General features: G+C 32.8%; 5 protein-coding genes, 1 long non-coding RNA gene and 1 other non-coding gene across 14 annotated transcripts in view; 3 read left to right on the top strand and 4 right to left on the bottom strand.

Annotated features, from left to right (window-relative positions):
* The window catches only part of LOC134236259 (BMP and activin membrane-bound inhibitor homolog), an 18,298-nt gene extending 11,069 nt beyond the window's left edge, over positions 1-7,229 (top strand). The window contains exons 2-3 of the mRNA XM_062718440.1: positions 644-958; positions 5,716-7,229. Of these exons, the coding sequence (XP_062574424.1) occupies positions 644-958; positions 5,716-6,182 (782 nt within the window). The 3' untranslated portion in view covers positions 6,183-7,229. The remainder of the gene's footprint in view (positions 1-643; positions 959-5,715) is intronic.
* Positions 7,230-18,284: 11,055 nt separating this feature from the next.
* On the bottom strand, positions 18,285-18,366 carry Trnas-gcu (transfer RNA serine (anticodon GCU)). The gene has a single exon. It is a non-coding gene; the product is annotated as a tRNA-Ser (tRNA).
* Positions 18,367-37,813: 19,447 nt separating this feature from the next.
* LOC134236277 (ficolin-2-like) lies at positions 37,814-42,425 on the top strand. The gene is made up of 4 exons (XM_062718459.1): positions 37,814-37,887; positions 38,417-38,513; positions 41,786-41,950; positions 42,141-42,425. The coding sequence occupies exons 1-4, from the start codon at positions 37,834-37,836 to the stop codon at positions 42,380-42,382; spliced, it is 558 nt and encodes a 185-aa protein (XP_062574443.1). The 5' UTR covers positions 37,814-37,833; the 3' UTR covers positions 42,383-42,425.
* Positions 42,426-48,402: 5,977 nt separating this feature from the next.
* Positions 48,403-66,535, bottom strand: LOC134236258 (uncharacterized). Its single transcript, XM_062718439.1, has 8 exons — positions 66,297-66,535; positions 64,584-64,671; positions 55,341-55,654; positions 55,041-55,168; positions 54,638-54,819; positions 52,517-52,627; positions 49,652-51,227; positions 48,403-48,637 (listed from the first exon to the last, which is right to left on the bottom strand). The coding sequence occupies exons 1-8, from the start codon at positions 66,412-66,414 to the stop codon at positions 48,455-48,457; spliced, it is 2,700 nt and encodes an 899-aa protein (XP_062574423.1). The 5' UTR covers positions 66,415-66,535; the 3' UTR covers positions 48,403-48,454.
* Positions 66,536-76,682: 10,147 nt separating this feature from the next.
* Positions 76,683-80,799, top strand: LOC134236257 (uncharacterized). Its single transcript, XR_009985575.1, has 3 exons — positions 76,683-76,738; positions 77,856-78,128; positions 80,769-80,799. It is a non-coding gene; the product is annotated as an uncharacterized LOC134236257 (long non-coding RNA).
* An 84-nt stretch (positions 80,800-80,883) lies between these two features.
* On the bottom strand, positions 80,884-126,517 carry LOC134236255 (melanopsin-like). 8 transcript variants are annotated; one of them, XM_062718431.1, is made up of 7 exons: positions 126,393-126,517; positions 110,918-111,057; positions 96,601-96,684; positions 92,669-93,665; positions 91,721-91,844; positions 84,347-84,403; positions 80,884-82,598 (listed from the first exon to the last, which is right to left on the bottom strand). In XM_062718431.1, the coding sequence occupies exons 4-7, from the start codon at positions 93,635-93,637 to the stop codon at positions 81,673-81,675; spliced, it is 2,076 nt and encodes a 691-aa protein (XP_062574415.1). In that variant the 5' UTR covers positions 93,638-93,665; positions 96,601-96,684; positions 110,918-111,057; positions 126,393-126,517; the 3' UTR covers positions 80,884-81,672. The 8 variants fall into 8 exon arrangements, with proteins under 8 accessions (XP_062574415.1, XP_062574420.1, XP_062574419.1 ...); XM_062718436.1 differs by lacking the exons at positions 84,347-84,403; positions 126,393-126,517 and adding exons at positions 88,828-88,845; positions 122,531-123,081; XM_062718435.1 differs by lacking the exons at positions 84,347-84,403; positions 126,393-126,517 and adding exons at positions 85,066-85,092; positions 122,531-123,081.
* A 3,642-nt stretch (positions 126,518-130,159) lies between these two features.
* Positions 130,160-135,438, bottom strand: LOC134236254 (uncharacterized). The gene is made up of 5 exons (XM_062718429.1): positions 134,950-135,438; positions 134,507-134,650; positions 133,423-133,552; positions 133,059-133,250; positions 130,160-130,494 (listed from the first exon to the last, which is right to left on the bottom strand). Exons 1-5 carry the CDS (start codon positions 135,420-135,422, stop codon positions 130,285-130,287), a joined length of 1,149 nt encoding a protein of 382 aa, XP_062574413.1. The 5' UTR covers positions 135,423-135,438; the 3' UTR covers positions 130,160-130,284.
* Positions 135,439-144,179: the final 8,741 nt, after the last annotated feature.

Below are 144,179 nucleotides of genomic sequence, written 5' to 3'. Positions count from 1 at the left end.
GCTGGCGGAAGAACTAAAAACCAGAAAAACAGAGAGAAAAGTTTATGAGACTTTTTCCATGGATTCAAAGAGAAGTTTAAATAAATAGTGCAGCTTATACAAGTATATTGTTTGTGCATATTGGAAAAGAAAAACTAGACTTTTGTATCAAGGTGGATGCATCTGTGCACTAAACAGTACAAAAATAAAAGAGGCAACAAGATTCCAAGACAGTGTAAGGTGAATGCTTACATGTATAGCTAGTTTAGAAGTTCCGCGACAACCAGTCGCGCCCCCTATTGTTAAAAATTTTGAATACTTACACCAGACGGCGCTGTAAGCTTAATTGCTTTGTTTCTTGTTCCCTGCGTTTTTCCATTCCGAGAACAAATTAGATTTAGTAAAAGAAAGGATACGTAAAAATGTTCTTCTCCCTTAAAATAATTAGCTTAAGTATAAAGATTCAGAATTTGGTCTGGAACATTTATAACTAAGAAAATCCCTCACTGTCTGCTCAATAAATAGCCTGAGCATGTATAGTCAAAGTAATCCTCCCGAACACACCAATATTTAAAAAAAAAAACTCTTAACTTCTATTTATGATTTACAAATAAAAACAAATTGATTTTTTTTAAATTTAATTTTCATTTTGTTTTTCTTGCAGCCGAGATACGGTGCAGATGTAACGAACCCGAGTGCGTCAGTTTAGGAACACAGATTTGTAAGTCATCAAACATCAAAATGTGTTACGTCATGAAAACCTTCGATGGAAGTACTCCCCGATACACGCAGGGCTGCATGGACGCATTAGTGAAGAACGAGAAGTATAAAAATATCTGTGACACTAAAAGTGAAACACAAACGTATGAGAACTTCGTAAAGTACCACCGTGAACCAGTGGTACATTGCTGTAGCAAGGATTTGTGCAATTACAATATAGTGATGAACGTTCCTACTAATAGAACATTGGTCAAACCAGGTGAGGATCTAAATTTTTATTACATTCACACTAATAGAACATCGGTCTAAGCAGGTGTGGATCTAAGAATTTTATAACGTTCCTTGTAATAGAACATTGGTCTAACCAGATGAGGATCTAACTTTTTATAACGTCCCTGCTAATAGAGCATTGGTCAAACCGGGTGAGGATCTAGGCTTTTCGCGAGTAAATAAGAAGGGGAGGTAAATCTTGTCTGGAGTCGTGTGAAATCCTTAAATCTTTTATTTTGATAACATAAACCAACAGTTATTCGTACTTATATACGATAGGGGGTCAATAATTTACGGTTTGTCTGTCCTTTCCTGGATTTATTTTTCTACGAAAGGAAAAAACTGTTTTCTTAGCCCTTTTTTCAAGAAGTACAAGTAAATAAATATATATAATATTACATGTAAACTACACATTTTTTTATTTGACAAAAAAGTTGGTATACCATGGCAAGGCTATGTCAAAAATCATTCTCGATTAACATATCAAAGTAACTTTACGTAAGCATATTTAAAAAAAAAAGGAAACATGCACACATTTCAAAGTTTCTAGAAGTTAATTTACTTGTAATTAACCTCATTTATATTTTTTTTCCCTTGTTCGGGCGTTTGTAAAAGATATTTTATTGACATTTACAACTGTCATAAAATTGCTCTGACTTTGATGTGCTCAGTTCTAAATTACCCACAACTAAAGAAAATCATGTAATTACCATGTTTAATGTACGATACGTGTTCTACTTTTTCTATTTTCAGGAAATAAAATTCGAATTTTTCCTTAAAATAACGGCCTAACAAGAAAATAAGACAATATTAGATATATCAAATCAGAAGTATTATCTGCAGTCTTGTACGTCCATTCATAGTATTATGTGTATTCCTAACTTAACTGTCGCTCTTTTTCTTTGATATTAAAGGCCCCGCGGTCAAAAGAAAAACGCAACAAATGCCACGAGTGATGGATGACAGGAATTCTCGTTAACTCTCGTTAGAACTCTCGTCATGTACATTTGTAAGCAAATCACGTTATGGTTGTTCCCGTTACGGTATCTTCAAAAACGTCATGTCTTGTTAGGACAAAATCGCCATGTTAATAGGACATATCCTTTTTTATGGCACTAAAGACAAAAAATTATGCCATTTTAAAGGTAGTTTTATCCAAAACAGTATGCCATTCTAAAGCTAGTTTTATCCATTAAAACAGCAGACCCTTCTTCTTTTTAGCAGTTCGTAAAAAAGAGTAAGGAAACATTGCGACTTTTTTCCTGAATTTGGGAATGAATGTGTTCCAAATCACCTCAGCGACCCTTCGTAATCTCCCCAGGTCTACATTCCTCAAGATACTAAAAGAAAAGGTAGAAAAAATATCCCTGGCATTATGAATACATATTGTTCTTAAATAGAATAAAAATATGTTCGGTGGTAGTTATCTTAGGGCCTTATCAATCATCACTGTCGACGGGCCTCCATTAGGAAAGTGTTTTGTGTTTGTTCTTTTCATTCAAACGCTATCAGTCGCTAGCAGAACAAACATGTTAGTCAGGACGTCCCCGGATACCCAGCTATGCTGAGTACCGAGGTCGTGGCCTGACAGCATTTCTTAATGTCCCAGGTTTACAGGCACCTGTTATTGATATCAAGGGTACAGGCGTGGATCACAGATTTTCAAACTTAGAGTGGAGGGTGAAATAAGAACTATATAATTTATACCCGTTTAATTAAAACGTTTAACTTGTGAAATTAAAGCTGTTTAGAATGATTGTAAATTTGAATTTTTTTGGGTTTTTTTATTTACTATCTATTTATATTTATTTATTTAATATTCATTTATTTATTTATTATACATTTCTCAATTAAAATTAAAACTAATTAAAATCAAAATGTTTTAACACAATACACTTTCTTCTAAATTAAAACACGTAAAAGTATTTTTAATAAAGAGCAGTCTGTAATAATATAATGAAACAATTAATAAAAGTTCTGTAATTATAGTATTTTTCATTCATAAAAATAATATTAAAAAGGATTGTATTTTTGATAATTTAAACAGACAAGCTGCCAGGAAAAAGTTTATGCCAAATCTGAAGTTTTAAAATTTCCGTCTCCGGTCTGATTTTTAGATTGATTTATAAGCTTCGACGTCTTGTCTTGTCAATGACTGACAAACCGTAGAATCTCAATAAGTTAAAACAAACGCCGCATTGTCATTTGTCTTTAAATCCGTCTTCTAGACTCCTTGAAAACTAAAGCCCTGTCATTTTTACCCAGATTTTAAAACGTACACGTGTATCTGTGGATAAAGCATATTTAAATCAGTTTATCCATCGGCTATGAATAAACATCTCCGCCCCCTTTTTTAAAGTTTAGAGAATTCCGAATGCATGCCAGAGTGGTTCTAATCCTTAGAACACCTGTCTCCGACCGCTTTTATCACTTTTATAAATACTGCCAAGCTTTTATTCAAATGCCTGTCCGGAAAACGCCAGGTCGTCGCGGATAAGGTTTTAGCCTGATCGCGTTAATTACGGTCTTTTAATCAATTTGAATAAATTTTATTTTATACACCAGCGTATGATTCGCGGTTTTCTTTATAAAGTATACGAGGAACTGAACATTTGAAATAAGCTGATCACGTATTTCTATCCCTAATTTTGTTCTCGACGGAGATATACGTAGACCTCTATGGGGTACATTGTATTTAATATCTTAATATCATGTAATCATTTTAGAATATTAAACTTCTCCTAAATTCATGTGCATCCTAGAACCTTGCGCAAAATATCCATCTTGTAAGTGTTTAATTAAGAGATCTGTTCCTTTTCTGCGATTAAAACCAATATGGATACATGTATATCTAGTTTTTCCACTTTTTTCATCCAAAACCAGAATGCTTCAATTAATTCCTTTAAAATATATTTTAATAGCTAGCAAGGCAAATTTTTAAGCCATATTTATTTTAAATTGTAACCTTGGTTTCACCAATACAATGGGATTTTTTAAAATCTGGGACAAAAAATATTGTGTATTTAGAGCATAAACTAGGAAAATATATAATATTATTCAAAAACATGTAAGGCATTATCTGGATTAGATGCAAATAAATCTAATTGACTAAATTTCCACTATACGCTCGACAACACATAAATTAATCTGAGTACATAATTCTATAAGTTTTTATCGAGTTATTCGCATAAAAATTCAAAGGAGTGTGACGAATTGTCAGATTAAAATGGCTGCTGGAGACGCTTGTTTCTCTGATAAAAAGATTAGCACAAAAATATTATTAAATGTTACTTAAAAATGAACCGAATGCAAATGAAATCTCTCGGGGGTAAATATTACGCGCGACATTTTAATTTTACGCATATTTTTAATGGGAAAATAGACAAGATTGGGGGAAAAATAACAAGATGGGAGATCGCAGAATCGTACAAAACCATAAACCCTACACCATCACGGATGCAGATAAAGAAATAAAATATAGAAAAGAGTCATTAGGAATATTTATTGAATTCTACTGCGGCATAAACGTTAAACAAGGGGACTCGGTACAGAAGTTTCAGATGCTTTTCCCTACGATAAAAGTAAACTCGTAACAAAATTTATATGTTTCAAAATCTCAGGAGAATAAACTCCAATTTTTCCTGCATTTTTATCTGACATGGAAGTTGATATAGAGAGGCGTCCGCGCTATGAGTTCCCGCCAAAATCTCGCCGATTATCGCCGCAAGCCCGCAGCAGTTGATTACAGAATGTTGGTATGACTCCCCTTACCTCTAGAGACTATTGTGGCATTATATAACTATGCAGACTGATAATTCTTATGTAATTATAAAATGCTAACTCTATTTAATATTTAGACGCCTACCTTTAAAAGAAAAATGGCGACTTTTTTAACATAACACATATGCCTTTAAACTCAAATCAAAAGTTTTGTTGTAATATGCATTTACGAAACAATGGTCATTCCGCTATGAAACAAATACAAATTAGGAATTTTAATGAACCTTTCCAGGGAAACTCCGAGAGTTCAGTGCATTAAGATAGTATCTAATTGAAATGTATCAGGCGAATTGGCCGAAGATTTTACGAGGACGCGGTAGAAATCTGTACCCTGCTGCCCTTTGAAGAAGACCTCTGTCTCGCGAGAAGTGATGTGATGCCAGTAGCGGCGAGACTACGCGGCGACCGGATGTCCCGATGGACAACATAAAAGCTAGAAATGGACATGATATTCATTATAACTTGGAAACACTTAAGATATCTAGCGTTTTTAGCAGAATGTCATCAAGTAAATTCATTATTTAGAGAATCTTTAATCAATAGGAAAAGGAGAGTCTATGATTCTTGTAAAACTTTAATATATGTGCGTCATAGTTCATATATAGATTTTCGTAATAAAATAGTCAAAGCTAAAACGAGCTTTCTTAAAGTCTAATAAAAAATAAAACGCTGTGCATGTAATAATATATGTTTGCAACGATTTATATTGATGCACTTCTTAACCAACATAATTATGAGGAACAGAATGTGAATCATTTTAATTACTCAAACACAAAATTAATCAAATATTTTAATATAAATGCATTTGTAGGGCTATCTTTTAATCGCATGTTTATATTCTTTCTATTGCTTTGAAAATCGACTATATGAAGAATATATGTTGCTACTTATTTGTAGTGTTATTCTTTTATTTCTTGTAGACTCTACAGTAGAGTAATCAAGTAATTTATTAATTTATTTTTGTAGAGCCAGTAAGCCCTGGACTACCAGAGTACAATTTCCCACATTCCATTCCTGAAGATACTAAACCCCCCAATCAAGACAAGGACCTGTGGTTCAAAGCGGCGGTCATAGCCGTGCCTATAGCAGGAGGATTCATTTTAATATTGCTAGTATTGCTGGCTGTGCGCATGCTCAGAGCAGACACACGACGCCAAAGACAATTTATAGAATTTCGAAGGGAGAGAACCAGTTTAACAAAATCACATCTGTATGTCACGGATCGCTTTAGTGAAAAAGTAGGGCGGACTTCGCCTTTGTTTGGCGGAATGCATAATCCACTATGCAAAGACCCTTTAATAAATAATTCTCGAATGAAAAAGGATGGAAAACTCTATGAAAAAGTGAATACGAAACCGGAAGTTCATCGTGCGCCGACGCCGATCATAATATGGGGTAAACCATCTCACAGAGATTTTGCGACTGTGGTTTAACAGTTTATTTTGTGAGTCATTTTGAGATGCCTCCTTCCTTCTGTCTTTCTTTGAAGGGTGTTACGAACACAGCTATTGTGCCTTCTATATTTTGTGACACCATAATTAATGGCGACTATAAAAATAGTCCCTCGAACAGCAAGACTGAAATTATTATGTGTGTTGATTATGAGTGCTCTAATTATTATTGTTTGGTCCAAAGTCAAGCCATATAATGGCATGTCATCAAAGTCCATCCGCATTAAAATTTATCATGAAAAGTAAAACAGTAATACATGTATGTATGTTACTGTTTACTCATTTTAGAATTCATTACTACCTGGGAACACGTTGTTACTGAAGTGTAAAGTATTCCCTCTGGGGCTAAAAATTTGAATTTGATTTAAATACTACAATATAATTTAAGTGTAGGAATATAAAATTTGTATTTTGCGATAGCGCCACATTTCGTTTTAGCATTTCTGAGGTGAAATACGGATGGACTCTAAAAATGAGGTTATGTATGAACAAAAGAACGTCAGGGCGAGTCAGATTGAGCACTATGTGCCATCTTTATGCATTTTTGACAAATGTGTCTTTCACATGTATTTTCCCTCATCTATCATAGAATAAATGTGTCTGAATGTTACAAATATCAGATTGTTATGACGGATGTGAGAGGGCTGCGCATGCCCTGCTTGAAAAAAAAGAAAATTTTTGAAATTTTGTAAACGTTTTTTGGTTTTCGTCTGCATAAGATGATCCTTTTTTCTCGATGTTCTCTTTTAACAATATTTTAATCACACGTTTGCATTTTTAACACAATAAGTATTTTTGTTATTATTTACATTTTAGAAATATTTTATTTTAAATTATTTATTTTATCTAATGATTCAAAATGGTAAAAGGACGAATGGTGTAGATGAATGTACGTTTGTGTGTTTGTGTGTAACTGTTCATCTTTAATTGTTGAGCTATCTCATTTTTTGTTGTTGACTACAAATTTGTATCTTATAAAACAAATTCTTATTTATTTGAGTTCAAAAAATTAAAATTGTTGTTTCAAAATATCAGTGTTTCTCTTATCAATATATTGTTACGAATGAGAGGGAAATTGTCAAAGCAAGATAGCAAACCTCCGTTTTGTTTAGATTATAATCAGTTGTTTTATATCCCTTATTAAGAAGAGGAATGAAACAATGGAGACCTTTATTATCTCACCATTAGTAACCAATCTCAAATAGACGCAACGGTCCATATTTAGATTTACATTACAAAGAAAGCCTTTAGTTAACAATTAGTAAGAAAAATTACTGCCAAAATACATATACATGTACTGCCGAGTAATAGGTTACATTTGCTAACAGGGTCATTTTAACGACCATATAATTTACGAAAAGCTGACTTTAAAGGCTATCGAAACCCCTGTATAATCAACGTATGCTTCAGTAGCCTGCCTTAGCTTGAAATTTGATCATTCTCAGCAAGATTTTAAGGAGATAATAAGTTGGGAGGCATAACCACCATATACATTATTGTGATAGAGGAATATTGCTACATGAATAAGGAAAATGGATGACGGAAAAGCTGGTCATCTCATATGTCGTACAGTTTTGTTGTTAGTTTGCCTTTGTCTGCTATATTCAGAAAAACGTCCAAATATGAAACAAAGAAGCCTATGTTGTCTTTTATTTAAAGTCATTGGGTCGAGTCGACATATGAATGAGAATAACTATTGAAAACTGATAAAACGTCGTCTATAAAACTGAATGTTGAGTTTTATGCCACGGTAAAAGTTTTCTTGCTTTCATGTAGACGTTTCTGAAAAAAAATTCTGCTTCATTGGAATATAAAAAAAGGTCGATGATAAAGAGGCACATTGAGTGCCCGTCGAAAATCCAACTCTTTGTTCTCAGAAAACTTCTTCTCGGAAAGAAGATTCAACAAATACGTGTTGTATATTAAATATTTTTTTTTATCAATGTTCAGATGAATGGTCAACACATCCAAAGGGAGATAAAATCGAAAAAGGCAAAAATAGGGAGGGGTATTAAAAATCTTCTCAAAAAGATTTGGCTAGAATAGATGAATTTATGTTGAATGCATTATGAGGAGATAACGTAGAGTATTCGAGCTCAACCGTCCAATAAATAAACATCACAAAATAAGAGGGGAGCAAACACGGATCTCTAAAAGAAAACATTAGAGGTGAGATCAGGAGCCATGGAGGAGTGAGCATCCTCTGCCGACCGGTCACACCCGCTGTGTACTCCTGGTCATGTTCGCAAATAATAGAAAAATCTGTAGACAACATTGTGTGTAAATGTAACAAACAGTATACATAAAGGCCGGTCAGTATTTGACTTAATGATAAATTGAAATGTATTCTTTGACAAGGTCATTGTATCGACCATAGAACTTATGAAACGTGGAGCATCCTGAGGTAGTATGACTTTTTAATTTTTTGAAATTTTTCAACTCATGGCCCCCAGAGGTGTTGTATTACAATAGGAGATTATTCTTTTTTTTATTGAAAAATATATTAAAAATCATTTTAAAATTTTGCACGAGAACCACTTAACTAGAAACAATGAAAGTTGAAAGCATCCTGATGTAGTATAGATTTTGCTTTTCAGCAGTCGTAACCACAGTTTAATACCATGATTGTTCATTCCCAGCTGAGCCTAATCGATTAATTAATGTGAAATATATTCGGTACAATTTAACTCATTTTTCTTTAAGTACTTCAAGGTAGAGCGACAGATAAATGCGGTTAGATATTGATTCGTTGTAAAAAAATAAAATGTCCTACATAGGCTACAAACCTCATCTGCGGTACTCCACTTTACTTACACAAACAAATCCAAATTGAGAAATGTGTTTTTACATCTCAAGCAACGTGATAGTATGCAATTACAGAAGATAATTTTTTGCTGTCTGTCAGCTTGGCACTCTTATGCATGCCTATCACTTTCTGTCACCTATCGTCATCAGATGGTCTCCAACCTTTACCGGATGTTTCGACCCTAAACCATGACATCATCCAGTTGGTGGGTCACCAGTGATGGTCATCTGATGATCTCCATCTCTCCGCTTTAGCTGACCTCTCGATGTCTCATTGCTGTCTTCCATGCTCTTCCTGATACACCCTTATCATACGAGCAGTTTCCACACCGATTGCGCTAGGAACCCTCTGCAGCCGACCTCTATCGAAAGCAGCCAAACGATACATCGGATCCTCCATTCCTGCAGTCTGCTAAGAGGTCTTCCTCTCATGTGACTCCTCACAAATTTTTTTCCATGGCACGGTCAGCTCTACTGCAACCAACATCTTCGACTATTGGGACACTAAATCTGCGTTTGGTCGTAGGTTGGTTTTCACGATGTAACGGAAAACTAACTTTCTGTCTAGATCGTATCTAAGCTCCAAGTCATGCCCTCTATCCAACACTAATGTCAGGCTTGCTGCTCTTGCGCCAGCCGTTGCTTCACCCTGTCTCACAGACTGTATCTGTCTCTGTTTCTTGTCTGATGGTCGTCTCCGTCTTCTCTCTAGTTCCAGCAAATCAGTCAACTCCTGCAGGACATTGTTTTGTCGCCATCTATATCTACACTGAATCAGCGTTACTGGACATCCTAATAGACTATGCACCATGGTCGCCCTGTTAACACATATCTTGCAGATTGGGGTTTGTTTTGACACCACTGTTGGAAGACCCTGATCTGCAGCCTCCACAGTTCTGCCCAGGTTAATTCCCGCTCCGGTAAATCCCACTCCACCAGGCTACCAGTTTTACAAGTTCTGTTGATCTTGCTTTCCGTTGATCTTCCTCAGTGCACCGTACTTCATTTTGAACCATGGCGCGCCTCTGCGCTGCAGATGCTTTTTACCACTGCTTGAAATGTGACATTCCCATGCCCTATCGCCCAGGGCTTGTGTTTCCAATGACGTCACGTAAGTAAGGTCTTTGGCCACGTAAGTATACGATACTCTCTGATTGTTCCGCTGCTGTTTTTGTTGACCACTTTCTTTCCTGTCCTTGTCTGGATCCCTGCTCTTACGATCCTGTCGTCTACTGAGTCCCGTGACGTCATTACCAAGCGACATTTTGCTACCTTGAATTCTTCCACCACAGAGGAAACTGGTATGCGTAACTGAGTGGAGTTGCTGTAGAGTGCAATCGATGTAAATGATGGTGAAACTCCTAGCCATCTCCTCAGATACTCTGTAACTCACAAACTTTCCTTTCCATGACTTCGACTACAGGTAGAAGTTACAATTTCATGAGAGGATCAGCCACATGCGAGGGCTGTTCAATAAATAATGTCTTGAGCTCTGTGATATACCACATAGTAATCATATGACATTAACCTTAAATTTCTCTCATGATTTAATTTTAGTGGATTGATTACTGTTTATGTGACCACTTTTCATCACATAGTTTAATTGAGAGAAGCTGGAAAACAAGGGCTATTCGAGACACTGCATTAAAATGAATGGTAAAGAATCAGTTAACTAGAGTGAAATTAAATGCTTCATTAAAGCTGCTGTAAAACTCGCTTAGAATCCCAAAGAAATATTCATTGAAATAATGTGAAATTTAGAGGGATGTCAACGAATAGTCAACTATTCGACTATCACTGATGTCCGACATTTATTAAATAAATGCAATAAAAGGAAGTGATAAAAAAAAAATTCATTTCAAAAATGAAAAAAGCATCATTTCTCAAACCATTATAGTATTCATTCTCTGTCCTATAAAAGGTAACCTGCCTCCAAAGCAATTGTACTTATGGGAAGTACAGTTAGTAATTACATACCGCGATCATTATTTCTCAATTACTGACCTGTTTTATTATTGTAGTAAATTATACGGAACTAAACTTAATTTTGAAAATTAATAATTGGACTTGTACCAATTATAAATTCATTATTCCCTGAAGGAATGTTCAAATGCTACGAACACTCCTTTGCTGTAAAGTTTTGAAACTTCGATAATTCTTAAAACAGTAATTTTACATTGTTTGTAAGGACATAAAAAGCTTTAAAAACACCGTTCTGCATGAAAATTATGTAAGCTTACTAGAATGAAACTCAGTAACTGTACAGACCTATGAATGTGACCATTTTGGAGACTCCATTCATTTTATTATCATATCTCTTATCTCTGAGATTCGTTGTGCATTACAGGCATTTGATGTTAGTTTTGATAAAAAGGGTCTTGAATTGTACTCTTGAATAATACGCTATCGATGAGATTATTATTTTTTTTAAAGGTCCGAATAGTCGACTATCATTCGAATAATGCAATCGAATGTTCTACTAAGGAAAATGAATATTTTGACATCCCTAGAACTTCAAATTTATAACAACCAATGTCTTTTTTAGACACATAAGCAGGTGGATTTCAATGAACAAAAATTAGCATCGAAAAAAGGTACCGTCTTTGACGACAAGGACTTACAACAACCAATGTACTGTTTGCCAAAACTCAACAAATTATCACAGATGATGTTTGATTGACTTTAAGACACATAGCAAAATTTATAGGCATCATTTTGGGGTACTGTAGTTTCATCATTTTTCGTTGCCATGAATTTTCGTGGATTTTGTTAAACAGACGTTTTCGAGGATACGTAATTTAGAGGACAAATGCATTGCCCATACAAAATGAATAACACATTTCTCAATTCAATGAACATTTAATTTCGTGGATTTGCTCAACAACAAATTCCTCTAAAATTGATGCTCAACGAATATTGATGAAACCATACTTCACCCTGAACCATGAAGTTGGGGAACATATTGCCTCTGTTTCTTATTATTATTAAGGTCTTCCGTCTTCACGGAAGACCTTATAGTTATTCTATTGTTTCTTATTATTATTCTTTTTTTTTAGACAAAATTTTGTGCAGGCGATTTCTCGTAAACTATTCGGTGGATTTCAATGAAAATTTCAGGAATTATAGGTCATTATATGAATTTTATATAAAATTCCGTTTGTCGGAAAATTCGCCACCAGTGCCAAGTTATGGGCAATTTCCTGATTTTAAAATGCATTTTTGTCTTCGAATGTTCTCGAAAACGGCTCAAGATATTAACTGGAGACTTGTTAGAGATGATAGACCATGAGTTATAGATGTGCAATTTAGCCTTCGTTTGCGTGTTACTTCCGGTCTACAAGAAATGAATTCAAAATGTGCACTTTTTCAACTTTTTTTGTTTTTCAATATTTTTCTTTGATATAATTAATGGTAATTAAGATCCTACTGGAAAGGCCAAATATATAATTTATTTAAGAATTGATCTAGATATTCGCATTTAAAAATCTGAAGCGTGTCCAAGATGCTCTTAAACTCCGCCATTAAGCAAGTCGGGTTCTAGAAGGTCGTCTGAGCGTTTAGATGAATGAAACTTCTACCAAAAAGATTTATGAAATGTAAAGGATTCTTTAGATTGATACATCAATTACGTTGCATTGACAAACTTGTATTGAAATTGCTTTTGTCTGCATCTCATAGTAGAATACAACATGACTACAAGTGGAAATACCAGTCTTTTGTTTTGCACAGAGGAAACTGGTTATAAGTAATAGCTTTTCTAGAAACTTGCCTGACTAATATTCACTATGTTTCTGAAGTATTACTTCACTTCTGTTTATTTTACCTCGCAGTCTTATGACATATTAAATGAATAGAAAAGACAAAAATAAGAAAAACATTTTTTTTTAAAGATTGTTCATTAAAGGTAATATAAATATTCTTGTAATAAATGCAAGTTATTGAACATGAAGAGTATCAGATTCCTTGACCGTCGGAGGGCGAGTGAATTTTTTTTTTAGTGAAACATTCCAGTCTTTTCATGAACGTGTAACTCATCTCCACTTTGGGGGTAACTCAAAATTCGTGGAAAAACTTTCACAGCTTTAGTGTTACTTGGCCGTATACGATATTATATTTGTACCATGTGATAAATATACTTTCTTACGCTCGAAATTACGGTTATAAGAACATACATTTCTAATTTTCATTGAAGCTATCAGATCCATTAAATAGATCAAACATTTCAAAGGAATAGCGCGAAGAACTACTTGTGACGTTTGGCACGAAATAATGTATCATGGCCGACTGTAGTAGACAAATGGCGACAATAATGCAGAAATATATAACATTGGCATGTCTGTATATGGTTTTGCATGGAATAAAAAGTTGAATACATATCGAATAAAGGAAAGAAAACAGTATCATCTGTTCATCACTAATAAATTATATATCCTAAAAATTACTCTCTCAAGTTCCGATTTGATCATCTTTTGGCGCGAAGATTAACTCGTGGCATTTAACGCAAAATTATGAATAGTGACCGCCTTTCATTATTCTAAGACAGATGAATTGTTTCAGAAGTAATATACAAGTAGATTTAGAGATGAATAGCGTAACAGTAAGCGCTTTATATTTCCATGCTGGCGACCCGGGTTCAATCTCCTTTGTTTCCATAAAAAGTTTTATCACTTTTTCAGCTCGATTTTGCGAAAATGGGGGGGGGGGTCAATGGTAAACCTCTCGAACGAGTTTCTTTTCTAGTTATTATTATTTTTCTTCTTCCTGGGAAAATTTTGAAATCTTGTAAACTACACATCCGACTTAAAATGTTTTTAGGGTCTAGACATGTTATGTAGATTTGCCGAACGAAGGTCATTTTGCGCGCACGTGCTTGCGAGAGCGCGCAAACACGTGAAATGACCAATATAATGGATATTGCTGTAACTTTTCTTTTTTTTGATGAATTTTTTTGAATGTGAAATTTATAAAAATGGCATGGTCAAAATAGCAATCTCACGCGCATTGCGCTTCGCTCTGATTGGCTGAAACAAAGTCTCAATATCTTTCTTGTTTCTTGTCATAATCTTTTGAAATTTTGAACATAGTCCTACATTATGAAGATCTAAAATATATATTTTCATAAAGCATGCGCATGCGCGCTTGCTGCAATCTGATTGGCTGAAAAAATGGCTATATCTCCTTTGTTTTTTGACGAAATGCTTTGAAATTTAAAACATAGTCATACATTAGGATATCCTAATATATGATATAGAAAAAAATTCATGAAATCACACGCATGCACGTGTGCTGCAATCTGATTGGCTGAAACTTTATATGGCTATATCTCCTTTGTTTTTTGATTTCAAATATAGTCATTCATTTAGATATCCTTCAATACGATAAAGATAAAAATTTATGAAATCACGCGCATGCATGTGTGCTGCAATCTGATTGGCTGAAACTTCAAATGGCTATAACTCCCGAACCAAACATGGGATTTAGAACAAAATATAAGATCCTACAAGAAGGTGTAGTCATTATGCACGTGCTTGCACGTGCGTGCACGTGAAATGATTAAAATTAAAAATACACTCGAATGAGTGTATTTTTTAATACTTTTGGATTAAATGCTTTGTTATTAAGTATATTAAAATTTTAGATAGTGTAGACAAGATAATATGGTCGTTACGCACATGAACACGCGTGCAATGCCTATTTTAAAATATATTTTTCTGGGAAGACCTTCATTAAGTCTAAATTCTATAAAGTATTTCTTATTTAATAGAGATTACAGGGAATATGATACCAAAAGGGAGTTGGGGAGCGTTTGGGGAACATCTGTAACGGTCCCCGTTACAATTAGCACTAGTTTACATTAATTTAAAGACAAAATTGACAAGAAAATAACTAAACAATGTTTGAAAAACGAAAGCGTTTTTTTTTTAAAAAATATGTAGTTATCCACATTCGTTTGAAATTCAAACGGTTAAAGTAACTTGAATCCATTGCTTTAAACACGCAAAACAAATATACAAGAAGATGCGCTTGACAAAAAACAGCCAAGGTCTGAAAAGAGCAAAGAGTTGCAAGAGCGCAAAAACATTTCTATATGCCATTTTCTTAATTATTAGTGGTATTGTTGTTCAAGTTCTTATTTGGGGAGGCAGTTTAATTTCTGGAGAAGTCTAAAAAGCAAATTTTGCAAAAAAAAAAAAATTGGAAGATTTATGAGAGGATGGAACCAGAATCAGGAATCCACTACATTAAACTTGTTCATGACAGCGTCCAAACCCACACGCCATAAAGAGTAAAGCAGGTTTGGGGATGATAACAGATAGTTAATGTTTTGTCACACCAACAATATTTGCCAGATCTTTCACCCTTTGATTTGTTTCATTTTCCAAACTTGAAAAAAAAACACCTTTCAGAAAGAAGAAACATGTCCAGAAAACCATAGGATCTGCCATATTTCAGTATACGAAGGGCCATGCCCAAAAATGTGTTTTAAAAACAATCAGAAATTGGATAAAAATGTTATGGACATGTGTTTTAATTGAAAAGTGAATATTTAAGAAAAATCATTAAGACTTAATCACTGAAAAACGTTTTTTGTTTCTTTCCGAGCACGGAGGACATTATTTATTGAACAGCCCTCGTAGGTCTAGGTAGAATCCAGTACTGGTAGATCCATGACTTAGAGACTTTTCAGGTAATCCGCTTCCATCAACCATTTTAGCAAAACAAAAAAAGATTCTTCTTTGTCTCGTCGATGCTATTTTGAATTTGTAAAAATTGTTGTATAATAGATGTATTATTTATTACTTAGTATATTGACGATTTCTATCCTTCAGTCGGGGTTCTTAGGGGAAAATGTTTTCTATACATACAGTGTAATATCATTAAAATCAAAATTTTTTTTTTAAAATCTAAGGATGGGATTCAACTGCTAATTGATGGAGCAACTAGGTATTTCAAAACAATCTTTCCAGTTTATGACAATTGAAGAAGCACAAGGTGGATATTTAAAAAAAAGATTAATGGATTCTTAAAATATCATTTTTGTCTTTACCTTGAACCTTTTCTTGAAAATAAGATGATAAAAATATTTTATTAAAAAAAGTATGAAGCTAGCTACACGTTGACAAGATTATGGAAAATTATGGAATTATGTCTTCAAATTGTATTGCAGCAATGGGCAAAAAACTGTTTAAAAGTTAAAAATTATATGAATTTGTTTTTTAAAAATTATAAAAATTTAAAAACTTGATAAAACAATTTCAAGTGGTTTTCCTTCACATTATGATCCCTTGAATATGATTTATATATTTGAACCTGTTTCTGAAAATAAATGATAAAAAATAGTTTATTTTAAAGACCGTTATTATTATGAAACTTCACGTTGACAAGATTTTGAATTGTGGACTTACGTCTTCAAATTGAATTGCAGCAATGAGGAAAACTTGGTTAACAAGTTAAAAAATATGTAAAATGGTTAGAAAAAACCTTAATATCATAAAATGTTGGCACACACTAAAAAATTTCATGTGGGTTTCCTTGAAATAACGATCCCTTAAATGATTTATATATCAAGACCTGTTTCTGGAAATAAATGATAAAAAATATTTTATATTTCAAAAGCCCATAATAATTATGAAACTACACGTTGACAAGATTTTGAAATATGTAATTACGTCTATAAATAGAGCATGGACATTGCAGAGCAACAAATGAACGTAAAATATAATGCCTTTTTTCTACAAGAGCATGTAATTAGTGTAATTATGCAAACGTCAACAGATTTTCAAAGCTGGGTGGCAATTAGCTTGCACTTTGTAGGTTTTCTCGGTGAAATCATTTTGATGTCGTCGGAAGAGACTCCCCCAATTATTATAGCAACAAGGAAGGGGAAGATGATGATTATTATACATAAAGCAGCCTCATCAGCAAAAGTTGATTAAAAGAACTTTACATTTTGTCAAACATTTAACCATCATAAACATCAACGGAGTTATAAAAATGAAGTGTGTGTAAATATATGTAGAAAAAATCTGCAACGAAAACAGATGCTTTAATGAAAAAGAAATAGTCTGACTTGATGTAATTAAAACCCATGCGATTACGTGCAGAATAATAAGTTCGAACATCCCACTTCACCAGCATTTGTAGCTAGGGAGAAATCGAATGCTTTACTAGTGTCCTTTCCCAAATTTGAAATATATAACAGTATTCAAGCTCAAAGTCTATTAAACAATACGGATCTCCAAAACAACAGTAGTAAGGGGTATAGTCTGTAGTCTCTAAAGGCACTGACCTCATATAGACCCCACCCATACAGGTTAAGGAAAAGGTCATAAGGTCAACTTAGGGACAGTATAAGTCAAGGTCAATACAAGGTCACAGGCGTCTGAGGTCAAACCAGTTTGAGGTCAAAACAGTCTAGGGGCACCTGCATTAGTCATCAAAACTGTCTGGGGTCACAGCAATTATTAGTGACCCACCTTCAATGATCACGAACTAAATCACGCCAAACGGGTTTGACCTCAGACGTTTGTGACCTTGTTGTGACCTTGACCTTAAACTGTCCTTAAGTTGACCTTTTAACCTTGACCTATATGGGTGGGGTCCACATAACGTCAGTGCCCTTAGAGACTATACCCCTTACTACTAACATTAGAAATGGGATGGGGTGTCATGAGGAGTGAGCATCCCCTGCCGACCTGTCACACCCTCCATGTGCTCCTAGTCATGACCGGGAAATGACGGAAAAATCCGTCGACAATTCAGTGTGTAATTAATGGCCTTACAATTAGTATGAAAAACATCAATCAGCATTTGACTAAATGATAAAATGTATTTACTGAAGGTCATTTTATCGACCATAGAACTTACGAAATGATGACTTTAAACGATACTGCACGTTAAAAATTCACGAATTTTATCAAAGATGTGTTTTGATGGACGTATTTAATGGCTTGATGTCACATTAAAGATTAGTGGGATCCCATTCAATGGGCACATGCAGCGGATGAGATCGGTCCACAGGAGATGCTTACTCCTCCTATACAAGTGATTCAACCTTTGGATTTTCCCGTGGTCCGTATTTTACGTATCTTTCACTGATTTATACAGTTTGTAGATCTTTTTTTTTACGGTCGATGACTTCATAATCATCACCTTCTTCATGCAACACACAGATAATTTTTATAGGAATCAAAGGACATTTTTGATTTTTCACTTAATTTTTCTGTACGAAAAGAAATTATACTGGACCACGTAATCTGTAAATATGTAAAAATAAAGCGACGAGGATGGGATTCGAACCCACGCGGGGAGACCCCAATGGATTAGCAGTCCATCGCCTTAACCACTCGGCCACCTCGTCCTGTGATAGTGCTGCTTGTTCAAGTGATTTTAAATAAACTCGAGAGATTGGTCACAGATGCTTGCAATTGTTCGTATTTCGATTTTTTTCTTTATGAATGAATCAATTGAATTTAGGAGCTGTAGCTCGGCACTTATCCATCTGACGAAGTAAAAAGAAAGTTGGAAAAAGTTTTTAATAACTAACATCTATAGGAATAAATTAAAAAATAAATTAGCGTTTAAAAATCAGACCTCAACACCTTGTCAGATACAGTGTCATATTTTTCTGTGTAAGGAGGTCATAAATTATGTAAACATTATAATATTTCTTTTCTCGGCCTTTTCAAGAAGAAATAAATACTAAAGGTAATAAATGTAAAACATGTAAGTATTACACTTATAAGAAAGCATTAAAAAATGAAAGTTTCTTGAAATTACATAGTTCCAAGTAAGTTTGAGTCGAAATATTATTTTCATGGGGTAAACAGAAAATATTAGGACACCTTACAAGATTTCAAATTTAATCAAACACTAATCCCCCGCCCCTTTACTTTGATGTATCAATATTTGCCTAGTGATTAAATTCATACATTTTCCGGAAATTACAATTACACATTCATTGAGCTAAAAAATTATCAATTTAGTATTCGGAGTAGAAAAAGATCATAAAACAATAATGAAATTCCTCTTGGTTGATTTATTATCAGCAAAAAGGCGACGTAATAATTCAAATAATATTAATTTTTGCTTCCTTGTGAATAAATAACTAGGCTCCGACAGCTGGTGAAGGCGACAATGATTTGATAAAAATTCACAAACACTATGCATAAGTCACGAGCAATATAAAAACCCTGTGAAATCCATTCACGTGTAGTTCACGACATCGACATTAGACGATCCCCGGAAGTATTGGGGCGACATCTGGCGACAAACTCGAGGATGTAATTGCACAGTTCAACAGAATAACTTCCGGTATGGCGTTACAATGCCGGCATTCTTAAGAGGAGAAAGTAATTTGTTATAATCAAAGGATACAGATCATTTTCACACAAATCTGAAGAAGGAACTAAATTTTACGGGGAAAGGAAATCTAATCAGGGCTTCTCCTGATTTTTTCTAGTTACATAATGAACCCTATAGCTTGCAATTTTAATTTTATTTTACTATTTTTGCCAATATATTGAATTTATGAATATTTCTCCCAACATCTATAACCAGTATATCTTATTAGAAATATTTAGATACTAGTATCTGAGGAATTGTTGAATTTTCTTTATAGAAATCTTTCACATCCTCCTCTGGTTTGAATTAGAGTCACTTAAAGGTATACATATTTTTCAAATAAAAGAAGCTGGGAAGTTTTAATATCATATTTCTGTATTATAAAGAGTCAAAGTAATGCTTTTTTTCCTAAGTATGGTTAAATAATATGAATTATTTAACAAGTGTTTTGAGTGGTTCTCGTCTGATAATAATAAGCAGCACTTCAATCTACTTGAATCTGTAAATAGACGATAGATTTTTAAAGTACATGTACTTATAACTTAATAGCTTATAATTATACATGTATTGATTTTTTACAAGTACGTAAATTTTTATTTTTCCTCATAATTTCAACAGTGGCACAATGTATATGTACCTGTTTTATCTGTAAATTATTAAAATTTTCCCTGAATCAATGGCAATTGTGACGTCATATTGTCCTTTCAAGGATGAACCAGGGAAACCAGGTTATAGGGCCTAGCCTGGTTCCTTGTCTCATCCTATTCGAAACATAACAGGGACAGGGAACCAGGCTAGCTAGTGCCTTACAGTCAATGGACAAACCTCAGCTGGTTTGATGACGTTGATTGAATCATTAGAGGTTTGCCGAATGACAAAGCTACTTAACTGAATTCGTTTGTTTCGATAAGTCATCAAAGCTCATTTTGGCCTCGAACTGTTTTGCAATACCTTTTACGATTTTAATTTGGATACAATCTTGCTCTTGATTTAATGTTTGAAATTATTTTGTTGAGAAGACATAGCTGATCTTCTTTGGTGCGAAGTTAAAACGCCAAAGCGGTACATAATGTCTGAATCAGCGATCAAGCATCAATTTTTGACGACCTCTTAAGAAAAAAAAACTTTTATTCAGTTAACATTTATTTAGGAATAATTTTCAAGAAGATGTAAATCCGTTATTCCCTTCAAACCATGAAAACTACAAAAATAACACCAAACGTACAAAATTATGATTTCACAGTCAACTTTTTATAATGGTTTTACCTTAACTAAAACCCGGTCAGTAAAATCAATTGTTGCATGCATGCAAGTGGAAAAGGAGCCTTGAAACATCAAGAATAAACAAAATGAAAGTTAAAGATTGCATATGTAACTGTATCGTCTGCTAGTCGAAATTCCTCTTACAACGCCATCTAGCGTCGAGGAAATTCGAGATTGTTTCAATGTATGTAGTAATTCGTGTATTATGCAATTCATAAAAAGATCAAATTTAACAACGCAAGCTTGAACTGATGTCTAATTATTTACATTTCGTTATTTTAATCTGGAGTATCCCGAGGCGAATGGTCTTCAAATAAATATGATCGCGCGACCTGTATATCGGCGCCGTGTCAGACGCTGTCTTATTAATAACTCGAGACATTTATGTCCCGGCTTGAATTTATAATCAGATGGATTTGAATTTTTTTTCTTTTTCATATAAAGAAACAAGATACACAGAGCAATTAAAGTTTTATAAGACAGCAGACTAACAGATTGGAAATATATCAAATATATAATTCATTTTTTTGTTCTGCGATGCTTCCAATTCATACAGGCAGACAGTGTCAAATTATAAAATTCTCATTAAGTATCGTCAGTCTCATGCAAAGAATGAGAAAATTCTTTTTAAATCTTTATAACTTTAATATTTTTTCATTTTTAGTTTGAGATATACCTGATTTTTATCTATTTTTACCCCCCCCCCCTTTTCAATTTTTTTTGTCTTGATAGATTTGATGTGCTGGATATACAATTTTGTAGTTAATTACCCCATGTAAGACTCAAGGAGAAATCTCGTTTGCGTTCATTCTGCTGACGAACATAAGCTATAAAAATCTGAACTACAAGGGAGTTACCTTGTTATAAGTGTCTGACCTAAAACATCACCGATTTGTTCATCAAAAAGAGCAACATTTTTGTCTCGATGTCTATTTTACTTGATTTTTTTTTTTGCCTGAAGCTATATAATCTTTTTGCATTAACATAAAAATGTGATAGGAAAAACATATCAAATATGTATGGAACGGTGTAGCAATTCTGATTATTTTATTTTTTTTTAAATATATAAAATTAAATATTTGACACTTTTTCAGAATGGATTAAATGTATCAGTTCCATGCTGAAATCGCGTATTAAATGATTGAGGGGCAATATCAGAATATGAAAACCATCTATCTTTCTGTTTTCAATAATCCAGAAGTGAAAAAAGAAATAGATGGATTACATGATCTGACAAAGCAGGTAACAACATTGTCTTGTAAAGCCCATTATATAAATTGTATTTTAGAAGATCTTTGATTTAATGCTACAAGTGGTAATCCAACTTATACCCATGTTCACTTTCTATGGAAGAAATTCTCCAAAATCATATGTCCGTTTTGAATATTTTTAATATCCCAAAGAACCAAAATAATTTTGAACTATATTTACTGGTATTGGATTCCGAAACTTCATAAGAATCTTTACAAACAAAGATACATTGCTGGTGCCAGTATATGTTCAAGCAAGCCTCTTTCTTTACCCCTCACTAACTTAAAAATATTAACAGTACTGAAGGAGAACTTCAAGAGTACTGTACAACAATATATTCAAGAAGTGGTGTGAATCAGACATTTCCAAAGAACTTTTGGACAATTTGAAATCACAAGATTTTACCAAAATCAACAGTTTAAAAACTTACGACTTTTCAACTTTATACACAATTTCCATGCTTTTCCCCTTGATCATTTGTCATTTGCAAAATTATTTTATTAAAACACATTCTGATTGTACACACAATCTTAAGGGGTCCCGACCCTCTGCTATCAAATTTCACTCAGAAAATTTAATATTTCTAATATTCATTTTCATGAACAACAATAACATGAGAGCCACATGGAAAATAGTTAGAAGTAAGAAGCGCAAATGATTTTTATATCAGATCATGATATGAAGAAATTTCAACATAGAGAACTTTTATTATCATAACATTTAATTTGAAATATGAGGTGTATAAAAATAATACTTAAGTTAGACCTATTAAAATCATGTCAGAAAACATCATGAAGCGATAAATTTACTTACTTGATCATTGGTCATTTGCAAATTACTTTATTAAAACAAATTCTGATTGACTACTACTGTGACATATTTTGTACTCTGACTACAAGAATTATCTATCATATCAGAGGGTCGGTACCCCTTAAGTAGTCTGCGTTTCTGATTGACATCTATGTGGTTTTTGGAGACCAGGTCTTCCAACAATCTATTGGAATCCCCATGGTTGAAATTGCGCTCCGTTATTAGCAGACATATTTTTGTATTCATATGAAGCAGAATTTGTGCAAAATCTTATGCATGAAAAGAAAAAAATCACTAGCTGTGGCCTTCAACTCGACATTCAGATATATTGAGGATATTGATATACTGTCAATTAACAATTGTAATTTCCATTCCTATATGTCGATACGATATATCCTGGGGAGCTTGAGATAAAAGATATCACAGAGTCTGACACATTTGTTTCATACTTGGATATTTTACTTAAAAAAGACATTAATGGTAATCTAACAACCAAGCTCTGTGATAAACGTGATGACTTTAACTTTTCTAACTTCCCTTACTTATGCAGCAATATACCTTCATCACGTGCATTCGGAGTTTATATATCTCAGTTGATTCGATACGAAAGAGCATGCTCTACGTATAAACAATTTCTAAAATTTATGTATAAATTATGTTTTCTAAAATAAAATGTATATTGACAAACAACGCGCTTTTCGTGCCAACACCTTCTGCGACACCGAGCCTCGGTTCATAAGGCATCTTCTGAAGAAATGGTGGTGTCGCATGTTCATTGGTGTATTGGAGTTTTAGATCTAAACCTTGGGGCGATTGGGGGCCAAAAACATTTTTTTCCTACAAAAGAACCCACCTGAACTCCTCTCACGTTTTTCACAGAAGCTCAATTACATTTTGGAATGTGATTGGGAGTGTTGGGCGTGACCTTTTGATTTGAAAAATTGTTTCGGATTTTCGATTTTCACCCAGGTAATGACTGAGGGTCATCTACAAAACATGTTTCCCCAAAGTCTTCTTTCAATTTTTGAAATTATCAACTAATTTTTTGATATACAGTAGGATTAAATCCTGTAGATTTGCAAATATGTTTCAGATTTTCATTCTGGGACAAACGTAGGTCAGGAAAGGTCATTCAGAGCTTAAAGCCTGTTTTTTCTGAATTCCTCTGAATAATTTTTTTTTTGCAGAATTCAAATCATACTCAAGGATGCTTTTTATTCAAGATAAATTAAAATTTCGTCATCTCATGATTCAGGAAAAGAAGTTACATAGTAAAAATTAGAATGTAACTTTTTGTAATCCTTTGCTCTATAACTTATATTAATTCATCAAATCTAATAATCAATGAAGAAAAAATAATAATAATTAATTGATTACTAAGAGATGTATTTTCTTCCTACATGTAAGGACTCGGAATTTTTGGGGTTTTTTGTTTCTCCAGCAAACAACAATTGGCTGATGTTTTCTGTGATAATGAATTGTACATTATATATAGTACAATGTACATGAATTTAGAAATCAAATTATTTAATAGAGTACATGCAAATTCTATGAAATAAGTGAAAAGGGTGAAGATAAAAATGACAAACAATACATATCTGTGACCGGGGCATAAAAACGGGCAAAGGAAGTCGCAGAATTGAGATTATGTGCCTTGACGGTGACACCGGTCACACCCATTCGGCCAAAAACGACCAAGGTATAGGAAATATTTGATAATTATAATTTACAAGGTTTTACATGTAATTACAGTGACCATTGAATTTAAAAAAATATATCAAAAATCAAACAAACCTGTTGAAATCTTTGTAACATCAATGAATTTATCAGTAACCTGCCTCGGTTTAAAATATTAACGAACTCAGAGCATGTTCTAAAGTATCGAATAAGTTAGAAGACCTAAACCCAGTATGTATGCGATTGTGGAATGTTTCTACATGTACACTTTATACAAATAAGGAAAGCTGACGATGGAAAAAAACTAAGTCATGTTTTCCCCCAGAGAATTCAGTTGTTAGTTTGCCCTTGTCGTCTAAATTCAGTAATTTAAAACCCAAAATACGGTAAGATTTGGTGTCTCTCATTTCAATTTCACATCTATTTGAAAAATGAATGAAAAATGTTGTTAATCAATATATCTGAATGCCGAGTTGAAGGTCACATCAAGTGTTTTCTTCCTTTCATATTGAAGTTTTAAATAAGTTGTGCTTTCTAGGAATATAAAAATTGGTCGAGTAAAAAGGAGCAAAATTGGTGTCCATGGAAATTCCCTTTGTTTGTTTACTTGTTGCACATGTACAGAGCACTCCCAATCACATTCTTAAATGTGAATGCTTTACTGCAAAAAAGAAAAAGAGTTCAGAGATTTCAGAAATTTAGGTTTTTTTGTAGAAATAAAGACGTTTTGTCCCCAAGTCGCCCTCAGGATTAATGTTGGCTTTTCTAGCTTTTTAGGTTTGTAATTCCAGCTTTATATGGTTGACTTTCCCAATTAAATATCGACTTTTCCACCTTTAGTATAGATAATTCAAAAAAACCAATAAACAACCAACTTTTAAAACAGTATTACTTAGAACTTATACGCTTTCTCGGGTACATTTCAGATTTCATTTTTGAGAACTACATGTAAGGGCAGATTTCTCTAACTGAATGTTTTCGTTCAGTATATTGAGGGTCAAAGGATTTATTTCAGTTAAGTTTTATCTGCAAGACACGTTATCAAACATAGGGTTAATTGAGTTCTAGAGAGTATTTCTGAAAAAGTAATGTTTTATATTAATTCAATTCAGTATTGCATGCATAATCACTTCATTGAATTGAAATATTTGCACCAAGGAATGTGATATATGTGTACATTTTATTAAAGTTGTAGGATTAAATTTCCATTATAATGATTTTTCAAAATTGGGAAATCTTCTTAATGAATGGAAAGTCTTGTTTTGATTTATACTTAGAATTAAACTTTTGAACATCGGTAAGGTGAAGCATCGTAATTAGTGTCCCTTTATATTCTATATATTATATGGTATGCTACATAAATTACTTAAGAATAAAGTAAGTTAATAAAGAATGCAAATATAAGCAGAAGACAAACCTTTCATCTAAAAAAAATCCAAAGGCGACGCCGAGTTTACTTACTGAATTAGAAACTTCAGTTAATATTTAATTCTCTTTACATATTTATTGGTATTTTTCAAAAATTCTTGTTCACACTTTCGAGAAACGTATAATATGTCACTGAACAAGAAAAGTGAAAATCCGACATGTATAAACAGGTCTTATTGAAAAAGTATGATTTTAAAAAAATTATGTCGAGAAGAATACGGAAAATTAGAAAATGATCAAAGCGCCTTAAGGACACCGGTATATACCATTTCCTGGAGGAAGGGGTTGTATAGGAAAGGCCAGACGGCTGAGTTACAATGATCATTCATTGTTTCTTGGGGGCGAGATCATCAATTATCTCTTTTTTTTTCATTCATTGTCTGTTAGATGGGTTTTAAATCAGACAGACAATAGGATACCTTTTGTCGCCAAGTGATCGTGTCAATGGCGTGCAGAGAATTACAATTAGCAGTTAGTGGTTAAACAATTTACGATATATATTTCTGGAGTTAAAGTCTTTGTTAGGTTACAAGAAAAAGAAGAAACATCACATTTGATACCGGATGTTTCCCCCTTAGTATACCCCCGTTTGAAAAATTGGAGAATATATAGTGATCAGGATGTCCGCCTGTCTAGCTGTCCTTATAGCTGTATGTCCGTCCGTCCGTCTGTTACGCTTTGGGATACCCATCTTTTATCCACAGTACAACTCCCCATATCATACCACTCAATAAAATTTAATGATACTTTCACATATTCCTCTTTACATAATGCAATTGTGCAACTCCTATTTTACTTTTTTGTTCTAACATTTATTTCGGGTCTCCCATAGCAAACCAGGGACTTTGCCATTATAATCATATGGTAGATGGGGTATCATTTAGTGCGCTCCTTATTCATGTACTTCTAGTTTATTTTAATTTTTTGATGGTTCTTTAAAAAGGCGAAATGTGCGTTCCTTTACACATTAATTTTCTGTTGCTTCGAGATACAAATTAAATAAATTTGATAATTGAATGGAAGGACCAGGCCCCAAGACCATAAACTGAGAAGAAACTTAAGTCAAAATTTTGATTTTTTTATATCTTGAGTTTTATTAAATGCATTTGCTTAAATTTGCTATATTATGTAATATTTCGATTCAAATATATATGATGAAAATTTTGTTTCTATATCAAAATTATTTCAAGTTATTAAAGTTTGAAATTTTGACTTAAATCTATTCTCAGTTTATGGTCTTGGAGCCAGGCCGCACACTTATTTGGATGATATTTACTAGTATACTGGGAGTATAATGAATGTTGAGAAGCAGAAAAGATTTACAAATCTATTTTACATGAATGGGAGTAAATTAAACACAAAAATCCTCTAAAATAAGCATAATAAAACATGAAAATCAGAACTTGGCTCTTATCTAACCACAGACACCTTAAGGTCTAGACTTCAATGCAAGAGTTTAATTAATATTCGACGAAATTCTAATCAACATGACATTAATTAATTCAAAAGGAAAATAATACAAAAAGGAATGTGTTTTAAACAACCTATCCTTTCTTCCTGTAGGAAGTAACGACGAGCGCCAATAACTAGGATTCAGAAACATTTTATTCTAATATTCGACAATTATTTTAAAAAAAAATACAGATTGTGTTTTGGTATTATTATTGCAATAATTTTAACTTTTAATATATGCAAGTTTACCTATGTAACATTTACCTGTTAATGGCATGACGAAAGAAAGATAACTCTAGAAAAGAGCGACAGGAATCGTACGTACTCATCAGATTCAGTATTTAAAATGGTCTAAGTGGGAACCCTTCTTTTAATATCGATCATGCTGCGCTAAGAACTTACGTCTGCACCTAATACCCATAGTTCCCTTTTTAAGGAAGAAATTCTTCAAAATCATAAGTCAGTTTTTAATATTTTTAATATTCCAAACAACCAAAATGAATTTGGATTACCATGTCTATATTGGATTCCAAAACTTCATTAAAATCCTTACAAACAAAGATATATAGCGGGTTCCAGTCAATGTTCAATAAAGACTTGTTCTTTACTTCTCACTAAGATATGAAAAGTAGTGAAGGAGAAACTTCAAGAGTACTGTGCAACAACATATTCGTGGTAAATACCAGATGTGAATACTTAGCGATTCCAAGGAACTTTTGGAAAAATTGAAATCACATGATTTTATCAAAATCAACAACTTAAAAACTTTCCAACTTAACAACCATTCCCAACGGTAAATTAAAATCCAGGCTTTCTCATATCACTGACAGCTGCTTTTTAAATAAAAATGGAACTCGTAAATTTATTTTCCTTGTCAATGGTCATTTGCAAAATTATTTTGTTAAAAACATTCTGATTGTGCAGACAAGTACTACACTACGAAGTTGACATTAAAAATGATGGACAATATCTATGCGGTTTTTGGAGACCAGGTCTTCCATCAATCTATTGGAATTCCCATTGGTTCCAATTGCTTTGTATTCAGATGAAGCTGAATTTGTCCAAAAATCTTATACATGAACGTGAAAAGCAGAAAACACGATGTGGCCTTCAACTCGATATTTAGATATATCAACTGCATACGGAGTTCATATATCTCAGTTGATTCCATACGCAAGAGCATGCTCTACGTACATGTATGAACAATTTCTAAAACGAGGTAAATCATTGACAAACAGTATATGAAAGAAGAATTTAAGAAATCTCGTTCCAAGTCATCATTTCGTATACTTAAGTTCTATGGTCGACACAATGACCTTGTCAGAAAATACAATTTATCATTGAGTCAAATGCTGAATGACGTTTTTCATTCTAATTGTTAGTCCATTATTTATACACTGAATTGACGACGAATTTTTCCGTTATTTTCCGATCATTAAAAGGAGCACACGGTGGATGTGACCGGTCGGCAGGGGATGCTTACTCCTTCATGGCACCTGATCCCACCTCAGATGTTTTGGAGGTCCGTGTTTGTTCTGCTCCTATTTCTATTGTTTTATGGACTTTTGATCTTGAATACTGTTCGTTATCTCCATATGTTTCATCGACGACGCATTGTCGAGCTAACAATATACATTTATTGCATGATAGTGAAGGAAATATGAAGACTTATTCAGCCAAGAAAAATCATATTCCCCGAGGGCTTCACAATGAATTGTTTATTATACCGAAACAAGCAAAGCCTTTGAAATAAACAAAAACTTTCAAATTCGGCACCGCGCTCAAATTCACTTTCATTTTTAACAAAACGTTACTAAAACTCTTTGGTCAACACATTATCATCAATTTTATGACGTAAACCAGGTTATTGTGACGTCTACTATACTCTCGGGAGTTTTCTTTAAACGAACGATAATTTTTGCGGGAAAATGCACTAAGTATCCGAAGAGGTGGAATATGATGAAAAGCATGCCGACGGCCGGGAAATATGAAGGTTTACGGCCCGATCACGTGAAAACATAGAACCAATCAGATAACGCGTTGTTTAGAATATTTATAATGAGGTATAATAATTAGTATTGTTAGCTCGACAATATGATTTTTCTTGGCTGAATAAGTCTTCATATTTCCCTCACTATCATGCAATAAATGTATAATATCTCTCAGTTGATTCGATATGCAAGAGCACGTTCTACGTATGAACAATTTCTAAAACGAGCTTAATTATTGACAAACAAGTTGATGAAACAAGAATTTCAGAAGTCTCGTTTAAAGTCATTATTTCGTAAGTTCTTTGGTCGATACAATTACCTTGTCAGCAAATACAATTTATTATTGAGTCAAATGCTGACTGACGTTTTTTCATACTAATTGTCACTCCATTATTTACACACTAAATTGACGACGAATTTTCCCGTTATTTTCCGATCGTAACAAGGAGCAAACGGTGCATGTGACCGGTCGGCAGGGGATGCTTACTCCTCCGTGGCACCTGATCCTACCTCTGATGTTTCGAGGTTCATCTTCGCTATGTTCCTATTTTGTATCGTTTTATGGATTTGGAGCTTAAATATTGTTCGTTATATCCATATATTTCATATATAAAGAAGCAATTTTGGAATGATCAGAATGATGCATTTGTTGAAACAGTTGAAAACAACTTTGATTCGGAGTCTGAAAATTGTTTTTAGGGCTATCGCTCTGCTAATTACATATTTCGATCAGAATTTTTGTTATATTCTACAAATGTAAAACAAATCAGTTATAAGGAATTCATAACTTGTAATCTAGACATTTTTTTCTCTTTCTGCAACGCAACAAAATGCTTCCTTTAATTTCGATAATTCATTGCTCTTTTAATTCCAAATTTTATTACAGAACAGTTACAGACTCATTATTTGTTATTGGTTAATATAGTTTGATTTCATAAAAATATTAACATTGACCGAGGTCAATATTGGTATTTTTCTTATGAATATCAACTATTAGAAACACCCATATCCATATTTGTACAGAATTATGTAAGAAGTTGACTAGTTACAAGCCTACAAATAATTTGATTATGAGAATAATTACCTCTTTATTTACATATTGTTTATTTTCAATTAAAATGTTCTAGGAATTGCGTGTGGACTTCAAAGACAACGTTTATTATATGACAAGAATGAATGACATTTGATTGTATCTTTATACTTCCTTTCTAGCTCATGTTATTGTTCTGATCAAATAAAATACTTGCCTTTTTATCCATTTTTCTCTTTTTTTTTTTTTTCTTTTTCTTTTTTTTTTTCTTTTTTACAATTTCAGAATTTCGATAAAGGATGGTTTCCCTTACTCTTCAAAGTAATTTTGATTCAATTTAATGGCTTTTTAGCGACTTTCCCTGCAGGAAACATTGTCTCATTCATGAGTATGAAAAAAAAATCAATGGCATATAGCATATCTATATATAAGATTAGATGTACCTTTCAAAATGGTATTGTTTATTCCCCATTTCATTGAAAACAGCATGTTGTAAAACGTTATGGAATCATTAAATATAAGTTCTTTCCATTAAACGATTAAAAGAAGTAATGTCTCCTGAGCTTGTATACAAGATTTTCAGAGTCTCACTAGATCGATGCAAAGTTTAAAATGGTATAAATTACTAGAGGAATAAGACAGTACACAAGAGAAGGAAGGTTTCTTGTAAGCGAATTCAATGTTTTTATTATAACATCGTTTTTTGACTTTTCTTAATATTCATGATTTCCATTTATGAATCTACTTTTCCCTTCTTTTCTTTTTGCAAAATATTAAATAAAAGTAATTGTCGTAAGTGGGTATTTATTACAAAACCAGTACTAAGAAGGATATGGAGATAACGAACAGTATTCAATCTCAAAGTCCATAAAACAATACAAAATAAGAGCAGAGCAAACACGGACCCCGAAACATCAGAGGTGGGATCAGGTGCCATGAAGGAGTGAGCATCCCCTGCCGACCGGTCCCACCCGCCGTGTGCTCTTTGTCATGATCAGGAAATAACGGAAAAAATCCGTCGTCAATTCAATTCAGTGTATAAATAATGGACTAACAATTAGTATGAAAAACGTCAATCAGCATTTGACTCAACGATAATTTGTATTTGCTGACAAGGTCATTGTATCGACCATAGAACTTACGAAATGATGACTTTAAACGAGACTGTTGATACCTCGTTTTAGAAATTTTTCGTACGTAGAGCATGCTCTTGCGTATCGAATCAACTGAGATATATATACTCCGTATGCAGGTGATGAAGGTATATTGCTGCGTAAGTAAGGGAAGTTGACGATAGAAAAGTTAAAGTCATCACGTTTATCATATAGCTTAGTTGTTTTTATATCACCATTAGTGTCTTTTTCAAGTAAAATATCCAAGTATGAAACATAAGTGTTGATCTCTGTGGTATCTTTTATCTCAAGCTCACCAGGATATATCGAATCGACGTAGGAATGGAAATAACCATTATTAATTGACAAAACGTCGTCGATATTTCTAAATGTCGAGTTGAAGGCCACAGCAATTGTTTTCCTCTTTTCACGCATAGGATTTTGCATAAATTCTGCTTCATATGAATATAAAAATAAGTCTGCTAATAACGGAGCGCAATTTCTACCCATGGGTATTCCAGTAGATTGTTGGAATACCTGGTCTCCAAAAACCACATAGATATTGTCAATCAGAAACTAAAGCATCTTCTTGATGTCAACTACTAAACAATTACAATTAACTAAATACGTACGTACAAAAATAACACATACCAGTATGTGAATATGCCTCTTACTGTAAGGATATTAATATGCATTATGGAAAAAAAATATCAATGGAAAAATTGGCGATGAAGAAACGCAAATTCTTTCAAAATACTTCACAAACTTTTCAGTAACTAATGAGTTATTGATAAGTGTTCTAATAGTTATCATTTTTTAAATCCTTCCAGAGATATTAACTGCTATAAAGGAGAATCTTCTGACATGTTGTGCAAGAATTGATGTAAATCAGATCTGGATCCTCAAAGAATTAAAGAAATTTTAGAAATTTAAAATACTCAAAATTTTTCAAAACACTTCAAAATCAAAACTTATGATTTTTCTTCACTTTATACAAAAAATCCTATTCTTGATTTGTTGAAAGAATTTTTTGAGTCTTTTGTAATCAATGACAATTGTTTCTTCAATAAAAAATAAACTCGGAAATTTTCACATCTTGATCTTGGACTGGTCATCAACAAATTACTTCGTTGGAATCACTCCAATTAAACACATAGAGTCTGTCACATCTTTTTCATATTTGGGTTTTGACTGACTATACATGATAAAGGCTACTTAACAATTAAATCATATAACAAAGTAACCAGCTTTTCCATCGATCGCCAACTTTCCTTAGTATCAGTACATTGTAAAATTCCACTTTCACCTGCCTATGATCTTTAAGCCTCTTAACTTATTTACTGCTCAAGAACTTGCTCTGAGAACCATGAAATTAAAAGCGAAGCATGCTACTCACAGATACGTTGATGTTACAGGGAGTTTAACAATCTTTTTTTTCTAAGTCGGCATTTCGTAAATTCTTTGGTAGTTATAATGGCCATGTTAGCACATGTTTTAAATAATATATCAGTCGATTATATTTGGACTGACTTTTTTCATACAAATTGTTATGCCTTTGTTTTTATACTGTATTTGACTACGGGGAATTATGCCTTCTTATTCAATACATATGGCTTACGGTGGGTCTGACCGGTGATCAGGGGATGCTTATTCTTCCTAGGAACCTCATCCCAGCTCGATATTTCCAGTGTTTTTACCCTCTTTATATGTATATGTATTCTTTGTGGATTTTTTTTTCCAGATCAATCACTGATCGTTATCTTCGCCATTAACATTATTATCGAAAAAATCCAAGGATTTCTGACACAATACAGTCGATATTTTTGATATATAAATTTATATATAAATTTCATCACATCAGCTTGTTAATTATATGTTATAATTGAATACTAACTTTTCAAATATCATTTTTACCTATCTAGTGCAAACTCAATTTACGGTATGTAACTTACATAAAAGGTTTTAAAAATGTTGCACTCAGTTGTAAGTACAACTAGAGTTATTCTTATTAAATTGACTGGCGAGTTCTGAGAAAAAAAAGATATTAACTTGTTCAAAGAAAACAAATTTATAAAATTTCTCCACAAATAGTTATCAGAATACATTACCTTGTGCGATTTGTTATTCTATGATTCTTAATTTTCCATATTAAAATAAAGTTGTATTTGGCTGTGGAGTTTCCATGAAAAAGATTGAAAATATGTAGAAAGGGATTGTTTCACATGAGTTATTCAATAAACATACATAAGTTTCAGTTATAAGAAACAATAAGATTGTATTTAGCTCAAATATATTCTGTAAAAGAATTACAAATTAATACGAGTACTTAAAACGAATTTCTACAAAATGAAACAAACATATGCTCCTGTTTTGAAAGAACCTCATACAATGTATTTAATTTTCTTTCTTCGTGCTTTTGAGGTCTTTTTATAACAGGAATATAAAATCTTTATAACTGTTGAACATCATAAATCAGTGGAAAGTTTCTCTCTGACAAACATTGTGTTTTTTCGCCTTGGAATAAATATCGACTGAGAATTCTTCTCTGTGATATGATTTCAGATTTCAATTTATTTTAACCCCACAGTTTAAACAACTCTTCAAAATATAGTTACATTAAAAGGATATTGCATAAAGGCAAAAACGTTTTTAATGCACAGAAACAAAACCTTTGATTATTTTTAAAAGGATACAGAAAAGGTTCGATTTACCGGGGTATATTCTCGTGTTTCCTTCTGGAACAACAAGTGAAATAAATTTGGAGGAATGGGGGCATTAATATGTTTCTTTATATCAGTGTTGTGTGTGATGATGCCCTTTATTTCAATGGAAATCATGATACATGGGTACTCTGTCGTTCAGAAGGGTAAGGTGCCCAAAAAGTCTTGTATACTGGATGAAATCTCCTTAAACAACGAGTCTTCCCCCGGAATCCATTGTGGTATAGAGTGCAATAAAAATCAGGATTGCATAGGAATGGACCTAGTTAAAAGAGAACCAAACGTATGCAGACTCTTGAGTGGTTTTAGTACTATCAACCCGTCGGATTCAACAACTGAACAATGCATTCGTTATCAAAAGGTGCGTGTGTGTGTGAAACTATGTCAAACCATATGATATAGACCGCTATGAATAATATAAAAACAAATTGATTTTTTACTCATAATTTGTTTTAAAATTTTCATATTTTATTTTCAGTCAAATGAAAATCCAAAGGGTAAGTTTTATTCTCATCCAATCCAAAGTTCTGAAAGTGCTGAGAATCAATATTTTCAAATTAAAACTTAATATAATTTCGTTAAGGTATATGAAAATCCGTCATGAATATTTCAACTTAAATGAAATTTGCCGTTGTTCTGGATTTAGTATTTACAGTTTATCTGTCAATAAACGAACATTCAAGCTATCTTTACGGTAGTTCATTTGGAAGGGCGTGATCGGGAGGGGAGGTCAGTTCGAGAATCGATCGCAACAATCCAAAAAAATTAGTGCAACTGCTCCTATTCAAAGCGCTAGTAATTAATGGATTGCATAATTGAAAATTGATGGTCTGTGGAATCAGAAATTAAAAAAAAAACAAGGCAATATGCTACAGTAGGTGTTGGTAAAGTAAAGAACCATGACGTCTTAATGCCCCCGGATGACATGTAAAGAACAACTTTTGAAGCCCGCCAAAACTTGTCCAATGGGATTTAAAGAGGCATGGAATAAATTTCAACTAAATTTGTTTATTCCAATTTTAATGTTTACAATTCGGTACGAAGGCAATTCTAATAATCATCCAAAAATTCAATATCATTTGTTGATTTACAAAGGAGATACAGAACTTGAAATTCATCATAATGTTACGTGACTCATGCCTTGATTTTGTTTACGTTTAGAAAATATAATGTTTATAACAACATGAGATTCAGCTAACTGACTAGTTAGAAATTAGGATTTACTTCTTTATTAAAAAATCTGCTTTGAAAGAATAATATATTAGCATATATAAGCTGTATAAAGACAAACATGGCTCGGGCTTAAACTGCCTTGTATCTCAACAACTGAAATTCAAATTTTTGATGATCATTAGAAATACCTTACTTAAGTATTTGTAAACATTAAAAAATGGCAAATTAAATTCCAATTATTTTTAGCTGAAACTGTGTTCATGTACTTTTTAAAGGAATACAATAAACAATTAAATTTCATTTACTTTTTATTTTAAAACGGTTTTCGTCGCACTTGCATTGTTGTTTTTGTTTAGATACATTTAAGGTAGGTCACTCGTCAGCTTTTTGGAAAAGTTCATGCAGAACCTCTTACTTCAAAACTATTCATCAAAATTCAATTTTTATAACATATTTAATTTCAACAATGTTAATGTTTTAACATTCAACAACAAAACTGCTCAAAAAGCTACAAAGAAGCAAGATTTGTGAGGGACTATTTTTTTTGTGGTGGAAGGATATTTAGCAGATAATTCTTCAAATCTGCACATTTATTAAATTTAATATCTTTGAATTTTAGCCTCACATACTTTTACTCGCAGAATATTTCCACTATGATATTGCTAGGAATGTTTCATATAGGTCTTCATTTATATTTTTAGAACAAGTTTTACACATTCCTTCAACAAACTTTGCCAAAAAATGAAGATATGTCAAATTAGTCACTATAAAATTAACACCATTTTTTGCCTGAAAATCACATATTTTGACCAATATTTCAAAATTAACATCACTGACCCCAACTTTTTCCTTCATTATTTTAAAGTACTCGATACTTGTGACTGATCAGCACTCAAGTCGTAAAAAGCTTGATTTAAGAAAATGTTTTATTGACTATATAGTTTTTTAAATACCCCAAAATATGTTTCTTTTTAGTGTAAAAAGGTCACGCAATAATTTACGCGCATTAATTTGCAAGATATTTTCAATGATAAATATTATTCAAAATATTTTACGTAAAATAAGATAATATTTTTGCCAAGGTTACTTCTGATAAAAAAAAATAATGGTTTAAGGTCAAGATCTAGTAAATGAGAGGTGCCTACAGATTATTTCCTTTATTGCTTTACAAGGTCAAATACTTCAAGATGATAAAAAAAAAAATAAAGGTTTAAGTAATTAACTCTAAGAATTAGTTTGTTTGTGGAAAATTTCAAATTTGATATAGGTATCCGGTTTACTTTTCATATGATTTCAAATTGAACGTCATGAAAATACCCCTTTTCTACATAATTCTGCTAAATCCGTAAAGTACGGGAAAAAGAAAGTTGAAATTGATTATGACGTCATAATGGATATAGCACCAAAAAATTAGTCTAAAGTTATTTACTAGATCTTGACCTTAAGTAATTAACCAAAGAGTTAAAATTTAAGTACAAAAAGGTCAACTTCATTGTACGGTAGATCAGTAAGATGAACACTGACCCCCTATTTTCTCTGCGATTTTGAGTCACTCTATATGAGTACTTATCCAAAATATACTTCTCAATAAATCCTTGATTTAACAAATTTCATCAGTGACATAGGTTAATCCAAACCTAACGTTCATATGAAAATCAGTAGTTTAGTGTTGTAATGTCCACAGAGATGGGATCAGGTGCCTAGAAGGAGTAAGCATCCCCTGTTGAGAAGTCAAACCAGCCTTTGGTTCTCCGTATTGATCAGGTGAAAATGTACAATGATTCCTCATCTCTCTTGGAGGATACAAAATTATATATCCAACTTTATGTCTAGTCTCCAATGTCGCTAAACAGATATTCAAATCTTACACCTTTCAGAATTTCAGGAAACAGTGTAATTCAATTATCTTTATATTCAGATCATATGTATGAATGATGGCTCAGCAGTATATCCTTTCTTCTTTTTCTCTGAAAAAGCTTTAATGTTCCGGATTTTCGAGACGCTATACACAGTTGATAAAGCTCCAATAAAAGCAAGCGCCTTACCTGTCATCAATATGTTTCAGTTCAGTTGAAAATACTTTTTTTGCTGTCAGAGTGAATTGATTAAAATCTCAACTATAATGAATAAATAACCTGGATTTCCTTGCAAATATTTACATCAAAAATAGTTTTTCTTCCTTTCATGTCAAAGCTTTTATGTTACCAGTAGAGACTAAAAGTAATATTATAAAACTATCTGTAAATGCATTTTCAAAGATATATTCTGAGAAGTATGTTTTAAAATGAAATGATACAGTAATCATGTTCAAATTTCATAAGAAGTAGAGAGAAGTAGACCGTACGTGTATGCTGGACATCGTTATGTCACAAAAAAATTAGTAAGTAATATGTTTAGATCACACACATCCATGAACAATTACTTTTACAATTTAGCATCAATGCTTAACTTAAGCTTTAGATAAAAAGTTGTTTTTGGCTGTTTTTCTAAAATATTGCCTATACTACTTAATGCAAATTGATGTTTTTGAAAATATTTCCTTTTAAAGGACTGGACTTCTACTGCAGTGTACCACTGATGAATAGTTCACCAGTGTCCACCATCTGCCACCAGGACAGCTATTTATGGACGGTATATCACATATTGCTGCTTATTTGTTACAAGATTTCACAAGGCACAAGACTTGTCAAAAGGACGAGTTTAAATGGAATGTTTGTATTAGTGTAGGGTATACGGGAAAAGGACAAAACAAAATAAAAAACAAAAACAACAATGAGAAATAAATTTTTAAAATTAAAAAACAGAACCTACAATCAAATAAACTTTGTTCTTTAATAAATGTTTCATGTAAGAGATGTAATTTTTCTAAAAGATAAGGCAATATTCAATTAAAGTCGGATATATCAACAAATGTGAAAAAAATATGAAGCTTTATCTTGAGTCACAATTGGGTATGCACCTCCAATATCTTCAAGGAAAGTGAGAATGACAAACGTAGAGATCAATGCCTTCAACAAATCTATATTCTAATTCAAGTCTAGATCTGATATCAAAAATAAATCATGAAAAAAAAATTTATCAAAATGATAAGTCTTGTTTCAGAGTTTTTAGATAGACTCAAATCAAGACTTAGCACCTTACTCTTTTATTTTTAATGTAGATTATTCAAAGAAGATTTGATGGATCTGTTAACTTTAAACAGAACTGGACACAATACCAGAGAGGATTTGGATCACGTGACTCGGAGTTCTGGATAGGTACGGTACATGTACAGTGTATGTTAAATGAGGAAATATTGAGGAATTCAAATTGAAAGGATAAGATGCGCGGCACCTGATCCCATCTATGATTTTTTGAAGTCCCGTGTTTGCTCTGCTCAAATTTTGTTTTGTTTGATGAATTTTGAGCTTGAGTGCTGTTTGTTATCTCCATATATTTCATACGGATCACTTACGTATACATGTATTACAAAGTCCTAAATTTAATTAAAATTGTATACTATATTGTTATAAATTTAACTTATAAATAATTATTTTGCTAACAGCTTAACTAGAGGAAAAAATAATTGTTTTTTTTAATTTGTTTTTTTTCTTCTGCTTCCTAAAAGCTATTATTTCAAATAATGTCTAAAATTTCAAAAAGCCACTTCCGGTTTTGAGTTATTTCCCTTTAAAGGAAAATTTATAGGCTTTCGATCTCTCTACTGATTTTAGATAATAGAAGGATTGAAGTTGTGCACATCGGTTTTTGTTTTTCGATTTCTGTATTCAAAATGGCGCTATATAGGGGTCAAAAATAAGAACGCTTAAAATAACCAAAAATTACTCATATTTTTCTATCTTCTAAACTAAAAATATTTTGTTAAAATATATAGAACATAATTTGTGTAGAATATGATATATATATCTCAAAAAGTATTGAGAATTTGTTATGCATCAAAGAAGCAAACTTGTTCAAAATATCAAGCTTTATCTAATGGGGTCTAAAATAAAAGTTAATGAGAGGTTTTTGGGTAATATAATATATTCTTTGTGTCCTATGTAGATTTGGAAAAGACTTCATTACGCTTTTTTTTTAAATAAAAGTTACTTCCGGTCAAAAAGGACGGAAGACCTACTCGTTGCTTTGCAACGAGCTCGGCTCTAGTTCGTAAAAGCTATTATTTCAATGGTATGATCTCTCTAATCAGAGGATCAAGGAATCTTCAGCGAAATACTAGCATTTATGTACCGTATAAGTGGAAATTTTAGCGAGACGCAAATTTAGCGATTTGTGCATTAAAACTGGTAATCTATTTTTAGCAAGATGCAATTTTAGCGATTTTAAAATGTTCACCAGAGAAGCTTTTAAAATAGAACGCAATTAATTTTTAGCGATATTAAATTTTAGCGATGTCACAACCCTCGCTAATAATGCCAAAATGAAATCCTCGCTAAAAATTCTAATTTAGTGATCATTATGAAAGTTAATATAATATACATTCTTTGTGTCCTATGTACAGGAAAAGAATGAAAAGTTTTAAATAAAAAATACATAATTATATTAGGATTTGTTTTTTAAAAAATCATCATTATTTACAGACATCAAACGCACAAACTGTAAGCATGAGTTTATGAGAATTTCTTCCTACACGAAAGGAACGATAATATCCATGACTAGAGTGTCATTTTCGTGCTAATTAAGCTGCTTATCATTTAAATCATATTTAAAACTTTGTATTTTACAATTATGGGCTCTTTTGGTGTTGAATATTGTTTGTTAAACAACAAAAGAGTCCATGATTGTTTTATTATGTAGTCTATTTATATTCCCTATATAATATTTACAAGCGCAAACAGTTCAGAACACTGCATATTCACTGGATTTGGTGCTGTATTCATCGGAGGGTCATCGTGCGTGCAGCGGCATTGTGATCTCAATACCTTTACAAGGTTGTAAACAATGGTTGCAACGGCAGCAGCGAGCTACGTATCTGAGCAGGAAAACCTATTGCCTACAAACCTACTGCAGGATTATTTTTTAAACATTTGGACGTCTTACACAGCGAAAATAAGAAAGGAAAACACGGAGGTGGAAAACTGTAATATCGAAATTTTAGAAATAATCCTGTGAAAGGTTTAACAAACTTTTTTTACCCGCTCAAATACATACCTTGATGCAGGCACTGCAACCATTGTTTACAACGTTGTTTGGGATGTTGATTGTGACATCACAATACCGCTGCACACGCACTAACCCTCCGGTGAATTCAGCCTCAAATCCGGTGAATATGTAATTAAGGTCTTCCGTCTTCACGGAAGACCTTATAGTTATTATACTGTTTCTTATTATTATTATCATTATTATTATTTTTCTCTTTCTCGACAACTACTGGTGTTACATGAAATTTTCATGTGTTTGTTTTTCCAAGAAGTTTTTGGAAATTCCTCTCTGGTGTCAAGTTTTGGACCATTTTCCTGATTTTAAAACGACATTTTGTCCACGATTAAACTCAAAAACGGTAAAAGATATCAATGTGAAACTTTCAGAGTTTTTTGATCAATACTTTCCACAACTTTTCCATACTTCCTGTCGCTACCGGAAGCCAAAAAAAGTCCAAATTTTCATTTTTTTGTTTTTCATTATTTATTTTTGGAATGCTGGATTATTCAATATAAATTGTTTTAATAATTAAGATATTAATATTTGAAAATCTGAAGCGGGCCCAAGATGGCGGCTGTCTCTGTCAACTCCGCCATTTCGCTGAGCGTTTGATTAAACCATTCTGACATTGAAATAAAAAATGTTTTCACGATTACAATTCATGTTACTTAAAACTCGTGTTTTCCTTTCGATATGTTTGTGTACAATGTGTTAATATACGTCGTTGAAATGTTTAGATAAGAACGTTTTATTTATTTAATTTCTGAAGCTATTTGAAAGGTTTAACAAAAATTTTTTTACCCGCTCAAATACATACCTTTTCTGATGCAGGCACTGCAACACATTGTTTACAACGTTGTTTGGGATGTTGATTGTGACATCACAATACCGCTGCACACGCACTAACCCTCCGGTGAATTCAGCCTCAAATCCGGTGAATATGTAATGTTATGAACTGTTTGCGCTTGTATGGAATTTATAGTGACTATAAATACACTTTAACAATATCCTTTAATCATATAAAACTGAAGTCAAAGTGATTACATGGTAATAGCGATCATCTATTAACCATACCAAGTGTGAAATTCATCCCCCCTCAATCCAGGGTGAAGTGTACATGACTTAATAATGCTGACTTTGTGTAAACCAACAGATGAGAAAACCGTGTACATAGTTACATAAATGCATACAGGTTGACTTCTACATGTAGTATATATTTCCAAATCAAATTTTCTGTTGCGTTGAAAAAATGTGTTACTTGATAAGTTGTTTCAAATTAAGATATTGTACTTTACACATTTTCCTGATCACTACTATTAATACACTGTTTTTATAATGCTTTTGAAATTACATCATCTCGAATATTACATTATACATGTATTCGCAGGTAATCAAAACATATACTACCTAACACAGGAAGGATATACGCATCTTAGAATCGAGCTGATGGATCACAACTGCGTTTGGAAGTATGCAGAGTACAGTAACTTCTACATTGATGGAGAGAATACCGAATACAGATTACATGTATCGGGTTATTCTGGAAATGCAGGTACATCCCGCTCCCCTTCTCTTTTTTTCTTTCCGCCATCGTTCCAAATGAACGTTAATTTTGTATTTGAGTGTTTGCTTGTATGGATATACAAAGAAAAAATGAAAGACAAAAACTTGTATAATGATAACTATTCATTATGCAGTTATGTATTTCCTCTCTTACATTTTATTCTTTTTTAAATCAACAGGGGACAGTTTTCTTTACCACAACAACATGAAATTTAGTACATTTGATAACGACAACGATCTCAACTCTTGGTACAATTGCGCTCTGGGTAGACTTGGGGGTTGGTGGTATAACTCTTGTCATGAGTCTAATCTGAATGGTGAGTACGGCAACACAGATAACTCTAATGGCATCAACTGGTACGCTTGGAAAGGATTCGAGTATTCCATGACGGAAGTCAGAATGATGGTCAGACAACCTTAGATTTTTATCTTATGATCGAAGTAAGAATTTCACATGATGTTCACCGTACTGATAGTTAAGAAATTCACAAGGAAAGAGTTTCTCTTTTTTGTACTAAATAATGCAAATACCTTTAATTGTTTTATTGTTCTGGGAAAATTAATTTAAGATTGATATAATTCATTTAAACAAAATTATTCATTTCATAAATGTATTACATATGTACATGTATTTTAAAATCATTTCATAAATGTATTACATGTATTTTAAAATGTAATATTAAAATCATGGTTATATGTTGTTTTAATTTTATAAGATTAGATTAGTATATTGGATAATATCAAAATTTCTTTTATAATATATTACATGTATTTCACCGGCAGACTTAAACTATAAAATAAATTTATGTGTGTTATATATCAAGAAGATATTTATTATTTTTACCATAATGGAATATACGAGTGGTGATCAAAAAGTTCGCGAACTTATTGAATAGTACTACATGTAACTCCCATTAAAGAAATGAATTTGTTTCAGTTTTCATATTTTTTCTTAAAAATAGGATAATAGGTATCAAAAGACTTGTTTTGAAACCACAGAGGGTACCTAAGTTATGCTTCACTTGGGAGTTATTATAAAGCAATTGTTAGGATAAGTGAAAATAGGAAAAGGTTTAGATACCATTAAAGAATATACATAATGTTACTTTAAAAAATCGAATACTCTATTATATAGGCGAAAATTCACTCGGGAAAAAAAGTTTGATTCGTGATAGTTTTGGTATGTTATTGCTTTGTTCATACATGTAATAATGATTAATTCAAGATTAATTGTAAAACTAAGTGCAGAAATATTTAATCATTTTCAAAATATCAATTGAAAAAAAATTGAAAAAAATCCCATTTTTTTCAGTATTTACGAACAAATTGTTTGATTATAAACTTGTAATTTTCGTGTTATGTAACTAACAAATGTTCCCCAAAAACATATATTGGAATAATTTTATGAAGCTTTTAATACTTTACCAATTAACCCTACTTCGTTTTGTAATTGCTTTCGATTATTAAATATAAATCTGAGCTCTCAAGAATAATTGCATAAAATATATAAAATATTTTAGTCTGAATATAAATTGAAAGATAAACAGAAACATATAAAACATACATATAATACAGTGGGTCAAGCAGAAGGTGCAACACAAGGAGAGAACAGATCATACTCTTAATTTTAGAAATAAATGTCACAGGCACCTGACGTTACTTATTTTTCTTTTAATTAAGGTAAGGGTATATTTTTTTTATTAAAAGAAAAATAAGTAACGCCAGGTGCCTGTGATAATTGTATATTTTTTTTTCTCAAAGAATCAACATCATTTTGGCACATGACTTCACAAAAACTTAATTATATTTGGAGTAGAACAATTTTTTGGGTTTAAGTGCAGTATTGCCTTTAAACAGTATCAGACTTAGATATTTTATCTGATGCTTTCAGGTGTGTCAATAAATAGTAAAGCTAATTAAAACGAAATTCCTTACAAAGATACAGTATACATATCAGTTTCAGTATATAAGCATTTTCCCATGGCCTTTTCCCCTTAATTTTCACTAGAATATTAGAAGTGGTGGAGGAGAAATGTGACAATTATTGTACAACTGTACAATAAATTGATAAAAGTGTATTTAGGTAGGTTTTTTCTTTACCAAAACCAATGACATTCAAACTTGCATACATTTCAATATTTCATACTGATAAATTAACGTACAACCTTTGTTACACGCATTATTGACAGCTACTGTTCAGAATCTTACGACTAAGACAAAAAGTTTCCCATTCCTAAACACGTATCTAAGCTGTAGTATGTCATCAAAATATCCCATATTTCTATCACAGTAAGTAACATTTTAAAAAATTTTCGATAAAAAATTAATACATTTATTAGTCAACAAATTACAGAGATGTCAATTTTTTTTTTATCCTAGAGGTAAGACTTTTTGTGATAAGGGCCACTGGTTTCCAAAAACCACATAGAAAGTGTCAATCACAGATTCAAGCATCTTTTTAATATCTACTTCAGAGTACAATCAAAATGTTTTTAGCAAATGATTTTGCAAATAACAAATGAGAAAATAAGTAAATTTACGAGTTCCATTTTTATTTAAAAAGTAGCTGTCAATGATCTGGACTTCTGTTTATCGTGGGGAGTTGTTGTACATAAAGTTGAAAAGTGGTAAGATTTTATGCTGTTGATTTCGGTAAGATTTTTTTATTTCAGTTTTTTTAATTTCAAATTTTCATTATATAAATTGTATTTTAGAAGAACTTGGATGAATTCTACAAACGGTAATCCAACTTATACTCATAGTTCCCTTTCTGAGGAAGAAATTCTTCAAAATAATTTGTCAGTTTTTTAAATATTTTTAACATCTCAAAGAACCAAAATGAATTTAAACTATCATTTATCTATACATGTATGTATATTGGATTCTGAAACTTCATAAGAATCCTTACAAACAAAGATACATATTGGGTTCTAGTTAATATTCAACCAATCCTCTTTCTAAACTCCTCACTAAGATATTAGCAGCAGTTAAGGTGAAACTTCAAGAGTACTGTGCTACAATATATTCAAGAAGTGGTGTAAATCAGATGTGGATACTTAAAAATTCCAAGGAACTTTTGGACAATTTGAAATCACAAGATTTTATAAAAAGCCCCACGATAAACAAAAGTCCAGGCTTTTTGATATCATTGACAGCTGCTTTTTCAATAAAACTGGAACTTGTAAAGTACGTACCTTGTTATTGGTCATTTGCAAAAAAAATGTTGTTTAAAAACTTTCTGATTGTACACACAAGTACTCTGAAGTTCACATCAAAAAGATGTTTGAGTTTCTAATTGACAATATCTATGTTGTTTTTGGAGACCTTGGTCTTCCAGCGATCTATGGAATTTCCATGGGTATCAATTATGCCCCGTTTTTAGCAGACTTATTTTTGTAGTCATATGGATAGAATTTATGCAAAATCTTATGCGTTAAAAGAAACATTGCTGTGGCCTTCAAGTCGGCATTTAGATACATGAATATTGACGACGTGTTTCAATTAACAATGGTAATTTCCTTTCTTATGTCGATACGATATATCCTGGTGAGTTTGAGATAAAAGATACCACAGGGTCTGACACATCTGGTTCATATTTGGATATTTTACTTGAATAGATGAGATGTTAATGGTAATCTAACAAACCAAGCTCTATGATAAACGTGATGTCTTTAACTTTTCTATTGTCAAGTTCCCTTACTTATGCAGCAATATACCTTCATCGTCTGCATACGGGGTTCATATATCTCAGCTGATTCGATACGCAAGGGCATGCTCTACGTATGAACAATTTCTAAAACGAGGTAAATTATTGACAGACAAGTTGATGAGACAAGAATGTCAGCAGTCTCGTTGAAAGTCATCCGTAAGATTTATGGTCGATACAATGACCTTGTCAGCAAATACAAATTATCATTGAGTCAAATGCTGACTGACTTTTTCATACTAAGTGTTAGTCACTTTCAAACACTGAATTGACAACGGATTTTTCCGTTATTTCCAGATCGTGACAAGGAGCACAAGGCGGTTGTGACCGGTCAGCAGGGAATGCTCACTCTTCCATGGCACCTGATCCCACCTCTGATATTTTGGACTCCGGTTGTTTCTTCTTCATTACTGCTAAAATTTTAGTGGGGAGTAAAAAATGAATGATTGATCATTGTTTAACGCCGAGTCGGCAATATTTCAGCCATGTTTCGGCAATCTAATTAAAATCAAACATCAATCTAATGAATATTAGATGTTATATCCGCTTGCGTACTTGCTACACCAACATCTAACAACATCCCATAGAAAAATTCAAATTCTATCAACCAATCAAATCGTCGCCCACAAAATCATCGTATATTTGTTGAAACGAATAAGTTTAGAGTTGTTCAGAATTTGACCTCTGACATGATCATTGTTGTTAGATGTTAGTAACAATATAACATTTTTTTCATTAGATTGATGTTATTTTTTACTGGAACCCGCTATCTTTGTTTGTAAGAATTCTATGACGTTTTTGAATCCAACATAGATATGGTAATTCACATTCATGTTGATTGTTGGGAATATAAAAAAAATATTCAAAACTGGCATGATTTAAAAAAAAATTTCATCTTTAGAAAGATAATTATTTGTATAAGTTGGAATACCATTTGTAGAAATTCACATGTAAATCCCAGTTCCTTTAAAATACAATTTAAATAATGAGCCTTACAAACAAAACAAAAACAATATTGTTACCTGCTTGAATGTGATGACTGGTACTGTATCTTTTCTAGCGTCAATTTCCCTTATTTCTTCAACGAAGCATGCTATTGATAAGCAAGTTGATGAAACAAGAATATGAAATCTCGTTTAAAGTCATTATTTTGCAAGTTCTATGGTTGATACAATGATCTTGTCAGCAAATTCAATTTGTCATTAAACCAGATGCTGAGTGATTCTCTTTCCATCATTATTTGTAGACCAGTTTTTACAATTTGAATTGTCTAAGGATTTTGTCATTTTTCCAAAATATAGATTCTATCTATGATTATATGACGGTGTTGGCGGTCGACAGGGAATGCTTCTCCTCTACACCACCTGATCCCACATCTGATGGTTTAAGAGGTCCAAGTTTGCTCTGCTGAAATTTGAGTGTTAAATTTCATTATTGTCATTGATTTTTTTTTTAATTTCTAAAACATTTGTATAATTGTTTGAAATTAATTATATTTTATCCCTACTACCAGAGGTCCATTAAGAGGTAGGTTATCGTAAACATATACTTTTATCATATAATAAATAAAAATGTAACAATAGAAGGGTTCTTCCTATGCGAAACGAATGCTATTTATTTGTTCATCTCTATCTCTCTCTCTCTCTCTCTCCCTCTCTGGTTTAAGAAAGCAGTATTTTTGGTAAGATTTCTCCTATATTTTATCGATTCAAAAGTTACTTTTAATGTAAAGTGAAGGCTGATATTTAAAAAATGTTGTTGTCTAGACGAAAAAGGATTTTTAAAATTTTGCATTCAGTATAGAATGATTCAATAGGTTTCCTTCTTCCAATTACTTGAGGTGAAGTGTGATATAAAAATATCAAAATTGAATCTGAATGAAACTTTGCCACCAATTTGTGTTGTTTTCAATGGAATTTTGAGCTCAATTATTTACTGTTCTGTTTGTCATAACCATATTTTATTTACCTTATTAAAGGAACATTTAAAGTGTGAAGAATTTATCTGATTTTGTCACCATTATCCCGTTTATTTCAACAGCTGATCAACGCACTCGAAATGAAAAAGGTTGTTTGAAACTAAGGCAATTGGCAAAGTACAAATAATTATGAAGAGATTGATTACATGTGGTTTTGCGATCCAGTTTGCAGATGTAATCGTTCGCACATACATGACAAGAACTTCTACTTCATTTACTATTCATATAATTCTTAATATGAAGTCCATCAACACAAGTACAGTTAGAAGGATTTTAATAGATTTACTTTGAGATGAAATCAGTTTTACAGTTACTTGGTGGATAAGGTAATGTTTGGGAATTTCTGAAAATAATAATAAGCGTTGTTCGTGTAAATATGCAGTTTTTATCATGCATGCTCTAAAATCTTTATTTATTGATTTAGAGTAAATACGAAATGGCATCCTTTAAATTTTCAATTAGAAAATTCAATAGACAGATGTTACATTTCTCAGACTCTGAGAAAAGAAATAGAGAAATAACTTTAAAGTTATTAAATATTAAATTTTAAAATGCCACCAATATTAAAAGATCTTTTGATTTGATTTGATATTTTTTTTTATTTCGGCCATTTGAGATTACATTTTCATATATTCTGCACAAACTTTTTATGAATTTTCGTACATCGGTATATTATGTAATCATTTCTGCACAAACAAGTACATAAAAAAATTGTAGAATCTGTAACAAATGTAATCTTTATTAATACTTATTTTCAAAAATGAAAACATCTATATCAACTGATTTATTAAGTCCTATAACATTTTTTATCACAGAAAAGCTTGCATAATTCGTTTTTGTTTTTGTACGTTATCAAATTCTGGAATGTCGTCAACAATATGGTGGCGGACATGTTTATGATCTTTGACTTGGATCTTGTTGTCAGCAAATCTGCACATGCGCCGTCGTATCCATACTTTTCCACCAGGTTTTGGAGCTTTGGTTTCATTCTCCTGAAATAAAAACTTTTAAATTGAAATTTATATAATGCTCTTAGGTGATAAAAAAAACAATTGTAACAAAAGATGACAAATATATATATGCATATAAATTCCTTCATGTAGTTTTGCACTTCAATTTCTAATATATACAATAAATTTAATAATTTTATTGCTATAAATTGTAATGAGTTTTATCGTTGGATCTTTTGCAACGTGTGAAATGAATGTTAATTTTTTATGTAAATAATTAAAAGTTTCTTAAAGTGAGAGTGAAAAGTGAATGCTTATATCTACTAGTACTTTAATTCTACTTATAACATATTTTTTCTTTACATTTGATGATTTTTCAGTTAAAGCAATATGAGCTGCATTTTTGAGTATTTTATTTTGCTTTTAAAATGTGCTGTTATGACAAATCTGTATGTAATTTAAACCTTTGTGATTAATTAGACTACAATTAAGTATTAATCTTTTTTAGAAGAAAGATTTCAGTTCAATGGAATGTATAGTATTATAAATGAAATCAATATTGTACAGGACGACAATAACGTAATTTTGCATCTTTTAAAGTTTGTAAATACTTCTTCCATCGCAAATACGAACAACAGAGGTTTATAAACATTTTTTTCTGTCATTGAAATAGTTAATTAGTTATATTGTGACAAAAATTTCCGACGTCAAAGTTGCAGCTCAAATTGCTTTAAAATATTATGTAACTTAATATGTATCCAAGTGTAAATAAATTTTTTGTACAGAAACTCAAATTTCTGGGATTCAATGATTCCATCAAAGTCTTTATATTCTTATCAATGAAATGTTAAAACTGATACCAAGAAGCCTGTTTATTTTGTACGTAGGATTCATTTGAAGTATCTCTCAATGTTCATGTATTTCCCTTGCGTCATTTATCAATTACATATTTATAACTATTTCTCTATTCTGTATTCTAAAAAAATATCCGAACTGCGGGAAACAATGTGTTTAAAATTTTTATTCTTAGCATATGGAAGGCATAATTGTACTTACGTCTACGGTGAATCGCGCTAGTTTTGGTAATTTCATGTGTATCTTTGACTTTCCTCCATATTTCACATGGAAAGCCATAAGTCTGTTCTCTAGGAAAGACAGATTTTTATCATTAGATTCGTAGTCATCGTAATGTGGAAGAGTATCATGCTCAGGGTCCTTGTTTGCTACAAGTCGCCGATGGATATTCTCGTTTACAAATTTCATTGCAGTAGCCCACTTAGAGTTTTCTTTGCCCTTCTTTTCAATGGAGAAGGTGTCTGCTCCATCGATGTCTGGTAAAGCCTTTTCTTTCACACTTCCTTCTCCGATCAGAGTTGAAACATTTTCCAAGTTTGAAACTTGAAGTTCCTTTGATTTAGCTGCATTTGGAACCTGAAATTGTGTTCTAGCTGCCACATCAGATTTCTGAGTTTCTAATGGGAAATTTTCTTTGGAATTATGTCCTAAATTTTGTTTTTTAAGTAAAATTTCTTCCTGTGTTCTCTCTTCTTTGATATTCGGTAGTTCTAGGCGCTGGTCCTTACGATTTACCTCCGTAATTAAAACTGGTTTCACATTCTTCTGGTCCTCTAAGGAACCTCTTCTACTCTTTGGTTTATTTTCATTTTCACTTGTCGGCTTATTATGGTTTGCAAGTATTGTTAGAAGTGAGTTGTCAGCTTCATCATTCTCTTTTTCTCCTAAGTAATTTGGAAGCGAGGCTAGTGACTGAAGCGAGGCTGCTTTACTTCTGCTTCCCTCAAAATTGGATTGCGTTTGTGATGGATGTCTTCGACGACCCTTCGCTCTCCTTTCTTTTGGTTTTCGTCGGGACCCTATCTGTTTTTTCGCGTTCTCATTTTCGAATTCTATAACTTCTGCTTCCATCATCTGCCGAAGGGATTCCCTTATTTCCATCAAACTTCTCGGTTTTCTTGGCGGCTGATTTCTTCGATTTGCTCGAAGAGTGAGAGCAACGCTTGTCTTCACGGGTGGAGGTCGGTCTTTTCGAGCTGCTGCCTTTTCTTTCATGAGTTCCTTGTAAAACACTGCTCCAGGAGTGAACGGTTCCACGATGGTGGATTTTCCGTCTTTGAACCACTGCAGCAGCTGCTGAAGCATGGTATCTCTGTCTGGAAGTGTTTTGGAGGTTTTTAATGGAGGTAAAGGTTTAGACTGAGGTAAAGACTCCTCCGTCATTTTAAAATGCAAAAATTGCAAAAACGGTACTAAATGTCCTTGTTTCATGTTCATTCTTGTTTCCAGCTTCGCTTTCACGTGTTCTCGCATAATATCGATGGTGGTGGTATTTCTTTTCCCAACAATTCTCTCATAGTTTTTCGTGTCTAATATAAACACTTCAGTATTCGCAGTGCATTTTACTGTGTGCATATAGGTACTGAGATTGTTGAGGATTTCGATATCCCCTATCACCTCGCGTTCCTGAATCGAGCACAGATCTATGTGTCGTTCCTTCATTCGTTTTTCCACCGCAGCATATCCCTCTGTCCGTCTTATGACCAGTTCCTCTGACTTCGTCTCCCACACAGCGGGGTCCTCATACTTCCTGAGAATCGCTTGTCTTCTGGCTTCCCTGAAAACAAGCACATTCCAGGAATTTGAAATTTAGCCGACATTTATACGTACAATTCTAATTAATATGTAGGCTAATAGAAGAATTAATTTCTGAACTATTTGCTTTCAATATATAATTATATTTCTTAACAATATGATTAATGGGAGGCAGCATTTAGTGAGACCAAAATGAAAAAGAACTTTTTCATTTTCTTCAAGATACATTTAAACTATTTTATAAACATTCAAATACGTAAAATATAAACAGTACAACAACGAAAGCGTTTTCAACATAGGCTAGCATTTACCAACAATATGTCTGTGTTCAACAACATCCTAAATTAAACAAATATTTCATTTTGCTTCTACATATATATACACAGATATTACTCACTTTCTTTTCTCCCTTTTCCATAAAGAATAAAAAGCATCTACATCTTATTCAAATAGGATTTTTTTTTCTATATTGCAAGTTCAAATGTAGTCGACAAATATTTTAAGGTTAATATGTGTGATTTTTTAAAGTAACTTCAACATGTGAGAAATACTGTAATTAAAAATGTGTGTGCTACCTAAAACTGTTTTATCAAAATGATGAAAAATAGAAGCCCCTTTAATGCCAGTTTAGAAAAAGAAATATTTTTTACTGCCTTCGAATAAAATTTAGAATAAAAAAATCTTTCTCTGAACTGAACTTCAGTAAAAAAGCGTTTAAAAGCATTAAAGGTCACAAGAAACAATGTCCAGAGAATTTTGTGTTGTGAACTACTGCAAGACCAAAAAAGGAGAATTTATAAAGTTAAAGTTACAAACAAAACAATAATGTTCCATAAAATCCAATTCTGAATAATAAAAATTAAAATAAAAAAAATATATATTAATTAAAATATGAAATATTCCAATCACCTTCTACGACTTACTTTTTCCTATAAGTAGGACTATACATAGGAAAATCATTTGATATTAGTTTTTTTTTCAAAAAAAAAAGAAATTTGAAATTGTATAATTATAACAATTTTGAAAAGAATTAAATGTTTACATCTGTGTTTAATTCCATGTTACACGGAGGCAAAAACTTTATTAATTGAATTAATAACCAATAAATCAGATTTCACTTGTCAAAATATAGGCTCTGCATATATTGAATACATTTTATTTCCAGTAACGTAATTTGTTCCCAAGACGCTCCTATCCTAATGCAAGAGATATAAAGAACAATATAAGGATAAAAAATAAGTAAAAGTTTATAGCAAAAAACTCATTGGAACATTTTCATAAAACTTATCTAACATGTTTTTCTTTTCCTACCTGAGATGCTCAAATTCCACTGAGTAGATATCGATACCCGCCTCAAAGGGCCACAGATGTGAGTACTGTTTTTGATGTTTGTGTGGCTCGACTATTACATTGGCCTGGCCCCTGTAATATTTGGAAAAATTTAATAGCAAAAAGTACAGCTGAAAACTAAAAATGTGAAAAAGCTTAAGTAATTCGAAAGTATACTTGAATACATCAATGATTCGGTTGTATATACTTGAATATTTCAATTTTTTTAGATTATATTTTTGAAAACTTACATGCTTTAGTTATATACTTAAAATCTTTAATATTAAAGTTAGATTTAATACTTGAATACTTCAGTAGCCAGAGGTAGACTGTATAGTTGAATATTTCAATAGATATTCTGTTTGCTTGAATACTTCATAGTTAGAATGTTTTTGTAATTTGAAATCACAAAATTTTATCAAAATCAATAATATCAACAAAAAGACTGTTTAAACTTCATACAAGTGTTCCCCACGATAGATTAAACTACAGACTTTTTGACATTTTATGTATTTACTTTTTCAATAGAAGTCGTAATTTTATTTAACTTTTTATTGGTCATTTGCAATTAAAATTATCTTGTTAAAAGACAAATTATATTCGTGTTCTATTATATTACGGATTAAGCACACAAGTACTCTGCAGTTGATATTAAAGAGATGCTTGAGTTTCTGATTGACAATACCTATGTGTTGTAGGGAGCCTTCCAACAATACATCTACATGTAACTGAGCCCCGTTATCAGCAGATTTATTTTTGTATTATATGAAGCAAAATTTATCCAAAATGTTATAAAGGAGAAGAAAAACACTTTCTGTGGCTTTCTTGACATTTAGATATATCGACGACGTATTATAAATTAACAATACTTATTTCCATCCAATTGTCAATACAATATATATCACAGTTTACTTGAAATAATATTATAATTATATATATCACAGAGTCCGACACATCTTTTTAATATTTGGATATTTTACTAGAAAGAGGCGTTCCTGGTCTAAGCTTTATGATGAACCTAATGATTTTAATTTTTCAATTGTCAACTTCCCTTCTTGAGCAGCAATATAGTTCCTTCATCACCTGCATATGAGGTTTATATCTCTCAGTTGATTCGATTCGATACACCAGAGCATGCTCTACGTATGAGCAATTTCTAAAACGGGGTAATTTATTGAAAAACTGTCGATGAAACAAGATTATCAACAGTTTTGTTTAAATTCATCATTTCTTAAGTTCTGTGGCCTATACAATGACCTTGTCAGCAAATACAATTTATCATTAAATTAAATGCTGACTGACGTTTTTCATATTAATTGTTAGACCATTGTTCACACACTGAATTGTCAACGGATTTTTCGTTATTCCCCGACCTTGACAAGCACATGCCATATGCCTGTGTGACCGGTCGGCAAAGGATGCTCACTCCTCCATGGCAGCTGATCCCACCTCTGATGGTAAAGAGATCCGTATTTGCTCTGATTAATTTTGTTTAAATGGACAAATGAGCTTGAATATTGTTTGTTATCTCCTATAACTTCAATAGCTGGACAGTACACATATACTTGAATACTTCAATAAATTAGCTGTCAACTTGAATATTTCACTAAATTAGCAGCAACAAAACTAGTTTGACCTAGCCGTATACTTAAATACTACTAACTAATTAGGTGTAAAATTGAATACTTTGACTTGCATGAAGCTGTATACTTAAATACTTCTGGGGTATATATACTTGATTACTTTGACTTAACTGTATACTTATATACTTAGGTGTATACTTGATTATTTTGACTTAGCTGTATACTTAAATACTTAGGTGTATACTTGAATACTTTGACTTTGCTGTATACTTAAATACTTAGGTGTATACTTGATTACTTTGACTTAGCTGTATACTTAAATACTTAGGTGTATACTTGATTACTTTGACTTAACTGTATACTTATATACTTAGGTGTATACTTGATTACTTTGACTTAGCTGTATACTTAAATACTTAAGTGTATACTTGAATACTTTGACTTTGCTGTATACTTAAATACTTAAGTGTATACTTGATTACTTTGACTTAGCTGTATACTTAAATACTTATGTTTATACTTGAGTATAAAGTGAAGTCCTATCACGGGGTCTCCCTGTTTCACCATCACGGTGTCAAAGATAAATGTCTCCCTCCTCAAACTCATCTCCAAGAGCTTCTTAAGTTTGTTAGGCATGTGACAGAAAAAAGGATGAGACTCGATAAAATTGTTTATCTCCGCAAATTCCCTCTCATGATCAGACTGTTAAGGAAAAGAGGTACATATTACAAATTAGAATTAAAACACTGTATTGGAGAATATTGGATTCTAAAAACTAATCAAATTTATCACTTCTTTCTTTCGTTGATGGATGAAGAGAAATACTTATCGTATTTTCAATTTATTTTAACTATTTACTTTTGACAGACTCTATATTCTTTAAAATCTTTTTATCTGAATGGTAGATCAATCAATTCTGTCACCTTCAAGGATCTATCGAATAAGTCTTGTCCGATCACCAAAAGGTCTACATCCTCATCTGCAATGATAGAGGCGTTCCGAAAGCTATCTCTCTTCACAAGTGCAACCTCTCCAAACGATTTACCGGGTCCTGAAAAATGGTAATATTTCAATAAAAATTAGGAAACTTAAAAACTTTTCCTATAACTTAATGCTTTCACATAATAATCGCATTAACAACATATGTTTTTGATATCAATTTTCATCCAAACTTTTCAAATGACAATTAAATTGTCATTTAGTATGTTTTCAGTTGTTCTTACCGTAACTCACGATTAATTTCCCAAACTTTGAGCGATCCAGAACAGCCAGTTTCTTTGGTGCCGGTTTCCGCAATACTTTGACCTTTTTTGTCTCTTCATTTTCATCTTCTTCCTCTTCCGCCAGTGTCTCCAGCGCATGCGTACCCTTTGGACCGGATGGATCAAACTGTACAGGTTCCGGGGTGGCCGGAACTGATGAAGGGGCCGGGGATGGGGTTTTACGGCGGGCTGGGGTTAAATAACCGCCTTCGTCCTCGCCTGTCATCCTAGGGTCGATGTAAACGGAGACCGTGCCGTTAAGAATTATGTAGAAACTGAAATAAAAAAGAATAATTCAATTTTAAATACATATATAAAGAAATTTAGAAAGGATGAAATCTCTGCTGTAAGAAAAACTATACTAATAGGTAAATATGTTTTTCTTCTATTCTAAATAAGTCATATGCGCAAATCAGGATTGGACAATTGAAACATAAAATTACAAACTTTAAAGTAGGCTGAAACTTATATAGATACTTATCTATATATTAAGCATATATTGTTTCTTTTTTCAGCCTTTGTATCGATTAATTTATCCTCTCTGTCTACATACACATATATACTGACCTTTCTGCCAAACGGTAAAAACCTATAGATATCATTTTCAAATATTACAGTTGATGTTATTTAACAAAGCGACAAGTTAGTTGTACAACGTGAAAATTCAACCTCTTTGATTAGTTCAAACGTCTTAGACATGTGAATCCAAAAGGATCAAACAAAACGATCAACATAAAAAATATATCAGTTAAATGCAACTCTTTAAAATTTAACAAAAAAAGGAAAATTTACGAGGTCCACTGGAATACGTGTATTAGACTCTCTCAGTCCCCGTGTACCAAAATTAATGCAAAAATTCGTGTACATCTTTAGACAATAAATGATATGTGAAGACACACGGACAAACATTGTGGGAGACGCTTCTGTGATCTGAAACAAAGGTTTGATGACAACTCACCTGAACTCGATTTCCACTGAGTCCCTATGTGACGTAAAAAGCAACAAATCATGTCATTTTTCACAGAAAAAGATGCATATAGCCAATAAAAGACAGATTATTAAGATGAAGTTTGCAGGTTGGTATTTTTATGTCACTGGAAGGGAAACTATCGAACAACTTTTAAAATAAGCTAATATCCAGCTGAAAAAGCCAATCTCTTTATGACCATATCTATCTTAATGCGTTCTTTCTGACGTATTTTAATTAAATCACATCTAAAGCAAAGCTTCATTCAACCGTAGCTTTATAACCACACCAATACCAAAACACTTCAAAGTACTAGTCGTCTTAATGAACTTCTAACAGCGCAAGTCGGCTCTCGAACTGAGATTTTGTAAAACGTTACAACACTGCTACATTTAGGAACCATCGATTTCAACGTAGGAATTTACCAGTTTTTTTTTTTTTTATTTTTATTTCTATTAACATGCCTACACATACATGTAACATCTTCCAATATAATTTCTTCCTGAGAGGTTAGTATTCAATTGATTAATAATATAAAGTTTTTACTTTCTTGTTCATGCAATTAAACATTTCAATTTCATACAAGAGCATGCGCTTAATTACATAGGATCGAGCAACCACACCATTCTCAAAAGTCACGTGACAATTCTTACCAATCATCTTCCGGGATGTCCCTGTGTAATATTCACAGAAAATAAACTCAATATAACGTGGTTTTGACGTAAGAAAATAATCAATTTTAAATTCGGGATTTTTTAAAATTATATTATTAATTTTATAACTGTCATTTACATTTACGTTAAAATATTTTATCTGAATTCGTCATTTTTCATTATTGGTTCAAGTGTATAAATGTACATTCCGAGTACAAGCTGCAAAACACAAACTTAAAACAATATATATTTTTTGTACATCAAGCAATAAAATGTTAAGCATTAACAAAATATCGAAACACACATTATAGGCATACTGTTTATATTTGTTTGAATTTTGCTTCATAGAAAATTATAAGTATAATTTGTAGCTATCGAACTGAAAAATGCGGAATCAGTTATATTTGTTTACCTGACAAATGCTTACTAGGCATTTGATCATTAGTACTTTATCTGTAACATGCATCATAGATTTCAAAATAAGTAAAATGATAAAAGCATGCTTCAAAATGGGGAAAAATCTTTATTGGTAATTATGCTTCACTCAGAAAATGTTATATAATGAAACAAACTTCACTCGAACAGTAACGTACCCATCTTCATCAACGCGCATGCTGATAACACAAGAAGACAATCATGAAATATTAAAATCACATATAGATATCTAATTTCTTTAGTACTGGGTTTCTTTTGCAAGCTTATAAAAGCAAATAAGTTTCTAAACAAATATGGAAGTAAGCTTGATGTTGCAGTCTATTGAAGACACGAAGATATTTTTATATTCATGAAAAAAGGAACGTTTTCTTGTCTTTAGTTCGTAGAATGTTAAGGACAGAAGATACAAACTTTTGACAAAAAAAAATATTAAAAAACAACTTGAGTCAGGATTATGCGACAATACGAGGGCTGTTCAATAAATAATGTCATCGGTGCTCGTAAAGCAACAAAAACGCTTTTCAAGGATTTAGCCTCAATTATTTTCCTTAAATATTTTCTTTCAATTGAAACACATGTCCGTAACATTTTTATCCAAATTCTGATTGGTTTTAAAACACATTTTTGAGTATTGCCCTTCGTATACTGGAATATGGCAGATATCATGATTTCCTTGACTTGTTTCTTCTTTCTGAAAGGTGTTTTTCAAGTTTGGAAAATGAAACAAGTCAAAGGGTGAAAGATCTGGCAAATATTGTTGGTTTGACAAAACAATAGCTTTCTATTTATCCCCAAAACTACTTTACTCTTCATGGCCTGTGGGTTTGGACGCTGTCATGACGAAATTTAAAGCAGTGGATTCTTGATTCTGGTTCCATCCTCTCATAAACCTTTCCATTTTTTGGCAAAAATTTGCTTTCTAGACTTCTCCAAAAATTGAACTGCCTCCCCGAATAAGAATTTGAACAATAAGACTACTAATATTTACGAAAATGATATATAAAACTATTTTGCTTTTGAAATTCTTTGCTTTTTCAGACCTTGGCTGTTTTTGTCAAGTGCATCTTATTGTAAATTTGTTTTGAGGGTTTAAAGCAATGAAATCAAGTTTCAATATTTGTTTGAATGTTAGAAAAACGTGGATAACTCCAATTTTTGATTTTTTAAAATAATTGTTTAGATATTCTTACACGCTGTTGTTTTCACTCATTTTTCAAAAAAATAGGGTGATCATTGAGTATTAAGCTTTTTTACTGTCAAATGTTTCTTTAAAACATTATAAACTGCCCCCAAAATGACGCCTATCAATTTTGCTATGTGTCTTAAATTCAATCAAACATCATCAGTGATTATTTGTTGAAATTTCGCTAACATTACATTGGTTGTTGTAAGTATTTGTCGCCAAGGACGGTACCCAATTTGATGCCCATTATATCATTTTTGTTCATGAAATCCACCTGCTCAGGCGTCTATAAAACAGACATTAGTTCCTGTAAATTTCACATATTTCAGGGAATATTTCTTTGGGATTCTTCGCGAGTTTTACAGCAGCTTTCATGAAGAGTGTAATTTCGCTCTTGTTTACTGATTTTTTTACAATTCTTTTTTAATGCAGTGTCTCGAATAGCCCTTGTTTTCCAGCTTCTCACAATGAAACTATGTGATGAAAATTAGTCAAATAAACTGTAATCAATTCATTAAAGATTCCATCATTAGAGAAAATCAAGCTTAATGTCATATGATTTGTATATTGTATGTCATAGAGCTCAGGACATTATTTATTGAACAGCCCTTGTAATGAACAAGTGTTACTGCATAGTTTTTACAATGTATTCAAAGTTACACAATAATGAGATTGGAAGTGAAAAAAGGTATAGATAAATAAGAATGGTTTTTATGTTTTAGAGGCCCGTGTTTGCTGTGCTCTTGATTTGTATTGTTTAATGAACTTTTGAGCTTGAATACTGTTCGTTGTCTCGATACATTTCATTGCAGAAAGGTAGAACTTTGAACATAATAGGTTTACTATTTCTAAATACTCATAATTTAGAAATATATATATATATATATATTTTGCATCATTTGCAACAAAAACAGACCCAAAAATATGTTTGTATATCATCTGTCCTTAAACAAATTCATATTTGTTTACAAAAGGTTGATCTCAACTTAGGTTTATTAATTATCATACTACATGTATATGAGGTACCATATCCACTAATATACATGATCACTCAATCCCTCAAGTTACTCATATTTCTTGTACAGGTACACTGTAGTTCCATGCATTCTTTTTGGACTAAGTCTTCACAAGGTTATAACTTCATAAATGTATTTTTTTTTGCCCACAATGGAATTGGAAAGAAATAATTTAATGTCAGATGTTTGCTAATTTTGACGGCATGGTGAGAAATATTAGAAGACTTGAATTTAAAATAAATTACATGGAACGTACATGTACATGAAATGTATAATAATCTAGCAGCCAACTAGGCTTAAACCAAGCGACTAGCAAATTTCTAAAGCAATCTTGATTAATAGGTCTCATACTATATATACATGATAACCATATACTGAGTATACATAAGATCATTTTTATGTTCGTTTGTGATATTTTACTGTATGTGGAATTTCCACTACTTATTTCCAATGACATTCCAATGTTATCTGGTATGATTCACCTATCCCCACACATTTAGCTAACTAAGACTGTTTTATTTCCAACACCTGATTAAAGCATCAATGCTGTTCATCTATTGTCCTTAGCAATCCTTCATAATGGTCAATAAAATCTGGAATCCATATCGCATAGCTTTACATTCAACCAGCTAAAACATGCTACACCTTATCACCAACAGACATACATACCGATTAAATTCGTCTTCTTCCTTTAAACTAATATATACAATATACATGTATAATTCCAATCAAATAGATTATATTAATAACCTGCCTTTACTAATTAACAATTTTTCCAATGAGTACATGACTATATATTGACATATACAAATTTTAATTGAAAAATTCAGAATTTTGTAGAGGACAAATCCAATTTTTTGCTGATCGAGGATATGCCAATTTTTTTTTTACTGCGTATAATCTTTCGTATATCTATAATTACCTTTTTTTTATTTCCTTAATACGTACATATGAACACAAGCATATCGCCTGTAAAATTCATACATTATGATAAGAAAAAATGATGTGGTATGATGCTGTACATGAAAAAAGCAAAGAATGTTAATGAATTATAAATTGTGGACATTTTTCTGTTCCGACTTCTAATAACCTCCCCATGATCTGGGAACTCTTAAGATTTTATAGGTCAATAAAAATTCTCAGTAAAAAATATTAAAATTCACACCTATTTTCATACATTTTAATGAATGCAACTCAACAATCTATAAAATTCATTCTGGAGTATCATCAGGGATAAATTTTTTTTCAATCAAAAGCATACACTTTTATTTCAATGTGACTATATAAATGGCACAAAAATAAAGTAAAAAGTCATTTTACATGTATCGAGTCCTACAAATAAATGTTCTACATCTGTGACCTTCAGAAATAAAACAAATGTATCAGTCATCAAGCTTGGTATAAAATAATTCCTGGAACGATTTTTAAAGAACAAAGATTAATTTAAGAATTTTAAGGAATTACTTACTTTTGAATGCAACAAAATTTATTATTTCCAAATTATAGGATCCTCTGAAAAAACGCCAGATATCTACTGCAACGTGTTTCTGCATAATAAAGCTATTTATTCTGTCCTTCTTTTTCGACTTTTACAACAAAGATAGATAGTTAAATAATGTGGTTTCTTTTGTCCATAATCGTAGTAATTTGATTTCGGGACATCATTAGTTTCTGAATTCTGATAAAAACCTGCATAGAGGAGTGGAGTTTTCATTGTGACATGCATTTAAATCCATTAAATTTTTAAAGTGCATACTTCTTAATGTGTTCATCTGAAATTGTTAGGACATTTAATTCTTCTTTTAACATTTCACTGATAAGTATCGAAGATTGTTTGACATTTCAAATGATTATTAACTTCGAATAAAAAGGGACATTTTTTTCCCGAAGGAAACCAATGTTTCGCTAACGTCACTAAGATTTTTTTTTATTTCTTGAAATAACTGGAAAACAGTTAAGTCCAACACAATTTCTTGAAGCATTAATTTTTTGTGTTCAACATTTGATTGACCTTTCAAGCTCGGAATAACTTTTATATTCAATTTTTCTAGCCACTGGACTTCGAGCAATTTATGCAGCAAATCAAAATACTTTTTGCAGCAAAAATAAGGAGTGTTGTAGAAAGAGATCTACTTTGATACCAAAATAGGTACAGTCTTTAATATGTTCGAATTTACAACAAATCAAGAATAAGGTCATCCTTATGCTAAACATCAACACTTAATCCCCCCAACTCTCATCCTTTCGTTATACATGTACTACCAATACTAAGTCATCTGTTCATCTCTATGATTTTAGGAGCGTTTTCAACAAAATCATTTTTTCTTAAAAGACATATATATATTAATGTTGGAAAACAAGAGAGATACATGTTCGTATATACATATATGTAAAGTTTCTTACCTCAGAATATTAAATACCTTGCGGAGAAATCCAAATAATTACCCCCAGAAAAGTCAAGACGATTCGATATACGAAATAATTCAAATACAAACCAAGCATATCGCTATCAACACCTGTATAACTGGATATATAGATATGGGTTCTAGTGATTGGAATGTCAACAATATGTAAATAAAGAAAAAAAGCAAGAATTCGACGTTTGACATTGATATCATTGTCCGCCGTGCGACGCACAAAGATAACAATTTAACGGAAAACATAAGCCCCTTGGAAAGGTGAAGAGGTAAGGGGAATCATAATGTGCAGAATAATGAGGAACTCAGTGGACAGGGAGGCCGGGGAGCGGATCGCGTGGGGTGAGGTTCCAAGGGCACGGTTTGGAGGGAGTTGATAAATGGGATTGGGATGGACCTGTTGCATTTTACCAATTACCCCTTAAGGGATTTGGCGAATGGAATGATTGTCTTGTTTGAAGGCACGTGGATGTACTGGGGGGTATCCTAAAAAGAGGGATTTATTGTCCAAAACTTGGGGATTTGAAAACTTGTGTCTTTTTCAAGCGCTCGGGAGGGCGGGATGTGCGATTCTGTAAACATCCCCACTAAGCTGATCTTTTTTTTCAATTACATATTGCCATTGTGCACCTCCTATTTTACTTTTTGAGGATTTACCAGAGCAAAACATGGAGCTTATATTCATATGGGAGGCGGGGGGTATCATTTAAGAAATAAAGTCATTATATATATTTTGGAATGTGCTTCTTGAGTTAAATAAAATAAATGTACAAATCATACAAACTTAAATGTATTTCAATATTTCAGAATGAAAATCTAGACAATCACAGCTGAAACAACAAATGTGCTGAAATGTGCACTCAGTATATTAAATAAGTATTTAACTTCTAACAGATTTTATCCAGTTTACGTTTGACAGTCTTAAAAATAAAACATGCTTTCATTATTTTCGGTAAATCTCAAATATTATCGTAAAAAGAAAATAAATAATTACCTTTTAATATCGTGTCTTATTCCTTTGAAAACTTTTGTTTCTGAGAGTTTACTATCATCGTTTGAGTTTCTAATCAAACTCGTATATACCTTAAGCCTTTCTTGTACAAATTTCACTGACTTACCAAAAACTTACACATGTAGAAGTTCCAGAGCTAACACGTTTATATATGAAGTAAACAATATATTCACTTTCAAATAAACTTTTTAATTTAAATGTGTACAAAACTTTCGACCATTCCATTTTATTTTATAAGTAGCTATAGGAATAATGGTGATTGTTGCTTTCACAATTCGTTTCAGAGAGGGAAAGGAATTTTAAATGTTTGCTATCTTTTCATTGATAAGATAATATAATGACCTTTCATTTTTGATTTTGCTTGATTTTCAGACATTGTTGGCTTAAGTGCTATGGGAAAAGGCGTTTTCACTGTATGCAGGGAATATACGGTGATACTCAAGTATCTCCTATTAAACGCTTATTGGGATATGTATTCACTGATAACAATATTATTCTGTTAAATTGAAGTTAAATTCGTTCTCAAATTGAAATTATTTAGATTTCTCTCACAAACTCTACAAAAAGAGTATGGGATTATTGCATTTGAGATATTCACTTCTGACATTTTCTCAATCAGTATGAGAGAGAGAGAGAGAGAGAGAGAGAGAGAGAGAGAGAGAGAGAGAGAGAATGGAATCTCCTATTAAACGCTTATTGGGATATGTATTCACTGATAACAATATTATTCTGTTAAATTGAAGTTAAACACAAATTGAAATTATAATTTCTCTCAAACTCTACAAAAAGAGTTGGGATTATTGCATTTGAGATATTCACTTCTGACATTTTCTCAATCAGCATGAGAGAGAGAGAGAGAGAGAGAGATCTGTCATATGGCCAAAACATTAAACAATCTATATATGTATCATATTGTAAAAATCGATATCCAAATTGTAAATGTAATGGAATCGTAATGGTTAAATTAACAACTGTGCAATTCAAACCTGGAGAGAGAGAGAGAGAGCATGAGAATATTGACAGCACTGGAGCATGGGCTCCTCATATTCTGTGATTTTCAGTTTTCTTAGCGACTGTAGTAGCAGCCTACAGTTGAGGTCAAGTGATCTCTTACAGGTTTTTAACTTTCAGAATTGACCTTGTGTTTAGCTCCATACTAATCCTTTTTAAATCCCCTGTCCCGATAGCTTGATTGATTTTTACGTTTTAACACGATTTTGTCATACTAAGTAAAGCTGTGGTTTTTAAAATGGCTTTAACGATATACATGTAACATACATCCAATCCATTCCAAGCTTTTGGATCATTTTGTAAATCTTTTTATTTTTGGACCCATTGATTATTAAAGTTTTTCTTTTCTATAAAAGTACTAGTATTTGTATACTTTTGATTATAAAAGCACTTGTTTAAAATACTACTGAATTGAGAAACCAATACTTTAATTTAATGATCTAAGGGAAGTTACTCTATTTGAGAAATATGTATAATTCACAATGTCTATGTAAGAGTTATCCTACTTACGCGTCTCCTTTTTCCCCTTGCTTTATTATAATGTCGTCCCTGGTGCATTTATGGTAAGTACAATTTCTGCCAATGTCCATCAAAATATCTGAAATGAGAAAACATATTCAATTATTGTTGTTCCGACTTGATTTTCACAATGTCGCTTTTAAAAACTACTTAAAGATATAAATAATTAAAAAAGAAAAAAGAAACAATATTCATGTACGTGCCTAAAACTTTGAGAAAAACAAATCTTAAATAATTTTGAACTTATTACAATGTGTAGGTGGATAAAAGTAGTAAAATCACAATAACATTTCAAAACAACAAAGAGGGGAAATTCAGTCATATATAATTATATCTAGCATGTCTTCTCGTTAAAACTGAAAGCCCGCAGTGTTATTCGCCATATCTAACATAAAAATCGGACTCAAAAAATCAAGATTGTCAAAGTGCACGTATAACTACAACTCCATGATAGCTGCCTTAAAGGAATTAAATCCACCCAAGTATAATTTATACTCCCCATGATTGGCGTGGAGACAATTGATTAAAGTGCAATTTTCCAAAGGTGCATTCAGATTGCTATAACTGAATTTTTTTTAAAATATTTACGTTAGCCATATGCTGAAACTATTTTAGATTCAGTATTTGCACTTTTCTGTTCACGACCTGTGGATATCTTTTGGTACATTACGTTGATATTGGAATCAGGCATTTAGATGTAATCAATTCATAACTGGTACATGTTTATTTTATGATATCATGCTCAAAACAGTTAAATGCGTATTTTGATCATATATATATTGAATCATCACAAATACCAATTTTAATATGTTAACATGTTATCAATATGATGTACCAGCTATGATCGTAACACATCTAAATGTCTGATCATTATATATTTAAAATTATTTTTAATGCATCAGCTACAATCATAATGCATCTACATGTCTAATCATGATATTAATTACGTAATCATCACATATCGTAATGTTTGATTATGATCGCCTGATATCTACAGTGTATGTAATCATCATACGTGTAAATGTCCGATCATGATATCAATGTAATTATTATATCTCTAATATTTTAAAATTTTCTCTGATATCTATGTAATCATCTCAAATCTAAATTTCTGATCATGCTATCAAAAGTAATTATAATAATTATGTCTAAAATTCTTATATTTTTGTAATTATCACATATCTAAAAGTCTACAATCCTGATATCAATATGATCATCACACATCTGAATGTCTGACCATGATACTGATTTCACGCACCAGCTACATTTGTATGATGATTATGTAGATATCATGATAAGAAATTTAGAGATACATGATGGTTACTTAGATATCGTGATCAGACATTTAGATGCATGATGATTACGCAGAAATCATGATCAGACAATTTGATGTATGCTGAATACTTAGAGAAATCATGATCAGACATTTAGATGTATTGTGATTACATAGATATATTACGTTGATACCTTAGACATTTAGATGTAAGATGATTATGTTGTTATCATGATCAGACATTTAGATGTATTATGATTAAGCAGATATCATGATCAGAAATGTACATGTAGATGTATGATGGTTACACGTATGTAGATATCATGATTATACATCTATCAGTATGATGATTACTTAGATATCATGATCACACATCTAGATGTATGATGGTTACGTAGATATCATTGTCATGATGGAATTTCGTCACCCACTTTTGTCCAGGTTCTGCAGAAGAGGACTCTTCTTCCGGAAGAAATCCACGAGCATTTCCAGTTCCGGGTCCGAGCGAAGAACTCTGGGACGGGTGATAATCTGCTTCACTACATCCATGTTGATCAAAATTCTTTAAAGATGTGTATCTCTGCAGCTATTTTCTTTGCATCTTTTCCCTGAGTATGTTGATGAATTTCGCAAATTAATTATTCAAGGTAGTAATCTCGGATTTCTCAGTTCCATAATTTAAGACTTCCCAGCACTGTCGTTCATTACCTGCAAAAATACAGACGAAAATTCTCATTAAAAAGTCAACTTCTGTATTTTCTTAAACTGTTCAGTTTTTACATGTTTGCTACTCTACAAAAATTTAATTTATCGCACTAAATATCAAACAATGTTTGGGCACTTGAAAACAATTGTTTCGAGCATGGAATGATGTTTTCGACAAATAACATTGATTGATTGATATTTCCATCAAAGAATCTACCTTTAAAATCAATAATCGAAATCTAATATCTAAGTCTCTGATTAAGTCTATGTAAGAAAAATGACCAAGAAATTGATATCCTGGGAATTGATAAAATCCCATAGCTCGGAATCTAACCCAATTAGTGGCTAACTAATTAATATCAAGATATCTAATTAATCAAATATGTTTACGAAATTGGAATTGTTTTTTTTTTTCATATTGATTATGTAGAGTACAAGAGATATTTTGGAATCACTGACCTTGACTAAAAATTAAATAAAAAAAAAGAAGTTCCAAATACCTGTAGTCGAAATATAGAAATATTATGAATTAAAGTCCATTAGTGTGTTTATATCTTTAAAGTAGAATTGATAAATACATTGTATATTCGTATTGCTAGTCACATGAAAAGCATGCAATGCATATTTTGAATATCAAAGTCCAACAATGAAACATATTAGTTTCAAAAATTATTTTTAAATCTAAGGTTAAATAAACTTCTTTGTGTCAATCAAAAATAATGAGCTCAGGGCTACGATTAATCCTTGTTTAAATGTGAAAGGAAAGAATTATAAAGTTTATTCTTTTTTTTTCGTTCAGGTTTTATGTTACATGTATAAGAAATTTTAATAAGACCGATTCATTCAAAATAATAAATTACTTCCGGTGAAATGTTTCTTTCTTTAAAACACAACAACACACTGGTTTAGAAAACTTGGTCCCCTTTATTATGAAGCATTAGAATTAGATCGATAAACAGATTAAATCTGTATTCGGGTCTGCTATGATCCGATTTTATATCAAACATTTTAAAACTATATTTTAATTGCATTTAAGTCCATTGTAAAAAGGTCAAACACTGTTTCTTAATTCTTTTATATATTCATAAATAATATATAGAAAGTACACCTGCAAGGACCTTTGTATTAATAAGTACTTCGTAGTGTATAAACAAAAATATTAGCACAAATCATTCCAAATAACTTTGTTTCTTTTATATGTAAGTATTTTTTTTTTCACAAATTGTCTTTAAAAATCTATGATTAAAACAAAATCAAAACAAAACAAACAAAAAAAACTGAGAAAATATTTTTGGAACATTCAATTCAGTACAAGTTTTTTTTTAAACTAAACCTTTCTTTTTTTTTTTTTTTTTTGTAGTAAACAACTTCAGAAATAATCATTATCAATCAAATCGTATTTAATTTTTTTGTTTACTTGAATTGTGATACGTTCGTAATCTAGAAATTTACTTTCATGCATTAAATATGTATACTGTAAATATCAAATTTAAAGGCACAACTGGATGTAAACATTACTGCATAAAATAAAGAATGATCGAGTTATAATCAAAAATTAATTATTAGACACTCATAGTATGAATCTCCATAAAAAATGTATGTTTATGTGGAAGATATCGATTTTATTTTGTACGTATTGTTAATTTATTACCCTAATATTTTTCTTTGAAATATATGTGAATTAGTCTCCCCCCCTTTTTTTAGACTTCTTGAGAGTTATAATTTCTGTAAAAAATGTTACAACATTTTATGGTACATGTATCACTTTAAACTGAGGGACTGTATTGTCCAAATTTTATATTATGAATAAACTTTATCAAAACAGTTTTTACTCATTTCTATCGATTATACAGCTTTAATTTCATAAGTAATCACGACTATACTTCTATTTCACAAATATAAATTATACTATCACATAATACTAGAGACGCAAAATAGAACTATCTTAAATCTGAAGAACTTTTTTTCCCAAAGAAAACTTAAACCAAGAGAAAATAATCAATAAATTCAAATCAATGTTTTAAAAAGAAATCTTGTGTATCTAAGAGTTATACGTATTGATCAAAATATGTGCATAATCCTTTTGAAGTAGAAAAAAAATCGACATAAAAAGATATTTTGAGAAGATAGCATTTAAACTCGTCTTCCAATTTGGCAATTTATCGCTACGAGGACAGATCGGTACTTGTCAAGTATCATTCCATTACATACAAGCTGCAGTTACTCTTAATATGAAACTTCTTACACACACACAATCTATATTTCCCGTTATATGTGGTACATGTAGCTACCAGTTTAATAATAACAAAAATAAGCAAATCACTGTACTTACACTTACTGGAGTTCCGTGACTTTATGAATACATAAAAACATCACATCTAAAATATGTTTGTAATTACGTTTCGTCGATCTTTAATTTTTTCTAACTTGAGAAAATAAATTCCACTTGTGTGCCGTATTAATCAGAGCTGAGTGTGATTTCTTTTGGACTACTTATGGAAATGAACTTCTAATAAACCCCGGGCCCACCGAATACACTAAACGCAAACACCATATTGAGACGATGTTTGTCTTACACATATACTCTAATGTACCTCCGCCTTAAATGAACAGAGGGCGAACATTAGAACTATGGAGAAAACGGAACATCGTTCAACAAGGAGTTGAGATTTAAAGTTTTTGTTAACAAATGAACAATTCCTTGTTTACATAGTGTAGCATTCACAGTTAATTTCTGCTGCCGGAATTCGAAGCCTAGTCACAAATTGCCGTCGAAAATTAAAGTTGCGAAAGTTATTCAGAATTAATGGCACAGTAAAAATATTGTGCTATCATTAAAAAAATCTATTTAAAATGTCAATTTCACCTGACTGTATTTACTGTGGCAAATGAATGTGGCAGTGCATTATAATGGAATGAGTTTTTTTTTTCTTCGAAGTTAAAGCTACAGTTGCACGTAACATGTATTTTCAATTATTGCAGTTTATTTAGAACAATGACGCATAAAAAATACATCACTGAACAAGAACAGAATAAAATGTTTAATATTTGCTTTACATACTTTCCTATATACATGTACATGTGATAAAATCATTCAATTAGGACCAAATGTCGTATACATCTACGTGTGGGCTGTGGAATTAATAATATCAAAATACGCGTAATAAAACCAAATTAACTAACCGAATAATATCTATCACGAAATCAAACAATGACCGACCTGTCAGCATGTATTAATTAATATTTCCCTTTTGCAAAATCCACACCGAATATTAATTAAGATTCACAACTTTGGATCTGAATACCAGGTATGTCCATGAGTCGAAAAGTGCATGATATTTGAAAAAAGTACCCCACAGAACTGCACAGGAATTCAGTGTGTATGAGATTATAAGATTATCTTTTAATCCTATTGCCTCTCATTACGCTTTGAAAAGCTTACGACTGTGCCAATGCGGTGATATTAAATTGTATGCATAAAATGGGTTACGACAGAACGATCAGATCTATACTTTGTGTATGTTTCAAGTGCCACGCGAGCGGTTTCAGAGTTTTTGACATAGATAAATAATTCTGATATCTTAAAATAAATAAAATTAAACCACTTAAACAAAGAGCTTACTCAACAGTTTCGAAAAAAAGTTACGTGAAACAAGAATAGGTCTATGATTTATACACACAAGTTGTGTTTAATCGCCATTTGGGAAATTGGGTAAAGAGAAAGAAGAGTTAAAATTCAAATAATTTATACATGTTTAACAGACAGAGTGGTTAGTCTTAAGCCTACAATCTGGATTTTACTTCATCCTAAACAAAACAAAGTGTATTTCCTTTTAACAGTTGAATAACATCAGAATTTATAATGCTTCCATTGAAATCAGACCCTTTTGCATTAACATTACAATTTGTAAAAAAAAGAAAACCAGAAAAGAATTGGATATAATAATGACTAACCTTGCTATTCCAGTGAAAGTTGATGCCTTTATTCCAAACGTAACCATGGACAAAGTCTTTAAAATCTCTGGAATTTGCAATTTTGATTTTAATGGTATTTTCCATACAGACAGCTCATTAACTGCTATTTGATTCGAGGTCTTTTTTAACGTAAACGTCACCACGCGAGTTTTCATACAATTAAATAGATAAAATCAATTGCTGTCTTATTCCTTAAAGTCGTTACAATACTAAAAAGAAGCCTTCTCCTATTCGGTACTGCGGGATTTTTAAATGGATTTGTTTGCAAAATAAAGATTCGATGGGGGATTTGAAAAAAGGCCATGTTATTATTTCAATCAATGCCTCGGTTTAGCCTCTTGTTTAGACCCCAGGTAAAAAACTTATTTCGTACATTTTAAAGTGTCTTTTCGTACATTTAAAGTGCCTTTTATCAATATTTTTTACTACAGAGTAGCAACGTAATATTATGCCAAGTTGAACACTGGTTCCGAATGAAACCAAGAACCTAAAAATCCATACACGTAACCATCATTGATGAATTTGCTGAATATGTTGACATAAGTACAAAACGTTTCCTGAAACGAATCTAGTTAAAATGAACTCTTTAAATAAGACACATGTACATAAACAGACTTGGCAGTTGGCATTGCCAATGTAAGTCTCGCTTCAATACATACATATAAGATATATACATTTTTAAATACATTGTACTCTTAAAAGCGCACGAAATTTACTTAGAATAAATGTAGTTTTAGAAATAAGCATAAAATAATTTAATGAATGCAGGTGGAAAGAGACAGAAAATATGGTACTGGGGTTACAAAACTTTTTATATCGAAATGCACCCTTTACAGCAGTTATTGCAAGGACTGGAGTTTCTCAAACGCATGTCAAACTCTGAGGTCATGGTCAAAATTGTTGGTATCCAGGTGAAGCTCTTGTCACAATGAATACACCTATGAAAATGGAAGGCCCAAGTACTACAAGTTCAAAAGTTATGGAAAGGGTTAAAGTTGTTTAAAAGTGGGTCAAAATGTAAAGTCAACGTCAAATATACTATGAAAGGTACTGTACGTCACAGTACATGTAAATACACACGTGAAGTGGGGAAAGCCCTAGCATCATCTATTGTAAAGTTACGGCCAAGGTGAAACATTACTTTGGAAAATTTTTGGTAAAAGTGGGTCAACTCCAAGGTCAAAGTCACAAGGTCAATATTTGGTAGTACCCGAAGAAAGGTCCTTTCACAAGAAATATACCTGTGAAATATGAAAGTCATAGCCCCACCCTCTCAAAAGTTATGGCCAGGTTAAAGTTTCTACCGACAACCAGACAGACAGACGGACAGGACAAAAACTATTATTTCCCCGAATCTTCGAATTCGGGGCATCAAACCATACGACTTTTCAACACTTAATACACTCATTCCCCACGATAAATCAAGGTTAAATCAAGCTAGATAGTTTTTCAATCGTATTGCATCTCCTAAATAGACTTACCTTGTCACTGTTCATTTGCAGTATTAAATGTTAAAACACTCTGATTGCACACACTAGTGTCTGAAGTTGATTTTAAAAAGATGCTGAGTTTCCGATTAACAATTTATAAGTATCTCTTGGAGATCAGGTTTTCCATTTAACTTTCGAATTCCCATGGATACCATTTGCGCCTCGTTATTAGCAGTCTTATTTTTTGCATTAAATTCTCAATGATAACCATACAACAATTTTTTATGATAAGTAGGATGACTTCAATTATGCCATACTTGCATGTTTATAGAGATATAACTTTATTATTACCTGCATAGGGTTGTTAAATTCCAGTTGATTTGATGCACATGCTCTACGTAAGATCTATTTTATGATAAGACAAGCTATCAACCAATAAGTTGATGAAACAAGGATATCAATAGTCTCGTATAAAGTGATTATTCTGTAAGTTCTATGGTCGAAACAATATAATTTTGTCTATGAGAAGGTGAACTTTTTCTTATCTGCAAAGAATCATAAGAAAAAAAATTGGATACGTTAATATTTTAAAGAATCCTTGAAATGCATTTGGTAACTGGCGAAAATTTTACAAGCGCAAGCCTTTTTGCAGTGGTGTCTGTTGAGGAACGAATAACTCTGCCAAGGATATTGCAAATAAGCATCACTGAAACCGGAACTAACAGAGTAAAAACGAAAACATAACAGTTTTGAAATCCGTTTTGCACAATAAAATTACACCTCAAAACAAGGAAAAAATATAAACAATAGATAAAAACAAAATGTTAATCCATTTAGTCCTCAAAAGAATTAATTATGACGTTTCACACGTGTAGCAACACTCTCCCGGTTGCTGAGCAGTTTGGGTGCAATTCAGCGGAAGCGGAGGACATCGAACCCTGTCGCATGCCGCATGTGCCCCAGGAGGTGCACTTTCAGGACATTCACAAAATATGCATGGACTTACGAACTTTCTCTGACCATGTGGTAATATTTCTCCGATATCTGGACCAAAAATAATCTCACAACCATCTGCTTCATCATCGTCTGCCAAACAGCTGCCAATCACGACCAAAAACAACAGGAGTACATGTAGGCATTTCATTTTTCTCTGAAGCAAAACTATTGTAGTTGAATTCAAGAACATGTACATTATCATACCTATACACAACTGATCATGAACTGAAATTCTAAATGTTGCTTGTAGAACAATCATGGTACTTGCATTGCTAAATTAAAAACAAATTCCAGTGGGAGTAAAATTCCAGTGGGAGTATTACTCTATAGTAAATAAATTTCCCATTCGTTTATAAATTACTCGGTTTTAGCGTACGTCGATTTTAAAAAAACGACATATTTATAGTTTAAAACCCAGATAAATCATATTAAGCAAAAAAGAGGGTTAGACACCTGTATTCTCTCCCTTGTGCTGTGAGACCACCGTGAGTTTGGGACAGATTGTTTTGACATTTTTTCTTTATATATAACCCTCTAACTGCTCTGTAACATATGTTAAGATAATTCGTCAATATGATGGAACATTCAACTGTGACCCTGAATTTTTGACAAGTGACTGACCGTGAATCCATTACGTCCATTGTTTACATTGAGACGGACCTTTAATTACAACTTAATGTACTACCTTTCGATGCAGTATATTTAATTATACATGTAGTCATTAATAAAATTATTATATTCCGGTCATTTTATCAAGTTACATCAAAATAATTGCAACATATTTTACTTCGTTAATATAAATAAACCGTAGAATGTACAAAATTAATTCGCCATAAAAATCTACCAAAATTGAATGAATGAAGGGAATTTTGGTTTATAAATCATATTATAAAAATTACTATAGGCAAAGGATATAACATTTGTTGTTGAGTTAGTAAATTTTGGTTAAAATTTTGGTGCATTAATCTGAGTTGAAGAAAGATGAAGCGAATTAAACTTCATATAGTTACATTTATAGAGGTAGCAAACTTAATTTTTTTCACTCATTCATTTCAGGAATTCATTTTTAGCCGGGCTTATTGCTCAAAGAGCAATTGCCGGCTTATGTGATCCTGTTCAAGGCATGATGAACCCCATAGTCGCCATTTCAAAGTTACGTGCAAAAATATAAAGAGGCTCTCAACCGCTTTTGAGATAATACAAACGCTAAATAAAGCAACAAAAATAAAACGAAGTTTTATCTATATAAAATAAACATTAGTAGTAATGACTTTGAAAACTTCATAAGTTAAAGAACATAGTTCATTAGCGTAAGGATTTTTGATAATCAGTGTTACCGTAGTTCTCTACACATACGAGATATAGCAGGAGGGGGAACCAGACTGGCCTTTTTGTTTACATTCAGCTGCGGTACCAGATTAATTCTGATTCTGACAAAATCGGACCGTGGTAACTCACTGTCAGTGTCTTATCATTTATATTGATAGTTTTAAAATAATTTTTTCATCAGAATATAAACGTGATTCATGTAAGAAATCCATTCTACTCAAAATCATCTGTCTTCTGAGTACTTTGATTTGAAACTTAAAGACAGAGATTATCATTTTTGATGTTCTTAACAACGAAAATGATTTTAAACTAAATATACCATATCCATACTGTATTCCTTAAAAATTAATCATACAAGCAAAGATAGATAACAGGTTTCAGTGAATGTTCTACCTAGCCTCTTTCTTTACCCCTAGCCCAGATATTAACAGAATGAAGAGAATTAAAGGAGAAACTTCAGGAATACTGTGCAACAATATATTAGAAAAGTGGGGTCAATCACATGCGAATTCTTGAAAACTTTAATCTCACCTGCATATACACCAGTACATAAATGTATGTTTCCCAATTGATTCCATACGGGGGAGGCGAGGAACATGCTTTACGTACGGACAATTTTTAATACGATGCAAGATTTGACAAACACATTGATCAATATGAAAAAATAAAAAGCAGTCTCGTTTAAAGTTTTTATGGTCTACACACAATGGCCTTGTCAGCAACTACATACGAGGGGCATTTCAAAAGTCCTGAGAACTGTTTAATAAAAAATTAACCGTTTCACGGAAATTATTGAGTGTGATATCATTGGAAAGATCAGAAAAATATACACATATTGTGACGTCACATTATAATTTTTATGACGTAATATCTCCGAAATGACGTCAGAATATAGAATGTTTAGCATACTGAAAAGTCGCGTTTTTATCCACGTGAGACAATTTTAAAAGTGCTGCCAAAGGCTTATTTGAAAAAATATTTCAAAGAAAACTTTCACTTGCAAAGAAGTAGAGTAGGACTGTGGTACCATTTATCAAGAATTCCATATTTCATTGTATGGTTTGTTTACTAGCACGGTTTATATCCAGTTATGCTAGCATAGACATTCATTTAAGATTACTATTTACATGCATGGTACGGCTGGATTTTCGGCCTTTTATATAGCTCTCCATTGTATGAAATAAAATATGTTCTGTATAAAACTAAAGTATATTAATGTAGTTTTCAACAAATATATTTTGATTAACAATACTCTTACCGTTTACAAATAAAATATACAAATGCCTTGCCCCTGACTTGTTTCTGTGCGTATTTTTTTCTTATTAATTCAACTTCGACGCCCCAGAACTCACTACTGCTTTTGAATTTTGACTCCAAAAAAGATTTATAAGTTACACAAACATGTAAAATCTTATTTATTTTCCATGAATTAAAATTCGCGAATATGTGGAGGTACGGTGGGGTTACAACTGCGCCCGCGCCATTTTGGATTTTACGAGAAAATATGGCGCACACTAAACTTAACTTCTCTTGAGCCTTCATCGATCCCACAAATCTGGTTAAAACACCTGGCGAATTGATGCCATCAAATTTTGTAACACGATCGTCTATTTTTCTTTGATTGTCAACTTTGCCTTTTTCTCACAATGAGGTCTGTTTTATGCAATATTTTGAGCGAGATTCGATAAAAACATGCGACATTTGACAATCGCTTAAGCCATTTCAGAACAAGAAGATTTCCGAAATAGAACACCACATGATAGATTGGAGTCTATGTAAACATTCCACCGACTGGCATTTGCGTCCGATAGCTTGCGCCAGAGTAATGAGCAAAAGTTGTTTTTAAAATTTTAATTTGATCAAATTGCGTCTTTTGTTACGTCATTTTTATGGCCAGTATCGTAAACATGCGGACGTATGACGTCATTTTTGGAGTTATTACGTCATAAAAATTATAAAGTGGCGTCACAACATGTGTATATTTTTCTGATCTTTCAAAAGATTTCAAACTCAATAGTTTCCGTAAAACGGCTAACTTTTTATTAAACAGTTCTCAGAACTTTTGAAATTCCCCTCGTACAGTCACATTTTCATTTGGAACATTATTTTCACAATGAAGTCTACGGATTTTTCTGTTTGTCCAATTCTCTCTCTCTCTCTCTCTCTCTCTCTCTCTCTCTCTCTCTCTCTCTCTCTCTCTCTCTCTCTCTGGGCGTGTCTTACTACTATGAATGACAGTATGAGAAATGTACAATTTTCCTGAAGTGGACACCTGGAAAAAAAATAAGTATTGTTCCAAGTTTTTGTCAAGTAGGTCAATTTAATTAAAGTTTTAAAATTGAATCATACATCTGTAACTATTTTTAATTATTTTTATTCTACAAAAAAAGAGAAAAAAAATTGAACACGTATTGGACTTTTAAAAAGTCATTGTACAGGTATTTTTAACACCGATTTAATTTCAAAACTTCATCTTACTAATAACAATATAATATCCAATACTAGTCTTATACTGACATACCGGGGTATTTTCTATTTATCAATAAAAACCTGCATTATGACTACTTTATGCAGATATTTATCGATATATAGAAAATATGTCAGAAAGACACTTCCATATTTTCTATGAAACATGTATACGTATATATATTGCTGATTTTGTTTATTGTCTCATCAAATATTTTATGACACGAATTCTCTGATTAATCAGATATTACTTATATGTATACTAACACCGAATTCAATATAAGTCAATAAAGAACTTATTTTTTCTTAAATCAAAAGAATAATGAAAATAAAAATTAATAGCAATTTAACATAAATACAGAAAATAAAATTTTACTGTGTTCTGATTTTTACATTAAATATAAGGGGCCAGAATAGGCTGTTACCATACCTTTCGAAAAAAAAGGTTTTTTCCCCAATATTTGTTTTCTTTTTTTTTAAATCAAAATTAAGAGATGTTATATGTTAATAAATAATTGAAGTGTGAAAAAATAGACTCTTGAAAAAATTTACTTTTTGAGAAAAAAGTGTGCAACTTCTATACCTTCCTCATGAAGTAGCAATTCGTATACCTCTTGATCAGAATATTAATTCTGTTTTTTTTTTTATCACAGTTGGTACTAATACTTTAATAAGGATTTCTTTGACAATAGTACTCAAAAGGTTAATTTTATCTAAGTTATCCTTCTTTGTTTGGCTCTACTCAATGTGTATCAATTTAAAAAAAAAATCGATTTCTTGTGACTATTTGTTACATGTACTACAGGAGATTACTAAAATTAAATATAAAATATAATAATTAAATGAATTCATTTACAAAAAAAAAAAAACTTCCTAAAATACTGTTATAGGATGATACTATAAAATGAAAATACAAATGTATCTATGAAATAAATTCGATTCATATATATTTTCTATTTGAGGAGGAAAAAACACCTAAAAATGAGGGGGCATCTAAGCAATGACTTGTCATTGTTCTAAAGTAGTACGTAAAACAATTCCATTTTCTTTATTAATCATACAAGTATATCTATTACTTCTTTTTGTCAGAACATGATGAAAATACACCTCTTTGCCGCCATTTTACTTGGAATTGTCGTCTGCTCCGCCATCGCTGCTAACCTCGATGACGTCAGCTGCATGGCCCCGGATGGTACGAAAGTCCGACCCGGGGAAACGAAGTTTGTAAATCCGTGTATGTTCTGTACCTGTATGGCGGGGGAGAAGGAGGCAGTGTGTGCCCCCATTGATTGTCCCCCTGAAAAATGTGAAAATCGAGTCTATAAAGAAGGAATGTGTTGTCCAGTTTGCCAATAAAACAAGGTGAATGTCGAACTGCATCCGTTTACTTATAATATCTGTGTTTATATCGTTAACGTTTACCTCTCATTAGATATCTTCTCCTACACTACATCTACATTAATTCTAACCAAACCTGGCAAGTTTATTTAATGTTTTTTTTTTTGCAAATGAAGTAATATGCCCTCTTCCATTTATAAAGAAATAAATTTTGACATTACCCCCATAATTTAATTATTGATTTTGAGGTCAAAAGGTCAAGGATAAAGGTGGTAATTATAAATTCGCACATTATGTGTGCAACTATTATTCTTGAGTGATATCTCACGAAGCTTTTGTAACAAAATTTTATATCATAACTAGAGCAAAGCTCGTTGCAAAGCAACGAGTAGGTCTTCCGTCTTGTTTGACCGGAAGTAGCTTTCATTTTTCACAAAAATGAGAAATAAAGCCCAAAAATGCTTTGAATCCTCTAAAGCTATGTTAATTAATGCAAAAATAAGCCATTTTTTGCTACTTCCGGTTTGACCGGAAGTGACGACGACGCACAAAAAATTAATTTTAAAGCTCCCAGAGACATATGTTTCCCAAAAACTTGTCAAAAACGGCAAAAATACGCGTTTCCGACTACTTCCGGTTTGGCAGGAAGTGACGAAGCTGGACGTATTTTGACAAATCCATTAGATTAAGCTTGACATTTTCAGCAACTTTGCTTCTTTGATGTATAGCAAATTCTCAATACTTTTTGAGATATCTGGAAAAAAATTTTGGCCCCTCTACATCCCTTAATTTAGGGGTCAGCCCTTTTTCCGACATATCATTTGAAAGATCTTCTAATTCTGCACAAATTATGTTCTATATATTTTAACAAAATATTTTTAGCTTAGAAGATAAGAAGCAAAATATGAGTAATTTTTGGTTTTTTTAAGCGTTCTCATTTTTGACCCCTATATAGCGCCATTTTGAATAGAGAAATCGAAAAATAAAAACCGATGTGCACAACTTCAATCCTTCTTTTATCTAAAATCAGTAGAATTTCTGCTCTAGCTTTAGCCGTCTCTGAGCCTTTATCTGGAAACGAAAGCCTATAAATTTTCGTTTAAAGGGAAATAACTCAAAACCGGAAGTGACTTTTTGAAATTTTAGTCAGCATTCTGATAGAGTTTATAAACGTCTATAACCTCTGAAAATTTGAGCGAAATCCGTTGAGAAATGAGTGAGATATGAGGCCTCAAAGTTGCGGTCTAGGAAGCAGAAGAAAAAAAAGAATAATAATCTTTACCAACAGAATCAGTAGAAGGTCTTCCGTTGGAGACGGAAGACCTTAATTCCCAACATTTGGCGTTGCCTGAACCTCTCAAAATGTCCTGTCCCAAACTCAATCCTCAATTGCAGCTTCTCGGGCCTTTCAGATTAGCGGAAAAACAACCGCGAATGTATTACGCAGATGCCATAACAACCCCCCTTTTTATAAACGTTGAAATAAATATTGGAAGACTTCTTATCTGTGGTGCATATACTATTAGTTTAACTTTGAATTGAATTGTAAAGATATTACCATAAATATACAACAGAAGTAACTTTTAAATCCTTCTTTCCTATGTATTTATATTAACAGGAAATGTTCTTTTTTATGCCCCCGTAAACGAAGTTTCGTGGGTATATAGTTTTGGTCGTGTCCGTCCGTCTGTTTGTCTGTCTGTCCGCAAAAACTTTAACCTTGCCCATTACTTTCGATTTAGTGGCGATATGACTTTCATATTTAAAATGTAAATTCCTTGTGACAAGACCTTTCTTTAAGTACCATCAAATTTGATCGTTTGACCTTGACCTTGGAGTTTAAGCCACTTTTACACAAAAAAGCTAAACTTTTACTTTGGCCATATCTTTTAAACAGTAGATACCAGGACATTTATACTTCATAAATGTATTTTTTGTTGAAAGGTCTTTCAATGGATACTAACAAACCTTTGACCTTGACCGTGGAGATTTCCGTACTTTTGAAAAAAAACTTTAACGTTGGCCATAACTTTTGAAGGGTAAGGGATAGGGCTTTCATACTTCACATTATCATGTAATCCTTGTGAGAAGACCTTTCATTTGGTACCAAGAAGTTTGATCCTTTCATACTTTACCTACTTAATCCTTGTGAAAAGACCTTTCATTTGATAGCAAGACCTTTACCACTTTGACCTTTGAATTTGACCTACTTTTTAAATTATAAAATTTTTGACTTTGGCCATAACTTCTGAACGGTTAGGGCTAGGGCTCCCATACTTCATATATGTATTTTTGTGGCAAGACCTTCATTGGATATCAATTACCTTGATTTTTTTACCTTGACCTTAGAGATTTCCATACTTTTGACAAAAAACTTTAACCTTGGCCTATTTTCATATTTCACAATTGTATTTCCAGTGAGAATACCTTTCGTTTGGTGCCAATATATTATTTGCATTTAGGAAAACTTTAACTTTCACTATGTTGCAATATGGGGGCATCATGCAGTGTTTCACAAACAAATCTTGTTTCATTAAGGAAACCATTACATGAAATTTTCATTAGATGAAAAACTGAATTAGCTTGTTCTTTTTTACTCTTAAGTATTATACAATACAGTTAACAATTCATATGATTCTATGAGATTTTTTTCTTTCTTTGCAGATTCTTTCCAATAATGAAACAGTACAAAAACAAAACAATATCATGTGTGGTCTACAAAACTTTTTTTTCACATTCATCTTCTCTTTATTAAATCATGTATAAAAAAAGTCAAAAGTTCATTTTCAATAAAAATATTTATTTTCTGTTCTATACATTTTCATTTACTCAAACAAAACACCCGCTACAGACAACAGAAGTAATATACTGTACGCTTCACTGTTATAAAACTGACAGACTCTGTTTACAATGTAAAACTGTGTCAGCTATATACATAGATAAACACAATTCTTAATTCAAAGATTGATTTATATTTAAACTTTTAAAATATTCTTCTAAAATGAAGACTGCCTTTAAAATCATTAAGTTTCATCTTGGTCAAGAATATTTTAAGAATTAACAAAAGTCAGCTTGTGTAAAAGTTAAAACTATGAACACTATATAAACCCATAATAATTCAGCATACACATTATGACACTTTTACACCATGCATTAATCTTTGGTAGTAAGCGAATATACTTGTTGTATTAACTGCATCATTGCATGTGACTGAATAAATGATAATTTAAGTACATGTTTCGAAAGACATAATATCACAAACAAAAATTGACCATTATTCTCTGAGACCCTTAACAGATCTTAAGTGCATACAGTGTATATAGAAAGGCAATGAAAGTATTTCGAAGGGAAAATATATGCTGAATAATTTTTGCAAAATTTAGTCTACTTTAACATTAATTTCAAAGTGAATAATACTGTATCTCAAATTTAAAAGCACACAAAGTGCTTAATTTAGGGGGAACATCACATATATAACATTTTATTTAGTCCAAAGATTCAAACATTACTTAGCCCTTTCGTTATATATTTGACAGATTTAATTAAACCTGGTACATGGAAGAATTCATCACATTTTTGCTTTTCCACTGTTATTTTTTAACCACCTTCTAGTGTAAAGAGGAATATTCACATTTATTTCACTGTCACTTATGTTTCCGTTTGTATGCGCATGCGTCTTCAAGCGTTCAAATGACGGGGATGTCAGGGTCGGTAACTTGTACACGTCATGGTCACTTTTTGACAACAGACGGGTTGTATCTTCTTGCTGATCACTTTGGTGTATCGTGTCACTGCGTGATCGTCTGATTGTCTGTGGACTGGGTAAAAATAGTCCATGTGGACAATGATTTTCTAAAGGTTTAAACGTGGATAGCCTCTGACACTGTGAACACTCACCGTCCCCATTGTGTTTTTCAACATCATCAGGGGCCTCTGACAGAAGTATCTCGATATTTGGTGCGCTAGCATTAGACTTCTCTAGAGAGTTTCTATCGGATTTCAAATCCTCCTCCGATATAGAGCGACACATAGCAGCAGACCCATTTTGTTTTACTTGACTTATGTCTACTCTTTCAGAGTTACTTTCATAAAGTATATTCAGATTCGGTTGTCTTGTTAGTGGAGGACGGGTTCCATTTTTATATTTTTCAGAGGAAGGAGATGTACTTGGAAGAAAAACGTCATCTAAATCCCCGGATGTGTTTCTTCTGCGCACATCCTCGCGCATTGAAATAATTTTGCCATTTTTGACTAAAATAACAGATCCATCTCTTTTGATGATAGAACTCCCTTTGGCTGTTTTGCCTGTTAGTTTGCGAAGCAGTTTGTGTGTAGAAGAGTCCTGAGTTTTATGGACCTTATTTAGGCTATGTAAAGAATGGTGAGATAAAGAATCGTCCGATCCCATCCTTGACCCGCGATGTGACCCCCTCATTGAGTTGATAAAAAGTGAGATCCGCCTACGAGGGCCTGGGGAACTATCATGAATTGTATCTGAAATTCATAAAAATAAAATTACTTGATAAATTATGTAAAAAAGATTTTTTAACATCACTGAAAGGAAATATTATGAGTCATGAACAAGCAAAATGTCGTCACAAAAGTTTTACATAATGAGTCATAAACGATCAGAATGACGTCACATTATTTTAATTCTACATTTCAACATTTCAAATATAAGCATCTTTACAATATCCAACAGATAAATAAACATTTTGAGCAAATTATCATTCAAAATTGATCACATTATTATAATATTTTACTTAAAGTTTCATTTCCTTGAGACAAAACAAAAAGATACAAAATGTCTAGCAGCTAAAATAAAAATTTATTTGCTACATTTAATTATCTTTATACATTGCATTGTTTTACAAGAACTAGCAATAATGCATCAGAGTTAACGTTAGACAATCAATGATTCTTTATGTTGTCGGATAGCAAACCCAAATCTTTCTTAGTTACAGTTTTTCTTTCGTTTATTCTTCTAAGTTACTTATTGTTTTTTTTATTTTCATCGTCCCTGCCAACACTGATGCATTAGTTTTAAGGGAGACTAAATCTATTTTCACCATTCATTCACATGCACGGGGGTTGAGTTAACTAACAATTTGGGAAAATGTACGAAATTTACATATCTACTGCACATAAAATAAAATGTAATTACAAGAGTACGAGTATTTTCTGTATGGGTTAATGTCATGCTTTCGATTTCAAGAGTATGTTTGGATATAATCAAATGATTATTTCCTTTAAAGTATACACAATTTTATCATAAGGACACTTTATAAATGAATATACATGTACAGTGTAATACGGTTATACATACAAATATTCTTTTTCCCCTTTTCTGAATTTCGTTATCATTAAAATACTGATTCTTGCATATGATATTTTTGGCAAACCCTGAGATTATTTCAGAGGATGACTATTCTATATTATTGTCAACAGAAAGAGATAAAAATAGAATCGTGCAATTTTTACAAAACAATTTTTGATGCACAAAGAAATTTTAGAGTTATCTTTCTTTGCAAACAAATTTGTAGCAAACAGCTTGTAATAGTGACGTCATGTTGACAGATGAAATGCAAAAAAGGGGTTATATAAGGAAAATTAAGAATATAGATATTCTTTATATGTAATTATTAAAAAAAGGTGAAATGTTGCGTTTCTTGAGGAATGAATGACAGTCTGTGATAACAAGGTGTTTGCATTAAACACATTCATCATAAACGAGTTTTACTGTATTTTGAAGTTATACCAAATTCTTCAGTAGAATTTATATCAAAGATTACATGAAATACAAGAGAAAGAACTTCGAAGATCAGTTTCATGCTATTATATAACCTTTTCAGTATTTTTAATATGTAGGATTATACGTTGGTTTGGTGGTTTGTATTTGTATAAATCTGAGCTATTTTTGGGTGGGTGGGTTCTCTGATTGCAACTGACGTGAACATTGTACGTATATGTATTAAATATAAATCAATGTATCTGACCTCCTTTTAAAAAAAAAGGATTGCTTCAGATAGAAAAGTCCTATTACCAATCAAATGCTTTTCTCCATTTCAATATCGTATTCGAAATTCTTAATCATTCAAGAATTTTAAATCATGGGAAATCAAAATGTTCAATTTCGCAGATTACTTTCAATTTCATTCTCTAGGAAAAATTCAAGATGATTGGATGTTGACAGTGCACACTAAATGAAAAGAAACCACCAAAGCAAGGCTTATCCCGGATACCTGTTAGTCGTTTAAATGGTTGGCTATGTTCCTGATTGTATAATACTTCAATCCTGTCTGTTAAAGTGAAACCCAAAACAATTAATTTTTGCTTTAAAACAATGTCTCTATAAGATATACGATCAAAATCTAGATATTGGGATGGAAATTTGCAAGGATTGAAATGTATCATTTCACATATTGTAAAATAATATGCATGTCCAAACTGAAACTAAAACGTCTAACTATCAATTATTTAGTTTACACTACAATGTACATGTATTAATCTCATTTTCATAACATATCATTTTATGTCTATACCAGTTTATATATATTGATACAGTGTATATATTCATACATTCACACGTAAATAATAACATGTATTAATTGTACAAACATTAATCTTAGTTAACAAGACGCTTGATACAACCAACATGGCCGAAGAGTGATGTAGGTTTAGTACGTTAATGTGTGAGACAATTAGAAGTAACGGCTAATAATGTTTTAACATTCACATGTAAACAACATGCAATTTTTGTCATCACTCTGAACTGAACCTTGAGTAATATACTGACAACATATGGCGTGGTATCTCATTCATACAATAAACATTATATATTCATTGTTAATCAATAATACTGCGAATCCCCAAATATTTTTTTAAATTGTTATGATTGGTTAACAACTCCTATGAAATATAACCACAACCATGATACATAAATAATTCTCTCAATACATACACATGAATAATTTGGGAATAATCTGTCCTATAAAATGGAAAATTTTATAGAAAGATGAAAGAAAAATATATATTTTATGCTGTTTTCAAAATAACATACGGTACATCCTTAAATCCATAACCTACAGAGGACTGACCCTATAAATGATTGGAATGTAATCATTATGAACATGCATAGGATTGAAATGTAATGCACCTTTCATGCTTCGAAATGCATCATTAAAACTGCAAGCTTTTATCAGACTCCAAATACTTTATAAAACATGCTTCTATAAGCGGCTTTGTGTGCAACATGTTTTGCTCGATTTTTTGCATGCCTGTCTGTAGACAATTTTTTTCCATTCTCTCTTCAATACTTTCAATTTTTGTAATAAGTGTCTGAGATGAATGCTAGATATAACAGATAAAACATTTTATTTATAATTGATTTATTTAATAAAATTACTTAAACAAGGGTTTTAAATTTTCAAGCAAATATATGCAGCTTGTTGTTAACTAAAATCAACAACAATCTACTAACTGACTTAAGTTTACGACGATGAACCATCGAAGCTGATTGGTTGCATTAAAGGCGTGTACAATACATAACAAAGATAACCATTGGTTAGGATACTTTACACTTGGCATTTTAGACTGTAGACCATCTCAAGCGATTTTGCCTTTGTTAAAGCGAAACGACGTCTTTCCTCTGTTTATGAAGAACAAGAAGCTATCATTTGAAATTGTTTTTTTCTTAATTGTAAGCATAACGTAAGAAAATCACTTTCTCCGCATCAACTGATAACCAGTGATGGGATAATTTCGTTGACTGCAGCAGAAAGATTGAAATTTAACACCAGTAACCTTAGATGATAGAATATTAACCATTTCTTTCCATATGACGCCAGACTGATTGAGTTTACTAAAGACCGAAATGTAATCACCCAACATCTATATTAATAAAAATAGCATTAGTCACCATCTTCAAAGGGAGGGAAAGCCGCAGTGTTTGTCTCATGTCATGTATGATGTAACATAATTTAGATTCCATCTGCAATGATTATTTTACAAACAAGAGACATCAGTCTATCACTGCTAAGCTTATGGCTTTGGAAAAACCTTGTTTTTGCAGGGATTGGTAAAATAAAAGTACCTTCGGTATAAGAACTAAGGAGTTTCTGAGTTTTTTTAATTAGCTTTTGCAAATGAATTCCTTCTACTGAAAAAATTCACTGCTAAGAGCAGTTTAAGCTATGAGCACAGGAGAAACTAAAAAAAATCACTGAGTTGAATGCAGACTGATATATCTCAATACATGCCTTATTTTCTAAAACAGTGTATAATAACTTTAGCTATGAAACTGGAAATAGGCAGAAAAAAATTAGCAAAAAATTCTAAAAACAAACTAGGAGCAATAAATTACTATAACTCAAAAACCAATATCAAAAACACTTTGCAAACAGAATAAAAAGTGATTCCAAAGTCAGTGAGTGAAAACGGGTGGTGAGGTGCAAGTCAAATATTACCAGTTTTTTCTGACCGCTAATAAGCGTTCAGGGATGTTCCCCATACTTTCTACTTTGGCCAAAACACGTATCCGTGGTCCTAAAGGCCCTGTTGGAACAAGGTTAAAGGTGATTCACAGAACATGCGCTTTAAACGCGTCTAAAAAAGATGGCGGCTTGATGTGTGCTAACGAACTAAGATCTACAAACAAGGGCGTGATGTCTTAACCTTTGCTAACTCTATGGCTGTCTGTGAAATCAAATTATGTATAAACTGCGAGAGACCACCAACTAGATCGTTTTTACAGCAAGATATTTTGAACTCTTTCTTTTAGTAGACTTTTACGACGGCGTATTCGTGCCATTTAAACAATGTAGAAATATTTTTTTAACGATTTACTAGATCGTTTTTACAGCAAGATATTCTGAACTCTTTCTTTTAGTAGACTTTCGTTTAAAGCTTCATATTAATCAGTGTCGCTGCAACAGTTAACGTTGTTTTTGCTTTACCAGCTCTAAAAATCTTCATGAATTAGTAGAGGATGGAGTTTGAAACCGAACTTCTGTGATTTTTTTTTATCGTGGATGATATGCATTCCAGTTGTTTTACAAAGACGATGGGGTTTTACAGGTAAAATTCAACATATGACCTCAACCGCAATGCAAAAATCGTGTACGTGTTGTACATGTACCTTTATATATACAAAACAGGCACCATTTATATAATGTATATATCCAAACGTATTAAACACACCGAGATAAAAAAAAGAAAGAAAAATATTTTAGCAGCATATTGCCAACTTTAGGTTCACCAACCTATGGAGAAATTTACTCACAGAATGTCAAGATGATAATCGGAGAATGTTTTATTTTTCCGTCCCTTTACCCATTCGCAAAGAAAAAATTAACTTGAAACGCAAGAATTTGGTGAAACATGCCAGATTACGTAAACATTGTGCAGTGATCTTCCTAATAGTTTAGAATTCTGATAAAATAGATCTAAACAAAAACCCGCAAACCAACCTAAACATGCTCTATATAGTCAAATTGTAGATCTGCCCTTATCATATATCTACCGGTAAATCCACAGCATAAATTGAAGACAAAATAATCCATCATCCTTCTTTGCATGCAAAAAGATTGCGATTAATTTTGAAAATTCAAAATACAATGTATTATTATAGTTTTGTTTCAAGACAAGAAGTACACATACGTGTGCAGTGCATATATTTAACCTTGAATTCGACAGACATTTCTCTATCAACAAAAGTCATTCTTTTTTTAACATGCTTACAATTACCACAAGTTACGAAATTTTCTGATCATGAGTGAGGTCAAAGGACGATCTTTCCTGGATTTGATAACGAGCGCCACCTAGCGGTGTGCTTGATTTGGACCTTGTCCGTACCACCACCGTTCCCATTGGTCCTTTAATATAAATATAGACATGAAAATATACTGTGAAATCTGGGGCCGGAGGAGCAGTCCTTAAATATAAATATAGACCTGAAAATATACTGTGAAATCTGGGGGCGGGGGAGCAGTCCTTAAATATAAACAAATAGGTAAAAAATATACTGTGAAACCTGGGGGGGGGGGGGGGGGGAGCAGTCCTTATATATAAATATAGACCTGAAAATATACTGTGAAATCTGGGGGCGGGGGAGGAGTCCTTAAATATAAATATAGACCTGCAAATATACTGTGAAATCTGGGGGCAGGAGCAGTTGATATAGATTTGATATATATTTTTTTAAAATAAGTTCTAAAAAATTAGTCATACATTTTTATCGTAACATGATACGTTGCACATTCCGGAATCGAAATTTTGACACTATTGTTGCATTTGAAAATATCCTCTCTCGTTTTTTTTCTCATTTATATAAACAGACATTCACTAGTATTTAATCATCATTTTAATAAATATACATTTATTCATATATTCCTCTTCATCATCTTAAGTGTGCATGTATAGTGGCCGAGTGATACATGTATCTTATTTTTATAGATTTAAATATTAGTAAAATAAAAAGGTGAATAAATCAAGTCGATCATAATAAATAAAGTAGAAATTTAAAATTTGCAAAGCATCAGACATAATTTTTAAACCTTGTAAATTATAATCCCTTTGACAAACAAACAAAATAAATAAACACACCCAAAAAACTCATAATATAAATCCTACTTCCATTAATAAAACTGCCCCAACACCTCATTAGATTCAAAGCAACTATGAGTAAGTTGTGCAACGTCTACGGAACAATTAAAAAAGTAGTTACCCTGTATTTCAAAGCAGTCTAAGGTATGAAAAAAAGATGAAATCCTGTAATGTTTGGCAAAACTCAAATACCATTAAAATCGACGACAATAAAAATGTTACAATTATTTGGAATGTTGGACAATACGGCACTACCTTTAATTAACGGTTGATGTATTATCAACAAATAAATACTACCGGTCAACTAAACAAACTAGATTTATCTCATCTATTACGGTATCAAAAGAGGGTAAAATATCCCTGACGACAACGCATCTCAAATCATCGATTTGTCTCCCTTGGGCAAAGCGTAAAAACCTCAATGTTGATATTAATTTCACGAAATAATGAATTATCAATCCCGGTTAACCGAGGAGAGGAAATATGCCTGATTGTTCAAACAGTGGTGATAGAGAGAGGTTAGGTTTGTAAACGATTTTTTGAATTACTTCTATGAGATTTGACGTAGATTTTTTGGTACCTTAAAAGATGTATAGCCAAGGGACATCAATCCGAGTTTTTATGCTTTTTTCTGCATGGTTGGGTTCTATTGGTCCTTTGGGTGTTAAAATTAGGTAACAAATCAACAAGGAATGCATATCAGCACTACATATACAATGTTTTAATGACATGGTCATTTAAAGCAACCTTCCGTATAAAAAAGTCCTGAATTGTTCACTCAGCCCAAAATTACACACGTCAGAACAAAATGGAACAAGACTTACGAGAGACAGTTATTCTGCAAAAAAGTGTGGATGTTTTAATTCTCTGACAATGGCCTTGTTATAAGACGTCTTTTTATTTTTATTTCATTTTTTTAATCATTCTGCCTCATTTTCTGTCATTGAATTCCTGATAAGGATATGACAATAGATTCTGGTTTTTAAAAAGGTTCACAGCAGACGGCTATATCAAAAAAATCAACATGGCGTCGTCATCTTTCTGAAATTGACATCCATGACGTCAAGTATGAGGACAAATCTAATTTTGATCTATAGCATATATAATTTTTCTCATATAAAACAAGCAGGTGACAAATTTAGAACCACGATATAACCAGGAAATATTGGAATCAGGGGTGAGTTGTGTTTCCTTTTGTAAGGTCAAGCATGGCGTGAACTATTTGCACAATAGACACCCGATACCAACTTCTGGAAATATCCGGAGGTCCCTGCTTATGTCCGGTTCAAAGACGCATTGTTTATATATTTCTATTGGAAAATGGTCATTGGTGGTTATATCTCCATCTTTTTCACAGAATGATTGCAAAGTCCTTTTGTTTCTTTCAGTAAGCGATGTGTAGAATTTTCATTAACTTGGCCCTTTGGTCTCACTAAAACCGCATTTATTGCATTGCATTCGTAGTAAATCCTTCTTAATTGCAATGCCATATCGTAAATAAATGTATTCCTGACATTACTCTTATTTACTCTTCTAATAGACATGGATAAAAAGTTCGCCATAATGCCTTAGTTAATGTTGTAAAGTTTGGTAATATGTTTACTTGCTGGAATTGACTTCAGCAGCTTAATGCATTCTCACACCATTAATTTATCTGATCTATCCTTGCTTCTCTCTCTAGATGTCTTAATTTGAAAGGATTATAAATTGTATAATGGTCTGACACCTGAAAGATCCAGAGAACCGCGAATTTCACCAAATTAATTTATTTCAACTCATTAATTTAATTTAATGTATACAGCATTATGAACCCTATTCATTAGATATAAAAATACCAAAAAGGTCGAATGTAGTGCAGCTTTGGTCGATAATCTATATTTGAAAGGGATAGCGTAGCTATTACGAGATAGGCATGCATATTGCATGAGGATATTAATGGAACAAGTTCAGAATCTTCGATATTTCCAACCTATAATGACACTGAAAGGTTTGTCCTGACACTGAATAATGAATATACAACATTATTTATCAATTTTATATTGTGTGTGATGTGCTCAAAATATTTGCGTTTCTTTTGGATCGGATTCTCTTTTCCCTTTGTATAATAATAGCTCTTGGTTTTGTTTGTTAGAGAGGTCCTGGAACTTCCTCCACAAGTTTGTTTCATACATCATTCAAAGAATTCGGAATATAAATTATATGTTTTTCACGGAATCCATCGAGCTAGTACTGCACAAGCTATCAAATCCTGCTTTATTAGAAGATTTTTTGACAAGCTTAAAGCTAAAAAATTCTAAAACAGAATCCAATTAGAACATTGCACACATTTACACAAACTCGGGAGCAATTTATAACATTAATTTTACTTTTAAAACTTAACATGCATGACGTTCGAAACAAAACAAGCTTTGAACATTCTTACGATGATAAAACTAAAAGCATAAACTAAAATGTATTCACCATTTAAAAGAAAATATTGTAGCAGAAAAAAAGTTTGTTTCATTCTACAAACACGAGAACTTCGATCGAACTGAACAAAAAAACCACCTCAGCAACACTCGAAAACACGTGATCATAGCAACTGACCGCATTCTATAAATAGACACCAATGAAAAGACGAGACTGACGAGGCCGGGGAATTTGACTTACCCCCACTAAACGAAAGCAAGATGGGCGTTTGAAACATCCTTGCGGCTTTGAATTCCACCTTGAGATAATTTTAAAGTTTTCAAATGATCGGTCGTTTGAGAGAAAGAGAGAGACATACAGATGGACAGAAAAGATGGGTATATATATTTGCATGATATGAAACAACAAAAACACACTGAAAAGAAGAAAAATGTCATAAATATACACAGAGTAATATACTGTCATGTGGAATATATATTTCAAGCTAACATTTAAAACACTGGCTTCAAAGAACAATGTGACAAAATTGTATATATAAAATCTGTATGTCGAACACGAAGAGAAACATTGAAGACAATTTCATGACGTCAAAGGTCAATACATACCGTCACTAACGACGTAGGATGGCTCCTGGCAGAGGATTTCCTTGTATCCCTCCCTAAAGGAAGGGCTTCTCCAGGCGTAGATGATTGGATTACAAGCACTGTTCATGTAGCCTGCGCAGTACGCCTAAAATGAGAATTAAATAGTATTCACCTTATGCAGGTGCCTATCAGGGGTGAAGCATACAGGGACAGCATGGGACAGGGTGATTAATTATATACAACAGATCCATTTGAAATATTAAATATGATTTTTTTTTAGACGTTAGTAAATAGCTTATGTCTAAAAAAAATAGCTATTATTCTACTAAAGAAATACCACTTTCTATGTCATGTACAAAATTAATTTGAGTTTCGTTAATTTTACACAGAGCTTTTCTTTTTCATGAATATATTGTTATTGGAAGCATTGCTTATACAGGCTGGCCTATTTTTGGTGATCAAAATGAAATGATGGCATATAGAACACAATAAAAACTAGAATTGTCCAAACGGGACAAAATACCCCCCGCTGGGTTTTTCAGAAGTAAGTTTTTCCATAATAAAGATAGTATCACACATGAATTATGAAATTTTTCTTCCAGTGACCTTGAATATCATATTTGAAGGTCATGACATACCCTTGGGTCATTTTTGTGAAATAGAACTCTTCTTTTCCATGAGGTCAAACTATGTTTTTCTTATTGTTAAGTTCCCCAAATGACCTTGGGAATCATTGCACACACCCTGCATGGGACAATCTTTGTGTGGATACACTCCTTTTACCAAGTGTGCATTTTTGGTAATCAAAATGAAATGATGCCATATATAGAACATGATAAATATCCAAACAACTACTGGTGTGATCTTTTATATGGCAATTAGAACCAAGATTATTATTTTTCATTGTGCCTGGTTTCTGTAGTAATCATGAATTGCCATTTTCCTCTTTCATACACTTTAACCACTTACTACTGCATTAGCCCATGCTGGAATAGTCTTTTTATCCTCGACAAATGTGACGTAATTGGCATATACACAGTATGGAAACCAACACACGACGAAACACGCCAAAACGATAAACAGAGTAATGGTAACTCTCCTCTGTTGGGAGAAAATCTGTTTCCGGTCCATGGCCGAATTCTCATCCATTCTCTGCATATGTTCCTTTATTTCTTGAAATATTCTTATATAACAAAACAACATAATTCCTAAAGGAAGATAAAGGTTCGATGTCTGTATAATAAAATGAAATATAATGGACTGAATCGTATTTCCGGGATAAGCCGGTCCGCACTGCATGGTTTTCTCCTTATATTCATAATGACTTAGAATAAATGTTGTCAAGGCAGCACATATGATTCCCCATAGCCATGCTGCCATAATCATAATTAATATCTTACACTTAGTTATACGAATTAATGGACGGGTGATAGATAAATACTTGTGTATACTGATGTACATCAGCGTTTGTAAAGATGTCAAAAAGCAGACGGCATTTAAAAAACTATTTAAGAAACACAATGCATCTCCAAGAATCCAGTCATGTGCTATTAATGTTGTCAGTGAAAATGGCGCCAAAAGAATACCAATCAAAAAATCCGCTATGGCCAAGTTCACTATAAACATATTTGTTCTTGTCCGCATTCCCCTGTGTCTCCATACAACTGCTATCACCATGAAATTTCCCACAATAGCAAAAATCATGGATATCGACAACCATGTTCCGAATACAATAGTTTCTAGGAGACTCCAGCTTGTGTGAGCACTGTTATTAACTTCCGGTCCTGAAGTCGCGTTCGAAACGTTATTTGGAATATCCTCCAGTGAAAATGAATGGCTAACCGGAAATGCATCGTTAGGTCGGTGTCCTGTATTGTTGTAGAAAAGATGGTCAAATAAAGACGTTGATGAGTTTACAATCCAGGAACTTGTTGTCATCTTTTTTCTGTTCCAAAGTTCACTCCATCTGTGAAAATAAAAACAGAAATAATATTTTAAGACACATGATTAAGAATTTCTATTATTCAATTCTAAATAAATAATTACATTTATGTAACAATTTTAATTACTTATCGTATAAAAAGTCTACGTGAAAAATCTGGAACATTTGGCATTTTCTCAAACACTAAAACGTATATAATTTATTTCCATAATCCATTTTTTGCATTTCTATGTCAAGAATTGCGATTAAAGGCTGCATTATGTCCTGTTTCTGCAAAATCAATTTCACCAGAGACAGAATTATACATCATGATAGTACATATAAATGTATATCTTTAATCCATATTAAAGGTGGTATATTTCCATCCCTTGCATTAATATTAATTTTGGTAAGTCTGTCTGTCTGTACTTCTTAAAGTCAAAAGAATATTATCATTACGTTTTCTGTGAGCTTCTTTTGATGAAATTTTATATCACAACTCCTTACATGTATGTCATAAAAAAAACACTACTGATTTTGGGGTACAAAAAGTCAAGGTCAAGTAGAAACGTATCTTGCTTTAAATTTTTAAAATGTCCATGCTATGTTCTATTTTTCACGTTTTGCAATGATGAAATATTATATCTTTAGTCAATAGGACATAATAAATAACTCCAATTGATTTTGAGGACACAGACAAAAGTGAGTAAATTTTATATTACATGCATGCATGGTTGTAAGATGATAACAGTAGTTCTCAATAAGCTTTTTCAATGAAACAAGATCAAATTCCTTTCAGATAAAAAGGGCCCCTATTGACTTCAAGGACAAAAACTTAAAGATCAAGGTTACCTTTTTTGTATTTCTCTATCTGCAATTTTTTGAGCTTTTTTTTTTGGTTTGTTTGAGAAAACATTTTTTACATTCTTGCAATTGCATTCGGCTTTATATTGAATATCGATGTATTTGCAAGAAACAACTCCAATAACCTAAAATACTGCTGTTTTCAATAAGCTGCAGAATTGTTGCGTTATTGCTTTATATTATGGTCTAAGACTAAGATATAAAACCATAACGCTACAGTTCTGCAGCAAGTTTTCAATGAACATGATCTATCTTTCACAAATAGCTATCTCTTTTGACTTAACAAAAATCAAATCTATATTGTGGATTTTCCTGAGGTTTCAATTTTCTAATCTGAGAAATTTCAATAATCAACAGACTTCTGAAATATCTTACCAAAAGTATTATTAGACCTTAATTACAAAACAATAAGAATATAAATACCTATAATTAAAAAAAAACTTCCCTGCGACTGTGTACATGTACTTCCTCAACTCAAATCACTCAAATGGTATGTCGATGAAAACTAATTCCACATGTTTCAGACAAATTTATCACTCAAAACCAGATAAAAAATATTTCCTTCATCAAAACCAAATAAGCAACCTCGTATCAAACACCAATATCAAAAATGTCAGCATTTCCCACATTTTCCTAAATTAGAATGGAGATACATAAAAAGATGCAATATCATGTCATCTTTTTTTATGTCAATAATCCGAATTCCCAACCAGTATTGAAGTGACGTATTAAAGGAGCTTTTACGCTGCTTGATAATTGAAAATTAATTCCAACCTCCAGAGAAAAATGAAATCAACGCGATGTTTTTTCCTCCTATATACCTCCCATTAAAGATAGGACAGAGAGACAATGCACGGCCTGGTTAAAGCAGGGGGGTCGATATATCATCTGCTTATGACAGACTTCCAATGCCCTCCAATATTTTGTCCCCAGACGAGTAATTAAGATTCCAATTATAAAGTAACCACTGTAGCTCAATCTGCTGATCCTTGCTGGACTTTATCTCAGAATTTTCAGTAAGATTGTCAGATTTTCCTCTCAACGAAAGCGACCAATGAAGCAGAACAGTGCTTAGCAGAAGGAGAAATCATGCGAAACGGCGCCCGGCAGGAGAAACGGAAAAAGTAGTAAACTGAAAACAAATACTTATGGCAATAATTGTAACAATCCCACTAGATATTTATTGATGCTGTGTAGTACCATATCCTGCCTATACTTAATCGAAAACTACTGTTCGGTTTTATTACTTACTATAAAAAAAGTAATACTAGAAGTTCGGTGTTTCAAGCATCCGATTATTTTTTTTTTCAAAAAGTTTTTTTTATTGAACTTAAAAAAAATATATGTTGATGGTTCCTTGTGTTTTAAGTGAAATACGTGTACGAGTGCAAGTTTAATAAACCCTTTGAATAACAAGGTTTAAAATGTGTCAAGTGGTTGGATTTTTGTAATAGATTTTCTAGGAAGGTACCTGGCTCGATTCCAAGTCATGACAATTAGTAATAGATTGTTTTGAACTTAATTGTTTCAATCCTTTAATAAAAAAATACAGAAGTTATGTGTCATTCTGATGGGAAGGCACCATTGCAAATATTGTAATTGAGATTTATTGAACTAGAAAAAGATGCCGAATTGATGTTTCTGACATTTTTGTACAATGTACATAGGACGTACACTGTACATTTTCAGAACATGACAGATGACATTAGTACACAATTCTTGCACTTTGGCACAATTCGAATACCCCCAAAGTCTTCAAAATCCTATCGATTTGTCTCCAATGCAAGAAATCATTGATAATTATTGTTCCTTAAAGTAAAATGTCAAAGATTTCAAAACTATATAATTATGTCTAGGTTTTAAGCTGGTCGCAGCTGGAATTCTAACATCAAGTATCTGGGAGTCTTCATTAACAAGGAAAAATGACACAAATAATTCCCCACAATATCATGCTGACGAGCCACGAGAAAGTAAGTCTTTATCTGTACCTCTACAAATAGGTTTGCAAACGTACGTAATGTTTCCGAGCTTAGTGAAAGAGAAAGGCGTTCAATGAAAGTGAGGACATTTTCATATTTCCGCCTCAAGTTCTTAATTAAGTCTCCCCAGTTCTCACCTTAACTCTGTATCGTCTCAGAACATCATGCCCGATTCCTGTAAAGTTTCTCTCTTCTGATCCCGATCATCTGTTTCTTTTTTTCTAAGTCTGCAATGATAAAGAACAGATTTCTCATGGCACTCGGATTCTAACGGCTTTTATCAACTACTCACAATAAAAGTGTACTAATTATGCGCATGTCACAGAAAGTACGAAAAAATACATCAACCGAGATTAAAACAGAAATGAAAAAAAAGTTTATTTTCCTTTTGAGTTCAAACATGGGTGTTCATATTTAAGAACTAAATATTTTTTTTCTTTTGCTTAAGACTTAAAAAGGTACAATCAAATCTTTCACATCCTAATGATAATTACTATGAACCGTGTTAATCACTTTGAAGAAACACAATTATTCTCTTTTCAATTTCAGGCCAGGTGTCAAATTAATGTTTGATGTTCAATATAATAAGGTAAGGGATATTGGATTAGCTTATTGATTAAATCCGGAGTTTTTATATCTTAATCATTAACAAACACACAAATATCTGGTGATGTTTGCCTTCGTTTCTGGGATTCAGTTATCACGGTGTTTAGGTGAACGTTCACCAAAAGTCAAGTACGAGCTTCAAGCTGAAGGTATATTGTATTATCAAGGGCAATGCCAGTCAATCTGCTGACGCAAATGATTGAGTAATGGGAGTTAAAAATAGCTTTCTAAAGATATTTTAGCGCGAACCTGTAGGTAAACACCTCCCCTTTTTTCTTTTTGCTTAAAAATATTTTAAAAACATTGGATATCTTGGAATAACGTGCTGAAAGAATCGTCCAAAAATGAAACAAACGAAATGAAATCTATAAGGTTTACATTGTATTAATTTTTTCTCACGATAGAGGGATACAATATATACCAAAAAAACTTTGCCAATTAGAAAAATATGGCATTACTAAAAATGGAATCAGCTATCAAAGCCTACCTTTCATAACACATGAACAAAGTGGTCAAGCAGCTTGAAATAAACTCAAGAAACTTTCCTTCAAGCCTTTTTTATATCAGATTCTGTGGGAAAGAACCCCAATAAAACGATTTTACGTCAAGCAAATTGCCTAAATTGCACTTTTCTCGCTTGCTTTTTTTTTTCTTAACATTGATTCAGTACCTATCAACATCGCAAAAAACAAGGAATTTGATACTAATTACGAAACACTTTAGCTTCGGTGCTGCTAACACGCAAAGGATTGACCAGTATTGTCCGCTGTTTGAGCTTTTCTGTTAATATAATAGGCTCATATTGCAAAGAAAGTGATTTGTCGGTGACAGTGCGAACACATAAATGGTAAATTACCTCTTGCAATTAAGCACGTACCTTAGAGTGCATCAAAAACATTGAATAATTTAAAATGTGATACATCAAATTTGGTCGTGCAGAAGTTTATTATCTGGGATGAAACTTTTTTTTGCAATAAAATTCTATACTCTTCAAAAGAAGAAACGCATTATTAAAATTTTAGAGACAGATTGAGCAAAAAGATTATTTAGAAAAAATATCTAAATAAATGATAATTTAAAAAAAGACGGTAAGCAATAGGTCTACAATGTACATGTTATAATAACTCAAGAATTTTATAATCATATTACGTTGTAGTTCCATGGCAGGTCATATAAAATCAATATCTGGTATCCCCCCCCCCCCGCCCTCCGGCACCAATGTTCTCCCAAAACGGCATCTAATGGAAGCAAATGAATGTATTTAAAACGTTTAAGAATGCTATCCCATTCAAAATGTAGAACTTTGGTCAGCTGTTGCAGAGTTTGGGGATGCGATTGTCTTTATCAAAAGAAGCTTATAGCCATTTTCGTCCACCTCATACTCGGATTCAAATATGGCAATTTAGATGGACATGGTCGAAACAGGTTGCTGTTGCTTTGAAAGAATGTGATTATCAAACGAACCGTTTATGGCTGTGTATTGTCAAATTGGAGTACATGTATATACGGCTCCAGGATGCTGCAATACTGGATAGGCATGTGCAGGTAAACATCGTTAGAGTACCTATTTCCTTCGAAGTCATTTGAATATGAACCAAACCAGTCTTACTTGTATGCAATACCGTTTTCGATACTATTACACAGCCACCATGAAATCCATCAACCTTCCGGAGGCAGCCTGTAAAACGTTACTTACATTGCTAAATACACTTTGTCACTTAAATCAGACTTTGCGATTTACTTTCTGGACAAGTAGCCAAACCAATTGTTCACCAATGTTGCTGTGACCATACTGTATTGGTATGAGATCTTTGAAGCCGATATTTGTGGTGATGTTGGGTCAGAACAATGGCACAAATAATCCTTTTGGCAATAATTCTTACACACCGATGTCAATTACAAACGGTCTTATTAGATGTTCTGTGCAGTTCAGGAATAACTTGACTGTGTTGAGATGACGTCATTCTGAAACGTTCATAAAGATTACGTAAATCCTGGAAGCGATCCTGTGCTGCTGATGTCGTACGTGGTCTGCCATATTTTTTGGCGGTCATTAGATGTACATGTACCATGCTGCCGTTATGATATGGTTCTACGCGTAGCATTAAAACCTCTTGCAATTATAAACTGTAGACATTGGGACACCAGATTCAAGTTGCCCAGTTTCCTTTTTGGGATACATGTATGCAACATTCAGAATCAACATTTACACAGTGTAAATAGGATCAATTTTCAGATAACACTATAATCAAAATGTCGAGAACCCTAACTTTTGATAGCCCTTTTTGTACATGTAAGAATTCCTTCAAAAACCAACGAAAGAAAGTTGTGACAATTGTTTTTTACCCTTTTGCAAAATCGTGTCTTTTTGTCAGTGGGTTTGTAAAATAGCTGCGGTACAATTAAGAATACTGGTATTGTATTTTATATTGTATTTTTGTTAGTGACATTGAAAAAAGCAATCAATCTGGGTTGAAATGCTTTTTTGCAATAAAATACTACATTGTCATCATAGTAGCTTAATTGTTAGTGACATTCAAATCAGTCATTTATCTAGGACGAAAACCTTTTCCAATAAAATACTACTTTATCTGTTATAAACAGTGACATTCCAATAAGTATTATTAAACTTTTTGCTTTTAAAACTATGGAAGGTGAGGTTTAAAATCTAGATTGAAAAACAAACGTTTTACATGAAACTGAAAACTGCTTCCGATATTATCATCTGGGTTTTAACATATTTTGGTCAATTATCAAAGTGCAGCTACTGTGTATAGCGGTGCAAAGTTTGGATAATCAATTCAAAAAAGTCTTGATGAAATTAGGAAAATAAAAGCTTCATTCTAGAATTTAACAATATATAGTTCAGAAATTAATCCCAAAAATAATAATAATACATGTATGGCGAAACAAAATTGTTCATCACAATGAGATTTTATGTCGATAGACGATACGTTCAATATTTGCACATCGATACTAAAAGTACAGTAGTGAATATCTTTAATTTCACACCATTTAACAACCGTCGTGCAATAAGAAACCTATTCCCTTTTTACACTGCGTTCACAGGGAAATGGATTCCGTCGCCATTAAAGGGAAACTGACAGCTTCCGTTAATCGGGTAGAAAGAGGATGAGCCCTTTTAATATTATTACTGTTATAGTATTTCATTGGTTAAATCGTGCCTCTCTGGCATCCAATAGAATTGAGTAAATCTTTTCGAATAAAATTTTAAAAATTCACATGACACCGCACCACGGAATACCAAATACATTTAATAATTAAATCATATGTTATTTCCTGCAACAAGTAAATTTACATCGCTAAAAACTATTATTTTGATTGTTTACATTCGAGTAAAAGGTCATGTATAAAATACTAGAAATACACATGTTCAGAATCATACAATGTTTCTTTTGTAAACATCCATAGTTAACTCTCCTGGCAAAGACACACCAACGAAACATCGCTCAACCGAGCAATGTCTTTAGATAGATACCGTTTACTAATTCTTGAATATATATTTCCTCACATGGTACAAGACTTTTCAAAATGAGCGACCTTCAGGATGTTTACCAGATATCAACGTCAACCACATGAAACTGCAGTGAATTTCTTCAAAACATTGACAAGGATCGAGAGTTTCAAAAACTCCTTTCCGGTGGCAAAGAGGTCTAATTAGCCAAATCATATTTCTTTAACAAATATTATCTTTCTGTCTAGCATTACCAGAATTGCCGATTCTACACGATAGGAATTTGGCTGCCAAGACCTTTAGGCCAATTCCACCGAGGCCAAAAGTTTAAAATTTTGATTCCATAACCACATGTCAATTAGGAAAAAAGGGAGATTTTTAGGAGGGGGCGATATTGGTTGGTTTGTTTTCTGAGGAAGACAATTTCCAGAAGAGCCTTTACTTTTTGCAGGGGCATGATGGATATCTTCTTGTTTTATAATAATAATTTGACCTTTCTTCAAAATTTCATCAAATTTTAAATACTAAATACAATTTTCATATTGCATTACGATAAGGAACCGTGGATATTTTTCTCTTGTAGTTTTGAATCAGTTTTTAAAGTCTAGAAAGCTTGTGCCTTAATATTTTATAGTGCATAAAAAAGAAGATTTGATAGACACTCCTTCGAGGAAAAACAGTAATGATCAAAATTATGTAACATCATGTTGCCCTGATGACTAATTGAAAGAAGGGGGTACGAATCCAATCCTCCCAAGTTGATTTATTAAATAAAGCATCAACAAAAACAAGTTGCATGTACATGAAACATCTGGGAAAACATACAAAATCTCAGAATCGATTTCGTGATATACAGCATATTGTGTATGATAAGGATATGGTATTGCTCATTTTTATTACTTGAGTTTTGATGTTCAACTATACGGAAGCAATTGTGAAAGTGCGTGAGAGCTTTTAAGTTATTAATCATGCATGGTTTGATCAAAACAATAAGGAAAATGAAAATTTGTTTCCTGTATCAAAATTCTTCCCAAATGTATGACTGCATCAGGTTCAAGGACAGATAGAATATGCGAATTTGCGCTATACGTTAGCGCATTTTATTAACAGTTATACCAAATAATTTGTCTGAAAAGAACTACTAGTATTAGCTTTGATTTTGCGTAAAATAGCACTTCCAGGACGCGTACCATTTCAGAATTGCCAACGTCGTGAAACATTTAATATCTCAATTCAAGTGTGCTTCACAGCTATTTAGCTTAGATTAACATCATTTTTATACAAACCCCTTACGTAACTTTTTACGAGCTTTTTAGCATTGATCAGACTGCCTATTAAAACATTTTGGTTTTGATTCAATCCTTTGTGTGATGTTTTTGGTTCAGTTAGTCAAATTAGTGTACAACATTTAAACATTGCTCTAGGGAATTGAAGATTTACTTTGTTATACATGTATATAAGTTGATTTAAAAAGCTTGGCTAATTCTTCAAACCCTACATGATTAAATATCACTTTTTTTTCAAAAAATCTTGAAACAATCTAAATTCAAGGCGGTATTCTTATCCCTAAACTTCTTCAGCGAAATATATAATGGAAGCAATGAACTTATTAAAAAGGTGGTTATCTTCTATAATCATTACATAAAGATAAAACGATTTTCTTACCGTAGGTATTATAAAGTCCGTCGAAAGCTACTCACACCCTACGGGAATCTTAACACTTTGGACGGCGGGCTGTGTGAAGAGATTTCTAGCTGGCTACCAAAATGACGGTAACAGCTGGTCTTAGGTAAATACATAAGCTCGGCACATAGTTATATTTTACAGAAAACCCAACAGACACCAGCCGATAGGTATTTCATGCTTAATGTAAAACTGTGTATCAACAGAGATACACGCAGATTGTAAACGCCAAATTAAAAAAATCTGGGATTCCTGAAACAAGGGTGTCCCGTGCAAATGTTTCATGATTTTATAGAAATAACGAAGACGTTACTTGGTCTTCTCAATTTTTTCTTCTTTCTTTCACTTTGCTGTGGCTAGTTGGCATTGAAACTTTAGGGTATCTATTGCATAGTAATTATAAATCAAATTAATAAAATCGCCATTTAAAATATAAGAACCGAATACAGTATGTTGAATATGTACTCTAAAATTAGAAAAATTCCTCAATTTATAGATAAATAGTAGTCATATTACATGTACAAAATGACTTTCAGTTTTGTAATCAATTCATCAAATTTAATTTCTATTACAGTCAAACTTCATTATCTCGAACAAGACCGATAAAAAAACGAGATATCTAGGGATTCAAGATATAAAGGGTAATACATTGAAAAAAAAGTGGTTTGGACTCACAAATCACCTCCGAATCAATAAACACAGGGTAATAGAGATTGGCATACTACAGTTCACTTTATTAATTTTTTTAATTGATTGATTGATTGATTCATTTATTTTTTTCCGCTATATTAATTGGGGATGTTTATTATTAATGTTGATTAATTGAAGCATAATGCAACGAAAAGAACTTTTCCATTTTGAAATGCTCAAGTATTTTTCCTCTTTTCAAGCTTCAAAGAATATATATATTCTGTACAAATTGAAGGAATATTTAGGCTAATTAACAAAATCTATCTCGTTAGAATTATTTAAGGGAAAAAGGTCAAGATCCTAATGTGTAGCAAACTAACAGAGATAAAATTCTGTTCATGATCTGAGCAAAACGTAAAGTGCTTTGCGTGTGTTCGTTATAAGTATTTCTGTGGGAAGTTCGTCTCTGTGATTGTTTTTGAGGACAAAATTAAAACATGTTTGTGGTATAAGTAATACCACTTTAGCACAACTTCGTTAACTGTTTATTGAAATTTCTGAAAAACAATAAGAGTGCATGACGAAGAACATCTTAAAATCTTAAAATTTAGATTCATGAGTTAAAAATAAAATTCACTTTGTTTTCAATTTGAAATTCTTACCTTAATAATGTAGGGAAAAAGTTAATACCCAACAATGGAACTTGGTCTACTTTATCCGAGAAACATGCAATAAAGATCAAGACCAGACCTTGTCTTTCAAATGAAATATGTTATATTCTGTGTGTCCTTTTCATACCTATAACTTTTTATTCCCAGACAGTGCTTCTACAAGGCAACGAATTCGAGAGCCTGGGAATGGCAGATTCTGAACAAACAGAAATGACCATTAATTTGACACTAATTTAGCTTTGGCTTTCTAAATTCGATAACTTCTTTCACCGATTATTGCTTTCCTTGAGCTTGCTTGCAGTAATTAAGACAAATCCGTTTTTGTTATTAATGATCAGACAGAAAAGGAACGAAGAAAAAGAAATTATTTATTAAACAACTCAAGTGATAATAACAAATATATAAATCTGTTGAGGTTTTGCATAAAAGCATTTAATTACTAAAGTCTTGTTTTGAACTCTGGTTTAAAAAAAAAAATGCTTCCGAATTTTATTGATTCCTTTGTAAAATATATAATTATTATTTCATAACATATTTTAATTTATATATTTTTTAATTCGAACGGAAGTGACGTCATGCAAAATACAACTTCTTCCAGAACCTCTTCTATGCTGCTTACAATTGAGGAAGTAATATTTTTATTGTTACATTCCTCAACTTTTTTTTAAAAGCCTCTTACAAAACAACCATTATGTTAAGACTGACAGGCGCATACAGTTACCCTTTACAAATTATTCCCTTTGGATGAATATTGAATGAAATACAAATTAACTGTCTCATTTTAAAGTGAAATAAATGCACAGATTGCATGTTCATCCATATCGTGACAGTTTTGAAATGTGTATCTGCATTAATTATGCCGAATGTATAAAAATGTGCATCTTACTCGAGGCTTAAAAAGAGCTTTTGAATTCCGTCACCTGGTAAAGGTGTATACTCATTCTTGTACAGTAACTGTATTTCATATGGAAACTCAGTAGGGGTTACATGAAACAATTTTATAACCACACATTGTTGTTGGCAGTGTTTTGGGTCGTTCAGCATTCCAGACCATTCAACTCTGGTAGAAATAGAAAGAACTTTTTTGAGAAGAAAACATAAGATTTTTAGCCCAAAAACTATTTTATCTATATCTCTTTGATCCAAAAGACCTTTTAAAATCACCAACCAAAAAAAAAATCAAACCTAAATCATGCCTATGGTTATGTACAAAAACAGATAAACCAAGGTTATTGATGAACACAATTCCAGGAAATAACTGTTAAAAATAAAGACACCAAATGTTCAAATCTGGTCAAACATATGTTATTATTGTTCAAAATGTTTTCAAAACATTATGAATTCATCTCACCCTATATATACTAAATAGATCTGCATTCATTCTTCAAAGGCCTAGAATTATCCATGAGGTAGTTACAAAGTTTCAGAGGCAGATCAGTGAAAACTGTATATCTTTAGAGTTCAGGCACTTTTTTAACTTGTAACTTGTATAATTGTTCTTAAGGAATGCATTTTCAATAACCTTTATGTTCATCTTTAAAAAAAAATAATTTATTCTGGTAAGGGGGAACAAAGAATTACTAATTTGAGGATAAATATTTTTTTGCCTTAAAGAAGAATGTGTCAAATTTAAGGTACATTGGTACTCTGATAAGAGAGATAACTTTTAATGACACAAATGTTTATTTTTCCCTTATAAATTTGTCAAGATGAAGTGCCTTTTTTGTCAAATTTTGCCCCGCAGGCCATGCTATAATTGTTTATATTTTATTCAGCATATACATTTCCTTTGGAAAATCATTAAAGTTAAAGGAAAATTTTATATGTGCGAGCAAAGGGCTTATGAACCTTAATTCCATTATGCTTTAAGAACATTACATAAAAATAAGCTTAGCTTTTCTGTCATAACTGAAAAGCAAACTGATAAAGCTTTTAAAGGGAACACGGAATTACACACTGCTGACTTTCCCAGAATCAAAACACAAAGCTGGATGATTCAGTGCCTCTAACAAACAAAATTAAAGAATATGATGCCGCCAATATAATGAATATCGGTACCCTGTTGCGTTCAGTTTATTGTATTGTACTATAAGTTACAATAAACTAGCATTCCTCCCACACTGGATTCATTTTTAGAGTTAATAAAGCTATAAACGATGGTTTATTTTAAGCTAATAATACATCAAAAGCAAATTGTTGTATCACCAAATCCATCGATACACAGCGTTACAAAAAGATCAGCATTTGCAGAAAAACTACGCTTTGTCAGTGATTGAATTGTGTTACCAAAAACCAAACACAAGGTTTTTGGTTGTCGCAAATTTCGTATTGATCCCATGCTGTCCGTGATATGCAAACTCGGCTTCAGTAAACACCAGTGTTTGATTTTGGTCACCATCTTATTTGAGTCCCCCGGACATTTATTTCTAATTTACGACATTAACGGATCACGGTATGGCGAATTGATATTGAGGTCAGTAAAGCAAGGATGATCGTAATCAAAGATTTACAATATCATAAATCTTAACCACATTAAAATCCTGCCAGTGAAATTGTAATCCGTCTTTATTCTGTTTTCTCTTTGATTGATAATTTCAGTCTCCTTCTTTAGTTGACCGATGTGTACCATTAGTTTTAACAATTTCGAAGGTAATAAAATCTATACATGTGTCAGTGAGCAAGATAATATCATAATGGCAGTCATTAAATTATTCCTCAAAATACCTTAAATTACAATGCATGTGATGAGCAAATATCATGAGCTGAAAGCCCCCAATTTTCCTTTCCAAATATGAACGAGTACATGTAAATGATGAGAAGCACAAATTGCTCAGAAATCATAAAAAATTAATAATACGTCTAGATGTATTTTGCTTACTCGGTAAAATATTCATAAAATCAAATAAAGGTAGATTTAACAATGAGCAGAAATCCTCAGGAACACGACACTTTATAAGCTCGGTGGCTATTTTACTACTAGTATTTAGTGCACGTGTCCCAAGCCCTTCTTCATCCACATCGCAGACAAAGCGAGAAAAATTAACAAAGTAAATGGGTAATATGAAAGGAGTTTTTGGACAATAACTCTGTATTAGTAAGACTTACCAGGAATTTCTAGAGGATTAGATGTATATTGAATATTAATGCAGTTCTCAGACGGAAAGCAGTCCGGTGACTTGTGTAACCGATCGCATATTCATACGCGCTTCATTGACGAGACTTCTTGTTTAATATTGGTCTGTTTTCTTTTTTCCTTTCAAATCAAATATTGTCCACGACTCAATGCCATATTTAAACTGAGAAATATCCAGAATCAAAAATAATAATTTTTTTTTTTTTTTTTTTTTTACATTTTTTTGAAAAGATGCCTCATCCTTCAATGTGTGGTGTAGATAAGATTTATAAATGTAGTTTCTTGCATGGAAACGGACCTGCTCCATAAACTTTAACCCCCAGTTACTAGTGTCTACAAAATTGATGCCAAATCCAGGATTCGTAACAAGTCATGAAGTGTCCATTCGTAGATGCATCATCCATGCAAGTTTGCAGGTAATGTTCATTGTAACTTTGGAATGGACATTTTCCTAGTCTTGAACCTAGTCATTTATTTGTAAAATGTAGGTCAAATCCAGCATCCAAGCTTAAGGCAAGTGTGGTATTTCCATTCCTAGATGCACCATCCATTTAAGCTTGGTCCAGGTAATGCTTATAATTAATCCGTGGAAATGGACGGCTTCAAAAACTTTAACTGGAACACCGACGCCGTCGAAATGAGCTTTAAATTCAGGTCATGATTTATTGAACTGGATAAAAATGGATGCATCGTGCTATAGTTTTACCTCGATTCATTTTTTATCTGACCGAAGCCTTAATTTGAGAATTCTGAAATGAGCACGTCCAACATGCAATATTTAACATAAAGCTGCAAGCACTGAACCAAGCCGTTGGATTAGACAAATCTTAAACTGGTAAAAATTTATTTTATATAAAGATGGTTTTCCCTGGGGGGAAAAGGCAATATTTATTATCTCTAGTTATTGATGAAGCTCTGAGGACAGAAAGATCGGTTTCTGTAAAGCCTATTTGTGAGGCATATATTAGCATTTTATAAGTAACAGAAAAAGAAAAAAAACTTGTAATTGGCAGAATTCAGAAGCATATATTTTCTATTTGCACAGTGATATTGTATTCAAAGTGGCAAACATCACTAATGTTGTCTTTTTTTGATTTGGAACAGACAACTTCTCTAGTGTAATTACAGTCTGTATTTTTTATGGAAATGTTTAAAGCATGTTTAGATACCACAATCCAATTATCACAAGAGCAGAGCTCATTAAAACGATGGAATTGTACAGACACAGGCTGAATTATGTCATCGCGCCTTTTAGGTTGTGTCTGTGAAAATGTTCATTAAAATAGATATACGTTTACCTGTCATGTATTTATGATACAATATTACAACTAAGTATTTATTATACCTCTACTGATTTTTCCCTATATAACATTAGATCGTTAGATGTGACTAATTCCCTAGAAATTGTAAGGAATGGACTAATCCCCATGCGTTAGTCATGTTAGTCAAATGAGCTAATCTCTGCTTCAAAGCTAATTCCCGGTTATCCGTAATCCTTTAGATTTTACATTTACATTGGTATGGTATGTGAATGGACTATAATCCCCGTGTGTTAGTTCAATGAGCTAATCCCTGCTTTGAAATCATGCTATGTGAGTCCTCTAAATTTTACGTTTGTATCGATATAATAAAACACTTAAAAAGTATATCATTGAGGGTGTTAGCAAGATTCCAGTTCCCCTTGGCCAGGACTATTTTCCTCGGTTTCGCCTCGGGAAATAGTCTTGGCCTTGGGAAATTGGAATCTTGCTAACTCCCTCAATGATATACTTTAACTGTATAATATTCAATATTTACATTTCCAATAAATTTCCCCTTTGATTCTTTACAAAATAAAATGCAGTATATTTCTTGAACTACATTAGGTGTATAATATTCATCATCATAATACCGCTCTTGACGAAAAAGTAAAAAATATAGTGCACACTGTTTTGTTTTAAAAATGACAGTTGATCGGCGTAAGATTGTGGCAAATTATCAGAAAAATAATGTAAATATAAGAAATGAATTTAATTGTTTGAAGATTCATGAGGTATATGAACTACAACGCGCCGATTTTAAACGAAAAGGAAGTGCTATTATAAAAACATTTAGTGTGAGATCCATTGATGTACATTTGTATTTTAAATTAAAATAGCGTGAACATGTACAATGATACCCAAAATCATAATATATTCCTTAAATGTTAAGTCTGGTATTACCATTTACAAATAAATTCAACATTTTACGAAAACCTAGTTAAAAATGGTTTATTAGAATCTACATTAATAATTAAGCTCCTGAAACATCGCATTTTGTTTCATTTACCAGATCTTATTCTATATACAAGTTTTGTAACACCAATTTCCCTCTTTTTATCAACCCATCTCGTTCACTTTCATAACAGTAATAAAGAGGACCACGGTACACAAACCCTCCTACATACAGATTTCGTGTTCTTGATTGTGGACACACGGTTATAATTTTTTTGAAAAAAAAAAATTACACTGTACTATTGATCAATGGCGGCCGCTGTGGTGAACTTAGAATTATTTCTCTTCCAATTTTTTTTTAGACTATTTGAGAAAAATCGCACATATTCGTCGGAAATTGGTTAGGTCTTAACAGATTTCTTGAAGGGAAGTAACAAAGCAAAGGAAGTTGAAACATATGGACAAACATGTACAAGTTCCCTCTTCCTCTATTATGTATAACGAGTCCATAAATATTTATTTGATTTTCCTGCCATGACTCCATTTATATTAGTTCGAAATATCAGACGTTTTCCAGGCTTTTTTACGATTTTGATATTTTACGTATCACGACGTAATATCAAAATCGTCAAAAAGTCTGGAAAACATCAGATACTTCAGACTACATTTATATATGCCATCTGTGCAACCGGTTTGAAATTTGGCAAACAGCATTTAAACAGAAACGCGAACCTTCAAAAAGTAGATCGAGGCCCCGTGGGGATCCGGGTTAGAAGCCACTAAATGGGGCGGTCCTTCGGAAGACCGTATAAACCGACGCCCCGTGTCACAGCAGGTGTGGCACGATAAAGATCCCTCCCTGCTCAAAGGCCGTTGCCGAGCATAGGCCTAAATTTGCAGCCCTTCACCGGCAATGGTGACGTCTCCATATCAGTGAAATATTCTGCGTTATATCAATCAATCAATCAATCAAAAAGTAGAAGCCCAGAAGCCACATATCATTTCTGTTCTTTTAATAACTTTGAAAACTTTTATAACTTTTGATGGTCCCAATTATCCGAGGAGGTCATGAGTTCAACAAACTTTTAAAATCTATTTGGTGATGCTTTCACAGAAATATGACCAATCATTGCTTTGCTGTTCTTGAGAAAATTTTCCGTCTATTTTTTTACGTAAAAATTTGATTCCTATTGTGGTCCCATATCCTACCACATGGGGTCATGATTGGAATTTGAATCTACATTAAAACCATAGGTCTGAGGAAGCTTCTTTGGTTCCTTTTTACTATGGCCAATCATGGTTTTGTTGTTATTGAGAAGATCTTTTAAAGGATTTTTCCTAAATATTTCTATGTGAACTTCAATCCTCTGCTGTGGCCCTGTCCTACCCCCTGGGGGTCATGATTTGAATTAACAAACTTCAATCTACATTACCTCAGGATGCTTCTATATTAATATAACTAGTACTAATAGCCTAATGACTTTGTTTTTCTTGAGAAGAAGGTTCACAAAGATTTTTTCCTACATGTAAATCTTTTACCCCTGCTGTGGCCCCGCCCTTTACCCAGGGGTCATGATATGAAAAAAACTAGAATCTACAGTATGTATTGAAGCTCTCACACAAGTTTCATCTTTTCTGGTTCCAGAGAAGGATTTTTTATACATGCCACCAAAGTTTCAAGAATTCTTAATTAACTCCCCTTAAAAGAGCATGTAGCACTTCCTATGTGTAAACTTATATATATATATATATATATATATATATATATATATATATATATATATATATATATATATATATATATATATATATATATATATATATATATATATATATATATATATATATATATATATATCATCCAAGAATTCGTTGTGGCAAGTTTTGTTGAAATAGCCCAATGGTTTTTGAGATGAAGTCAAAAATGTGAAAGTTTGTACAGACGACACAGGACTCTTCGCTCGCCCGGACTCTTTGATCACAAAGGTTGACTTGAGTCTTTGGCTCAGGTGAGCTAAGAGTGATAGAAATGCATAAAAGAAACCCAAAATGAATGCAAACAACCATACCTTGATTATCATGTGCAAATCCGTGAGTTCAATAATCGGACTTCTCTAGCTGGTGGACTGGTGATGAAGCATTAGAGAAATCCACAGACTTAATTAGGAAATGAACACATATTGATGATGTCACGGACAAAGACTCTGAAAAAAGTAATCAATAGGTTTGATATAGGATTTCTTGTTAGATATGATGAATGGAATAAAATAATGTAAATGTTACTGAACTCTGTGCTCACTAAATGAAGGGATTGCGTGATGCAAATAAACAATTAAAAATAAAAGATTAAAGTTTGGAGTCCTCTATGTTCACCTTTGAGGTTCTATATTGTCAATGAATGATGTCTTTAAACTTCCTGTGGACCTAGCTATTGTTTCTTTAACACGTTGTACGAGAACGGTATCACGCATACGATTTACAGACGAGTTAAAAACTTGATTAAAACTAATGATTTTTTACACGTATCCATTAATTTATCTGTTTCAATAATCTGCTTGTTTGTTGTGATTTGTTTGTCCAATTCCATTAATTTGGGAGAAACCCATCTTAGGATTTATCCAAATACAAAGACCTATCATTATAAGGCAAATATATATATTACATCACGTTTTTCTGGTAAGTGTATATCCTAATACAATGTATCAATATCATACTTGGTTCACGTGATGACTTGGAAATGGAACTGCTCAAAAAACTTGAACATGTGCACTAATCAAGAAGATTTCGGCCAGTTCCAACATCAATAGCAAATCTGGAAGTGTCCATCTTTACTAGATACACCACCATTCATGCAAATTCATTTATGAAGTTGTAAAAAAAAATTAAAGAGCTTCTGCAAAAACATTTCTTTGGTCATTCGTCTTAGAATTGTAAGTCAGATTCAGAATCCAAAGCAAGTCTGAAAGTCAGACCGTTCTGAACTTCTTTGAGGTGAACGAAAAAGGAAAATATAATCTTATTCCAAGAATTTTCACTACGCAAAGTTACAGAACATTCCACCGTCAACCATTGATACAGTGTATGACAATGGACAGACAGACAGACATCTTTGTCTAGCCTTCGTTGATGTGGCTACATCACAATGCTCTCTCGTACATTAACCTTTAACACATGAAAGCTCTCGTGATGTACTTCATTTATGAAATACTGGTATTTCGGAAAATGCTCTCTTGTGAATAGGTTTCTAATCAAATTACTACCAGATTCTTTAGTTAGAGAGATGGCACTAAGTAGTGAAAAAAACTATTGTGAGTAAGAATGCCAAATGAATTTGCGTATAAAAAATGTGAACAACTGAAGTTACAATATGACCATCTAACTAGTGTACTTTTTTTTCACCAGCGAAATGTTAAAGCGGAAGTATTGTGATGTAGTTCAAACTTTGCGTCGATCCTTCCGTTCTCTCTGTATTTGTGTACCACTTATTAATTAGTTTCTAACAATCCTTTTAAGGTATACCAATAGTTTATAATATGTACATGGTTCTGTTTGGGATGGGTGGGGGTTAAACCACCCATGCGTCGGGTGCTTTTGGAGACGTAACTGGCAATCTATGTTGCTCTACACCAAGTACGAAGTTAGATGATAATATATGCCATTCAAGGAAATTACAAATACGAAGGTCAAGGTGACCCATTTATACAAATTTACGGCAGTTTCCAAAAGTAAAAATAATCCCGATTTACCCATGTGAGTTAAAAGATTAGTTGTTGAAAATACGTTTTTGCAAACTGCAGTCACCCAAGTCTTCCGACAGCCGAAATGCTCCCACAATATTTCTTAAGACAAATGTAACAAGAATAGATATGGGGTACCCCATATCCAAAGATATTCGACTGTTAGATTTAATATGTTTAACAGTGTTTATAATGACGTTAATAAAAAAAAACTGCACTGTCTAATTATGGAACTGTTGTAAATATCGTGATTCCATAGCATTGCGGTCACCCAGTCTCCTAACAAACAGTATACATAGGCCTACATGTACCTGTAGCCTTGGTCTACACACGTGCAATGGAGCTGTCACACGCATCCAGCGAGCTCGGAGAAACACGTTTTGTTTTGCCGAGAAGTTACGATGTCAGACAAAACTTTTCTTTTCTTAATTAGATCATATAAATACGAATTCTGATTAATAAAAATTATACAATCCCTGTTGAACTTTATATAGTTTGTTCTAACATTTGCATCTGCAACAACTTGTGTTTAAAATGGCCGGGTTACTAAACTGAAAACATGGAAAACCTTTTTTGTTTTGAAAATAACTGAAATATACTAATATATTTGTCGCAGAAATTACTTACATTATTCAAGTTCTATATATAATGGTATGCTGAACTTCAACACGAACCCGAATCTCCAACCCATGCAGTTCTCGTTTTGCCACACATACCCTACGGTTTACAAAGTGTACACACGAGCAGGCCAGGGATTGAAAATTCCGTCATTTAATAATACACACACACAGAATGATTAATTTTTTCTTTAAGAATAAATTGTATGATAATTAACGGACTATAAACATGTACTTAATACAATTGTTGATATAGTATTATCAATTCATTGGTGAAAAGATATGAATCGAAGAATGACCTAATTATTCTCTGTTGTCAAACACGTAAAAAAAAAAAAAGGCTGAGGAGGGAGCTATTGATATTTTTTATTTGCATTTCGGGGGGAAAGTGACTTTCTAATGATATTTTGACGTTATTTTTGATTTCTTTAACGTATGACATACACAACTTTACTCTTATCATAAACAATAATGTTGTATCTACTTATCATGATGGAATTATTTTGGTCGGACCAATATGTGTGAGCTGCCGCTGAATACAGTTATATATCTTGCAAAGATAGTATGCATTGATCGAATATATAGAAAAGTAATATACACTGTATATTGAATCACTTTGCATTACAATTTTTGTGATTGTTGAAAAAGGGATTTTAAAATAAAAATGTTTTTCCTTTTAATTTACTAGTATCTTTTTATGTACAATTTGTTTTTATTTCCCCCCCACTTTCCTCTTAATCGTACCTTCTCCAAGTACAAGTCGTCCTGTCCCTAAAACATAGGCACTTGATTCGTATACGGGGCACCCCCAACTTATTTTTACCAATAAGTAGGGGTGCCTTGAATTCGAAACAAGTGTCTGTGCCCCAAGATCATGAAACATATTAATTAAACTTTAGTTAGAATACTTATGTTGTATTAAAATTTGGAAGTTAAACAGTCCGAAATAATACTACGTATTTCAATATTACATACCATTCTCAGTTAGGTATATATCCAGTCCTGTTATATAATACGGAAACTGGAAACGTCATTTCCAGACAATAAATATTTTCCTTAGGATTTCGTAAACAGCTGTTTTTTGACGCAGAGAACTTCGTGCCTGATTCATTCACGTAAATCTGAACTCGGACGTGAACTTTAGAAAACGTACATGTATATCTAAATTTACAATACAATGTGGGCGCACGTACAACGTCACGCAAATGTGCACTAATTATTTCTTCCTTGTTTTGAAAGACAATTGGGAATTATTCATGTGAAACTCATAAACATTTACCTTAACCTTTTTATGTGTGTTTAACATGCATATTGTGGTTGCACGACAAATCTCTCTCTCTCTCTCTCTCTCTCTCTCTTCGATATGCAGAGTAAAAAATCTGAGTTCAAAAGTCCAACATCTTATTCCAAAGAACTGTTTATAAATTATTAACTGTTTTGCCTCCTGGAAATGTATGACTTCGTTTACACGTCTTATATATTTATATGTCTCCGTTGCAAGTATATTAAATATTTAATAAATATTTACTAAATATTTAATAAATATTTACTATCCAGGAAAAAAATTAATATTCTTCATTTTTTCCAGCTATAAATCTCAAAGATCGTCCATCTACTCCCACCCGTTACCCATAAGAAACCGTGTTATTCGCATTATTAACCAATATAGATTTGGGAATAGACCAAGGCCAAATACGCTATATCAACACTATGGTGAAATTTGAACAAGACCAGATTTATGGTTAATAAACAGGGTCATAAAACAGACTGTGTTTATTCCACTCAGTGATAAGGGGGGATTGAAGTGTCCTTGTAGCTCCTCGGGACCTGTTGAGGGAGTCTTTATTGATTATTTCCTTAATAGATAAATCATTTCCCCTCAGATTCACCCCCAATACCTTCTGGGGATTTTAGGAAGAGTGTGTTATAATATATAAATCATAAGCTACTAGGAGGAGCTATTAATTACTGTAGATTCTTAATTATATCCGATGAATTGTTGCATAATTTCGCGAGACGCAACGATCGAAAAAAAAAAATAACTCGCTCTTCCATGTATTTTTATGGTGCTGAAATCCATGTAGATTCTCTTCATCAACCGTCCATTCGCGAATTTAGCGTAAAATAGCCAGTTTGCGATAATAATTACTCCCGAAAAATAAGAAATCTACAGTAATATATCGTATTATTTTGTGTAGTAAAGAAAGGAATTTAAAAGTAAACTATAATAAAATTGTTAACATTTTTGTTGGCTTATAGAATCAAAAAATTCACCCAAAAGTCCATTCCCTTATAATATACTAGTATTGCACAGGGTTACACCTCCGTCGTCGGTCTTTGGATAATTTTAATGAATAAATTATCACAATCATATTTATAGCTGTTTCAATTCCTTAAGCTTTGCAAATTCACTGATATATAAACATTATTTATCCCTGCTGATTAAATCAATGGCGCCATGGCAAATATGATGAAGTTCGTGACTCTACATTTGATTTCATACTTTCAACTACTTCCCATCATGCAATCGTGAATGATTAATAATGTATAAGACCCATTTTCTGTTTATGTTTTTCATTTGGTTCGAATGTAGATGTTGATTCCGAAGGTATGGCAGTATTTTGACTCCTTCATACTAAAGTGCAGCTGAATTTGCACTTCAAAAAAAAAAAAGAAAAGAAAAAAACTGGTGATGAAATCCTGGATGCACCCTAAATTCAAGTAATCTGTGCATGAGCATGAGTTCTGCTCCTTGTTTTTTTTTAGTTTGAGAGGTTATGGTTTGTTTATCGTTATAATGTCTATTATGAAAGCTACTCACTCCAATGATGACAAGATTAACTAGAGGTACTGTGAGCAATGGGCTCACTAAATGATACCCCCCCCCCCGGCTCCCATATGTGTATAAATGGCAGTGTACATGTTTTGCTATGGGAAACCCAAAATATGTGTCGGATCAAAAAGTAAAATAGGAGGTGCACAATGGCAATATGTAATAAAGATTCTGTGAAAGTTTCATCAAATTTCATTCAGTGGTATAAGGAATTGCGGATAAGAGATGGGTACCCCAAAGCGTAACAGACGGACGGACGGACGGAATTAACGATTACTATATACCCTCCCGCTTTCCAAGCGGGGGGGTATAATAAAAATTGTATACAACATGATTCTGAAAATGTTGAAGAGATAAAAAGGGACGTTTTGAAATACGAATTCAGATTTAGATTACAGCAAATACGAGATCAAGTATATGGTCAAATCTGTAATATATCTTGGTTTTCACCAATATTAAACTGATTGATTCCTGCTAGCTCATTTACTCCTACATAATTGTTTAAATTGGTTGCCGTTATAAAATTATCATCTATTAGATTTCTGAGAAAAGTTATATAAACTATGGGTTAGTTTCTCGGTTTACAACCATTACTTCATGTTACAGGATACACCAATGAATATTTCAGGATTTGTGCCAATTTCAGTAATAAATCTATAATTTGTACATGTTGTACAAAAGAAAGATCGGATCGCATTGTCGTGAGGTGATAATGTTATACCTACAGAGCGACATCTGTCTTATATTTTTACAGATTTGTATCAAAACCATGGCATTCATTTGCCCGTTCTTACGTATGAAGCAGCTTGTCAATTTAGCGTACAGTTTATCTCATCAAAATGTGTGAACTGAAAGATTTCTAGGGAAAAAAGAGACAGGTTTCATTTCACGACTTCAATCAATTTACAAAGCATAGCTGCACGGATTGCTGCATTCGGTGAATTTAGTGTACCTTTGCATCACAAATTTATAGTTCTTAAAAAGAAAATCCTGTCTCTAAACCTATGTTCAGCTGTCAATTGTAATCCAATGAATACTGGGTTTTGTTATTCATTTCAATGCAAAACAAGTAAAGAGCCTCGAATGCAGGTGTCCGCTTAGAATTCCTTATTTTTTAAGTAGTGCATGGATACTATAACATTTGTAAAGCTGCTCCCCAATTAGTTAATGAACTTTTGAATGATATGCATGGGTTCAAAAACTGGTGTAAGAAATATAAAATAAGTTTATTTTTTTAGGAACCTCGGGACCTTTTAAGTATATGCCTTATTTTTAAATTTGAAGCTCGTTTTTTTTTCTGGTACCTGTCATAAAACAAGAGGCCCATGGGCCACATCCTCCTGAGTAACTTTGGCCATTCTGTTCTTTAACAGATTCCCCCTTTGTAATACCTATTATGACCCCGTTCTATCCCCAACGGATCACGAATCGAGGAATTTAGAATCTATACTACCCCAAGATGCTTCCACATAATTGAAGCGTTTCTGAACCAGTGCTTCTTGAGAAGATGATTTTCCCTATATATTTTTATGTAAAACTTGAATTTCCTATTCTGGCCAATAATTTAGAATTTAAGCTATCCTAGGATGCTTCCACATAAGTTTCAGTTTTTCTGGCCCAGTGGTTCTTGAGAAGAAGATTTTTTAATGACCCTATCCTATTTTTGTCTTTTCTTGATTATCTCTACTTGGAATTTAATAATTATTTTAATAATCAGATTCCCCTTCAACCATGGATGCTTTGTTCCAAGTTTGATTAAAATTGGCCGAGAAGTTCTTGAGAAGTTGAAAATGTGAAATCTCTACAGACGGATGGACGCACGGACAGCTAGGCAGACGGACCGACGACGGACAACGGGTGATCAGAAAAGCTCACTTTGAGCTTTCAGCTGAGATGAGTTAAAAAGTAAAAACAATCGTTTGAATAGTAATTCAAAGATTCACTATGTACAGTGTTTTGCCCACGACAATGCTAGTCCTGTAGGACCTTTATACTTACTTTGATATATTGATGTGTGCAAATGCAAAATCAAATTGATTTTAAGTAGTAAATATAGCTATGCTTAATTAAAAAGATCTAAATAATAAAATCCCAGCTGTTCGATTTTATTTTTTGGGATGATACAAATACGCAGGTTATTTTATGAATATTGATGAAAAATAAAGAGAAATATTGTATTTTTTCCGATAAAATGATGGCATAAATATTATCATAATCATTCCACTTATTGTTCTCGTGCAGGCTTAATTAAGCTTCTCAATGAGCTACATCTAACCTTACAAGCCCCTAAACCTTCGAATATAAGCTAAACAGACAGCTGTGAAGTGGATATAATGTTTGGAATTTTCATCCTTATCTAAGCTCGTTAATAAACAGTTTAAAAACATATGGTTTAGTGTTTTCTTCTTCATTTCCCTGATGTGATCATTTACTTTAACAGAGTTCTCAACATACTAGTCCATCCAAAAATATAGAAATACTTGTCACATTCCATTTCCTGAAAATTCAAGGTCATTTTATTTGGGTCTTTTGAACTCGCATTGATTTCTTAAAAATATATATTGAGTTATAAACGCATACATAGTATGCATCTGCAAGCAACGAATAAATTAATTTTGATGAAAAACCATTTATTAAAGCGACAAGGTGAAAAACTTCCTTCCGGATGTAATATTTTATCAACGAAGAAGCTATATTTATTTAAAAACAAATATTTTATCAGTTTAAGTAAGACAAAGTCACACAATTACATTTAAAAATTTTTTAAAAATTACTAAATTTTTTATATATAATTAATAATTTAATGTATTATGCATCATTTGTGCAAGTTTGGTTTATATAAGCAATTCAAAGTTTATCTGAAACATCATTTAGTGTGTATCCTATAAAGATAAATGCAGGTTTGCACAACATAGGGCTCATAGTTACTTGGAAATCATAAAAAATTTAATCTCTTTCATGTATGTAGGTCAATTGTTAATGTATCATCCATGCAAGTTTGGTCATTAAAGAGCCCATAGTTACTTGGAAATGAATCCTGCGCGAAAAACTTTAACCTGTTCACTCAACAGGAAAATGTGGGTCAGATTCAGCATCCGAAGCAAGCCTTGTAGTGTGCATCCTTAGATGTATCATCCATGCAAGTTTGGTCAACATAGGGCTTATAGTTACTTGGAAATACCGTATATCCGGGTTTTTTTGCGTGTTATTATTTTTAACCTTTTCACTCATGTGTTCAGCATCTGAAGCAAGCCTGGTAGTGTCATCCTTAGATATATTATGTAAGTTTGGTCAACATAGGGCTTACAGTTCCTTGGAAATGAGACCTACATATAACCTGCTCCAAAAACATTATGATGCAGCATCTTTTTTTTTCCATGCATGTCTAATCAATATAGGACAAAGAAGAACTGCTCCAAAAAACTTAACCTTAACATGGGACGCCGACGCCGAGGGTATTACATGTACATAAGCTCCCCCAACTTCGTTGAGGTGAGCAAAAAAGTACTAATTTTTTATGTATAATTTAATGTATTACAACTTATCCAAAGTTTGAAACTCATTTTTTTTCTTGATAAATAGGAAATAAATTTAAATTTTCAATCAATTGTAATACTGTTGAAGGGCGAAGCGGTTTATAAAAAAGCGTTAACTCTTCTAACCCAGGTTATACCGTATAACTAGGGTTCTTTACTATTTAATGTTTCTACTCTTAAGTATAGGAAACAAAGACAATATAACTTCAAATATAAGAATTTTTTTTTAAAATGTAACGTCAAAGCGGATTGATATGTTTTTGACGCACGTCATTATGACGTAGGCAACCCAGGTTATACAATATAGAACATAATTTTTCAGCCAATCAGAAAGCGTGTTACAAACAGAATTAAATTGTTTGTGAACTGTCTAAAGATCACAAAGAGCCACCCATAGCAACCAATACTTTGATTTTAAATCTCTGAATTTGCCCGAAGAACGTAACACTTACTTTGTTATAATGTGTGAAGTTAGTAAATAACATACAATTAAATGACTGTGAGAATGTTACAAATATTCGATACAGCATAAAAATATTGATACAAGGAATATCTTAAATCCTACCAAATTATACAACAAAGTCGGTCAAACTTCTAAGGAAAGAATTGCTGAAATACATATATACTATTTAACCTTTCTTTTTCCTTTGAAACATAAGAGAAACAGTCCATCCACCCCATTCCCCACACAAAAATAGAAATTTCGAATTTGGGCAGTTAGGTTTCTTTTTGTAGAGTCCCCCTTTTAATGAAGTTTAGAAACTTGTTTTCATTTTTATGATTTACCCTTGTTGCTCCTTTGTTTGCCCCTTGAGTCCATTGCTACGGGTCTGCATACAACATTTCATCATTGTGTCTTATGAGAGAGAAAAGGGAGTAGTAAAATACTTTAAGAAAGCTGTATAAAACGTTTGATCATTGTTGATGAATCTTAAACTTCTTTTTGAGGGACCTAGTATAATGAATGAAAACTCACTGTGGTCGACACAAATGGACCTAATACTCTTTATTCAATTTTTATTAAAAATCTAAAACATCATCTCAAACTTTCACCCAGATATTAGCATAATTAGTATAATTAAATATGACTCAGAAATTATATATGTCGGAGCAGTATAGATGCTGATTATATAACAGATATATAAGCAATAGAAATTCTAAAACATAGAGCACATCATAATAAAATTAATTTCATAAAAAAGTATAAAACCTGCACCCTATAGCATTTGATCAAAGGAGCGTGTCAGTCTATTTAGGGTTATTATCAAACATTTTGTATTATCTACTTTATTTGTTTCTGATTCATACAGTCATATAGTATGTGTTCAATCATCTGCATGTCTGCAGTAAAGAATTGAAATTGTCTTCATACTACAATATATCGGTCGTCATTGAAAAAAAAGCAACTGAGCTTGCGTTGATCATATTTTTCAAATCTAGACTAACTCCCCCCCCCCCCCCCAACCTCATTTTTCTCAAGAGCAGTATTTTACTATATATGAATTTTAAAATTAATCGTGGAAATTTCTATCCATTTTTTTATTTGGTTGCCCATCAATTATTCAGCCATTTTCCCCCTGACTGTCCTTCCTAGTAGCCTTCTTTGAAATCCATCTTAACTTTCTTTGATATATATACAATCTCCAATGATATATGAAGATAGCGAACAGCTATCATACTTATAAGTATTTTTTTTATGCAAATCGACTTTAAACATGTTAATGGTCAAGTTGAAGGCCACAAGGAGTGTTTTCTTTTTCTCATGTATATATCGTTTTGGATAAAAATCCGACTCATATGAATACAAAAATACAGTGTAGGTCTGCTAAGAACGGGGCGCAGTTGGTACCCATGGTTATTCCAACAGATTGCTACAAGACTTGGTCTCCAAAAATTAAATACATATAGATAGTGTCAACTAGAAACCAAAGCATATTTTGAATATCAACTTTAGAGTGCTTGGGTGAATCCATCTTTGCTAGCCAAGGGTTTCTGATACGCAACTCCCCTCATTATCAGGAGAATAATGTATCAGAAACCCTTGGCTAGTGAAGACGTGGTGTATTAAGCACGAAAATAGCCATCTTACATATATAATATTTAAAATATTAAAAAGACATCATGTACAGACATTATATGTTTATAATCTATAATCTGAAATAATTTTTAATAATAGCTATCGCAAAGATGTCTCTCTATCCTTCACCCCGTATTAACAATTTTTGGATCCTCCACTTTTTCAGGGATGCTATAAAAGACACTCTACCCAATTAAAAGACATAAAACATGAAGTTGACAGTGGACAAATATTGACGTACGTATCCATTACCCAAACTTCGGCGTCCCACCTCAAGAATTAAGGGCCGTCATTAAATGTCAATAAATACAAGAACCTAGACTTCTCGTCATATGCCCTTAAATACACCACATTTAACAACAATTGTACGCAGGCAGGGAGCCGGCTAATTTGAGGGCAGTCTTTCACAATTTGATACTTGCGATAGGACCTGATGTGCAGATACTGGCAAGATATCTTTTGTATACATCTTATCATATGATTATCCAACAGGTACTTGTTAATATATTATACTTTTTATAGGTCAGCTGAAGGACTCACGCACGCAGATCCTTCGATATATATTGCCGCAATTGTCGTAAATTTAATTTAGGGGTGGGGGTAGACATTTGGAGTAGGGATGCTGCAATTTATCCCCCTACACACGCACAGAGAGAGAGAGAGAGAGAGATTCAAACACCATATAGTAGTCTTTATATGCATACTTGTGATTATCAGTTTAAAAAGCCGTGTATGTCACTGTGTTCTGTTTTGCAACTCACTAGATACGTGTTACATAATAAGCACCCGGGCACCTATACCTCCTGATGAAGAACCGATAAGATCGTCCTACCTGAGAATTAAAAAGAAATATCTGAACTATAAAATTAATTTTTACCTGAACTAGTTCCTCGTGTGTTTAAAATTGTATTTCTGGTCGTCAGTTTTAAAAATCCCTGAATATAAGTTCAACGTAAAATCAGAATCACTTATAATCCCAGAGAGAACTGACCACAATTCAGGTTTTTAACATGTTTCAGTTCCATTCACGTGTTCAGTTCACTTGTTGTTAACTCACAAATCACTCACATATTCCCTAATTGAAAGAGGCAGGAAAAATTACAACTTTTGCGTCTAAACATTTGAAAGAATGCACTTTATTTCCATAATATGCATTCCAATCTCACAGTACCCCCTTATTTCAAGTGTTTTCCTCCATGTTTTGTACGGTAAAAGGCCTGTGTTACACACGACGGCGGATTAAATAACTTCCGTTTGCTATTTAAATACCTCTTGGGTTCAGTGCATAACTTGAAAAGTAAATAATAACAAAACACAGTGTTGATTTTGAATAGAAGAGAAGTGTCGTCAATTACTCGGCTTTAAAGGTTCGATCTTGACATACTTTTTGCCCGTACTCTCTCATTCCTGTTAAGAGTAAAACATGGCCGAGTTCTAATTTAATAAACCATAAAAATTGGGAGAACTAAAGCGGAACTGAATTAAGATAGTATGAGTCATATATTTGAGTGGAGAGAAAATTGCTAATTTGCGTAAAATAATAAAAAAAAAATGCAAGCTGACATTTTATGGAAATTCACGTTATTTTTTTTTAATGACGAATTTTAGTTCAGTGAAATTTTTGGAAATAATTATATCATTTCATTGCTAAATTTATGTTAAATAATAAACTTTTTTATATTCTTAAACTGAAGTATTTTATATAATTGATATTTTTGACGATCTTAAACTTGCCTTTAGTGTATAATTAGTGTATATAGCTGTAATACAGATGGGTTCACTTTTTATACCTGAAACCAACATCTCTTAGAAAGTGTGACGATGCGTACCTGTTCATGTACATATATACGTATACCCCCAACCCCCTCCCTTGTGGACAATCGAGAGGGAAAATATCCCACATTATAGGCACATACCTCTAATTTTTTCCCAGACCAACTTTAAAATAATGCACATGTTTGTTTGCCCTTTCCCGACTAAAAAGTCTGGAAAGATATTGGATTGGTGGGTAGGAGAATTTTTTTTCTTAGAAAATTTCCATTTCAATGTTTTTTATTCTATTTTTCAAAGTACATAAAAAGAATAATTGTTTCCTGGATGTTAAACAAGAGGCCCATGGGCCACATTGCTCACCTGAGCACTAAGGGTAGGAAAAAGTAGAAAATGGCTTTTTATTGTAAAGTTTAAATCCAAAAGTAGTCCCATGGCCAATCATGGATTTGCTATTTTTTAGAAAATGATTTTTAAAGAATTTTCCTATATATATCTTTAAAAACTTTGGTCGGCCATTTTGGCCCCGCCCTACCCCGGGGGGTCATGATTTGAACAAACTCGAAACTACACTACCTGAGCATGCTTCCGTATAAATATGATGAATTATGGCTTTGTCATTCTTGAGAAGAAGATGTTTAAAGAATTTTCCTATATATTTCTATATATTTTGGCCCCGCCCTATATATATAAACTTGAATCTACACTACCTGAGCATGCTTCCATATAAATATGATGAATTATGGCTTTGTCATTCTTGAGAAGATTTTTAAAGAATTTTCCTATATATTTCTATGTAAAACTTCGGCCATTTTGGCCCCACCCTACCCCCGGGGGTCATGATTTGAACAAACTTGAATCTACACCCTGAGCATGCTTCCATATAAATATATGATGAATTATTGCTTTGTCATTCCTGAGAAGAAGATTTTTAAAGAATTTTCCTATATATTTCTATGTAAAACTTTGGTCGGCCATTTTGGCCCCGCCCTACCCCCGGGGGTCATTTTGAACAAACTTGAATCTACACTACCTGAGCATGCTTCCATATAAATATGATGAATTATGGCTTTGTCATTCTTGAGAAGAAGATTTTTAAAGAATTTTCCTATATATTTCTATGTAAAACTTTGGTCGGCCATTGTGGCCCCGCCCTACCCCCGGGGGACACACACACAACACACACACTTGGGGATGTTTCCACATAAGTTTCATTTTTCCTGGCACAGTGGTTCTTGGGAAGAAAATTTTGAAACATCCCATCAAATTTTCATTAATTTCCAAATATCTCCCCGTGAATGAGTGCGTGGCCCTTCATTTGAACAAACTGGAATTCCCTTTAAGCAATGATGCTTTGTGGCAAGTTTGGTTGAAATTGGCCCAAGAAGAAGTCGAAAATGTGAAAAGTTTACGGACAGACAGACAGACGGACGGCGTACGGACGCCGGACAAAATGTGATCAGAAAAGCTCACTTGAGCCTTCGGCTCAGGTGAGCTAAAAAGTTTTGAGTCGGGCCATTTCAGCCAGTCGGTCGGGAGAGGGCGACCAAAGAATTTCTGAAAGATGGCCCTATCCAGATTTAGACAATCGAAAAACAAAGCACTACAGTGTGTACATAAATATAGTACATAGTTATATATATATGTAACAAAACAGCTAAAAATACATAATATTTTTATAATATACTTTACAGGTAATGCACGCACGTAAGAAATAATGATATAACACAGACATCTAGGTGATAACGGTTGAACTTTGGAAAACTCCCAAACATAAGTCTATGGTAAAACATAACAGTTCCTGATACCATGCATCTGCTCTTCCAAATTAACACTTTGAATTCGAGTTTAGCGGAACCATGTTTTCAGATCTCGTTATCATTTAGATCCTACATTTCGTTTATGTTTTTTTTGTAAAATCTATACTCTGGGCTGACTGAATTTTGATAGCCTTTTATCAAATTTTATTTTTGGAACAAAGCCTGTTTTCAACTCTCTACCAGGTACAGGTTGTATATCATTGCTTTTTAATGAAACAAACGAAATGAAAAATAAATCCATGTCGTAATGTAACTGCAAAGCAGAGCAGAGAGAGAGAGAGGGGGGGGGGGCAGTAAACTAAACTTTAAATGGACATTGTAAAGTATATTAATTTAAGGTAAGACAACCCGTTCTCTTGCAAAACTTTCCAGATTATGGTACATGTATTTCCAACACAATCTTTCACAGAATTGCTCATTTAACAATATGGTTTATAATTCTTAAAGGTATTTTAAAAATATTGAAAATATTTTAAAAAAAAAAATAATGAAATATTAGAGAGGTTGAGATTTTAAACTTGTACGTGTAGGTTTAAAGATAATTACAGACGTTTACTTTAATGTTTGAAATCTCAACCTCTTATACGTATCTCTTACCCTCCCCCCGAAAAAAATACATGTTCATAAGAAGAGAACAAGTCCAATCTCTTACATAAATGACGAGTTTTACAGACTTTTAAAACACATTTGTTTGCACCCCCCCCATACACACAAGGACTGAACTGTGGAGTTAGGGTAAACTGACTAAGGTGCCACCTAACAAAGATAACATTAACTACTCTCCACCCAATCTCACCTTTCATTAGATTCCACCAAAATTTAATATACGACTAAAATTTTTGATTTCTTGAAAATTTTACCCTATAACAGGCTACATGTAGTTAGAATTGAAAATCCTTCTTCGGTTTACAAACTGTCACAAAACTTCCACAGTGTCAGCAATAATCAGAAATGTGTCCTTATGAATTGAATTTTAGAGGGGAGATCAGGCCCCCTTTTGTGTCCAAAATGTACATAAGATTTAATAAATCATTTTGGGAGGGGGGTGACATATGGGCCCCTACCCCGACCCCACACTTGTCGCCCCCTTTTCAAGAGTCTTGGATCCGCCACTGAATTCAATGTACAAATGTATAATAATATACAGACCTTTGATGTATAATAAAAACTGCTATTCCGTCCAGTAAACCTCACAGATACAAATTTCTGACATTGAAGTCGAGTCGGATCGCTGTGTTATATATAAATGTTAAAAGGAAGCACGTGTAAGATCTCTGATATTTGTAGAAAAAATATAGTGAGTAATGCTTCAACTAAAAATATCACTTTTTATTATTCACTAGGGATAATGTATTACATAGAGCTTCTTTTTAAAATCGGTTAATTAATTATGGAGGTTAGTTGTACTTTTGCAGTTGAGGTTGTAATATCCGAAAATGCGATAAAATTATGCATTTAGGTTATGGTCAAACGATCAAATACCAATCTGATGAATTCTGAACAAACTTTTAAGATTCACTAGTATAAGTTATAGTTACCATTAATTCTAACTACAGTCTAAGTTTTGTGTGTTTAATAAATTAAATATGCGACATCTTCGAAAATTTGACTGCAGAATCTAATGCAAGCAATGCGTTCTTTAATGTTGGGGGACTGACTGTTAGACCTGAACTAGGAGAGAGAGAGAGAGAGAGGGAGGGGCAATGAAATTGTTTTCATCCCAAACGTGACAATTCACGCACATTTAGTTGCATTCTAATTAAGCAATGGTTATTTAAAACTAAAAGGCAAAATAATCACCCCAAAATACATTTTCTAAACATAAATAAAAGATATCCTCAATTTTCACACTAAAATATTTAATTGAACTAGCAATTGTACGAACACGGATTTTCCCTGCACCGAGATCGGCTTTTGTCTGAAGTCATCTCGTTCGAATTCCCCTTCCTCAATCGTATCATCTTCAGAAGAGGGAGATTATTCAGATAACATCATCTCATCGTGTTCGGGGAAAGTTATTAATATCTTTTCTTTTTCATTTTTTCGTGACTGGGGAGGGATAGGGGGAGGCGTCGCTATAGCGCTAAGTCAGGTTCATTCAGTTTAGTTCGTGTTCTGTTTGTTATTCTGGATAAACCTGTACCCTTTTATTGTTCTTATCTTCTAAATCCATTCCCTTTCATTAAATTAAAAAATCGAACTACTTACTAGCTTACCAAAAAAAAAAAAAAAAAAAAATTCGAACACCCCACCCCTATCAATGTTTTCCCGGCCTCCGCTGATGAATCATCCTGTGGAAATCCCAAAAAATATTCACTTGACTTGGTTTTATTTTTAAGATTAACGACCATTTACATTTACATTGTGTAATGGAGCGCGATTTTTTCAGCAGCGTTTAGAGATACTCGTTAAATTCGAAGTTGATTTTTTAACTGTCTTTAAGAGAGAGTGAAAAGGCAATGATCTCAAACAAGAGGCCCATGGGCCACATCGCTCACCTGAGAAGCTTTGACCATTCTGTTCTTTACGAGATTTCACCCTTGTTATACATAATGCATCCCCACCCTACCCCACAGATCATAATTTAGACATTTTGAAATCTACACCCCCACATGATCCTTCCATGGGCACATATGTTTCAGCTTTATTGGCCCAGTGGTTCCTGAGAAGAAGATTTTCAAAGATTTTCCCTATATATTTCTATGTAAAACTTTGATTCCCTATAATGGCCCCGCCCTCAAAATTCCTAAATTTAGAATTTACACTACCCCATGCTATATAAGCTTCACTTTTTCTGGCCCAGTGGTTCTTAAGAAAAATTTCAAAGATTTTTCCTATATATTTCTATATAAAACTTTGATTCCCCATTGTGGCACCACCCATTTTAATTGAACAATTTGAATTACATTATACCAGGATGCTTCCACATAAGTTTCAGCTTTTCTGGCCCAGTGGTTCTTGAGAAGAAGATTTTCAAAGATTTTTCCTATATATTTCTATGTAAAAATTTGATACCCCATTGTGGCCCCGCCCTTTCCCTGGGGGTCATGATTTGAACAATTTAGAATCTACACTATACCAGGATGATTCCACATAAGTTTCATTTTCTGGCCCAGTTTCTTACAAGAGATTTTCAAAGATTTTTCCTATATATTTCTTTATAAAACTTTGATTCCCCATTGTGGCTCCACCCATCCCCCGGGGGTCATGATTTGAACAATTAAGAATCTACATTATACCAGGATGCTTCCACATAAGTTTCAGCTTTTCTGGCCCAGTGGTTCTTGAGAAGAAGATTTTCAAAGATTTTTCCTATATATTTCTATGTAAAACTTTGATTCCCTATAATGGCCCCGCCCTTCCCCCGGGGGTCATGATTCCTACAATTTAGAATTTACACTACCCCAGGATGCTTCCACATAAGCTTCACTTTTTCTGGCCCAGTGGTTCTTAAGAAGAAAAATTTCAAAGATTTTTCCTATATATTTCTATATAAAACTTTGATTCCCCATTGTGGCTCCACCCATCCCCCGGGGGTCATTAATTGAACAATTTAGAATCTACATTATACCAGGATGCTTTCACATAAGTTTCAGCTTTTCTGGCCCAGTGGTTCTTGAGAAGAAGATTTTCAAAGATTTTTCCTATATATTTCTATGTAAAAATTTGATACCCCATTGTGGCCCCGCCCTTTCCCTGGGGGTCATGATTTGAACAATTTAGAATCTACACTATAACAGGATGCTTCCACATAAGTTTCAGCTTTTCTGGCCCAGTGGTTCTTGAGAAGATTTTCAAAGATTTTTCCTATATATTTCTTTATAAAACTTTGATTCCCCATTGTGGCTCCATCCATCCCCCGGGGGTCATGATTTGAACAATTTAGAATCTACATTATACCAGGATGCTTCCACATAAGTTTCAGCTTTTCTGGCCCAGTGGTTCTTGAGAAGAAGATTTTCAAAGATTTTTCCTATATATTTCTATGTAAAACTGTGATTCCCCATTGTGGCATTGAATATGATTTGAACAATTTTTAACTATACCAGGATGTTCCACATAAGTTTCATTTTCTGGCCCAGTGGTTCTTGAGAAGAAGATTTTCAAAGATTTTTCCTATATATTTCTATGTAAAACTTTGATTCCCCATTGTGGCCCCGCCCTTCCCCCGGGGGTCATGATTTGAACAATTTAGAATCTACACTATACCAGGATGCTTCCACATAAGTTTCAGCTTTTCTGGCCCAGTGGTTCTTGAGAAGAAGATTTTCAAAGATTTTTCCTATATATTTCTATGTAAAACTTTGATTCCCCATTGTGGCCCCGCCCTTCCCCCCGGGGGTCATGATTTGAACAATTTAGCATCTACACTACCCCAGGATGCTTCCACATAAGTTTCAGCTTTACTGGCCCAGTGGTTCTTGAGAAGAAGATTTTTTAATGACCCCACCCTATTTTGGTCTTTTCTTGATTATCTCCCCTTGCGAGGGGATATGTCCCTTCATTTTAACAATTTAAATTCCCCTTTACCCAAGGATGCTTTGTACCAAGTTTGGTACCCAGTGGTTCTTGAGAAGAAGTCGAAAATGTGAAAAGTTTACAGACGGACAGACAGACAGACGGACAGACGGACGGACGGACGGACGACGGACAAAATGTGATCAGAAAAGCTCACTTGAGCCTTCGGCTCAGGTGAGCTAAAAACCGAAACAGATACGTGTTTCTGTTTGTGGCTGTAAAATCTTTGTTTTGCGCTGAAGTCAATTAAGGTCTAGTAAGCGAAAGGTGCTTACACATTTCTCAAATTCGAGAAATAAATTCCTTTATTTAATGATGCTTCATCGATTAAGTTTGTTAAAATAATTTTGATCAAAGGGTAAATTTTTTTCTACATCACACATTTCTTCAGCTTTATTATTAAAACACTAAGTGAAAATTTTCTATTTTACTTTATTAACATTTTTATTTCCCAGTTTTTACACAGTTAAATCCAAAACTTTTTCTATAATTCCATTCAGCTTCAAGTCTTAGCAGACAATGCTTATGGAGAGTCTTGGTTTCTTTTATCACACAGATATTGTAGTAAGTCTGTCATATCCTGAAGTGTCTGAATTAAGTCCCTTCTGCCTTCCGTGGTCAGGATATTACATTCCTTACTACATTTCACTGTAGCTTCACATCCCACCGCCACATAACCTTGATTCAGATTCTCCATATAGCCTTCATCTGTCACCAGGGATACCACTGTTACCTGTAAAATGTGTTAATGCAGCAGAAATGAGATGAGAGCTCTTCTTTTCTGGGAGATTTAAATAGTCTCAAATTGACCATGATGACTAAACTCAAAATAGATTTGACAAATATACTATTCATACTCTATTCTGTCTTTTCAAGTCCTTTAAAAGGGTCAAAGTAAAATACCAATTTTTAGCATTTAATAATTCAATATTATTCAATTCATAATAAAGACATTAAATTATATTATTGTAAAGCCTATCAGCTGTGGTAAAATGTCTAGAGTTTTCATGTGTTCAGCTAATGCTTGCATACTCCAAAAAAAGGTTTGAATTCAACCAAAATCAGCAATATATCTAATATTTTGAGATACTTGTATGCATGCATTGCCTGAAAATGAAATGCTACACATAGATAGAATGACAGACAGATGGATGGATAGAAAGACCCAAATTAATCCACCTTTGTTTTCAGTGAAAACCAAGAACAAAATCAATAAAATATCTCCTACATTTAGCATATGAATAAATGAATAATAATATTTCTATTTTAACAAGAGGCCCATGGGCCACATCGCTCACCTGAGCACTAAGGGTAGGAAAAAGTAGAAAATGGCTTTTTATTGAAAAATTTAAATCCAAAAGTAGTCCCATGACCAATCATGGATTTGCTATTTTTTAGAAAATGATTTTTAAAGAATTTTCCTATATATATCTTTAAAAACTTTGGTCGGCCCATTTTGGCCCCGCCCTACCCCTGGGGGGTCAAGATTTGAACAAATTTGAATCTACACTACTTGAGCATGCTTCCATATAAATATGATGAATTATGGCTTTGTCATTCTTGAGAAGAAGATGTTTAAAGAATTTTCCTATATATTTCTATGTAAAACTTTGGTCGGCCATTTTGGCCCCGCCCTACCCCCGGGGGTCATGATTTGAACAAACTTGAATCTACACTACCTGAACATGCTTCCATATGATGAATTATGGCTTTGTCATTCTTGAGAAGAAGATTTTTAAAGAATTTTCCTATATATTTCTATGTAAAACTTTGGTCGGCCATTTTGGCCCCGCCCTGCCCCCGGGGGTCATGATTTGAACAAACTTGAATCTACACTACCTGAACATGCTTCCATATAAATATGATGAATTATGGCTTTGTCATTCTTGAGAAGAAGATTTTTAAAGAATTTTCCTATATATTTCTATGTAAAACTTTGGTCGGCCATTTTGGCCCCGCCCTACCCCCGGGGGTCATGATATGAACAAATTTGAATCTACACTACCTGAACATGCTTCCATATAAATATGATGAATTATGGCTTTGTCATTCTTGAGAAGAAGATTTTCAAAGAATTTTCCTATATATTTCTATGTAAAACTTTGGTCGGCCATTTTGGCCCCGCCCTACCCCCGGGGGTCATGATTTGAACAAATTTGAATCTACACTACCTGAACATGCTTCCAAATAAATATGATGAATTATGGCTTTGTCATTCTTGAGAAGAAGATTTTCAAAGAATTTTCCTATATATTTCTATGTAAAACTTTGGTCGGCCATTTTGGCCCCGCCCTACCCCTGGGGGTCAAGATTTGAACAAACTTGAATCTACACTACCTGAGCATGCTCCCATATAAATATGATGAATTATGGGTTTATCATTCTTGAGAAGAAGATGTTTAAAGAATTTTCCTTTATATTTCTATGTAAAACTTTGGTCGGCCATTTTGGCCCCGCCCTACCCCCGGGGGTCATGATTTGAACAAACTTGAATCTACACTACCTGAACATGCTTCCATATCATGAATTATGGCTTTGTCATTCTTGAGAAGAAGATGTTTAAAGAATTTTCCTATATATTTCTATGTAAAACTTTGGTCGGCCATTTTGGCCCCGCCTTGCCCCCGGGGGTCATGATTTGAACAAACTTGAATCTACACTACCTGAACATGCTTCCATATAAATATGATGAATTATGGCTTTGTCATTCTTGAGAAGAAGATTTTTAAAGAATTTTCCTATATATTTCTATGTAAAACTTTGGTCGGCCATTTTGGCCCCGCCCTACCCCCGGGGGTCATGATTTGAACAAATTTGAATCTACACTACCTGAACATGCTTCCAAATAAATATGATGAATTATTGCTTTGTCATTCTTGAGAAGAAGATTTTCAAAGAATTTTCCTATATATTTCTATGTAAAACTTTGGTCGGCCATTTTGGCCCCGCCCTACCCCCGGGGGTCATGATTTGAACAAACTTGAATCTACACTACCTGAGGATGTTTCCCCATAAGTTTCATCTTTCCTGGCACAGTGGTTCTTGAGAAGAAGATTTTTAAAATATGCCACTAAATTTTCATTAATTCCCAATTATCTCCCCTTGAATGAGGGCGTGGCCCTTCATTTGAACAAACTTGAATCCCCTTCACCCAAGGATACTTTGTGGCAAGTTTGGTTGAAATTGGCCCAGCGGTTCTTGAGAAGAAGTCGAAAATGTGAAAAGTTTACAGACAGACAAACAGACAGACGGACGCCGGACAAAATGTGATCAGAAATTGCATAAATGAAAACTTACTTTAGTTCCTTGCACCAAGAAACCATAAATCCCCCAGGAACCCAGGACAGAGGAGGGTAGAACAGCCATCATATCCCCAATCAGCTGACACAGGGGGGCGGATGTAACAGGGTCAGTCTTCAGTTTCTTTGGCCGACTCCCCATTTCTCCCTCCTCCTCACCCTCCCTCTCTGTTCTAGAGTCTTTATCGACCTTAAAAGGAGAAATAAAATGAGTGACATTCAAAATTGGAAAGTAAAATTTTATTGTCATTGTGAAACATTGAACCCTCCCCCTAATAAATTAACATGATTCCATATATATTTTCATTTTCAGATCAATTAAATAACAAAATGTTTACAACACCATCTTCTCTTCAACTTACCTTTATTACTGCAATAGAGTTATCATTTTCTAGATCTTTACAAGAAAGGGACTGCACTACAGCATCTGGAGTTGCAGCTATTCTGTTTTGCCCAATGGGAATAATAAAAGGGTGCATGTTTGACTTCTCACTGAAAAAAAAAAAAATTGTCACTACAGACGTGCAACTCAGTTTCTAGCTAAAGGGTTGTAGCCTTCACAAAAAGAAGAGATAAACATTTATTGACAGACAGATACCTTTCTTTTAGAGAGCTATTAAGAATATTAAAAGCTAGACAAGGATTAATATTATAAGTCAAGTGCTATTTTTAATCATATAAGGAATAAGCATTCCTGATCTATATATCCATCATCTTCACTAGCCAAGGATTTCTGATACGCTACTCTCCTCATGAACCCTTGGCATACGGTGAAGTCAAAAGACGGGATTGTTTTAGTCACATGATCTCGACTCTACCAGGTACAGCACAGATTGCATCATCATCAGAAATAAATAAGTGTATAAAAAAATTAAATCAAAGTTTTTCAAGAAGCAATAAATTGACTTATGTTTATTTATTATTTAAAGCACAAATCTACCGCTTCAGTATATAGAATCTTAACCACATATTTAATCAGATATTGGATGACACCATAGCTTTTCATGGAATTGCATGTTATCTTACTGATCGTTGTTTACTTGTGTTTTTCATTCTCGAGATTAAAGAGTCATGATATATCCCAAACACAGATACAATCATTTACAAAAAACAATTGCTGATTGGTCGAACAGTGTCAACTGACCCCAATCATAACTTGGGGAAAAATCCCAACTTTTTTAACACCATATGCCAAGGGCCTATGACGAGAGTAGCATATCAGAAACCTCGGCCAACAAAGATGCATTATCCATATTAATACATTTAACCCAAACCAATACAAATCTAAGGCTGTTTTTTTTTTCTCTCTCTCTCTCTCTTTTTTGCCTGATTTTTGTCATTATGAAAACAAACATGCAGTGTAACAGTTCCTCCAAAAAGTTTTTGTATTGGGAACATATTCATTTTTAATCAACACTTTCAAATTTCAATCTTAATTTTACTCACATTATTTGAATCTCGAACATTTTGATAAATCTGAGAAATAGCTCTTGATACATTCCCTCCGTGATTTCTTCAGGTGTGCCTTTCTTTCGTTTTCTAACCATTAAGGACAACTGCTGTACAAATTGTGACAGCCATATCTGTAAACTTTACATGTAAAAAGAAATTAAATTACATATAAAAATGATATTAATTATGTTAACTTAATCAAAATCTTACAAAAACTAAATCAGACGAAAGAAAATATCAGATCAGGGCTCAGAATACTTGTCACAGATACAAATACACAGTTTTGTGCTTTTCCAGTAAAAATTATATACATATTTTTGTCATTTTTTTTTAATTATTCAAAACTTCAAGATTTACTTTGGCAAATATTTTTTTTTTCAATTTTTTCTATCCTAAAAAATGTTTCACTGGTATCCTCATCTTTGAGTACATTTTACCTATTACATGTGTAATCCAAATTTATAGAACCATCATGTTTACTTCCTAACAGTAACAGCTTCTCATGGTTTTCTTTTTGCTCAAGTTGCTGGAGCCCACTTTCTATTTTTATCATTTTAAATGCAGGTATTTCGTCGACAGATACGCAGTCTATACAAATAACTTCAGCTAACGCTCGAATTATACACTGGTTTCGATAAACACGCTCATTTTCATTGCGGGAAATCCGACCAATAAATCCACTAATCTTTTTATCCTGCTTTTGTTTTAAAAACGTCTTGACATAACCACTAGTAAAAAGATCGTGTGGCTCATAAGTAGCTTGGTCAACTTTTATGTTTAACTGTGATAACAATTCGCCTGTCCATTCTGTTGTTTTCCAGTGGTTTTTGTCAAGGTGTATCGGTGTCAGTACTGTCACTGAGACCCGATCTCTGTTGACTGAAACAACTGGGACCATCTTGCTCGCCATTTTTCCTACTTTCACTTTCTAAGGCGGAGACAAGCAATTACACCGTTATATGTTTTAGGCCCGAGTCATTAGCACCCATTGCTTCTGAAGTAGATCCGGTGCATCAATATTCTCTTGTTTATTTTCAATAATGCATGTTACATTATCGTATGTAAATATATTTAAATGTAATTAGGAATATTAATTTTCACATTTTGGGTCCAGAAAGCAAACATTGAGGCACAATTGTAAGAAAATACCTTATAAATACAAAAACAGCATGCTTTCATTAATATCCTCCAAATTAAAGGTGTTTGTATATACACTTTTTAAACAAATTTTGAATGTGAAATATAAATTCAACTGAGTATTTTGCAATTAAAAGTTACAATTTTTTTTAAAATACATGTGAAATTTCGACAAAACGCACTTTGCTCAAGAACACAGTTAATATATATGTTTTGTTATACCTTTTACTTTTTATTTTGACATATTTATTAAGATACAAATTTTGAACACTGCAGTTCTGTCGAATATAAATTCAACCTATATTACATGAGTATTTTGCAATCAATGTAACTTTTACAATGACAACACTTTTCTAAATATAATGATTTATGACCAAGGACCTCGTGACCTTGAAGTTTGACCTACTTTTCAAAAACTTGGCAAAAAATTTTGAATGAGATTCAAGAATTCGCTAGAGCTTTCAAATTCCACATTTAAATTACTAGTATACGGACGAGAACTTTCTAAATACGTTGATTTTTTTACCCCGTGACTTTGAACCTTCACGTTTGACCTACTTAATAAAAATGTTTTTCCCTATAAGGTTTAACTGAGAAGAGATATGGCTCATATTTGATATCGTTTCATATTTCATATTTGACATGTGCATAAACCTTTGACAAGATATTTCAGAGCAAGATAGGATTTCTGACCCCTTGACCTTCACGACTGACCTAATTTAAAAAAAAAAGATCAACTTTGTGATAACTTCTGAATCCCATATCATAGGGCGTTCATATTTGACACGAAATGTCACTAATAATGCCATATCTCACCTACAGAGACACCGAACGCGGTGGACCACAATTCTTTGAATCTGCTTAAATTGTTCCTCATTCATCTCAATATTATCTGCATCGCGTATTCATCTTTTTCCTCTTTTTTGTACTCTTTCACTTTAATTTCCTTTTCTGAATAACTAATATCAAATACTTGTATACCTCTGACCTGAATTTATTCGTTGCTTAGCTTGCCTAAAAACTAAGAAGATTATTTCGCATCACTAGAAAAGTCAGCTCACTAGCGAGCAGTATAAGTTCCATATATACTATCCGCTACACTACCCCCTGCTCAGGATAGCTTCGTCTCGAAGCTTTGCAATTTTTTTAACGTCTTAAACTAATATATAAATCGCAAACCAAATAATTCTGACAATGAAATAATTATTCTTTTTTTGCAAACCATGCGGTTAAACACGCTTAATTATAGCTAGGTGCCAGGGACGGACAATTTCGCTTCAATATAAGCATTATTCGTTATATGTGATAGGATTAAAATATATTTTAAAGCATGGGAAATGAAAATCACTACGCTCTTATATGAACGTCAATTCATTATACGTGTGTTCGCTATAAGCGTGTTTTACTGTAGCAATACCCTCATATCCCTCTCCAACTGAACTGGTAACAAAATGTACCTTAATTCTGCGCGGTGAAAGATGTGGTAGGGTTAATAATGTGGTCTTATACAATTTTTACAAGTACAAATTAAAATCCATATATATTTCGAAAATGGTATCACCTAAATCTTGAGGAGATTTGTATTTCCAAAATGTGACAGACAGACGGATAGACATGTTATATTTTTCTCTCCTTTTGATATTGTGTTATCAGATTTCTAAGAATAACATTAAGGAGTTGTAGAAAAAGACTTGATTTATAGACATTGTGACGTTTCAATGAGTTTTACTTATCATTCCTTCATCGGATCGATGGGTCTGAGAACAACCCAAGTATATAAGCGAAGTACACGATGACATCATATGTAGACAATCACGAGCACACATGGAGAAATATAGCCACACCCTAAACTGAGGTTGTTTGACAACCCATAAAAGAGCCCGAAAATCTTTTGGTTTGAATTTTAAGGTTATAATTTGAATTAAGAAGTTCTCAGTTAAAAAAAGATGGGCGCTGACACCTGGGAGAGATTAAGAAACCTTGTCTGGAATATGACATTGAATAACATCGAATCTAAAAGATGCCTAAGATTCTCTGAAGTTTATGGGGAATGGGGTGTCCTATTCTCCTTTTACATGAACCCATACCTAGTCTTCGTGCCTTTACTTGTCACTTTGGTGATATCTGTTGGGATTGTACGCGGAAAACTTTTCGGACGGACGCAGCTCTTTCTGATAGCCATCATGCTGGTGGACATGTGTTTCATCATGGTGTCCTCTGTCAGAGACGGACTACTGGTGACCTTTAAGATGGACTACGGATTCATAGAGTATCGCGTGTGCGAATTAATCATTCTTTCTTTCAGAATTCAAATGATGATGCACGGGACGGCAATTTGGTTAAAAACACTGATGACTGTAAACCAAGTCCTCATTGTGGGGTTTCCCTTCAAAGTTAAAACATTTAATTTTAAACGATTCATGGTTGTATGCATTGTCATCCATTTTACCATTGTGGTACTGTATCATTTATGGCTGCAAGGTCCAGAGTTTACAAAGATTAACATTGTACAAGAGTTTAAAGCAGGGGTCCCCATGAAAGTCATATCGGGTTGTTCATTAAAGCCAAACCTTCTTTTTAAATACGAGGTTAATCCCACGCTTTCTTCAATCATATATCTGTCCTTTGTTTGTTATTTCAATATATTACCATTTGCGATCAATTTCATTGCAGTTCTGATGCTGGTATTTCTTCTGAGAAAAAACTTAAATAAAATGTCGAATTTATCCGCAAATAAAAGCATACACACGACAAAAGTTAAGTTCATAATTCTAATAAAGGTTAATATTTTTCTAGGAATATCTTACATCTTTCAGGAAGCGCCAGTAGTTGTTATTCCTTTTTTCATGCACTTCAATTGGTTGAGACCATTTACAAATTATATTTACTATCAAGGAATGTTTATTGTATCCATAGCCATATCCTTTTCGATCGGAAAACCCATAGATCTCATTATTTATGCTAGTTTATGTTCAGTGTTTAAATCTCAGCTTAAGGACTTCTTTCAATATGTATTTGGTTTGTGTAAGGCTCGAGATAAGTAATTTAATTAACTGATCGTGAAGCGATGTATTTTTCACAAATATTTTTTTTTTTACATACGCAGTAGCATCAAGCTTATTTTATGGAGGTCGTATAAACTGAGGTCCCGTGTCACAGTAGATGCTGGCACGAATGAGATCCCTTACTGTTTAATGGCCCTAATAGTCCGAAATATCTAACTTTTTTCCACGGATATAGCGAATTTTTTAGCAAAGTTATTTTGATATATAAATTTAACGTATTCCTTATATGGATATATCGAATTATGGATTTAGCGAAGTAATTCAAATGTTATTTCGTTATAACCGATTTTACTGTATATATATACCTTGCTTTTTTTTTTACGATTTTGATATTTTACGTGTCAGGAGATATATCAAAATCGTACCAGGAATCAAATGTTATTTGAAGATTCCTGTATATATATACCGCATGCTTAAGTTTGTAAATTTTTCCTCCTATGAACACTGTTAACTGTTTAATACTAATTTCCTGTAGATAATGTATTATTATTATTACTAGTACTTTTCGATTACATGTACTAGTATTATTATTTTTGGTCGATATTGCACTTAGTTTGGATATTTGTCTAACGATATATACATGTAAATCTTTTACTATAATTCTTTTCGACATGGCGCTTTGTTTTGATAATTTAATTCTTGTACATATTGTATTCCATAGTTTGTATATAATCATGAATGGTTGTATGTAATAAATTTTTGTCGTATTTGTATTCCGAAGGTTGTACACGTATGTAGTCTATATATGTACGTGAGAAGTAACCGAGCTGAAAATAAAAAAAAAATAAAAAGGCAGGGTTATACGAAAAGTCTGAATCTATATGTATTTATAATATAGAGTTCAAATATATAAAAGCATATCCTTGGTCATAGATTTTGAACTGTACGTTGGTCCTAGGGCTTGATATTTCACATGTTTACTTCTAATGACAAGGCTTTATCCTGGGTACCACAATTTTTAACCTAGACCTTACCCTGAAGTTTGAGCCATATTGGTATTTTCAAAGGATTAATCTGGCCATGTCTTTTGAATGGTTGGTGGCTTGAGCTTTCATATTCAACACGTATGGCTATTGTGACGCGTCCTTTCTCATGAGGTACATGTAACAACATTTTTCATCTCTTGACCTTTGAGTTAAACTTGCATTTGAGAAACTTTATATCACCTTATGTTCGTATGCAAATTATTAGCACTACATCAAAACTCTCTAATCCGACACCTGTATAATCCGACACACTGTAAATTCTGACGTTAAATTTTTTTCCCATTTTGCCTTTTTCATGTTTTTTTGTAACTGTTTAATTCGACATCCTGTTTATTCCGACATAAAATTTATCTCACACTGCATGTCGGATTAGAAGGGTTCCCTGTAAGCTAATTTCTTTTAGGTGTAGCTGGCCTTTATTGATATTATTGGGATTGATTATAGAGACCTCGATTGCCAACGCATCAAGTTGGAATGTCTACCACCTTAGCTTTTTCAGCTTGAGCAAAGACTTCTTGCAAAAGAGACTGAGAATTTTGTCTATCAAATAAAGGCTGTTGATAAACTAGCCTCCATTCTTTCTTTTATAATGGGCAAAAATGTTATGGGTAATCATTAAATATATATTTTAACATACTTTATCAAAACAAAATACAGTTCTTATTTTAGTCCAGTATCACATTTCATTTAATCATTGAATGTAATTAGTTTGAACACACGTCACAAATTGTTCCTTACCGTCAGTCTAAAATTCTCTATGTTTGGTGTATACCTGAAATAGCATTAAGTCAAATCATGTTACAAAAATGATTCACAGTATATTGTCTGACCTCCCCGCGAGGCAATAACGGCCCTACAGCGCGAATCATGCTGCCCATATCAAGTATCTCAGAAGGATCTTAGGCTATTCCTCCTGTAACGCTGTCGGAAGCTCCTGGAAAGTGTTGGATGAGCTAAAATGCGTCGCTGAAGATGCCCCATGCATGTTCAGTTGGGTTCCAGTCTGAAGAAAGACTTGGCTAGTCCATATATACAATGTATCGCCTAAAGCCACGATCCGGAGTCCACATATACTTACATGTAGCTCTCAGAATGGAACAGGATTGTACATTTTTTGCCGTGGATTATGGCGATGGTCAATACGTTAAATTGTTTCTCTTTCCAAGTATGTACTAGTATTTGCCTACGATTCGGGTTCTGTGAGGTCGAGCATTATCACCCATAACGATGAAATCCTCCCCAATGTACCTGCAATAGGACTAACACACATGCAATTGACGTTACTTATTTTTCTTTTAATAAAAAAATAACTAGGTAGGGGTATATTTTTTATTAAAAGAAAAGTACTTGTGCTTCCAGCCAGTACCCTGGACCGTTCGTCCATACTCTGACATGTAGAATCTTATCACGAGTGATAACCAGACCTGCAGAAACTTTTGTATGTTCGCCGACCTTACAGTGATACTGTGTCGTATAATCCCAGATTCTTCTTACTCTTATCCCTGCAAACGCACGTCTAAATATAAAAAGCAGGGGTAAGCGTCAGTCTCGGATTATATGTCGTAGTTAGTGCAGGCACAAAACATAGGTAATCAGAGATTACAGAGCTCACCTCAACGAATGTTGTCTTTAAGTAAGGCAAATCAAGTCACACAATTAACCAACAAAAAGTGAATATCCAAAAATGCAAAATCTATGCAATTATGATTTGATACTTTGGAATAGACCTATATAAAAACTTCGAACTAGTTCTTCATCGTGAAAACGTAATTAAAATCCAGCATCTGAAGCAAGATTGAGAGTTTTCATCCCTTGATGCATCATTTGTGCAACTTTGGTTTATATAAGCCTTATAGTTTCTTGGTGATAGACCTGCACCCATAACTTTTACGAGGTCTATTATCTGGAAAATGTATGTCGAATTCAGCATCTGAAGCAAGTCCATTAGTGTGCATCCTAAGATGTATCATCCATGCAAGTTTGTTCAACATAGAGCTCAAAGTTACTTGGAAATGAAACCTGTATAAAAAACTAACCTTTTCACTAATCCGGAAAATGTAGGTCAGATTCAGCTTCTGAAGCCAGCCTAGTAGAATGCACACTTAGATGTACCATCCATGCAAGTTTGGTCATTATAGGGCTCAAAGTTACTTGGAAATGAATCCTGCACCATAAACTTTAACCTGTTTACTCAACCGGAAAATGTAGGTCAGATTCAGCATCCGAAGCAAGTCTGGTAGTATGCATCCTAAGATGTACCATCCAGGCAAGTTTAGTCATTATAGGGTTCATAGTACCTTGGAAATGAAACCTGCACCAAAAATTTTAACCTGTTCACTCAACCGGAAAATGTAGGTCAGATTCAGCATCCGAAGCAAGTCTTGTAATATGCATCCTAAGATGTACCATCCATGCAAGTTTGGTCATTATATGTCTCATAGTAACTTGGAAATGAAACCTGCACCAAAAACTTTAACCTGTTCACTCAACCGGAAAATGTAGGTCAGATTCAGCATCCGAAGCAAGTCTAGTAGAATGCATCCTAAGATGTACCATCCATGCAAGTTTGGTCATTATATGTCTCACAGAAACTTGGAAATGAAACCTGCACCAAAAACTTTAACCTGTTCACTCAACCGGAAAATGTAGGTCAGATTCAGCATCCGAAGCAAGTCTGGTAGTATGCATCCTAAGATGTACCATTCATGTAAGTTTGGTCAACATAGGGCTTATAGTTACTTGGAAATGAGACCTACACCAAAAACTGCACCAAAAATGTTAACCTGCACCAAAAACATTAACCTGGTCATTCCTTTGCTGAAATTGCAGCACAGAAACTCTGAAACTTTGATGGGTACAATGAAACACATTAGAAACATCTTCCATGCATGTCTAATCAATATAGGACATAGAAGTACTTAAAAAGAAAACTGCTCCAAAAAACTTAACCTTAACCCGGGACACCGACGCCGAGGGTATCACATAAGCTCCCCCCAACTTCGTTGAGGTGAGCTAAAAATTAACAAATTGAGCACCTTGATCTACAACATCTTCACTAGCCAATTAAGGGTTTCTGATACGCTTCTCTCTTCATAATCATGAGGAGAGTAGCGTATCAGAAACCCTTGGCTAGCGAAGATGGGTCTAAAAGTGTTTCATATGCACAGTGTTTAATTTTTTCATAATTATATATATACTAAAAGGTACCCTCATCCCTACTTCGGAGCTCAATTCTGACTATTGGTAGTATATCTACAGATTATTATATTATAAGATATTCACGTGATCTAGTCCCTGGCAGCATATTACCGATTCTCTGCAATATCCTCTTTTTCCTTTGTGTCAGCGAAATAAAGCCGTCAATGAAAAAGATATCAAGATTCCACTACCCTTAAATAGGACTACATGTAATACCCTTGACTTCACATAAAATATGACCTATATAAAATGTGATTTTGAAAAGCATAATACAAGAGCATTAACATTTATAAAGCATTTATTTCAAGAACAAATTTACATTTAAATCCACTTCAACATTCATTACATTTAAAGAAAAGAATTGTAACATCTTTTGAGAGAACAAATTTCTCCTCTTTCTTACAAACTCAGAAATGTAATGTATCAAGTTCTTATCTTTATAAAAAGAAAATTTGTATGACATAATTCTTTCACCAGTAATTTAAACAAGCCAAAATAGTCATCAATTAAGATTACAGTACATGTAAAACACCCTTATGACAAATAAGATTACATATACATGTATAGCCAATCGATGCTTATTTTGAAGTGATTTTCATTTTGAATGCTGCTATAAAGTATATTGTAAACCTGCTTCATATAATGAATTATAAATTATGCTTATACATGTAACAGCAAAGTTGTCTGTCCCTAACACTCTGTTAAAAGCATGTTTTACTATATGTCAGTTCCACAGTATGTATAGGACAGCTTAACTGATTTTAGGATAATTGTAGAAGATCATCCATATACAGGATAGTTTAGGGAGAAGAAACTAGAGTACTAGACTTTAAGATAGTTACTTAAGCAAGAGATAGTCATACTAAACAGCAATGGTGCAATTTCACAATATAACATTTTTACTTTAATAATTGCTACGAAGACTTATTTCAACAATGTCAGCAAAATACATGCCGGTACATAAATTTCTACTTTCACAGTTCTGCATATATATACCTCTATTACACGTCAGGGAATCATACAAAGACTCAGGAAATAAAACATGAAATACAATATTTGAAAAACTTCTACATTCATCAAACATAACAACAGATTCATCAATAAATAAAATGTGTACTTTGGTCCACTTGGTAAAAATCTTATTCACAGGATAGAAAAGAAAAAGAATACAAATAAATATATATGTGTGACTAAAACATTTAATGGCATTCTTTTTTGCCAAGACTTTGAAAACAAAACCCTAGAGTAACAAACACTGCTATGTTTTTGCAATATATTGCA

This window comes from Saccostrea cucullata, unplaced genomic scaffold (assembly GCF_032062105.1).
Source record: "Saccostrea cucullata isolate Sc308-1 unplaced genomic scaffold, CSIRO_AGI_Scuc_v1 ctg87, whole genome shotgun sequence".
Lineage (NCBI taxonomy): Eukaryota > Metazoa > Mollusca > Bivalvia > Ostreida > Ostreidae > Saccostrea > Saccostrea cuccullata.
This window is presented reverse-complemented; position numbering and strand designations above follow the sequence as displayed.

Excerpts from the sequence above, each read along its gene's own strand:
- LOC134236255 (XM_062718431.1), bottom strand. The coding sequence starts at position 93,637 with ATGACAACAAGTTCCTGGATTGTAAACTCATCAACGTCTTTATTTGAC. Across the intron at positions 84,404-91,720 it reads ATCCTACGTCGTTAGTGACG|ACAGGATTGAAGTATTATAC; the intron begins GTATGTATTGAC and ends TCACTTTAACAG. Across the intron at positions 82,599-84,346 it reads ACCATTTAAACGACTAACAG|ATACAATTCATGATAGTTCC; the intron begins GTATCCGGGATA and ends TATGAATTTCAG.
- LOC134236254 (XM_062718429.1), bottom strand. The coding sequence starts at position 135,422 with ATGGCGAGCAAGATGGTCCCAGTTGTTTCAGTCAACAGAGATCGGGTC. Across the intron at positions 134,651-134,949 it reads TTGGATTACACATGTAATAG|TTTACAGATATGGCTGTCAC; the intron begins GTAAAATGTACT and ends TTACATGTAAAG. Across the intron at positions 133,553-134,506 it reads ATGTTCGAGATTCAAATAAT|TGAGAAGTCAAACATGCACC; the intron begins GTGAGTAAAATT and ends TTTTTTTTTCAG.
- LOC134236258 (XM_062718439.1), bottom strand. The coding sequence starts at position 66,414 with ATGGATGTAGTGAAGCAGATTATCACCCGTCCCAGAGTTCTTCGCTCG. Across the intron at positions 55,655-64,583 it reads CAAGGGGAAAAAGGAGACGC|TTTCTACATAATTCTTAACG; the intron begins GTAAGTAGGATA and ends TTTTTATTTCAG. Across the intron at positions 55,169-55,340 it reads GAAATTAATCGTGAGTTACG|GACCCGGTAAATCGTTTGGA; the intron begins GTAAGAACAACT and ends ACCATTTTTCAG.
- LOC134236277 (XM_062718459.1), top strand. The coding sequence starts at position 37,834 with ATGAATAGTTCACCAGTGTCCACCATCTGCCACCAGGACAGCTATTTA. Across the intron at positions 38,514-41,785 it reads TGACTCGGAGTTCTGGATAG|GTAATCAAAACATATACTAC; the intron begins GTACGGTACATG and ends ATGTATTCGCAG. Across the intron at positions 41,951-42,140 it reads GGGTTATTCTGGAAATGCAG|GGGACAGTTTTCTTTACCAC; the intron begins GTACATCCCGCT and ends TTAAATCAACAG.